This window comes from Pseudorca crassidens, chromosome 21 (genome assembly GCF_039906515.1).
Source record: "Pseudorca crassidens isolate mPseCra1 chromosome 21, mPseCra1.hap1, whole genome shotgun sequence".
Lineage (NCBI taxonomy): Eukaryota > Metazoa > Chordata > Mammalia > Artiodactyla > Delphinidae > Pseudorca > Pseudorca crassidens.
The window spans coordinates 6,063,240-6,207,418 of record NC_090316.1 but is presented as its reverse complement, the minus strand read 5'-3'; the positions used below and the strand labels follow the sequence as shown (position 1 = coordinate 6,207,418).

Sequence of the window (144,179 nt, the reverse complement as noted above, 5' to 3'; positions counted from 1 at the left end):
CTAAAATATCTCTTAACTCCACCTGCACTTCTGCCTTATCTTTGGATGACTACTCAATGTCACATTGGGTCTTCCTGTCTCTCATTTCTTCACTCTCCATTCTACTCACTGTACTGCAACCATTTTTTTTTAACTGTTAGTCTGACCATTTTTCTTCCCCATCACCTACAGGATAAAGTTCAGACTTCTGCAGACCCTTCAGAGCTTGATTCAAGCATAAGGTCCTCCAGGAAGCTGTCTCTGGCTTCCTTGGGTAAAGAATGGGCCACTTCCTCCTTTGCCTCTGCTGTATTTTGTATAAAGTCCATATCACATTTCATGGGCTTTATTTATTTACCTTATTCCCCTAGACTGGAATCTCCTTGAGGGCAGAGCCTGTGTCTCTCCTGCATCTCCACTACTAGTGCCCCGCACAGCACTGGGTGCACATGATGAGTTTGACCAGTGTTTCATTCATTCATTCATTCATTCATTACTACCCTCCTATCAACTCCATCTAGGACTATTACCTCCTTGCCCCTCAACATGTTCTCATCCCCACTACTGAACCTTTTCTTCTCTTCTTCCCCTTGCCCGAATTGTTCTCTATTCTCTTTTCATTCCTCTTTTTATCTCTGTAGCATTTTCTGTAACTTATCATTGTGATACATCAAATCCTTGAGAGAATGATCCTGTCATTTGGTGTTGTTCCTGCTGACCCTTGCTCACAGTGGCTTGTTTCCTTGTGCAGTTTGTAATTTGGGGTTATGAGCTTGTGTTTGGTAAGGTGTCCTAGGGCACTACGAATCAAGAACCACTTACAAGTTACTTTTGTAGCTTGAAGTTTCCTGTACAATGCATGTAGTATAAAGTTAAACCCCAATCCCACGTGAGAGTACGCCTACCTATAGTAACCAGTTCACAGGGCAGATACTTTTCTTTTTCCATCCAGAGCCCAACCTGATAAGACAAGTTTCCTTATCTGTTTTTCTTTGCCCAGGGCCACATTTCTCCCGCACCACATTCTCCCTGGGGATCTTGTTTCCTGTGTATGAGGGTTGTCTCCATTCTATGTTCTTACCTCATATGGGCCCAAGATCAGAAGAGCCACAAAAGGCATTCTACTCTAAGACTCCAGGTCAGAAACTGGCGAAGTGTGGCCCAAGGCTCAGCTCCAGTTACTGTAAGTCAAATCCTCCTACACCTGCTCCTTATGTATTATCTCTGGCTTCATTCATGCCACAAAGGCAGAGTTGAGTTGTTGCGACAGAGAACCATATGGGCTCATAAAGCCAAAAATACTATCTGGCCCTTTACAGAAGATGTTTGCTAATCCCTGCTCTAAACAACGCGGAGTACCAAAAGCAGCGGCAACTCTCACCTTTTTGCCAACTCAGTGATGCATTTCAAAGGAATTTTGTATCCAGCAAGTTTCGCTGTATTGTATGGGGAGATTTTCTAAGACATCTAGTCTACTGCATTGCCAGAAGGTGAAATTAGCCTCTTCTTTCTTTTTTAGCCTCTCAAAAGTCTAAAAAGATCCAAAACAGAACTTCTCTCCTTCCCCAGTGATTTCAGCTCGGGTTATCGTTCTCTACGCTTCTAACACCCTTGCCCTCTATAACCTATGGTTCAGCAGCTCATTGTAGGGGTGTGTGTGTGTGTGTGTGTGTGTGTGTGTGTGTGTGTGTGTGTGTTTGATTGCTTTCCAGTTGCACTGAGCAGGTAATTTTTCTCCTTTGTGAGGTTGTCAGCATCTTGAGAACAATGTTTATCATTTAGATCAAGACATAGTATTGTGGGTTTAGAGAATTGGAACAATCCTCAGGTGCTACAGAACTCTAAATCTGGTGGGTTAGAACAGAACCCTTGGCAGTGGAGGATGTAGCAGAAGGCAGTAGTGAGTGATCTGGGTTTAGACGGAACTGGGCTCAGATTTGAGCTCTGTCACTAGCTGCACGATCTCAGCAGCTCCTTAATCTTTCTAAGTTCAGGTTGTTTCATCCATGAAATGGAGAGTGATGTACCTTCCGTGGACAAGTGGGAGACTTAGAATGGATGCACAGTGTCTGGTACAAATAGGTGACCAATAGGCTATTATCATGCTGTTATGGGAACAACTTGTTTATTAATGCTCTTGACACTACACTTGAAGATGGCTTTGACTATTCTAATACTCAGTGCATCCCAGCTGGAATCTGATCTGCATTTATATCCAAATTTGTAAAACTTAAACAAGGAGCATAGGAAACATAGAGAGTGAGGAGTTGGGAAGGATGCATTCCTAGACCTTACAAAAATCAGATTCCCAACGTTTCAGGTCTGACCATAGAAATGCTGCAGGGCTGGACTATGAATGGGCCAAATGATTTAACCCGTCTAATCAATAAAGAGTGCTTCTGAGGGCTTCCCTGGTGGCGCAGCGGTTAAGAGTCCGCCTGCCAATGCAGGGGACACGGGTTCGTGCCCCAGTCCGGGAAGATCCCACATGCCGCGGAGCGGCTGGGCCCGTGAGCCATGGCCGCTGAGCCTGCGCGCCCGGAGCCTGTGCTCCGCAACGGGAGAGGCCACAACAGTGAGAGGCCCGTGTACCGCAAAAAAAAAAAAAAAAGAGTGCTTCTGAGTTATCACTGTAACAGCTGTCGAAAAGTGTTGGTTGACGGTCACTGCCGTAGGTAACTCATCTTGGTTTCGCATTTGGCGTTGGCCGCCTTAAGCTCTGTTGGTGTCTTGTCCCATCATCCCAGCAGCCCTGAGCTCTGCCAGCTAGCCCTGCTCTTTAGAGAAGAACACATTTGTTTGTCTCTTCTTTCCTTTCTCTTAGGATTTGTAACAGAGGAATAGGACCCAAGGCGGGAAGTTAAGAGGAAGATGGGGTGGCCTGAGGTTGTACCCCCTACCTCCAGGGTGACTTATACCTATGCCTTCGGCACTGGTTCGGGGCCTTGCCTGGGGGCTCTGGGGAAGGGTTTGGACTGGGGATGGCAGGGGAAGGAGGCACAGATTTACTTATGGTCCCAGCCACAGAAGAGGCACAGGGAGTTTGCTGGGGAGAAAGCTGGTTCTCTCAGGCACAGGGCCTTGATCTCTTAGCACTGAGCACACTTACTGCACCTTGACCGCTCCAAGGCCTTGCCTGCGGCTGGCGCAGCCCCCAGATCACCACGCTGCTCCTGTCCTCCTGGGACGTCTGAACTCACCTGTTTCATTCAGTTTTCTCTTCCAGGCAGTAAAAGGGGTTCCCACCCCATCCTCACTCTGCCCAAACTCATCCTGCCCATGTCTCTCTCCACAGTTCCCATCATCTTCCTGGTCCATCACTTCCGAATTACTCAATTATGTTTTTTTTAAATCTACTTGTTTGTGTTTCTTGCAGTGTCAAACACAGGTGTTCTGTGTTTCTTGACTATTTCAACCACGGTTTGTTAAGGTGTTTTGCACCTGACAAGGGAAGTTAAGCAATCGTGAATGTGATTTGTGCAGTATTCTTTTTAAGGAATGTAATTGTATACTTTTTTCAAGTAAATAAAGTAGCTAAATTAGGTCAGTACTATGGTTTACTAAGTCATCTAGAATGATCTATAACAAGCAATAAATTGACGAAAAAATTTCAATTCCAATTTCCCCAGTATACAAAAAGCATTGCAAAATAGATCAAACCACAGCAGAAAAATGGCAAAGAATATGAACAGACAGCTCACAGGAAAGGAAATAAAAAATGGATTTTAAATATAGGAAAGTGCACTCGACCTCATTCATAATCAGAGAAAAGCAACTTCAAACTATATCATCTTACAGATTTTTGCCTTTCAGACAGGAACAGATAAAGGATTTGATAACATACCTTGCTAGCAACTTTGTGAGCAAAAGTGTGGGGAAATAGTCCAGCTCATGAGCTGATGGAAGGAGTATAACATGTGATTTTGCAGTATTCATAGAAATGACAACCGTTCACAGCTTTGACCTAGGAACGCCACTTGCAAGAAATTATTAAACACATGTATTCTCACATATATGTGAAATAACATATACACAAGATTATTCATTGTAGCGCTATTTATAATAGCAATGATTTGGGAATAAAACCTAAATATTCATCAACAGAGAACAATGCTTAAGTAAATTATGGTATATCCATAAAATGGAATACTATGCAGCTGTCAAAATGGAGGGAGGAGGGGTAGTTCTTAGGGCAACTCTTTATATTGTTAACAATACACTGTTAAGTGGAAAAAGCAAAGTGCAGGACAATTTGTAACTTACATGGTTGTCATCTGTAGCAAAAAAGGCAGGGAGAGGAGAATACATACAGATACTTTTATACGCATAGAGTATCGCTAAGGATACACAAGAAATTTAACATGGCTCGCCTCTGGAGAATAAAACTGGATGTCTGGGAAAGAGAGATGAGGTGCAGACTTTTCACTGTGTGCTGTTTTGTACCATTTGAATTTTGACCATCAGAATAAATAAAACATTTTAATCAAGTGCCTCAGTTGTTGGTGACGAGTGATGCTTCTGTTGTGCACCCTGAGCATCACCAAATCCCTTTTGGAAGTAAGATGGCTGCCACACATTGGCCGGCTCCAGCTACCAACGTACCCTTGTCATTTCTGGGTGCACTGGAGGGCTGCTTCTCAGGTGCCCTCAAACCATCTGCATCTGTGCCACCTCTGCCTCATCCTTCTCTCCCACTTATCCTCCCACCTGCCCATGCTACCCCCAGGAAGGCCTCCTGGAGTGGCCTCACCTCACTTCTGCCATTGTCTCTGCCAGGGCAACTCCAGATGACTCCAAAATTTTCCATTCCCTGGAAGCCTGGTTCCTGACAAAGCAGGTGAAGGACCAGCAACCCTGCTCAGGGCTATGTTTTGTCTCCTTGACCCTGAAGCAGCTCTGCCTGGACACAGAGTCTCATGTCTCTTGAACATTTCTATCGGCATCTAGTACCAACCTCCAGTCCCCTGTCTGTAAAGATCAAACTGACTCCACAGGGCTGATGGGAGACAGATTCCCTAAAACCCATCAACCCTTCAGTTTTGGGAGGGAGGGGCAGATGGTGGAGGGGCATGCTTCCTCCCCCATAAATCCCTTTCTCTTCCCTCAGAAGCAAAACAAATATGGGTGGTGGTGGGTAGAGGGAAACAGATGTTATCAACAGCACCTGCAGTCAAGAAACAATTTTTGGTAACCACTACACTTATAAAAATACAATTTTGGACAATTCCTTTCTGGCAAGGATGGGCGCATTAAGTTCTTCCTTGGTGTTTTCCACCACACTGATTTTGACGCTGATTAGCCCAAATCCATGACAGCTACCGTCCTGCAATTACCTTCAGCCCAGCCTGGTTGCAGTCTGCCCTCTGAGCTGTATCAGCCCTCCTAAAACACCTGAGTCAGACCACGTCGGCAGGATTGAGTGTCTGAGGCCATCAAACTTTTCAAAGAACCCTGGAGAGTTACAGCCCACGTAAAGGAGACTGGCTGCATTGATCAGGCTGGAAAATGGACAACACACTCGACGAGGAGCTATGCGCATGCTCTGTGGGAGTTGCTGGGCTAAGTGACGTGTAGGAGAGAGGGATCTGGTCCTCAAGGAGCTGCAGGCCAGGAGAGAATAGAAAACTTTCACACCAAGTGGCAGCCACGCAGGGCCCAACATGGCACATGACATAAAATTTGTGCAGACGACATTCAGTGCAAGTTCACAGGAGGGAGCTGTTTCATCCAGCTGGAGGGAGCAATAAGATCCGAGTAGCGGCGTGACGGAAAGGTAGAATTGGACACACGGAGAAGAAAGAGGAGAGTCTAGCCACATGAAAAGATGCTCAGCATCGCTAATCATTAGAGAAATGCAAATCAAAACTACAATGAGGGGCTTCCCTGGGTGCGCAGTGGTTGAGAGTCCGCCTGACGATGCAGGGGACACGGGTTCGTGCCCTGGTCCAGGAGGGTCCCACATGCCGCGGAGCGGCTGGGCCCGTGAGCCATGGCCGCTGAGCCTGCGCGTCCGGAGCCTGTGCTCCACAACGGGAGAGGCCACAACAGTGAGAGGCCCGCGTACCGCAAAAACAAAACAAAACAAAACAAAAAAAACTACAATGAGTTACCGCCTCACACTGGTCGGAATGGCTGTCATCAAAAAGTCTACAAATAATATGGGGAGGGGGAAGGGTGAGCTGTGATAGGGCAAGAGAGAGGCATGGACATATATACACCAACAAACGTAAGGTAGATAGCTAGTGGGAAGCAGCCGCATGGCACAGGGATACCGGCTCGGTGCTTTGTGACCGCCTGGAGGGGTGGAATAGGGAGGGTGGGAGGGAGGGAGACGCAAGAGGGAAGAGATATTGGAACATATGTATATGTATAACTGATTCACTTTGTTATAAAGCAGAAACTAACACACCATTGTAAAGCAATTATACCCCAATAAAGATGTTAAAAAAAAAAAAAGTCTACAAATAACAAATGCTGGAGAGGGTGGAAGGTGTGGAGAATGTTGTAGGTGGAAGTGTAGGTGGAAGGTAGGAGAATTCCCACCTACACTGTTGGTGGGAATGTAAATTGATGCAACCACTATGGAGAACCGTATGGAGAGTCCTTAAAATACTAAAAATAGAGCTACCATATGATCCAGCAATCCCACTCCTGGGCGTATATCTGGAAAAGACAAGAACTCTATTTCAAAAAGATACATGCACCCCAATGTTCATAGCAGCACTATTCACAATAGCTAAGACATGGAAGCAACCTAAATGTCCATCGACAGATAGATAGATAGATAGATATAATGGAATACTACTCAGCCATAAAAAAGAATGAAATAATGCCATCTGCAGCAACATGGATCGACCTAGAGATTATCATACTAAGTGAAGTAAGTCAGGCGAAGACAAATATTATATGATATCACTTGTATGTGGAATCTAAAAGATAATACAAATGAATCTATTTGCAAGACAGAAACAGACTCACAGACATAGAAAACAAACTTATGATTACCAAAGGGGAAGGGGAGGGAGGGGTAAACCAGGAGCATGGGATGAACAGATACACACTACTATATATAAAATAGATAAGTAACAAGGATTTACTGTAAAGCACAGGAGATTATATTGAGTATCTGGTAATAACCTATGATGGAACATTATCTGAAAAAATATATACGTATAACTGAATCACTGTGCTGTATGCCTGAAACTAACACAGTATTGTAAACCAACTATACTTCAATAAAAAAATCACTTTTCTTTAAAAAAAAGAGAAGAGCCTGAGCAAAGGGGACCATCTGGAGGATCTGGACAGGACCCTGAGCCCGGGAAGGTTTGGTGGGAGTGAGCCTGGGGTAATAATCATGACACCCACCGTTTTAATGGAGCTCTTTCCTGCAAATTGTCATGTGATGTCACAGTGACCTCCCCTGATTTAGACACTTTCATATAAAGCAACGAGGGCTCAAAGAGAGCGTGAAGTAAGTCACCCAAGATTACTCAGTGGCAGAAGTTGGTCTTAAGTTGGGAAACTACATAGTACTTTGCATAAGAAGGCACTAAAAATGCCATAAATATGTGTTGGTTGGCCCCCAGTTGCTTGAGGCTAATTTTAAAAGTTCTTTTCCATAGTTTTAACATTCCCCTTGAGTAAATAATTTTCCAATATTAATTTGCATTATGAGTCATTTCTTGAGGTTAAATTTCTTCAGGTAATTGCCAGGTTAAACTTCAGGCTTGACCCTCTTAGAATTATCCAAATTACTGGGGGGTGAACTACTGTCATTCTTTTAAGTCAGGCGGCCTAGGCCAGTCATTCCAGCCTCATCATTTTCACAGGCGTTCGTTCACTGCTTTTGTGAAGCCCTCAGACGAGTTAGAGTAATTAACAGGGAGACCCTTTATCTTTTTCTCCTTTTTTGGTTTTTGTTTTTGCTGTTTTGTTTTGCTTTTAATGAGGATTAAAAGAAGGAAAGTGGTTCCGATACATCTTTAGGACAGAAGTGAATGGATTTCGTTATTATGTCTCTCCTGAAATTTCTCCCCGGGCTGATATAACTGAACTGGGTCGGTTGCAAATAGTCACTTCCTATGAGATGCCTGTTGCTGGGTAGCGATTTGCTTTTATTGTTCTTATGTCCTGATTTCTGTTCTCCTATTGGTGAGTGGATTTTCCGTTCTATTTGTTTTTTGTTTTTCTTGTCCTCGCTTTATTTGGGGCCAGGGAGTGTTGCTGGGTAAATACTCTGCAGAGAAAGAGTTCAGCTCTGCAGGGAGAAGCCCTGCCTCACAGTGGCACTGTCCTTGCCCCCGTCGTGGGTGTTCTGACGGCGTTTGCTAAATGAGAGAAGTCATCCTCACCCATGTGAACCTAGAACTTTCCAGAACTCCAGGGCTTCCTCACTTGTTACCTAGATAGAGGCACCCAGGGGCAGGGATGCTGACCAGTTCATGCCCATCCCCATCACAGGACCTGGATGAAAAATATGCAGTCTGTTTTTGTTATTCAAGGTAGTTACGTCCTATAGTGTCTGCACACGCCGCCTTAGTGAACACTGAACCGTGGCTCCGAGGTGCCTGCGAGCCTCTGGTCACAACGTGTTCGTCAGCCGATTATTACTAACCTCATTTTAGGTCCGTTGCAGTTTAAAGACGGCTTTTAAAATATTTACTGTTGATTCATTAACGTAACTCACAGCCAACAGCACCGTAACTCGCACCTGAAGGAAGCGTATCTAACCCGCATCCTTTCCGAGAGGCGGTCACAGCCTTCCTGTGCTTGGGGACACTGGACAGCTCTTAGCCCTATTCTTGGGGGCTAATCGAAACAGTGAAATCACCAAAAAAAGCACAAAAATGCAAAAAGAAGTGGCACTAAATAGATCACGAAAAGGACATCTATTTACAGGAGGAAACAAGAGGGCAGAGGGTTGCCTTTTTTGACCTCAGCTGGGAACGGGCGAGGAGACCCCAACAGTTCATTGGCAGGTCCACGTATGACCACAAAAGCACCATGAGCACTGGTGTGGGGTGATGAATACATTTTAGCGAGTGGGTGAATTCACAAACACAGAATTTGCAAAGAATGAGCGTCGACAGAATATTAAAAGTGTGTGTGCGTGTGTTCATGGAAGGAACGAAGGGTGCTGTCTGAGGCTGGGCAGTGTCAGGCTTGTGCCCAGCCAGATCAAGGCCACTGCTGTGTATCTGGCGCCTTCCTATGAATTACAGGCGCCCACGGCAGCCTCAGACCCACAGCTCACAACTGAGAAGCAGGCAGAGCAGGGGAGGAGAGGAGCCCCTTCCCTCAGGGCGTGAAACCTCGCACAGCATCGCCCAAGCTCTGCTGAGGGAACACCGACAGGATGCCAGGCCCTTCCCACCATCCTGATGCAGGCCAGATGCGGTGGTGTAGATGGGCCAACTCTGTCTAGAAGCAGAAATGGATCCTTTAAACGCGCCCTGTCATGGAGCCTCCGAGGGGACCTTATATGTCAGCATTTCCCTCCTCTGACCCATGTTTTGCTCCAGGCCTGAATTTCTTTAAAAGCCCTATATTTTTTTCCCAAGGGCTGCTGTAACAAATGACCACAAACTGGGGGGATTCCAACAGAAATTTGTCCTCTCACAGTTCTGGAAGCCAGAAGTCTGAAATCGGGGGTCAACGGGGCCATGCCCCCCTCTGCAAGCTCCGGGGAAGAATCCTTCCTTATCTCTCCCAGTTTCCGGTGGCTCCCGGTCCCCCTTGACGGTCCCTGGCTCGTCACCGCCAAGGTGGCGCGTAGTTTCGATCTCTGCCTCCGTCTTCATGAACTTCTTCCCTGTGTATGTCTCTCTTGGTCTGAGGACACTGGGCATTGGATTCAGGGCCCACTCTCATCTAGTGGGACCTCATCTTAACTAACTGTACCTGCAAAAACTCTATATCCAAATAAAGTCGCATTCTGAGCTTGCAGATGGACCTGAACTGGGGGAAACTATATTCAATCCACTACCACCCTACAAATGACATCTGGGGTGGGGGGGCATCCTGATCACAGGGACCTTGACAGTTGTCTGATCTCCTTCTCCCAGAGCCCTAGATTATTCTCAGGGTCTCCACTGTCACACCCCACCAGCTTTAGGGGCTTTTTGTCCCTGTGTCCTCTTCAGGCCTGAAGGGGTTGGAACTGATGGTAGCACAAGAAAAGAAAGAGAAGGAAAAACAAACAGCTGCCATCGGAAAAACACTAAAAACGTTTCGCCTTTTGAAAGTTTATGCAAATAAGTACACAACCTCCGCTCAGCAACAGCTTAAAGTTTGTTGCAACCCGAGGGCAAATTCCAGAGCTTTAGAACCACAACCAGAATAAAACGGGAGGCTACACATCAATGACCCCTTTGGCCACAACGTTTCCCACGGACTCAGGAAAACGGCACCTCAAAGCACACCTTCGTCACACGCGCTCTGACACATTCCGTAGGAGACCCCACCCTTCTGTCTGCGCCAAGCTTCGGACTCTTGACCATGACCCTGAAATAAGTCCCGTCAGTTCAGGTGCATCTCTGCCTACAGTCTATCCACCAATACCTAAGCCTAAGTCCTTCTGACGACAACAGAATAATCTTTTGAGAATGATTCTATCCACTGCCCCGTAGAGTCAGTACCAAATACAGTCGACTCCACAGCTCTGTGGACTGCTCAGCACCGTTCCTCTCTCCCCCCATCTGTCCAGGTGTCCCAGGTGGACTTCACTCCACCCTTGCCTCCAGGTGGACAGGTAAACTGAGCCTGCCCATTTAGAGCACCGAATTCTTCTGGCCGCAGCAATTGGATGAAAGCTAGGGGCCGATGAAGAGCAGGGAGACGGTCTGGGACTTTGGGGAGAAGTTGGGTGTGTGCAGCCGCCGGCAGCCACAGTGCCACCAGGGAATTACTTGGCAACGAAGCCAAGCTGAAGAGCAGCAGAGCTGAGAGAAGGGTCTAGACTGAGACTTGTCAGTGGCATCGTTTGGGCCCTGCCTTGAGCCGCAGATGGAACTGGGGCAGCATCTACTGGACTCTGAGTTACATGAAGCGGTGAACTCCCTTATCTGCTCATTTGAGTTGGGTTTTGTGTCACTTGCAGTATCTCAACTGACATGACCACAGAGGGCTGTTTATCCGGGGGGTTCTGACCCCAGACTCCATCTCCTCTTCCCCAGGACAGAGGAGATGCTTCTGAGCCAGTGAGGCCGAGGACCCTGTGATCACCCCGTCGGGTCCTTCCTCTGGGTCTCCCATTGCCCTCATCCCACTCTGTCTGATCTTCTGGGGTTGTTGATTCTTGATCGTCATTCAGTCTTTGCATATATATCGGGTTCTCTAGATGCACCTCCTCCTGCAACCCAGATGGACAGAGAAAATATAATATTTCTGGTTTGCCAATAGCAAATCTGATCTTTTCCCTCTGGAGTCTCTACCCACTGGTTAACAAGAAACTATCGACCAAATCCAGTTTAAATGTACTCTAATCCAATCACGCAGATTTTTAAAATAAATTTATTTATTTATTTTTGCCTTCATTGGGTCTTTGTTTCTGCGTGCGGGCTTTCTCTACTTGCCAAGAGTGGGGGCTACTCTTTGTTGCGGTGCGCGGGCTTCTCACTGAGATAGATTCCCTTGTTGCCGAGCACGGGCTCTAGGTGCGCAGGCTCAGTAGTTGTGGCACGTGGACTCAGTGGTTGTAGCACACAGGCTTAGCTGCTTGGCGGCATGTGGGATCTTCCTAGACCATGGCTCGAACCTGTGTCCCTGCACTGGCAGGCAGATTCTCAACCACAGCGCCACCAGGGAAGTCCTGCAAACAGATTATTTTCAAAAGAAATACACAGACTTGTTTGGATAAAAATTCTCAGTTACTAAGACAGAACTTCCCTCTTCCTGCTTCTCTGCATAAGAGGGTGTCTGGGTGCATGAGAGGAAGGGGCTAGCTCATCCTTGTGTCCGCAAATACCTTAGCCTTACGTTTGGCATCCTCAACCTCCTCCAGGCTCTGGACGCCGTCCCCGTCCACCCAGGAGGAGTCTGCAGTGTAGATCTTGCCCTGGCTGCTCCTGCGTACTTTGCTCAGAATCAAGTGTCTACCCCAGGCTGCCTTGGCCTCACCTCGGCTGCCACTAGGGACAGACGTTGAGTCTCTGCCAGCCCACCATCTAGTTCAGCACCCTGCAAGTCCGGCACCAGCCCCTACAGTGGACCACCTCCACCTGCCATGGTGGATGCCATGACGGGCGCCCTGGCTGCCAGTGCAGTGTCCACATCCCAGGGTGACCAAACAGGAGGCAAGTCTGCAGGGTCTCCCGAGGCTACCCTGTGCCACGGGTGACCTTAACGTGACTGGGTACCAGGCTGATGGGTGGCGATTCTGCTTTCAACGTGGCCCTCCCGCCTGACAGCCCCGCCCTCACCAGCCCAGGCCTGGGTCAGCAGACGTGAGCCCAGCTGTGCCTGGTCTTCACTCCTTTTCTTCTCCTGCCCACATTCTCCAGGCAGAACACACACTCTGCCTGTACTTCAGAAAATACTCTGAGTTGTGTTTTCTCCCCCTGTCTCCAGCTAAGCCTGGCTATCCTCTTGGCGGTGAGGAAACCTCTGGCCCAAGTCGTCTGGGCTCTGCTGCTGAAACGTCAGAGGGGGCGGTAAAGAGATGTGGACAATTGTTTTTCAAGACGACAGTCTGACACACACAGCTCTGTTACTGTGGAAGGATCAGATTCACAGTGTCAACGGCTGAATATTAAGTGGTTCTTCCTCTTCACATTTCTTAAATAACTTTTCTCATTTCCTCTGTGGTCTCCAACCCCCAAACAGAAGAATGCTTACAGCCGGCCTGTCCAAAAGAACTTTCGCAAGGATGGAAATGGTCTCCATCTGTGCCTTTCAGTCCAGTAGCCACTGGCCAGATGTGACTATGGGGCCCTTGCGGTGTGGCTGGTGGGCCTGAGGATCTGACTTGGTAAGTTATTTCATTTCAATTAATTTAAAAAGCCACACCTGGCCTGTCACTACGAGATCAGACAGCACAGAACTAGAGTAAAGGTCTCATCCTTAGCAAGGCAAGGAAGAAAGGTACAATAATCACTATAAAATCTGATATCTCCCAGGCCAGTTGAAAAAGGTTGTGTCATTCTGCAATCTTCATTCCAGTGCAAGTGCTCTGTGTGGTTAATTACTTCACACCCAATACTTTCCATCGTCACCCGCAGACACAGCAGCCGGTGTCTGGTTTTGTAGCATTCCACCCCAAACAAATTTCCAAGAGCTGCAGGCCGTTTCCAAGAAACAAGTCCTTAACCTAGAACCCTGACGTTCTCATCCAGACATCATCCTCATTTTTTTGTTTGTGTGTTTTGTTTTTCCTTTTTGAGCGTTTTTTTCCCATAGCATCACGTTGGCAAATATCTCAGGAACCTTTAGGAGGAAGGTCAGTGAACAGCAGGAAACAGCTCCTGAAAGCCTGATCTCCTGGGGCTTCAGGAGGTCACAGGAGAAGGGCAACCTCCCGGTTTAGTATATTTTCTCTGGGAAATGTCTGTCATCCTGGTCTCTTTCATCCTGCAACCCTGCAGGCACCCGCTGGACCAGGAACCTCCCGCAAAGGTGTTGGCGGGGAGGAGCCATCCCCTGAAGACCCCCGCCTTCCAAGACACACCTCCCTGCCCTCTGAGTGCCCCTAAGACCTGGGGACCTGGAAGGATGGGACGCCCGGCCCCTTTCCCATCCTACTGAGGCTGCTTCCTGAGTGGAAAGCAAGGCCAGGCAGCTCAGGGCCTGCCCATTGCCGCACCCCTCAGGAGGATGGCTCAGCCTAGGATGCCCTCCCTCAGGTTGAGGTGCTCTGGGAAGAGGCTCAGAGTTCCGGGAGCCTCCCAGGTGCCCTCTGTGTGGGCTCCCCTGACACACACGTCCCTCAGGGCCGCTTCTGTGAAGCCACATGGAGAGAGGGGTGCAGCTTCCTACAGCCACACTGCCCCAGGCCCTTCTTTTTCCTTTTTTATTTTTTTTATTGAGGTATAGTTGATTGACAATATTATATAAGTCTCAGGTGAACAACATAGTGGTTCAATATTTTTATAGATGATACTCCTTTTAAATTTATTACAAATGAACTTATTTACAACACAGAAACAGACTCACAGACTTAGAGAACGAACTTAAGGCTACCGGGGGCAACGGTGGTGGGGGAGGGATAGGCAGTTTGGGACTGACATGTACACACTGCTGTATTTAAAATGGATAACCAACAAGGACCTACCGTACAGCACAGGGAACTCTGCTCATTGTTATGTGACAACTTAAATGGGAAAAGAATTTGAAAAAGAATAGATACATGTGTATGTATAACTGAATCACTTTGCTGTACACCTGAAACTAACACAACATTGTAAGTCAACTAGACTCTGATATAAAATAAAAAGTTAAAAACTAAAGTTATTACAAAGTAATGGTTATATTCCCTGGGCTGTACAATATACCCTCGTAGCTTATTTCTTTTGTACACAGTAGCTTGCACCTCTCTTGCCAAGGCTGGTGACAGGAGGCCTGCCGAGAGTGGGAAGCATGAGGCTTGGAGGCCAGAAGGCCCGCAGCCACTGTGCCTTCGCTGGGTGACCCCAGGCAGGCCAGGCCAGCCTGCTCCTCTGTCACCTCCCTGCCCCTCACTCCCGTGCAGGGAAAGTAGAGATGCTGACCTCAAAGCCCCTTTCACCCATCCCTTCCCTGAGCGCCTGCTGTGTGCCAGGCACTCTGCCAGGAGCTGGGGAGATGCTCAGGGGCCAACCCGCAGGTTGCTGCTCACAGAGAGCTTACTGTCTAGCTTGCAAAGGCAAGAGCCCACTCAGCTGTGCTGGACACACACAGGCGCGCACACACCACACACACACACACACCACACACACAACACACACATACCACACACAACAAACCACACTCAAAAACACACACACCACACACACACCACACACACAACACAACACACACACAACACACACACACACGACACACACACACGACACACACACACGACACACACACACACCACACACACACACCACACACAACACACACCAAACCACACACAACACACACAACACACACACACGACACACACACACGACACAACACACACACAACACACACACACGACACACACACACGACACACCACACACACACACCACACACACAACACACACAACACACACAACACACACATACACACACACCGCACACTGCACACACACACATACACACCACACACACCACACACCACACACACACATCACACACATACCACACACACACACAGACCACACACACACACCACAAACACACATCACACACCACACACACACACCACAAACACACATCACACACCACACATACACGACCCCCACACACACCACACACACCACACACACACACACACCACACACACGACATACTCACCACACACAGAGACACACGACACACACACACCACACACACACACCACACACACACCACACACACACCACAGACACACCACAGACACACACACCGCACACTGCACACTGCACACACACACATACACACCACACACACCACACACACACCACACACACACACACCACACACACATCACACACATACCACACACACACACCACACACACAGAGACCACACACACACATCATACACACCACACACACACACACCACAAACACATATCACACACCACAGACACACGACCCACATACACACACCACACACACACCACACACACACATACCACACACACCACAAACACACACGACACACACACACACCACACACACCACAAACACACACCACACACACACACCCCACACACACCACAGACACACACCACAGACACACACACACACTCACACACCACACAGTAGGCCTCCATGGTTCTCTTCCTAAAAGCCATTTGAGGATCAGTTAGGACTTGGGTTTGCTCTCCTGACGCAGCGTCCAGAAGCTCAGGAGCCGGCTGCCCACCCTGCCGTGGGCCGTGGCTGCGGGGGCCTTTCCCTCTCCAGGGGGAGGGCCCCTGCGCTCGGAGCTCTGGGCTCACCCAGATGCGCATGGCTCCAGCACCTGAACTGGGGCAGAGGCTTCACGGGCGTCCACTGAATTCAGTTCCGACGCTGGCGTGAGTGGGCAGCGCCCACCATTCCCGGGCGCACTGGCCCAGCTTCCAGCAGCAGCAGCCACTCATTTACTAAGAGCCACAGAGGCTGCCAGCGAACCTGCGCTGCCCCTGGACCGGGCGTGCAGGGACCCGCCCTGCAACCTTAGGCAGCTCTCGCCTACTCTCCCTGCTCCTTCCCTGTCACCAGCCAGCCTTCCTCCAAAGAACTGAAAAGCAGAGATTTCCCCCTGAAGCCACCCTACAAAAGCCCCTCACCTCCACCCAAGCAGCACCACCATCCTCATGGTCCCTCAGAAAGCGTTCACGGCACCATGGTGCCAAGGCTGGCCGGACTTCAGAATTACCCGCAGAGCCGGGACCCACCGGGGGACAGTCTGATTTAGTGGGTCAGGGCTGGAGCCAGGCATCTGTCTCGGCATTTCTGTTTTCAACTTCACCCTCCATCAGAATCAGCTGCGTGTTCACGTCGATGCATATTAGTGTACAGGGGAGGATGGTGGATTTAACACACACATTTGCCAGGGCCTAAAAGGTGGAATGAATCCCCACCTCTTTCCAGCATGATGAGATACAAGCATCCAGAAAATGGAAGGTAGTTTGGTGGGCTGGAAGGCAGGAGATCAGGTTCCAAAGTCCAGCTCTTCATCCACTAGCTCCGTGACCTTGAATGTACCGCCCCACCTCCTGAGCCTCGGTTTCCTTGGTTCAGGTCCGGGGGGTATACACATGACTTGATACAATGACTCAGGTCTCTCAAACAGAAGAGGAAGGGTTGCTAAGTTGCCCCCACTCTCTTGGTGGTTTAAGATCTTGGATCTTGGTTTAAGGTCACCAAGGGAGAACTTCAAATAGCATTTTCCAAGGAACAGAAAAGATTAGAAGCCTCCTAACCCAAAGAGACAAGAAAAGTCTCTTCTAGAACCTTCCACAACCCGAGTCTTGAGTCACTCTCAGCCCGACAGACAGTGTTATTGGGCTCTGACATCCTGGATCGCCCTTTTTAAAATTTGAAATGGGACTTCATCTTGGCTCCACCAGTGTCCCTGTTGCATGCCAAAGTCACAAGAAACCACGGGGTTAGGGCTGCTGGCCCATCTTCCCCAGTGCTGTGAGCACCAAATCCTCATTGGTTTTATTTTTTTATTGACTTACAATGTTGTGTTAGTTTCAGGTGTACAGCACAGCGATTCAGTTTATATATATATATATACATATATACATACATATATATGTGTGTGTGTGTGTGTGTGTGTGTGTGTATGTATGTAGCTATATATTCTTTTTCAGATTCTTTTCCCTTATAGGTGATTGCAAAATATTGAGTATAGTTCCCTGTGCTATTCAGTAGGTCCTTGCTGTTTATCTATTTTATATATTGTAGTGTGTTAATTCCCAACTCCTAATTTACCCCTCAACCCCCCTTTCCCCTTTGGTAACCAGAAGTTTGTTCTCTATGTCTGTGAGTCTATTTCTGTTTTGTAAACAAGTTCATTTGCATTACTTTGCAGATTCCACATATAAGCGATAGCATATGATATTTGTCTTTGTCTGGCTTACTTCACTTAGTAGGATCATCTCTAGGTCCATCCATGTGCTGCAAATGGCATGATTTCATTCCTTTTTTATGGCTGAGTTATATTCTCACTGGCTTTAGAAGGAAGCTCACAAGTCAGAACTGAGAACTGCTGGGATGGAGACATCTTTTCTGTTCTCAGTTTGCAGGGCCTGGGTCCACCAGATGCCAGTCACCGTCCGAGGTCTGCGGGGGCTGATAAGGAGATGAGTGATGGTTTTCTGGGGAAGTTACAGGTCAGTGGGGTTTTCCAGGCCTGGGAAGTCCTCCCTGTCAATCCACGGCTCAACCTCAGAGCTGTAATTGGGAGCAGACGGCTTTGCACACCGACAGGCTGAATGAAGCAGGACGTGCCCGTGGCTCTTGTCCATCATCAGTTTGCTCTCAGACTGGGAATAGGAGCTTGACGGGGAGGCTGCAAGCAGAAAGAAGCCAAAGGGTGAGTTAATTCCCAGAGGAGCCTCAGCCCAGCCAAGAGGGGATGCAAGCTCCCCAAAGGAGAGAGGATGGCTCTTAGAAGCACAGCTGACTGGGATGGAGACCCTACTGCTAAAACCAGCTGAGGTCTCTGGGGCTGAAGTAGCCTTGCTGCCTGCAGGCCCCTCGTACAGCAGGCCCCTCATCTCACACCCGCGTCTTCTTGAACATGGTCCAAGTGGCAACGTGTGGATGCACCTGCAGGGACGGCCATGTGGCAGCAGTCCCTGATGAGCTGCGCTCCTTTCCTGGCCTCACTGAATTCTTCCTGCCTGAGTTCCCCACCCCCATAGGGGTCAGGAAAGGCCTCTGCAGAGCACGGGAGATGTCTGGGTCCCCCCACCATTTGGAAGCAGCCAGCCATGGACGAAGAGGGGCAGCGGGAGGGGATGTGGCCTCTGTGGCCCGCTGTGTGTTGCTCATTGGTAGAGACGTGGCCATGCCTCCAGGAAAGACAGCGACTTGCTGTCCCTGTGGATGGCTCTACCCTGGCCCGGAGGGAAAGGAGCCTGGCTTGGGGAAGGGCAGAGTTGGGGGCCTAAGCTGAACATTACTAAGTCTTCCCACTAGGGTCTCCCCAGCTGTCCCCAAGCTGAGACAGGCTTGCGTGGAAAAGATCGGGAGGGAGGGCACTCTACAGGGCTTGTCCCACGCAGAAGCCTCCCGTGGCTTCCCGACAGCATAGATTCCAAACTGCACGCCCAGACTGAAGCTGCTTAAATGTGGTCCCACTTGACCATCCCAACGCGTCTGCCCGCACTTGACACGGATGTGATCTTGGCTTCCTCACCCCTGCTCATCCCTCAGTCCAAGCCGATGCTCACATGCGCCCCTCCCTCTGGCTCCCCCCGATCGCTCCACATGTGAACTCTGCTCCCCTGGACCCCACACCCGTCCATACTACCCCATTCTCTAAGCCATGTATGAAGACCCAACTCTTTCAAGAAGTGTTCCCCAATCATCCCTGCTGACACTGACCTCCCTGAAACACTCATTCTTGCTGTGTGGTTTCCTTATGGGAAGAACTTCAAGTCCTGACGTAGCCTGTGCTTAGTAGTTTTATAACTCCCACTAGACCGTCAGCTCTGAAGGGGAGTAAACCTTTGAATTTTTTGAAACATCATTCATGTGAATGAAGGGACTCCAGACTCAAGTGCAAGGATCCTAGGCCACTGCCCACCTCTGAGCACCTTTCCAACCTGTAATTGCTGCACTGAGGTGGGATTTGGATGGGGCTGGTGTGATAAGGAGGGTCCTACTCAAAACCTCTCGCTCTGGCCTTGCACACATCACCTTCAGTCTGGCCCCAGTTCCTTGACACAGAACTGCCCCGCTTGCTTCCGGGTCGACAGCTAAGCACAACTCTAGAGAGTGCCATTCACTTAGACTATGGTGTGACTTAGCCCCCTAGATTTGCTCAGTGCGGAACCTGCACAACCACACATGGCAATAGTATCCAACTTCCTGTGGTCGTGTGGCCAGAAGCCCATGTTTTTAGAGCTATCCATCTATGGCCACTAGGAAGAAAAAGGACACCAGAGATGAGCTGAGCATGGAGTTTGGCTGAATCAGCCTGTGGCCTGATAAAGAGCCAGCTTCTCTCTTCCACACTCTGTAGCTTATGTGCCAGGAATCACGCTGAACCACCACCTGGCATCTGGTCACGCCCCTCCTCTCTCCTCACAATGGAGAAACTCTGGGCCAGGCTTGGGGCCAAACCAAGGGCCTGGGGGCCATCTAGGTGCTGCCTGGGATTCTGACAATTGACACAATCTAGTTGAAATTTTGCCCCTCGATCTTAAAAAGCCCTGAATTCCAAATGAATTCCCAGCATCCCTGTTCCTCTTCATTTTTCTCTGCCCCAGAGAGCATCCTGACCTCCTGGGCTGTCCACGCACTTGTGGGGACCGAGGCTTTAGTCATGCCATTAAGACTTTCCAGACGGTGCGTAAGCGGAGCAGCTCTGCAGCAGGCAGGAAATTATCAGTAGAAGTGGAAGTGACAGCGTGTTTTGCAAACATTAAACCAAGGAAGCTTAAAAGGGCTTTGAGCATCGTTAAATAAACATTTAGGATGACTGAGAGGGCAGAATATAAAATGGAAGGGAAAGTATAAACACTTTCTGTGGGTGGGGAGACCTCGCTCTTCCACTGTCTCCTGAGCATGGGTCTGCAAGGATGCTAGGAGGGACCTGAATGAAGCTACCGAATACTTAAGATAAAATTACCCTTTGGAGGCGAAGCATGAATCAGCAGACATTCTGAGCAAAGGAACGTGGTCTCTCTGTTTGTCTCAACAGTCAGATTTGTGCCCTGAGATGCTGGGCAGGTCCCCAAGTCTAGATGGTCCTGGGAGCTCAGCTGACTCAGGACCTCACCCTCCAAGACACCCCAACTGGTAAAGCAATGGGAAGTCCAGTGTAGGGACTGAACAGTCCCCCGCTGAGTGCCAAATACATTAGTTAAGCTTTGAAACCACACCCATGGCATAGATGTTCTTACCAGCAGGCGAAACTGAGGCGGAGAGAGTAAGGTTGCACAGTGAGTGGCAGAGCCAGAGCTGGGACTCCAATCCGTGTGCCCCCGGGGCCCATCCTTCCAGCTCCACTCCCGCATTGCCAGGAAGTATCACAAGGGGCTCCCACCAGGCTCCTCTCGGGGGGACCGCGAGGGAAAACGAAGACTGGGAGAGAAAGGGGGCCAAGCCCAAAGTGACAGGAGCAAGTGACAAGGCGGCACCGATGGCAGAGATCACGGACCTCGAAGCTTCAGGAAGCAGCATCTGCTGCACCCGTCCTTGCTTTTCTGGGGGGTCTCAGTGCCTACTTTGCAGAAGATTCATTTCTCACATGGCCCCAGTCAATCCAGGCAAAGGGCAGCACGAGCAAGCTTGAGTCAGAGGAAGGCCAGCCAGCCTCCCAGCTGCCGGGTTGAGTCCTGGCAATGTCACCATCAGCAGAGTTGGAAAGCCTGTCCTCATCTTCTGCCACAGGGGCTCAAGTCTGCTAAATAATCTCAGGGCTTTACGTGCTCCTGATGTCCTGCAGGCACAGAAGACACAGGCGCAGGATTAGCGAGTGTGTCTGCTTAGGACTCTCCCACACAGACACACACACACACACTACCCTCTCCCCTGACAACCAGGATGGCTGAACACCAGAGGCTGTCGCAGGCCCACCACCTCCCCACAAGAAGCCCACCTCCCCACCAGGGGCCTTTGGCTGCACTGTCTTGCTTTAGTAACTGGAGGATATAAGAACTTAACCAAACAAAACAAAGCAAGTCAATAAACAATAATTCAATAAGTGCAAGAGAAACAACCACGGAGCCAGATGCATCCAGCAGCGTCTCCCCAGAGCCTCAGTGAAGGCCGTGCCTTGCCCGTGTCTACAGACGCTGTCTGCATCCCCAGCTGCTTCTCTGCTTCCTTCCCCAGAGCTGCCCGAGGCTCCCACAATGCAGCAGGAAGGACCAGGTAGCTGCCAACACCCAGCCAGCCTCTTGCTGTCTGTCCCCCATCCCAGGTGCCTTCTGCATCCCCAGTTCTGGGTCTCCTCATGTGATTTTCCTCCCTCCTTCTTTCTGTATCTTCTCCAATCTCTGCCCGCCCGTGAGGCCCGGCTCCACCTTCCCTTCAGGAAGACTCCCTTCCTGCTGCCAGTTCCAGGGACACCCCCTCCCCTGAAGCACTCTAACCTCAAGCCTGGAGCTCGGCTGCCTTCCTTTGCGCTGAGGAAATGAATTCTGACTCCTCTCTTAGACCCTCAATCTCTGGGCTCAGAGGCCACAGCTGCTGTTTCTTTGCCACCTGGCACGTAAGGACTGCTTAGTTAGCCGGGAAAGGAACATCTATCCTCTCTGTGATAAAGTCAGTCCAGCAGCCTGGCCCTGGCTGGACGGGCCCGTCCAAGATCTAAGTGGATACACTCCAGGGACCCCAGAGCATTAATGAAAGCTCGGCGCCTCTCCAGGTCAGTCAGAGCTTCCACCCCGACCTCCGAAATCAAACCCTGACCTCATTTCTCTTGTGTTGAACTAAATCCCAGTGACACCAAGAGAGGGGCAAGAATTTTAAAATAGCCTTCTCTGTTACATGTTGAATCAGTTATGAACTTCCACAAACAAGGTTCCATCTTTTCCAAATTAGAGTTATTTTTATAGTATAGTACAAGGACTCAAAGAACCACTTGTGTGATTACAACAGCTGGCAGGGCCCGTCTGAAGCCTGAAACATGTGTGTTTGCTTACGCAGCCCGGGATTTTTAACTCTGCTTTTGTTTTAATGTAATGATACATCTTATGTGTGAGGCAGTCTCCACAGGGATGTGTTTCAAGATGCTGTAGAAGTGCCCGTGTCGGGAACTGAGTCCCAAAAGCATCCAGGAGGGAGTGGAAGGGGGAAGGCCAGCTGTGTGCAGGCAAGAGGCTGTGGGCGGAGGAAAGCCCAGGCTCTGGATCAAGACGTGGGCTTTGCTTCCAGTTCTGCCACTGAGACCTGTCTGCCCTTGGGCGAGTTACTGAGTCTCTCAGAGCCTTTATTTTTATTCCTGCGAAAAACACTCGTATTAGTTTCCTGGGCTGCCATGACACAATACCACAGACTGGGAACTTAAACACCAGACATGATTTTTCTCACAGTTCTGGAGCCTAGAAGTTCAAAATCAAGCTTTCAGAAGGGCCGTGCTCCCTCTGTAAGGTCTGGGGAAGAATCCTCTCTTCTCCCAGCAGCTTCTGGTCGCTGCCAGCATTCCTTGGCTTGTAGCTGCATCGTCCAGTCTCTGCCTTCACTGTCAGATGGCCTTTCTTCCCACGTGTGTCTCTGTATCTGAATATCTCTCTCCTTTCTCATATAAAGACTCCAGTCATTGGATGGAGGGCCCACTCCAGTCCAGTATGACCTCATCTTAATTTGATTAGATCTACAAAGACCCTGTTTTCCAAATAAGGTCCTGTTCACAGGCACCGGGGGTTAGAACTTGAATATATTTTGGGGGGACACAATTTAACCCACTTCAAGGGGATAATAATTTGTGCCTCTCTGCAATGTCTAGGGAGAGAGAGGAGGAAGTAACATCACAGAGTGAACAATAATTGGCCCATATATGCACAGTAGTTTAGAGCAGTCATAATCGTGGTGAACTTGGCCTGTGCAAGGATGGGCCAAGGAGCCCAGGAGGGTGGAGTTGGCCTCACAGCTGGAGTCTTGGGAAGTGGTGTGCACAGGACAAGTGAAGAGCCGTGGTGTGCTGCCCGGTTGTCCCCCTGGTTTAGGGCAGGCATCTGCCGGGAACTGGAATTAGTGAGAACAGGGCCTAGCTCCCAGGGAAGAGGTCGCCTGGGTGTTTGGGTCCTCTCATATTGGAGAGTCAAAGCAACAAGGTAGTCACACACACTGGCCAAGCAGAATGGAGCAAAGAAACCTCCTAAGCACAGAGGTACCCCTCATTAAGGACAGAAAGACCACCTTCTGGAAGGGACAGTGATGGGTCATGAGATGTGCCTGCTGTGGTCCCACTGAGCCCTGGACAGAAGTGGGCCTGTTGTTTGGGGGCAATCCAGAAATGAGAGGGGACTCCTCAGACACAACCATCACAGACCTGTGTCATCTCTCTCTTTGAAATGATGACCTACTGTTGGCACCGGTCAGCTTCAGGGAGCCCTGCCTCACTCTGTCTACTGCTCTGTGTTTCTCGTGTAAATCCTACCTACTATTCAAGGGCCTGATTCATCATTCAGCTTCCCTAGAAACCTTTCCCACACACCCTAACCTCCTTCCTCGCTTTACATTTTAATCACACCATTCACTCCTATAGAACCTCTTACTATTGCTCTGTAGGTTAATTTCTTCCCCAAATGGACCATGAGTTCCTTGAGAACAAAGATCCTGCCTTATTCTCAGTACTCCCATGAGCTCATGTGTGGTACCCGGGATATAATACGTACTCAATAAATACTTGCTTATTCATTTCTTATATTTCACCCATCCTCCATTCCAGAATTTTATAGGTTTCAACAGAAGATGAAAACTATTTCCAGGGGAAAAGATGTGGCTGAAGACTTATATCTTAACCCTTACTATTTTTCAGAAGTTGATTCTGCAGCAGGTTCCAATAAGTAAGTATCATATTATTCCATGACTCGGTTGGAAGCCTCCTACCAGATTGGGGTAAAGTCCTTCATCACCCTCAACCACAAATATTTTTGGCCACTTACTATGTGCTACACACTAAATTAGCATAGGCAATGTCAAGAGGAAGAGACCCCTGCCTTTAGGAAACCAGAGTACGTACTGGATTTGTTATAAAAAGCATTGTCCAACTGAAGATATCCTGCTGACCTAGTGGGCAGGGATTGACCATGGAAAAGAGCCGAGTCCATCTGCTGCAAAATGAATTAACCAGGGAAAAAAGTTTTCTAAATTCAAAAGAGGACACGAATGAATTGTGTCAATACTACCCTCCTCCTCCAAGATCTGGAGTTGGGAGGCCAATTTTAGATTTGTGCTTGATTGGGACATTGATTTAGTTGTTGGCATGTTAGCAATGCAAAGGAATGGACTTGAGAGAGGTCACGGCAGAAGAGGAAGAAATCCAAAAGCCTTGGTCACTTCCCCTCTCCTCTTCCCACATGCCCGCTGTGCAAGGAGAACGTGAGCATTTCCAGTACCAAAAACGACTCTTGCATGGAGGGGAGCCACGATGTTCCTTGAGGAGGATTGATTATAACGAGATCAAGAACGCAGTATTCCTCTGGGTCATCTGATTGAATATGAACATAGTTTTGTTGTACAGAGTCCAAAAGGACCTATGAATGTTACCATCTCCTGAATTAATGTCACCATTGGATGTAAGTCTATTTTTTTAAGGTCTCCAACAAATATTTGCATATCATTATAACTGCATAGGCCCATTCACCAGGCAAAACTTATTATTAGAATAATCATATCCAGGCATTATGACAAGTGTCAAGAATAGAAGAGTAGCTCACAACTGGAGAAGTGGGTATCAGAAACCCACACAGCCCTCTACACCCCAAACATGCCTCTGAAACTATGATAGCCCCTCACTGCTGTATGTAGTTTCAAACAGCTGCTCAGGAGACCCAACCACTGGTTGAGGGCCTCCTGGATGTGTGTCGAAGCAGGATTGGTTTCCCAGCAGCTGCAGTGATAAGTAATGAACACGACTGTTCCTGTTTTTGCAAATTCCCATCCACGTTGCCCAGGAGATCATTCATAACAGCATAACGGCTCTTAGCCCTGAACAAGAAGATTCACTGAAGGTAAAAATGATCCTGATGCCCTGACTCAGGACTCTCAGGCCACCTTGTCTCTTTTGGAGATGACTTAGACGAGTTGAACATCTCTTGGCTTAGTTTCTATGAGAACCGAAGGAGAAAATAAGTGTGTGTGAAAGCACTTTGCAAAGTTGAGATAAATATCATGGACTTTTGGTTGGGCGTCCAGAATCTGAGACAAAGTTTGACAAGGACCTTGGCTGGGGGGAGACATAAAGCAGGGAGACAGGCACGTGACTACTCTCAACCCTGAACCCCAAGCTCCCACTCACGCCGGGTTTAACTGCTTGATGCCGAGACATCAGCATCTACACAGGTCAAAGTAACATGTTTTCTTTCTCAGAGACACGGATGGAAATGTCCTTGTCTCTCAAGGTGTCAGCGTTTAAAAGAACAGTGGAGCCTTGGGAAGAGTACTTTCGCAAGCTTTGGGACTGTATGGATTTTTGTGGTGTCAGCTTTGGGAAACCAGAAGTAAAGCAGAAGCCAGATTCCTCTGACAGTCAGAAGGTCAGGGCAGCATGCCATGTGCTGCCTGCGTCTGTTCGTGCACACCGTCACTGCCTGCGGCCTACCCCATTGCCATGGGGGAGCAGCCAAGCCCAGGCCGACTCCAGATGCTGCCAGATCCCCTCTTGAGCACCTTCAGTTCATGGCCCAGGTGGGTTTTAGCACCGTGACATAGGACGTTGGTTGCTCCTGCAGAATACCCATCACCCAAGTTCCAGGTGCGGATGGTGAGAGACCAATGTGGGCTCTAGTTCATCCTCAGGGATTCTACGTCATCTGTATAGGTTCTTGCTCGTCCTTGCTTCTTCCGCTTCATGAGCATCTTTACAGACTGGCCGCCCAGCTGGTCATGACCCAGCACCAGTTTCAAAAGCCAGAACCTCTCATAGAACACCCACAATGGCCTAAGGCTAATTCTCACAATAAACCCCTATTGTGTAGAACTCCTTGTGGCTTCTCTAACTGAACCTTGTCTCATACAAAATTTGATACTGGGAGCTTGGTTCAAGACGGCGGAGTAGAAGGACGTGCTCTCACTCCGTCTTGCAAGAACACCGGAATCACAACTAACAGCTGAACAATCATTGACAGGAAGACACTGGAACTCACCAAAAAAGATACCCCACATCCAAAGACAAAGGAGAAGCAACAATGAGATGGTAGGAGGGGTGCAATCACAATAAAATCAAATCCCATAACCATTGGATGGGTGACTCACAAACTGGTGAACACTTATACCACAGAAGTCCACTCACTGGAGTGAAGGTTCTGAGCCCCACGTCAGGCTTCCCAACCTGGGGGTCTCGCAATGGGAGGAGGAATTCCTAGAGAATCAGACTTTGAAGGCCAGTGGGATTTGATTGCAGGACTTCGATAGGACTGGGGGAAACAGAGACTCCACTCTTGGAGGGCACACAAAAAGTAGTGTGTGCATCGGGACCCAGGGGAAGGAGCAGTGACCCCATAGGAGACTGAAACAGATCTACCTGCTAGTGTTGGAGGGTCTCCTGCAGAGGTGGGGGGTGGCTGTGTCTCAGTGTGAGGACAAGGACACTGGCAGCAGAAGTTCTGGGAAGTGTTCCTTGGCATGAGCCCTCCCAGAGTCTCCCATTAGCCTCATCAAAGAGCCCAGGTAGGCTCCAGTGTTGGGTTGCCTCAGGCCAAAAAACCAACAAGGAGGGAACCCAGCCCCACCCATCAGCAGTCAAGTGGATTGAAGTTTTAGTGAGCTCTGCCCACAAGAGCAACAGCCAGCTCTACCCACCACCAGTCCTTCCCATCAGGAAACTTGCATAAGCCTCTTAGATAGCCTCATCCACCAGAGGGCAGACAGCAGAAGCAAGAAGAACTACAATCCTGCAACCTGTGGAGCAAAACCCACATTCACAGAAAGATAGACAAGAAGAAAAGGCAGAGGGCTACATACCAGATGAAGGAACAAGAGAAAACCCCAGAAAAACAACTAAATGAAGTGGAGATAGGCAACCTTCCAGAAAAATAATTCAGAATAATGATAGTGAAGATGATCCAGGACCTCGGAAAAAGAATGGAGGCAAAGATTGAGAAGATTCAAGAAATGTTTAACAAACACCTAGAAGAATTAAAGAACAAACAGAGATGAACAATACAATAACTGAAATGAAAAATACACTAGAAGGAATCAATAGCAGAATAACTGAGGCAGAAGAACGAATAAGTGATCTGGAAGACAGAATGGTGGAATTCACTGCTGTGGAACAGAATAAAGAAAAAAGAATGAAAAGAAATGAAGACAGCCTAAGAGACCTCTGGAACAACATTAAACACAACAACATTCGCATTATAGGGGTCCCTGGAGGAGAAGAGAGAGAGAAAGGACCCGAGAAAATATTTGAAGAGATTATAGTCGAAAACTTCCCTAACATGGGAAAGGAAATAGCCACCCAAGTCCAGGAAGCACAGAGAGTCCCAGGCAGGATAAACCCAAGGAGAAACATGCCGAGACACATAGTAATCAAATTGGCAAAAATTAAAGACAAAGAAAAATTATTGAAAGGGAAAAATGACAAATAACATACAAGGGAACTCCCATAAGGTTAACAGCTGATTTCTCAGCAGGAACTCTACAAGCCAGAAGGGAGTGGCATGATATACTTAAAGTAATGAAAGGGAAGCACCTACAACCAAGATTACTCTATCTGGCAAGGATCTCATTCAGATTCCATGGAGAAATCAAAAACTTTACAGACAAGCAAAAGCCAAGAGAATTCAGCACCACCAAACCAGCTCAACAACAAATGCTAAAGGAACTTCTCTAAGTGGGAAACACAAGAAAAGAAAAGGATCTACATAAACAAACCCATAACAATTAAGAATATGGTAATAGGAACATACATATCGATAATTACCTTAAACATGAATGGATTAAATGCTCCAACCAAAAGACACAGGTTTGCTGAATGGATATAAAAACAAGACCCATATATATGCTGTCTACAAGGGACCCACTTCAGATCTAGGGACACATACAGACTGAAAGTTAGAGGATGGAAAAAGATATTCCATGCAAATGGAAATCAAAAGAAAACTGGAGTAGCAATACTCATATCAGATAAAATAGACTTTAAAATAAAGAATGTTACAAGACACAAGGAAGGACACTACATAATAATTAAGGTATCAATCCAAGAAGAAGATATAACAATTATAAATATATATGCACCCAACATAGGAGCACCTCAATACATAAGGCAACTGCTAACAGCTATAAAAGGGAAATCGACAGTAATACAATAAGAGGGAGGGACTTTAACAACTCACTTACACCAATGGACAGATCATCCAAACAGAAAATTAATAAGGAAACACAAGCTTTAAATGACACAACAGACCAGGTAGATTTAATTGATATTTATAGGACATTCCATCCAAAAAAAGCAGATTACACTTTCTTCTCAAGTGCACATGGAACTTTCTCCAAGATAGATCACATCTTGGGTCACAAATCAAACCTCAGTAAATTTAGGAAAATTGAAATCATATCAAGCATCTTTTCTGACCACAACGCTATGAGATTAGAAATCAATTACAGGGGAAAAAAAGGGAAAAACACAAACACATGGAGGCTAAATAATACATTACTAAATAACCAAGAGATCACTGAAGAAATCAAAGAGGAAATCAAAAAATACCTAGAGACAAATGACAATAAAAACATGACGATCCAAAACCTATGGGATGCAGCAAAAGCAGTTCTAAGAGGGAAGTTTATAGTTATACAAGCCTACCTCAAGAAACAAGAAAAATCTCAAATAAACAATCTAACCTTACACCTAAAGAAACTAGAGAAAGAAGAACAAACAAAACGCAAAGTTAACAGAAGGAAAGAAATCATAAAGAACAGAGCAGAAATAAATGAAATAGAAACAAAGGAAACAATAGCAAATATCAATGAAACTAAAAGCTGGTTCTTTGAGAAGATAAACAAAATTGATAGTCAGACTCATCAAGAAAAAGAGGGAGAGGACTCAAATCAATAAAATTAGAAATGAAAAAGGAGAAGTTCCAACAGACACCGCAGAAATACAAAGCATCCTAAGAGACTACTACAAGCAACTCTGCCAATAAAGTGGACAACCTGGAAGAAATAGACAAATTCTTAGAAAGGTATAACCTTCCAAGACTGAACCAGGAAGAAATAGAAAATATGAAAAGACCAATCACAAGTAATGAAATTGAAACTGTGATTAAAAATCTTCCAACAAACAAAAACCTGGGACCAGATAGCCTCACAGGTGAATTCTATCAAACATCTAGAGAAGAGCTAACACCCATACTTCTCAAACTCTTCCCAAAAATTGCAGAGGAAGGAACATTCCCAAATTCATTCTATGAGGCCACCATCACCCTGATACCAAAACCAGACAAAGATACTACAAAAAAAGAAAATTACAGACCAATACAACTGATGAACATAGATGCAAAAATCCTGAACAAAATACTAGCAAACAGAATCCAGCAACACATTAAAAGGATCACACACCATGAACAAGTGGGATTTATCCCAGGGATGCAAGGATTCTTCAATATATGCTAATCAATCAATGTGATACACCATATTAACAAAATGAAGAATGAAAACCATATGATCATCTCAATAGATGCAGAAAAAGCTTCTGACAAAATTCAACACCGATTTATGATAAAAACTCTCCAGAAAGTGGGCATAGAGGGAACCTACCTCAATATAATAAAGGCCGTATACGACAAACCCACAGCAAACATCATTCTCAATGGTGAAAAACTGAAAGCATTTCCTCTAAGATCAAAAATGAGACAAGGATGTCCACTCTCACCACTATTATTTAACATAGTTTTGGAAGTCCTAGCCACAGCAATCAGAGAAGAAAAACAAATAAAAGGAATGAATATAAATTGGAAAAGAAGAAGTGAAACTGTCACTGTTTGCAGATGACATGACATACATAGAGAATCCTAAAAATGCCACCAGAAAGCTACTACAGCTAATCAATGAATTTGGTAAAGTTGCAGAATACAAAATTAATGCACAGAGTCTCTGGCATTCCTATACACTAATGATGAAAAATCTGAAAGAGAAATTAAGGAAACACTCCCATTTACCACTGCAACAAAAAGAATAAAATACCTAGGAATAAACCTACCTAGGGAGACAAAAGACCTGTATGCAGAAAACTATAAGACACTGATGAAAGAAATCAAAGATGATCTCTCTCCAACAGATGGAGAGATATACCATGTTCTTGGATTGGAAGAATCAATATTGTGAAAATGACTCTACTACCCAAAGCAATCTACAGATTCAATGCCATCCCTATCAAATTACCAATGGCATTTTTTACAGAACTAGAACAAAAAATCTTAAAATTTGTATGGAGACACAAAAGACCCCGAATAGGCAGTCCTTGAGGGAAGAAAACGGAGCTGGAGGAATCAGACTCCCTGACTTCAGACTATACTACAAAGCCACAGTAATCAAGACAGTATGATACTGGCACAAAAACATAAATATAGATCAATGGAACAAGATAGAAAGCCCAGAGATAAACCCACACACCTATGGTCAACTAATCTATGACAAAGGAGGCAAGGATATACAATGGAGAAAAGACAGTCTCTTCAATAAGTGGTGCTGGGAAAACATGACAGCTACATGTAAAAGAATGAAATTAGAACACTCCCTAACACCATACACAAAAATAAACTCAAAATGGATTAGAGACCTAAATGTAAGACCAGACACTATAAAACTCTTAGAGGAAAACATAGGAAGAACACTCTTTGACATAAATCACAGCAAGATCTTTTTTGATCCACCTCTTAGAGTAATGGAAATAAAAACAAAAATAAACAAATGGGACCTAATGAAACTTACAAGCTTTTGTACAGCAAAGGAAACCATAAACAAGACAAAAAGACAACCCTCAGAATGGGAGAAAATATTTGCAAATGAATCAATGGACAAAGGATTAATCTCAAAAATATAAAAACAGCTCTTGCAGCTCAGTATTTAAAAAAACAAACAACCCATAGACAGTTCTCCAAAGAAGACATATAGATGGCCAAGAAGCGCATGAAAAACTGCTCAACATCACTAATTATTAGAGAAATACAAATCAAAACTACAATGAGGTATCACCTCACACCAGTTAGAATGGACATCATCTGATGCCCATTTATGTTGATAAAAACCTGGGAAACATATGTGGAATGGTTCCAAATGGTGTGGGAATAGATTGGAAGGAAAATTAAGTTGGATCAAGCCAAACTGATTGATACGGGCCACTAAGCAGAGATTTCAGATTCAGTGTGTTCGCAGTACGGGCTGAGAGTTCTCTAACACTTTTCCTGGTTGGTGGACAGAAATCTGGACCAAAAGGTGGCTCACACTACAGGTGGCTGAAATGTCAAGATTTCCAAGGCACATGGTAGGGAGATGTTACCAGCATGGTGACCGTAATGGACAGTAGAGGACTTGAGTGTCCGTAGGACTGACAGGATGGGGATCCCACTCATGTCTTGATCCATACAAGCTGAGAAGCTCTAGGTCTGAGAAGCACAGTAGAGTCATGGACACTAAATTCACTCCCTATTAAAGCCAGTTCACTGTTCCAGAGACCCTTGAAGGAAGGGGAGGCCAGGTCTTCTTGAGAAAGCACCTGCTACACAGCCCAAATTTTGCCCTGGGAATCTTCATCCTCATCCCCTCCAAAGGCACCTGCACATTTGCCAGGAAGACTGAGCTTCATGGAAGGGAAATAATCAGAATTTGGAGAGATAACTGGACTGTGATTCTGAACTCACAGTAATTCCTAGACATCCCAAACTCCACAGCAGTGGACTAGTCAGTGTAGAGGCTCATGGTGATCAGAAAATCAAAGGAATTTTGGCTCAAGCCCATCTCATGAGAGGTCCTCACACCCCAAACCCACTCTATAGCTATTTCCCCAGTCTGGGAACGTATAAGTGGAATATATACACTCAGAAACTGGCAAAATCCCATAGAGTGAGGGCTATCACGGTAGGGAAAGCTGAACGGAAGTCGCCACGATTGCCTCTATCTACTAACCAAAAGGCAATACCAATCTTTAAAGAAACAAAAGAGATTAATACCACAACCAAGCAACTGAAAGATTTAAGGGTGGTGATCCCTACTGCACTCCCTTTCAACTCACCCATTTAACCTGTACAGAAGAAAGACGGATCTTGGGAAATGACAGTGGATTATCATCATAAACTTGATTAGATGGTCACTCCAATTATAGCCACTGTTCCTGGTGTTTTTTAATTGACAGAGGAAATCAATATATCCTATAGAATCTGTATGTAGCTATTGAATTGGTAAATGCTTTTTTCTATGTACCTATATTAGTTTCTAGGGCTGCCATAATAGAGGGCCACAAACTGAGTGGCCCTTAAAACAGCCACTGAAGCCTGTAAGGCATGATCCTTCCTTGCCTCTTCCAGCTCTGGTAGGCCCAGGTGTTCTTTGACTTGTGGAGCATCACTCCAACCCCTACCTCCATCATCACCTTGTCAACTTCCCTCTGCATCTGCATCTTCACAAGGTGTTCTCCTCTGCGTGTGTGTCTGAGTCCAGGTTTCCCTCTTCTTATAAGGACAGCAGTCATGGTGGATTAGGGCCCATCCTAGTGACCACATCTCAACTTGATGATGTCTGGAAAGATTTTATTTCTACATAAAGTCACATTCACAGGGACTGGGGGTTAGGAATTCAACACATTTTTTTTGGAATACACAATTTAACCAATTATAGGCTGCCTTAAGTACTCCCACGCCCTGTGATTAAATTAATGTAATGGGATTATTATTATAAGAGAATAAATTGATGGAAAACTACAGACAGTACTCACCCCACTAGGTAGGGAGCCACGACCAGCCAAGGTGCTTGCTAAGAGCAAAAGGAATAAATATGTTCTGAGAAATATAAGAAGATATGTTTGAGCCATAGCTGCAACCATGGACACAATTGCAGAATGAGAATTGGAATAGTTATGAATCATTTTTCTTATTTTGATAAGAATATATTTGAGTATATATTAACCAATTCTTTTCTTTCTTACTCTCTTCCAATTCTCGACCATCTAAGCTGTGTTAACAATAGTTTACCTTATACCTCAGTATTTAAGTCAGAGATATTAACACATTATTGACCAGGGGATTTTTGCAGAAACGAATACCTGTGGCCATAATATGTCTCTGGTCAAAAATGTGTTAGTAAGGGAGTGTAACTCAGCCAGAAGTGGAATAAACCTCACCCACAGATGGTTAAAGGGATTTTGTTTCTTCTTTTCAGGAGAGGGTTAGAATGTTTTCAGTTGTGTAGAGGATAGTTGTATCATATTAGGTGAAAGCATGGTTTTGCTATTGTCTTTGTCAGGAAATAGTTAATAGTGATACATGCGGATAAGAAGTTTCTAAGGGTATATTGTGGTAAATTTGTTTCAAGTCAACTTAGCTAAATGAAACTTTGTTTCCCAGAAGTTCTGGGTTAGCACTGGCCACAAAACACATTTTGCGTGAGATCTGGAAGGCAGAAGTGAAGCTGGAGCCTTATTCCTTTCATGCTCGGAAAGCTGGTGCAGGGTTGCTGGCCCTGCTGCCGCAGACACACACTGTCTCTCATCTGGCTCGCCTGGGTGACGGCGCAGCAGCTGCATCTCCGGCCAGGTCTCTTCAGCTCAATTCCTGGGCCAGATGTGTTTAGCTCTGCGGCAGCTCCCGCCAGCTTCTCCTGCCCACCGACACCCATCATCAAGGTTGGAGGCTTAGAGGTGACAAGAGGTCAATGCAGATTCTAGTCCATTCTCATAACTTCCGGATCATCTGTGTCAATTTCAGTTTCTCCTTTCTTCTTCTGTATTATGTGCACCTTTTCTTCCCAACTGCCTGCCTGCTGAGTTCAGATTCCAGCACCAGGCAAAGAAGCGACAACCTCTTAACCTTTGTGAAATAAAAGCCATATTTTTATGGCAAGACAAGAGAAATTTAGACAAAAATTCTTCTCTGCCCTTTGACCTCCTCTCTCCCCCCACTGTGCATGGTATATCTGCATTAAGCATCACCAAACCTCCCCCATTGGCAGGAATACCTGCTGAACCATAAAAAGCAGCACTCCCCCTGCATCAACAAGACAACTCCATAAAAGATAACATTCCTTCTTGATCTTGTAAGGGGTCACATGACCCACCAGGATGACACTTAGATATCTGGATTATGTGAACTGTCAATAATACGTCATTTGATGTACAGCCCTCTGTCTCAAAAAACTTATATAAACTGTGTCTTGACTTCGAACGGGTGGAACCGTTCTCAGATTTCTGAGATGCTCTTCCTGGGTTACAACCCTCAAATTTGGCTCGAATAAAATTTTCCATTTCTTTCTTAGATTGATTAATTTTTTGTTGACAGCTTTTCACCAACTGCCACAGTTGTGGGAGGTCAAATCCCCACAATAAACCCCTCATTATAAATCCTGGTGGGTTCTAGGTATTTCACTGTAAGAATCTTTGCCAGAAGCAGTTTCTCAGCACAATTAATTGGCCGTAAGGCAATTTTGCCATAGAAGATAAAATAATAAAAATAAGATAAAGATGGACATTTAAAAAGGACATAGTGAATCAGGAAAAGTTAATGACAAAAACTTTTAAAGATTTTATGGTGAAAATGAAAATACAAAAAAAAATTGAATACATGTAAAATGTCTCTGTGTTCATGGCAATACTGCACAAATAACTGATTTTAACTCGTGGATTGTATCTCAGCATTTGTCTTCCAAATCTTTCCTTCATTCATAGTACTACACTTTTTTTTTTCCTTGTTAATTCCCTCCTAGTATGGCATTCCATTTTTCCTGTTGCACTAAAATATCCCTCTTTATTAAGACAGATACCAGTTTCCAAATCCTAGGCTGTATATTTGTAACTGCATTCTGTGTCTCATCGCGGAAGCTTCTACACTATTCTGTGTTCTTGGCATATTGTCACATGGCTGCTGATAGACGTTCCAAAGTTCTATGGGAAATGTGCGTTCAACTGTGTGCCTGGGAGACCCTCATCCTCTTTCTTTTCCAATGTCGTGTGCTTCAAAATAAGAAAGCAACTCTTTGTCACCTGTCAGCTGGATAAAGCCATCAGAAATGTCACTAACCGGAAGAAATGCTAACACTGCAAAGCAATTAATTTTCACGTTAAATTCAGCATCTGTTTGACAGAGCAACTTTTGTCCAATGTCAGTGATTTTGTAGAAATGTTTTCTGCCATATAAAACAAACAGCTGGGGAATTCCCTGACGGTCCAGTGGTTGGGACTCCGAGCTTCCACTGCAGGGGACATGGGTTAGATCCCTGGTCAGGGAACTAAAATCCCTCATGCTGGGTGGCAAAACAGCTCGTTATCATTGTATTCAGGTATATCGGGTTTTTTTTTGGCCGCGCCAGGTCTTAGTTGTGGCACGTGCGATTTTCACTGCGGCATGTGGGAACTTTTTTTTTTTTTACTTGCGGTATGCGGGAACTTTAGTTAGGACATGCAAACTCTTCGTTGCGGCATGTGGGATCTAGTTCCCTGACCAGGGATGAACCCAGGCCCCCTCCACTGGGACCGTGGAGTCTTAGGCCCTGGACCACGAGGGAAGTCCCGTATTCAGGTATATCTTAAGGAAAGTGATGATGACTTCCCTTCTCAAAGTCGATCAATAAGGATTCAGGATCTAATGTTGGACATAAGTTCTCTACTATGTACATATAATCGGCTGTAAGTCTTTCCAGATTTCCCCGGAAGTAAGACTAGGGATGCTGCTATTTCTCATCAATGTATGTAACTGCTAGAACGTATCTGGGCTACACTGGAATATTCCATCACCTGCCCAGTCCCTTATATTTCACCAAATCATCTAAGCCAGATTCTGTGCCAAATACCCAAATTCCATCTACATCATGTTCTCTACTACCAAATAGCAAAAAAAGTCACCATTTTCAAGAAACTTACGTTCATCCGAAATCGCATAACCATATCTTTAGGGGGGAGAGGGAGGGCCTTGATTCTTCTTCTGCCTCCAACTTCCAATACCGCTGATAATGATAAATTTGCTAAAGCTGGCAAGAGAGAACAAGCTGGTGTGTCTAAATCAGCCAATGAATCTATCATTAATGCTCTCAAAGACTCTTCTGAATTGCCGCCTCTTATAGACTTGTGGCCCCAAGGGGCAGGAGGGATGACTGTGCTCATGGAAGGATTTGCAAACTAATATGCCATCATTTTCTAGTATGGTATGCACTCCAGCTCTGCACACTCTTATTTTACACTTCCACTAAGTTTTCTTATCATCTTGTGTTTTATCAAGTCAATAAACATGGTTGTTTTCATCCACTCTTTTTTTTTTTTTTTTTTTTTGGCGGTACACGGGCCTCTCACTGTTGTGGCCTCTCCCGTTGCGGAGCACAGGCTCTGGACGCACAGGCTCAGCGGCCATGGCTCACGGGCCCAGCCGCTCCGCGGCATGTGGGATCCTCCCAGACCGGGACACAAACCCGTGTCCCCTGTATCGGCAGGCAGACTCTCAGTCACAGTGCCACCAGGGAAGCCCCATCCACTCTTTCAAGATCACCATAACTACATCACTGTAGAGATCATTACGGGGCCTGAGATGTATATAATAGAAGAAGGGAGTATTGTACCCACGGAGAAATGAAACCCAACTGTCAATCAGTTGTCTTGTCTTTTACGGCAAAATTACATTATAGCCAATTAGTTGTGCAACAAAGCTGCTTGTGGCAAAGATGTTTCTGGAGAAAATATGGACACAGTCCTAGTGGTGCTGCTTCTCTGGTTGAAGCCTGCTGACACAATGCTGTCCCAGACCTTGACCGGCCAACCTTAAAAGGCATGGAGAGGCCGTAGTCTTAACCATTGGTCTGCCAGCTGTGTCAAACCTGCCCAACATGGTGGCCACAGTGTGCTCAATGTTGAGATGGTTAGGGGGTCACACCCGTGTTCACCCCCAAGACCCAGTTGTTAATGTTTACCCCTGTGGACATCTTTTTATAAATGTGTAAGGTATCCCAAAATTGTGTTTATTAGGTACCCTCTAAGTTGTTTTCCCATGTTATGACTGAGAGGTAATAAAAGCTGCTCATCAGAGGAGTGAGCCGGCTTTGCTGTCCTGCACTGAGATCATTCCAGCCAAAGACAAAGAAACCTGACACGCTGGCCAGCTCTCCCAGGAGGGGGAGTCGTCACGTCGTCAAGTTTCCCTCGGAAAAGCCTGTGGGGAGGGAGGACATCAAGATGGGTGAGCCACAAAAAGCTTCCGTGATCCTCGTCAGTGGGATCATGACAGTCCCCAGCAGAGCCCTGGAAGCAAGGAAAGCAGAAAGAATGGGTGGAGGTTGGGGGAGGAGCAGGTGGACGCCCCCCCACGGGGAGCAGAAGCTCTCCTGCAGCATTCTGCTTGCGGCTGAACCTGGAAGGAGGCTGCCTTTCTGAAACAGCATGAAAATAGAACTGCACACAGTCAGAGAGGAAGGTGTAGAGGGCTCTCAGTCAAAGTGACAGTCGGGACGGATCCCAGGACAGGTCCATTGCTAACCCCGATTCAGCAAAGCTTGGACAATTGTACAGAAAATCCAGAGCAAAGAGTCACCCCAGGCAGAGCTCTCCAGTGGAAGTGAACAGAAAAGAGTTTATCCCATGAGTTACCTCTGAAAAATAATGACAAACAGACAATAACAATAGCAACACTTGGCGTGAGTTAGAGACCTCAGTCAAGATCTTACACTGTTCTGAGTGAAGCTTGTGACCTTGAGTAGGTGACACCTTTCCTGGCTTAGTTTGCATCTTTAAATAAAGGAAGGACCAGAGGGCCTCCTTGGCAGAGATGTTAAATATGCCAAAGATCTGCACTCGAGTCTCTGCTGGAAAAGCAGCTCTGTGGCCAGGACTACATCTCCCAGACCCCTTTGTGATTAGCTCTCGCCAATGGGATGATGAGTGGAACTAACTGGATGTCTTTCAGACTAAAATGGACAAGAAATGAACATGCCTCTTCCATACTCTCTTCTGCTATATCCTGGCAGGGTGTTGTCACCCAGGGCAGCCCTGGGAACCACGTGTACAGAGCTCCCATCAGCCCATGTTCCTGAAAGCTCGCATGGAGCAGAGCCCAGTCCCCACAAATAGGACTCTGCGTGAATGAGAAATAGATGTTTATTACGTTCAACAAGTGAGATTGTAAGATTTCTCTTTCAAAGCAACTAGAAAAACTGATAGGCCTCTAAGCTATAAGTTTATGACCAATTAATAGCTTACAAATCCTTTCATTTAAAAACATTTTGTGCTTAATTTGACCTGAAGAATGACCACCCTATGAAATAGGTCAGTTAAATCTTTCTTTCATTTAACCTCAAGAACCACCCTCTGCTAGCTTCACACTTTTCTTCTGCAGCTTCCTCGTCTCTCTCAGCGTTCGCAGAATTGAAGAGAAATGGGGCCTTGCTCTGTATGAGGCTTTGGCTTAAGGGAAGGCTGTGGCTGGTTTATTCTTCTATCCAGACCTCTGCAACCTTCTCTGTATCAGCAATAAGGCTGTTTCCCTTTCTTATCGTTCGTGTGTTCACTGGAGTAGTACTTTTAGTTTCCTTCAAGGACTCTTCCTTGGCAGTCACAACTTGGCCTACTGTTTGGTGCAAGAGGCACGCTTTCAGCCAATCTTGGTTTTCATCATGCGTTCCTCACTAACTTAAACATTTCTACTGTTTGATATGACACAAGTGATGTGCGGCTCTTCCTTTCACTTGAACACTTCGAGGCCAGTGTAGTGTTGTTAACTGGCCTAACTGCAATGCTGTTGTACCTCAGGAAATAGGGGTGCCCGAGAGATGGGGGAAGAGCTCACTGGTGGAGCAGTCAGAACACATACAACATTTATCAGTGAAGTCTGCCATCTTATATGGGCGTGGTTTGTGGCACCCCAAAGTCATTCAATAGTAACATTAAAGATCACTGGTCACAGGTCACCAAAACAAATATAATAATAATGAAAAAATTCTAAATACAGTGAGGATTACTAAAATGGGACACAGAGGCACAAAGTAAGCAAATGCTGTTGGGTAAATATGCTGGTAGACTTTCCCAAGGCAGGGTTGCCACAGAACTTTATTTTGTAAAAAAAACATAATATTTATGAAGAGCAATAAAGTGAGGTGTGTCTGCATATTGAGAAATTTAAGAGGAAAACGACTATCACCCAAGGTCTCTCTTCCTCTCCCCAAGATCACCACCGCTAACATTTTTGTGTCTTCATTTCTAGGTTTTTCTCAGTGGATATAAAAAATACAAACTATTTTAAAATAAAATCGAATCACATGGTGTAAATGTTTTATTACTCTGCTTTGTTCTCTTGACATCCTATGATAAGTATTTTATTGCCATTAAATACTCTTTCAAAATACCATATTTATTGCAGAATAATATTTTTAGACATTCAGGTTGTTTATAATTTTTAATGATTGGACATAGCACTGTGATGAAGATCCTTAGACATAAGTCTTTAATCACATTTTGATTATTTTTTTAGGAGATACTTGAAAGTGGGATCCTTCTGACAAATGACATAAATATTTTTACGAAGATTCTTACTGCTAAATTGTTTCCAGGAATGTTGCACCAATTTATAGCCCTAATAGCAAGCATGGGTTAGTGCAAAAGCATTGCAGAAACAAGTCAATATTTTTAAGTGTTTTTCATATTAATAGGAGGAAATGATATCTCATTATTTTGATTGATATTTCTTTGATTAATGGGTCTATTGACCAATTCTTAGGTTTGTTGGCCATTTGCATTTCTTCTATGAGTTGCTTGTTTATTTTCTTTGGTCATTTTCCAATTGGGGTATTAGTATCTTTTATTGACTTGATGTAATTAAGGCTGTTATTCTTTGTCAATTTTATTGCAAATATTTTTGCCCTTTTTTTCATTTCACTTTTAATTTTTATTATAGAGGGATTTTAAAAAATACAGACAGTTTTGGGTTTCTTGTTTGTCTTACGTAGTTAAATGTAACAGTTCCCTCTGTGATGGATCCAATGGCTTTATGCTTAGAAAGCTCTCCGCATCCCAAGATCAGTTCAATGTTCCCCTATTGTTTCTTTTAAATAATTAAGAAGATTTATAAAATCACAACCTAGAAGAATTGGAAAAGCTCTGTGTTCTTCATTTTATAAATGAGACAACTCAAGCTTAGGAGGCAAAGTAACTCAAAAACTGGGAGACAGCCAGTGAGTAGAAAAGCCAAGATTTTATTTCCGATTAAAGAATAATTAGCACGCAATAAAAGTTACATATCTTAAGTATTCAGTTTGATATGTTCCGACAATTGGACACACTCTTGTAACTACCCCCCAAACCAAGATACAGAATATGTCTACCACCATCAGCACCTACTATCTGACATCGTTCACTATAGATTTTTTTTTCCTTTATTTGGATTTTATAAAAATCCAAAAGTACTTTTTTGTTACTCTCTTTGTTCGCTTAGTTAGCATAAAATGTTTAAGATTCAATCATGTTATTTGGTCTACAGTAGTTCAGTCATTTTTTATTGCTGAATATACTATGAATACACTAGTAATTGATCCCATGAATATATTATGTAAATATAGTATGTTTTTTTCATTCTCTTATTTATCAACGTTCAAGTTGTTTCCAGTCTGGGGCTTTTTTGAAAGAGGCTGATGTGAATATTCTTGTAGAAGTATTTGTTTATACGTGTGATTTCATTTCACTTGGGAATGGAACTGCCGGGTCATTGAACAGATGTGTGTTTTACAGCTAGGGTTTGCAATCTGACTCTAAACACCATGTCCTAAGCCATTCAACCACACTGCCCCTCAGAGAGCCAAGCATTAGGAGATCGAGTTCAAATCCTAGCTCGGCTACATCCTTGCTGTGTAAACGCAGGCAAGTTACATCCCCTCTCAGTGCCTTGTTTCCTCAGCTGCAACAGCCCCTCAGGTTATTACGGAGATTCAATGAATTAACAGAAATAAAGCACTTCGAACAGGTCTGGCGCATGGTTAGTTTTTATTATTATTATTATAAGAGAATGTGTCTACATTTAGCCTCTCGGGTACTGGATTCAGAGAATGGTTCTCTTGAAGCCAGTGGGAAAGGCCTCCCTGTCGAAGGTGGGACCACAGCGTAAAGATGATTTAGGGAGGAAGACTGTCCCTTCCCACAAATTCAGCCGCACCTGCCACCTAAGCGCCTAGTGCTGGGATCTGGCGGCCTCGGGCATCTCTGGGGCTCTGAGGGTCTCGTTCTCTAGTTCCTACACTCGTCCTTGTCTGGTCCTACGTGCATTCGGCCTCTGTGTCTGCAGCTTCCACATCCACGGATTCAACCAACTGCCATTTTATATAAGGCCCTGAGCATCCTTGGATTTTGGTGTCCATGGGGATCCTGGAACGAGTTCCCTGCGCATACCAAGGAACAACTGTACTCTGTCCTCATGCTCAGTGCCCAGCCGCAGCCAGTCCCCGAGGACTCGCTCTGCCCTGAAATCCTCCTTCACATCTGAGCAGGGGCACACACCTGGCTCCACCTCTCCTCCCTGGGCATCAACCCTATTGCCCAAGACTCTATTCGTGCTGTGTAATTACCGATGTCCCAGCCTGAGGTCAGTATGGAGGGAGGTCTTCAGGAGGAACGCGTTAGTGGCCTGAGGTAGTGCTGTTGGCCCTGAACTAAAGAACACTTTTCCAATCCTGATTATTTCCTGATCTCTTTGGAGCATCATCAGTTATGGCCCTTTCTCCACGCCACTCTCCCACTGGCCGGTAACTCCACAAGGGCAGAATCCAGACTGTTCAGCTCAGGATGGCCTACTGAGTGCCTAGCAGAGACCCGGCACGCAGTCAGGAAGGCACCCAGCAAGCATTGCTGATGTGTAAGAGGAAAAGATATGTACAGACAAGTATTCAGTGTCTCTCCTCTCCTCTTACCTGCCGGAGAGATTTCCGCCTCCCCTCAGAGTTCTGGGCTTTTATTATCAAGATCAGAAAATAGTTGAGAAGGGAAACAGAGCCCAGGGAGTCTTCTTAGATTTCGCTGGAAAATAAATAGAAGCAAACTATTCATCGATCAACAGGAGTATTTATAAATAAATTATGACCATACATATAATAGAGTATATAGTTTAAATACACAATCTAACATGCACGAATCCATAGACTTTCTCCATGCTCTTATCAACATGGATAATCACACAAGGTTCCGTTTTTTAAATTTGGAAGGTGATATATACATACGTATATGTGATGCCATTCAAATGAAATTTGAAAAATGCAAAATTATGCTATTGCTGTTATAATAGATGGTTATGAAACAGACATAAAAATTATATATACATAATATTATGAAAATGATAAATACCAAATTCAGGATACAGGTCATGTAATTTGGGGGCAAACTATACGATAAGTGCACTTTATCTGTAGAGTATAAGTGAAAGTATTGACGGAAAGAGTTTTTCATTCCATATCCATCGAGTGACCATTAGGTGTCAGGCACTGCTGTTGGCACTTGGGAGAGATTGGGAGCCAGACAAAAGTCCCCATTGTCACAGGTATCCTTGTAGCTTTCTAGGCCTGAAGTAGAAGCACCTGTCTCAGAGTGGTCCAGCTGACAGCTAATGAGGGCCTGGAGGTGTAAGGGGAGGGAAGAGGAAGTGTTGGAGCTAGAGGCCACCCGGCTGGAGGGCAAGGCCCTGGGGTCGCGGGGGAGGTGCGGTGTCATGGAGGAAAGTGGGACTTTGCATCTGGGTGACCCGAGCGGTGGGATGTCAGGGCAAGAAAGAAAGGGTTCCTGCTCTAGGCCTCGCCCTGCAGCAGGGCTGCAAAGATTGATGATGTGTTCCCTGCCCCCAAAGAGCTCGCAAATTAGTTGTGACAACCATTCACTCAGCAGTTCGTTCAGCAAATACTTTCTGAATAAGCGTGCGGACATCTGCGCTAGAGAACTCATCCTCCCGGCAACCCAACCAGAACTTGACGTCCAGCCCCCGAAGGCAGAGACGAGAGGGCCCCCGGCTCCGGACAGCAATGAACCTGGGAGAGTTACGAGGTGCACTCTCCTCTCACCCGACTCAAGTACCTGCATGTCTCTTCCATAAACATTGTTAATTCCCCACGCCCAGGTCCCTTGCTAGCTCAGCCCCTAGGAGCAGCAGGCCACAGCCATAACTTTCCAAACTCAAAACATCCACTCAGGCAGGATAAATTTCTGGTTCTGGCAGGACCCTCTGGGAAGGGCTGTTACAAAGGCTCACCCAGGGCAGCTGGCTGCTCCAGGGGACTGAGCATCAGCCTGCAAAACTGGAGAACAGAAGGAGTCTGTAAGCAAGTTAGAGATCTGGGTTTAAGTCTCAGCTCTGCCACTAACGAGCTGGGTGACCTTGCACCACCACTTAACCTCTCTGGGCTTCAGTTTCTTCATGGGTAAAAAGACACACTTAGATCTCTTGGGGCCACTCCAGTTCTCACCACTGTACCGTTTCTTAGGGTTGTTGTAACACAGTACCACAAACTGAGAGGCTTAGAACAACAGAAATTGAATGTCTCGCAGTTCTGGAGGTTGGAAGTCCAAGATCAAGGTGTCAGCAGGGTTGGTTCCTTCTGAGGCTGTGACGGGGAAGTGTTCCAGGCCTCTCTCCTGGCTGCTGGTGGTTTGCTGGCAGTCTTTGACATTCCTTGGCTTATAGAAACCTCACCCAATCTCTACCTTCATGTTCACTTGGCCTTCTCCCTCTGTATGTGTGTGTGTGTGTGTGTGTGTGTGTGTGTCTCTTCACACAGTTATTCTTTTTAGAGGACACCAGTCATATTGGATTAGAGGCCCACCCTACACCAGTATAACCTCATTTTAACTACTTATACCAGAATGACCCCATTTCCAAATAAAGTCACATTCAGAGGTGCTAGGGAGTTAGAAGTTCAACACGAATTTTGGGAGGACATAATCCAACCCCTAATGAAAATCTTGAATCTCTAATTCCTCCTCCCATGGACCTCTGCGGGGGGGCATAACATTTATTATTATCATCCAGACAGGACATTTTGAGAATGAAAAGGGGCACCATGAATAATTATGACAGACAACAGGTGTAACTGGGAACTGACCCAGGCAAACCGGGACGTATGGTTCCCACAGGTACTGTTAGGTCCAGCAGAGGCACCTGACACAAGCCTGGGAAGCAGGGATTGGGACTCTCCTCCTGCTTCCTGCTGGTCACTCTGTGACCAGGCTGAAAATCACATCCTGTCTCAAATGAGAAATGGACAGAGTGGGAGGGAGGAGAAAGGCAGGAAACAGTGCCTGGGAAATGCCGGAGGCCGGGACATGCTGGAGCTGAGGATGTTCACACGTGGGGATGAGCTGGAGAAAAGTCATCCCAGTTTCAAGCAGGAACTCTTCACTGAGATGCAAATATGGACTCGAGCCCAGGTCAGACCTGCAGGGTATGCGTGACACCATATGAAGTATGGAAAAGTCCCCTCAATGAGTTTTTAATCTATCTTGAGTGAGATTGAGTCACATGAATAATGAACAAGGAGGTACTGGGCTGCTTGGTGCAACCAGGGTTCAGAAAGGAGACAGTCGAGTGCTCTAAAGTAATTGGGAGATTTCAAGGTGTGTAAATGTCACTTAAGGCCAAAATAAGTAGCCAGACAGCCTGAGTAAAACAGGCTTCATAAAATGAGTTGAGAAGTGTCCCCTCTTCCTCTATTTCCTAAATTTGTGTAGGATTCGTGTAATTTCTTCCTTAAATGTTTGATAGAATTCTCCAGCAAAGCCACCTGGGTCTGGAGTACTATTCTTTGTGGCATGGCTTTAAATTATGAATTCAATTTCTTTCATTGATTTGGGTCTACTCAGACTTTCCCTTCTTCCTGAGTCAGTTTTGGTTGTTGGTGATTTTTTTTTTTTTTTTTTTTGCAGTGCGTGGGCCTCTCACTGTTGTGGCCTCTCCCGTTGCGGAGCACAGGCTCCGGACGTGCAGGCTCAGCGGCCATGGCTCACGGGCCCAGCCGCTCCGCGGCATGTGGGATCTTCCCGGACCGGGGCACGAACCCGCGTCCCCCGCATCGGCAGGCAGACTCTCAACCACTGCGCCACCAGGGAAGCCCTGTTGGTGATTTTTTATTGCACTTCGCCTTTCATCTAGGGTGTCAAATTTATTGACATAAAGTTTAAAAAATAATATCCTCTTATTATTCTTATGATGCCAGTAGGACCTTTAATGATGTGTTCTCTTGCATACTAGATGTTGGTATTTTCTGTCTTCTCTCTTTTTTTTTTCTTGATCAGTCCAACTAGAGGTACATCAGTTGTATTGTTCTATGCAAGGAAACAGCTTGGAGTTTATTAATATTTCACTATCATTTTTTATTGGAGTATAATTGCTTTACAATGTTGTGTTAGTTTCTGCTGTACAACGAAGTGAATCAGCTGTATGTATACATATATCCCCTCCCTCTTGGACCTCCTTCCCAACCACCCCCCAACCCACCCATCTAGGTCACCACAGAGCACCCTGTGCTATACAACAGGTTCCCACTAGCTATTTTACACATGGTAGTGTATTTATGTCAAACCAAATTTCACTGTCTTTTATTCTTTCTTTTTCATCAGTTTCTACTCTTTCCTTTGTTATTTCCTTCCTTCTACTTATTTTGAGGATAATTTGCTACTCTTTTCCCACAGTCTCAAAATGAACACTTAGGTCCAGGATTTTAGATGTTCCCTTCCTCACATAAGCATTTAAAGCTATAACATTTCCTCCAAGTACTTCTTTAGTTACACCGCACAAATTTTGGTGTTGTTTGGTTTTATTTTCATTCTGTTCAAAATACTTTCTAGTTTTCCTTGGTACTTTTTAAAGTGCATCTCTTGTAGATAGCATATAGTTTTTAAACTCTAGAAGTTCTATTTGGTTTCTTTCTATATCTTCCATTCTCCTCATTATCTCCATATTTTCTACTAGATCTTTGAGCATATTTATCATAGCTCTTTTATTTATTTATATATTTATTATTTTTTTGTATATGTATATGTATACACAGACACACACACACATGGATAAACTCTTCCCATAAAGACTACCAACAGAGATCTGAAGTCCATTACTACTTTTTTTATTATTAATATTTTTTATTTGAATTTTATTTTATTTATTTATCTTTTATACAGCAGGTTATTATCTATTTTATACATATTAGTGTATACATGTCAATCCCAATCTCCCAGTTCATCCCACCACCACCCCACCCCCCCGCTTTCCCTTCTTGGTGTCCATACTTTTGTTCTCTACATCTGTGTCTCTATTTCTGCCCTGCAAACTGGTTCATCTGTACCATTTTTCTAGATTCCACATATATGTGTTAATATACGATATTTGTTTTTTCTTTCTGACTTATTTCACTCTGTATGACAGTCTCTAGGTCCATCCACGTCTCTACAAATGACCCAATCTCATTCCTTTTCATGGCAGAGTAATATTCCATTGTATATATGTACCACATCTTCTTTATCCATTCATCTGTCAATTGGCATTTAGGTTGCTTCCATGACCTGGCTATTGTAAATAGTACTGCAATGAACATGGGGGTGCACGTATCTTTTTGAATTACGGTTTTCTCTGGGTATATGCCCAGTAGTGGGATTGCTGGATCATATGGTAATTCTATTTTTAGTTTTTTAAGGAACCTCCATACTGTTCTCCATGGTGGCTATATCAACTTACACTCCCACCAACAGTGCAAGAGGGTTCCCTTTTCTCCACACCCTCTCCAGCATTTGTTGTTTGTAGATTTTCTGATGATGCCCATTCTAACTGGTGTGAGGTGATACCTCACTGTAGTTTTGATTTGCATTTCTCTAATAATTAGTGATGTTGAGCAGCTTTTCATGTGCTTCTTGGCCATCTGTATGTCTTCTTTGGAGAAATGTCTATTTAGGTCTTCTGCCCATTTTTTGATTGGGTTTTTGTCTTTTTAATATTGACTGCATGAGCTGTTTTTATATTTTGGACCTTAATCCTTTGTCCATTGATTCATTTGAAAATATTTTCTCCCATTCTGAGGTTTGTCTTTTCATCCTGTTTATAGTTTCCTTTGTTGTGCAAAAGCTTTTAAGTTTCATTAAGTCCCAGTTGTTTATTTTTGTTTCGATTACTCTTGGAGGTGGGTCAAAGAAGATCTTGCTGTGATTTATGTCAAAGAGTGTTCTTCCTATGTTTTCCTCTAAGAGTTTTATAGTGTCCAGTCTTACATTTATGTCTCTAATCCATTTTGAGTTTATTTTTGTGTATGGTGTTAGGGAGTGTTCTAATTTCATTCTTTTACATGTAGCTGTCAAGTTTTCCCAGCACCACTTATTAAAGAGACTGTCTCTTCTCCATTGTATATTCTTGCCTCCTTTATCAAAGATAAAGTGACCATATGTGCGTGGGTTTATCTCTGGGCATTCTATCAATAGCTCTCTTACTTAAATAAACTGTTTATTTTGGAACAATTTAAATTTACAGAAAAGTTGTAAAGATAGCACAAAATTCCTATATAACCAACTCCCAGTTTCCCCTAATAGTAACATCTTACATAACTATGGTACGTTTCTCAGAACTAAAAAATTAACACTGGTACATTTTTATGAACTAAACTCCAGACTTGACTTTACTGGATTTCACCCGTTTTTTCCACTAATACCTTTATTCCAGAATCCAATCCAGGATACCACGTTGCACATGGTCATCATGGTTCTTAGTTACCTCTGGACTCTGACTATTTCTCCATCTTTCCTCGTTTTCATGATCTTGACAGTTTTGACAAGTACTGGTCAAATATTTTCTAAAATGTTTCTCCATTAGTGTTTCTCATGTTTAGACTGGGGTTATATGGGTGTTTCGGAGGAATACCACAGAGGAGAAATGCCTTTATCATGGTATCATATCAGGAGATCAAAGATAATAAAATATCACTGGTGATATGAACCTTGGTTGCTTGACTAAAGTAAGGCTGCCATGTCTCTTGCTGTAAATGACTACCTTTCCCACTCCATGCTCTTTGGAAGTGAGTGGCTTCCAAGTCCAGCCACACTCATGGCGGTGGAGGTGGGGAAAGCTGAAGTATTGTTTTGACATTTCTTTCCATCATGTCTGTTTCTGAGTTTCCTTTGAGTAATATTTTTGTCTTAGTTATGAGTTAGATTTTCCTGCTCCTTTGCAAATCTAGTGATTGTGTGAGTTTTACGTTCTTGAATGCTAGATTTTGTTGCATTGCTTTAAAGAGTGATGGACTTTATTCTGGCAGTCAAGTAAGTTATTTCCACATCAGTTTAATCTTCTGGGCTTTTATTAAACCTCTTTTCAGGACGTCTAGAGAGTCTTTCTTCAGATTCATTAAGTCCTTCTATTAGGTATGTCCCTTCTGAGGCCTTAATCATATAGAAGAATGTCTCTCCACACTGTCTGGTGGAATTGAATTACTCCCAGTTCTGTGTGGGGTGTGGGAATATTTTGACTAACAGTTCCTCACTACTCAGTGAGGAACTACTTCGAAACTTCCATAATTCCTATCTCTTCCCTCAGTTCCCTAACTGAGGGTAGCTACATTCTAGGGTTACAACTTTCATAATACCTTAGTAGTTGGTTTTGCCTTTTCAGTTCTCCAATACAACTGGAAAATTGTATCATTAATAATTATTTATATTATACTCTCTCCATCAAAATAACGTGTTTTCTGTCTTCTGCCAATCACCTTCCTTCCATTTACTTATTTATTTATTATTTAATTAATTATTTATTTTTATTTTTGTCTGTGTAGGGTCTTCGTTGCTGCGCGCGGGTTTTCTCTAGTTGCGGTGAGTGGGGGCTACTCTTTGTTGCGGTGCGCGGGCTTCTCATTGCGGTGGCTTCTCTTGTTACGGAGCGTGGGTTCTAGGTGTGCCGACTTCAGTAGTTGTGGCACACAGGCTCAGTAGCTGTGGCTCGCGGGCTCTAGAGCACAGGCTTAGTAGTTGTGGCGCACGGGCTCAGTAGTTGTGATGCATGGGCTCAGTAGTTGTGGCTTGTGGGCTCTAGAGCACAGGCTCAGTAGTTGTGGCGCACGGGCTTAGCTGTTCCGCGGCAAGTGGGATCTTCCTGGACCAGGGCTCGAATCCGTGTCCCCTGCATTGGCAGGCGGATTCTTAACCACTGCGCCACCAGGGAAGTCCCTTCCTTCAGTTTAAAATGGTAAGAAAGAGATGGAGGGAGAGGGTTGGTGATAATGCCTTTTTTTAAAATTGAAGTATAATTGATCTCCAATGTTCTGTTAATTTCTGCTGTACAAATAATACATTTCTTGAAGAAGGTTGGTGGCTTCATAAAAGTAGATATAGATGTGATCTCTCTGTGTACCACCTCAGGCCAAGGGGCCCTGAGACTAGAGCAGAGGTCAGCAGGAGAGTTCCCAGAGGAGCATAAATAAAAGTGTCCCCTGGAGTTGGGAAGTCCTAGGGTCATGCGTCTGACTCTCAACAGTAGACCTCTAAAGGCAGCAGGTGGGTGGTTATTTGGAAAGCCAAAGTCATGAGAGGGCTGCCCTGGGAGTGGCTTCAAGGGCCAGGCTTTCCCACTGGGGCAGAACAGATGGCTGGGAGGAGCCCATCTAAAAGGCCCAGGTGACCCTGGCAGACAGCTCTGGGATTGTCAGCTGGAAGATGAGATATCGAGGTATCTCTATGGGGTGGGAGGGGGGAGGGAGGGAGACGTCAAACCTGAATAAGAACTTAAAACTTTTAGGTAGTCTGGGCTCTTTGGTCCATGAAAACGAGATTCCTCCTTAGTACCTGCAAGGACCAGAAAACTATGGAAGCTGCATGAGTTCTCGGAATCGGGATCCAACCCAGCAGGTGGGAAAAGCAGTAGCTGGAAAAGGGAGTACTGTTTCCTCATTTCAGGCCAAGTTCAGTTCATGGAATAAACCAGGTACAAATACTAAACATGTGAAAATAGTTTATAGGAAAAGAGATGGGGCTCCAAAGGTCAAAGACAAAGGCCAGCTGCTGCCGGGCCTCCCCTGAGCCCATGATGGTGGCCTTGCTGTGGCCGAACCAGGGTCCATATCTACCTTACCACCCAGAGTGCCCACTCCTGTCGTGGACACTTTAGACCCGTGTCCTGCCCCACTGTGTGGGCTTCACATGGCTATGCAGACACAGCAGGTGCCACGTGTGGTCCATCTGGAGAGAGGAAAGAGACTGGGCTTCACATGACAGACCCCAGCAAACGGTGTGAGGGAGAATGGGGTCTGTTTCAGGAAAGACCACAGCGGTAAGTGAAGGGACTGCTCCCCCAACTCTCTGTCATGAAAGACTCGTGAGGTTTTTCTTTCCAGTCTGTCCAAGAACTCTATATATTGTAAGATACAATAAAAACAAATTGTTAGGAAAAAATTGAATAAAAGCAAAGCATACAAAATCCAAGTTCAACATTCGTATCATTAGATTCGACATGCAATCATCACTCCATCAAATAGCAATTTTGTATCATTAGATTCGACATGCAATCACTCCATCAAATAGCGATTTCTGCACGCATTTCGTATTTCACGTGTATAGTGACCGCCCTCCATGGTCGTGCTCTTCAGTAGCACTAGCCGGGTCAGTTCAATGGCAGCCACTCGCTTCTCAAGCAGCTCAAGCCAGGCTGTGTCTGTCCTCCTCCCTGACGGCCTCTCCAGGCTCCTTGAAGCAACTTCTGATTAGGTCCATCTCCAGAGCATGGGTGGGTCCCGCGGCATCAGCTCCGTGCCCTGATTCTCTCTCTCAATGTTCGTGCTGTTCCCTCTGCGTGGGACACCCTCTTCTTGACTCGGCATATCCCATCGTCACTCTTCTCTGGGGCCCAATGTCAGTGCCACCTGCCCTACTTTCTCCATCCTCCTGGACAGCATTGCTCTGAGGCCTCTCTGATCTGGTGCTCCACTTTCTATGTAGCACTGTGGTCAAGTCCATGTCTTCCCTTCCCTAGGAGACCATAGGATACTTGAGGGAAGGATTCGTTTCTGCTTGATCTTGGCGGCCTTCATAAAGGCAAATAGTGAATTGCCTCCATGCCAGTGGTTACCCGAGAAAGTTGGCTTTTATCAGTGACTGGCAACAACAGAACTGTCTCGCAGAGTCTGGATGGAGCAGGCCGGGCAGAGAGAAATGGTTGTTTGTCTGTTCTTCCTAACCTCGAGGGCCAAGAATGTCCAGGCCCTGAAGGCCCCTGGCCGGGGAAATCCCAACAGCACTAAGAAAAGCAGTGGATTGCTAAGGGGACCCTTTTGAAGGGCTCTGTGCCTCTCAAAGCTCTTCAGAAAATGAGGCCACCAGCTGTCCCCTGCCTCAGTCAGGCAGGACGTTTCCTTTCATCTCACTCAGGCCTCTCCCTGCCCAGCAGGGTGTCACAGTCCAGAGCCAGTTGTCCCAAGCCGGGGAAGCAGATCTGGCAGATGGCAGACGGGTCAGCTGTGTGTGAAGGGAAGCACTTTTGTTCAGAGCCTCGCGTGCACGGCAAGCACAAGTCTTGATTACAGGGTGATGAACCATGGGAGGAATGCGCCACCTGGGCTGGAAAACCATCGTGGCTTGTTTTTTTCCCTGCATCCAAGGACAGCACGCAGGCAAAACGTGCCACATTTCATCCCTACGGGAACGGACCACGCCCCTCCTGTCCCTCAGTGAGGCTGCCGTCCCCTCAACTCTGCCGTGATGACCCTGCTGCACAGCAAGCTTGGACGCCCTCAAGTCAAAGGCAGTGTGAACTGGCTGGCTGAGAAACGTGGGGAGCAGGGCAGCCTCTGTAAAGGAGGCTGCCTGACCTGGTACCGCGGGGACAGAGTCCCCGAGTGTGCTCCAGCCTGCGGGAGAGTCCCTGCTGCATCCCGCCTCAGAACACAAGTCCCCGAGCCAAGGATTGTATCTGGCTGTGAAGGGGAGCTGAGAAAGCAAGGGGAGACAAGGGGAGAGCTCGGAAAACAGGTAGGAAGATTGAGGGTGGAGGAGGGGCCGGAGGCAGAGCTATGAGGAAAGATGATTTTTTGTGACTTTGAATATTTTTATTGAAATATATTTGACCTGTAACACTGTATAAATTTCATGCATATGACATGTTGACTTGATACATGTATATATTGTAATATGATTGCCATCATAGCAATAATTAACACCACAATCATGCCACATAATTATAGTTTCTTTTTAGTGGGTGGAACAATTTGGATCTAGTCTTTCAGAAAGTTTGATGATTATAACACGACACTTTTGTCTGTATTCACTATACTGGGCATTAGGTCTCTAGGGCTATTCACTGCTTGTTGCAACTTTGTACCCTTAAACCTCTGTGCTATCGCCCCCAACACACACAGCAGGGATGGACTGAGAGAACATTATGTTAACTAAGTGACACAGAGAAAGACAAATACTGTATAATATCACTGAAATGTGGAATCTAAAAAAGCCAAACGTGTAAAAATGGAAGGTGATTCAGACATAGAAAGCAACCTTATGGTTACCAAAGGGGAAAGGCGAGGGATAAATTAGGAGTGTGGGATAAACAGATACACACTACTATATATAAAATAGATAACCAGCAAGGACCTACTGTATAGCACAGGGAACTATATACAATATCCTGGAATAACCTACAAAGGGAAAGGATCTGAAAAAGAATATCTATACGTGTGTGTGTGTGTGTGTGTGTGTGTGTGTGTATAACTGAATCACTTTGCTGTACACCTGAAACTAACACAACATTGTAAACCAACTCTACTTCAATTTTTAAAATGGAAGATGATGAAAGAAAGAGAATGGAAAAGAAAAAAGGAAAGAATGAGCAGCAAGAAAGGAAAATAAAGAAATCTTAAAAGCCGGGGGGTGGGGAAGAGAAGGCAAATAGGGAATAACGTTTGCAGAGCCTCGTGGATTGATGGGTGCTGTTGCTTGGATACATGTTCCCTCCGAGTTGGGGCTTTTGGTCCAAACTCCGTCTTCTCACACCAGCAAGGAGCAGGGCCACACAGGTGAAGCCATGAGCTTCTCAGCAAAGCCCAAAGCAGCCCCATCCCCTTTCTCCTCCCAGTACAAGTCCTGGGGGCCCGGGGCGGGGGGCAAGTTCAGGGTGCCACTCCAGCCCAGCAGGGGCACTGGGAAATGGTGTCATTTCACACAGGACATCTGCTGAGCTGGCTGGAAAGTGTGTGCATGTGAGTGTGTGCCTGTGAGCGTGCATGCCTGTGTGGAGGGACGGTTGAGGAGCTTGCCTGCCCGGGTTGGAGAATCTCGCCCTCGGAGAATTCTGCTCACTTTTGCTTTGGGCGAAGCTGGTTTCCTCTTGTAATCCCCAGTGTGGCGAGCAGGGGAAGTGGAAGAAGCACCCCTGAGGTTTTTTCCATTACGGAGGCCACGAAATAGCACAAGGAGCTCAGAAATAAGGGTCTGCTGCACCCGTAGCTTCCAACTCACATCGTCCTGGGCTCTGGAAACCCTATTTTGTCCTGGAAATGCCCAGGAGAGATGGAACAGTATTTTTTAAAATTATTTTTAATTGTGGTAATTACACATGCCAAAATTGACCAACTTTTTTAAAACTTTATCTTTTATTGAAGTATAGTTGACTTACAATGTTGTGTTAGTTTCTGCTGTACAGCAAAGTGACTCTGTTATACATACATATATACATTCTTTTTTATATTCTTTTCCATTATGGTTTATCACAGGATACTGAATATAGTTCCCAGTGCTCTACAGTAGGACTTTGTTGTTTATCTGTTCTATATATATATAATATATATATATTATATATATATAATAGCTTGTATCTGCTAATCCCAAACTCCCAATCTTTCCCTCCCCTCCTCCCCCTTGGCAACCACCAGTCTATGCCCAAAATTTACCATCTTAACCATTTTGAAGTGTAGAGCTCAGTAGTGTTAAGTACATTCACATTGTTCCCTTTTCATCTCACAGACTTGAACTCTGTGTCCATGAAACAACTCTCTATTTTCCCCACCTCCAGCCCCTGGCAAGCACCATTCTACTTTCTGTCTCTATGAACTTGACTATTCTAGGGACCTCATCTAAGTGGCATCATACAGTACTTTTCTTTTTGTGACTGGCTTTTTTTGTTTGTTTGTTTGCGGTATGCGGGCCTCTCACTGTTGTGACCTCTCCCGTTACGGAGCACAGCCTCCGGATTCGCAGGCTCAGCGGCCATGGCTCACAGGCCCAGCCGCTCCGCGGCGTGTGGGATCTTCCCGGACCGGGGCACGAACCCGCGTCCCCTGCATCGGCAGGCGGACTCTCAACCACTGCGCCACCAGGGAAGCCCAACCTCTTGTTCTTTTGAGTACATACCCAGAAGTGAAATTGCATGGATCACATGGTAATTCTATTTTTCATTTTTTGAGGAACTGCCATATTATTTCCCACAGCAGCTGTGCTATGGTTCCCTCTCTCTAGCGGTGCACAAAGGTTCCAATTTCTCCACATCCTCGCCAATGCTTGTTATTTTCTGTGCTTTGATAGTAGCTATTCTAATGGATGTGAGGTGGTATCTTGTTGTGGTTTTGATTTGAATTTCCCTAATGATTAGTGATGTTGAGAATCTTTGCATGTGCTTATTTGTATATCTTCTTCAGAGACATGCTTATTCAAGTCCCTTGCCCATTTCTTACTCAAGTGCTTTATGTTGTTGTTGTTGAGTTGTATGTGTTCTTTATACATTCTGCGTCTTAAACCCTTATCACATGCATGATTTGCAAATTCTTCCATTGCATGGGTTGCCTTTTCACTCTTCTGATTGTGTCCTTTGATGCACAGAAGTTTTTAATTTTGATGTAATCCAATTCATCCATTTTTCTCTTTTGTTTCCTGTAAGAAGAGTATTTTAGCCAATTTCAATACCATGGCTCTTCTCAAGATGCCTTTAAGTGAGAGAACAAGATAAAACCCTGTGCTGATAACCGGTGGCCTGGATCTCAGTGGCCACAATGAGCAAGTGTGGACCAGGACAGGAGCTGACCTTCCCTTTCTGTTACTTTCCGAATCAGAGTTTGTACGAGGTTATAAGAAATCTTTTTTTTTTTTTTTCAGACCTATGCTAAACTTAGGGGTTTGGGTTTTGGCTTCTTTGTTTTGTTGTTGCTGGTGGGGTTTTGTTTCGATGCTGGGTGTTTTTTTGTCCCTGCCTTCTGGGTACACATTTTCCCGTCGTACGGCAAGGAATCTTAAAGAATTAACTTCACATACAAGATCCAAAATGAGCCACTTATTTAGGAGAAAATATCCCAGGTTTTCTGGCCAGTTCAGATCTTCATGACTTACATCCGACGGGACCACCCTAAAAATCAATAAAGGGTCCCCAGGGGAGTGAATGCGAACATTTAACTGCTCTGAAAGATAAGGAGCTGAAAGCATCTTAGAAGAAAGCGCTGAGCATTCAGTTCTTGGCTCTGTGCTTTATGAGTCCTAGCTCTGATCGGTGTCAGTTGCCGAGTCCTCTGCCAAAGAAATACTGGCGAGCCAGCTTTCCCTAATTCCCTCGGTACGCCAGCAGCTGAAGGTCACCTTCTGTGAGGCCAGACCAACCTTTAATGCATTCCAGTCTACTGGCATGAGCTCACCACCTTCCTCTCATAATGGAAAAAGCAAAGCTCGTTTAATTGAAGACACTTTCAACCCAATGGTGCCACAGGAGGTGAGGAAGGGCTCCAGGGCAGGGACAGCAAAGCTACTGTCACACTGCCCACCCTCTTCACCCTTCCACTCACTTTCCTCCCTCCTGGGAGGCCTCACACATGCCCCCATCTGCAGATTCAGAAGTCCCGTTGTTTCCACCCATCCCTCTTGTTTCTTAACCATAAAAACAAGTTACGCATGTGGACAAGTTACCTGAGTACAGGCCATGTGCAAGGCAGTGGAGGGGGGTGATCCAAAACTAGTATCACACAGGTATAATGCGGGTATAACTTATTACCATGTGTAACGCATGGTATAATGTATATTACATTAGTATTAGACCTCATGTGCTACAAACAGGTTGAAGGGATTAAAAGACATCCCAGGAACAAGAGAGACCCATATGAGAGAGAATTGTCACCGCACCACCTAACGTTCCATTATATATCAGGCGTGGTGGGTGCTCAAAGAAGAGGGGCCTGTGAGGAGGGGACCCCCCCCCCCCCGCGGTCTGGTAGTAGAGCCACGTTACACACACAGACACCAACACCAAGGCAAGCACACACGTCCCAACATCAGCTCCTGCACGCTCTGACACTCACACACACACACACACGCCTTCCATACACATCCACACCCTGCAAAGAGATGTGTTCTCCGCACACCAGTTCACGGGTAATTGTTTTTTGTTGTTGTTGTTGTTGTGTTTTTCTGCGGTACGCAGGCCTCTCACTGTTGTGGCCTCTCCTGTTGCGGAGCACAGGCTCCGGACGCGCAGGCTCAGCGACCATGGCTCACGGGCCCATTCGCTCCGGGGCATGTGGGATCCTCCTGGACTGGGGCACGAACCCATGTCCCCTGCATCGGCAGGTGGACTCTCAACCACTGTGTTGAGAGTAATAGTTTTTAAGTTCCTCTGCTGAAAGAAATGAGAAATGGACAAAAGCACATAGCTTTCTAAAGAAGTTTGGGCGGCCCAAGAAGGCACTCCCAGCTGAATTCTTTTTACTGAACCATAGTTAATTTACAATGCTGTGTTAGTTTCTGCTGTGCAACAGGGTGATTTGGATATATATATATATATATATATATATATATGCACACACATATACATATATATTCTTCTTCATATTCTTTTCCATTATGGTTTACTACAGGATATTGAATACAGTGGGACTTTTGTTGTTTATCTCTTTTATGTATAGTAGCTTGTATCTGCTAATCCCATACTCCTAATTTATCCCTCCCCCACCCCCTTTCCCCTTTGGTAACCATAAGTTTGTTTTCTGTGTCTGTGAGTCTGCTTCTATTTCGTAAATAGGTTCATTTGTATCATATTTTAGATTCCACAAATAAGTGATAGCATTCACATTTGCCTTGGTCTGTCTGACTTAGTATGCTAATCTCTAAGTCCGTCTGTTGCTGCCAATGGCATTATTTCATGCTTTTTTATGGCTGAGTAATATCCATATACATATATCTACCACATCTTCTTTATCCATTCATCTGTCAATGGACATTTAAGCTGCTTCCAGGTCTTGGCTATCGTAAATAGTGCCTCTATGAACATTGGGGTGCATGTATCTTTCTGAATTAGAGTTTTCTCCAGATATATGCCCAGGAGTGGAATTGCTGGATCATATGGTAACTCTATTTTTAGTTTTTTAAGGAACCTCTATACGGTTTTCCATAGTGGCTGCACCAATTTACATCCCCACCAACAGTGTAGGAGGGTTCCCTTTTCTTCACAACCTCTCCATTGGCTAAATGTATAATGTCATCCTCCTTTTGCCCCATTCCAAACAGGCTTTGTAAGTAATCCATAAGAAAATGCACCCTAAATTCCTGGAAGGGTTGGGCTTTTCGAAGGAGTAAATTAGTGTCCATGGGAGGTGGTCGCTGGAATTTCAGGTGAAGAAGAGAAAAGTGCGAAACGTTCATCCCGGAATTTCGAACGCTCTTGCGGTTAAGTGTTTATCCCATGAACAGACGCTGGCCTCTCTTTTCATGGACTCTGGCTCGTTTCCAGCACAGGTCAAGTTCAAATGCTTTATGCTGCCTAGACAGTTACTGGGCCATGAGCAAGTCCAGGTGGTTCTGATCAGGTCTAGAGACGCCTGGCTTTTCCACTAGAGAATCGGGGGCTTCCAAAGGTCGGCATTCCTGCCCCTCGGTCAAGTTTCATGCCTAATGGAACGTCGCTTCCCAGTTCAAAGTGAAGATCCTTGATTCCTTTTTCCCACCTACCCTCCTCACAAAAAGTCATAAGGAAAAAAAATGGTTGGCTTGGAATAGAGGCCCTGAGGTTTGTTTGGATATCACCCACCCTTTGTAAATCAACATTTTAATGAGTTAAGCACACAGTGAGAAACACAGGGGTCACATTCCTCCGAAATACTTGGTCGGGGTGCATTTAGCCTAATCCCAAATCAGGTGGCAGGCCAGGCCCTTGTCACATCTCCCTTGTCCCCAGGTTTGGCTCAGCACCCAGGACCCCAGATGGTCAGGACAAAGCAGGGGCTCACAGCCTTGAATTCCTGTGCTGGTGGGTGACAGCTGCCTGACGGCCTGCCTGGGGAGGGCTGGGGGACACCGGCTTCATGATGGATACCAACAATTCCCACCGCTCCCGCCCGTGATGGCCTCCCCGAGGGGCAGGCAGGTAGAATAGGAGGCAAGTGATAATGAGAACAGTGAAAGGGTCTGACATGGAAATTTCAGTAGGAAACAAGCAATTACATGAGAACAAACATTCCCAGCGCCACTCACAATCATCCCAACACATAACAGTGATTATAAAAACGATAGCAACAAATTGAGACCCGGAGCTGTTTGCACTTTGAGAAAACGGTCCTTCTGGGGCGGAGCTGTCTGTCCTCAGGCACGTGTGTGACTGTGTGTGTGGTGGGGGGCTTCTGAAACACATGAATTTCATTTGACTTGATTTAAAACTGGATCTCTTTCCCCTGCAGTTGAAACCACTTCTCCTGAACAAACACATTTCCATCCACCAGGAGAGGAGGAAACAGTGAGTCAGAAAAGAGGGGAGGATTTTTCTGGACCTGCTGTAGGTTCAGTGGAGTCCTGATTGGAAGCGTTCAGACCCGAGAAGAATGGTCCCCAGTGCAGAGCTCAGGCTTGGAGGTCGGATCACAGCGAGGAGGGTCTAGGACGCAAATATTTTGCTAGGAGCCTCACTGACCACGAGCTGTCCTTTTTTTCATCAAGAGTCACAGCACAGTCGAGCTAGTTCTTAGGGTTTTAAAGGTGAGTTCTTTTCCTTCCAACTCACTAAACGGAAATAAAAGTAAGTCTCTGGGTCCGGCTGTCCATCTCAACTGTCCCTACATCGTGGGAAGCCTTCATCACCCCTCTCCAGCCCCCACCTCGTAAACAGCCTGAAGAGAGGAGACGTCCAAAAGTAAGGAGTCAGCTCTGAAGAATTAGGAGAGGGCTCGGAGAGTTTAGCTGTGACAGTGGCTGGCAAGTCAGAGGCAGAGCTAGAGAGGCTTCCTGCTGCCATTAATTGCCGTTTGCAGACTGGGGTGCAATTTTCCTCTAGCCGGCTCCACGCTGCGTCTTCCCACGCCTCTTCCTTCTCTGCAGGGGCCTTGAGGCCTGGCCCAGGTCAGGGCCTGATTTGCATGCCGGAGGGGAGCTACTGTTGCTAGAAGTCACTGAGTAACCTGCGGGATGGGCAGCCAGACTTGGATTTCCCGTGCTCTCAGCTGCCGGCCTCTGGAGGGAGTGCTGACCCCCCAGGAATCCAGTCAGTTCTGTGGAACCCACCCTGGCTGTCTCTGGGTCACACTGTGAAACACACACTTGGGTTTTGGCATGCGATGCCTTTATTCCTTCAGCTGATGGGCTAAATCTTCTAGGCAAGAGGCAAAATTACCCAGATCTGGTCATTACAAAGTCTCCAGAGGACTCAACAGCAAAACTGGAAACCGAGGCCCTTAAAGCCCCTCCCACCCCCAATCCATTCCCAGGTACAAACAGTGACGGTGATGCTGGTGTGAATTATTAAAAAGCACAACATAGGTGGGATCATGTACAAAACACTGCAGCAGCATCTCCTCTTTTCTTTCTAATTCTCTCTCTCTCTCTTTTTTTTTTTTTTTTGAAAGGAAATCAAATGTGCACTTCTGGGGTTTGATGGCTTTATTTATCTCTAAGTCCTGACATCCAAGGAATCTCAGAGCAGCCCTAGCCCAGGATCCCACCTGGCTAGCTGATGGACAGGCTTCTGCGGTGTGCTCAGTTTCAGGGCCCAGGACTCAGGAAATCCAGGGAAGAGAGAAGGTAAAACCATTGCTTGCATCTCGTGGATGCCTACAGCAGAGCTTAGCTGAAATGCCGAGGACAGGACCGTGAGAATTCCGAATCCTTCGCGCCCGCCCTATCCACCAACTCTGGTGCTCAGGTGACGGGAAGGTCATCCTAATTAAAGCCACGTGGTGGGGTTTCAGCTGTGGAAAAATTGCTGGATCCTTTCTCCTACCTCCCATCTCCTCTGTCTCTCCTTAAACATACACATGCAACCTTCCCTCCCTTTATTTAAGCAAACAACTCTCTCCGTGATTAAGTACAGCCCCCGCTTATCTAAATAGTCCACAGATCTATAAAGACACAGGCACTCTCGGGTGCTATTCGGAGCTTGTTCTGGCTCCCGTCTTCTCCAAACCTACAAAGAGCAGCCTTCCTCGGCCTTTGCTGACAGAAATTCCTCACGCCTGTTCCCCGGGTAAAGCAGCCTTGCTCGGCAGGCTGTCCTCAATTCATCAAAGAGGTGGGATTTCCCCTCCAAATACTTCATTCCCCCCGCCACCCCTCTTTTCGTGGCCTCTCCCATAACCTGCGCTTGAAGCTGCCCAGATGTGAACATCGGAACATGAAAAGCCCCCGTTCTGTTGTCAGATTCTGATTCTGTTTGGCGGTGGAGGGGAACACCATCGAGAGGTGAACTCCAAGGCCCCCCCAGTGGGCGGGGCTGGGGGGAGGGATGGCGGGGAGGTCCAAAGGCAGACCTGGACAGGACAGGTCTGGATGGCTAATAGTTTGCTGAGGAAGGAAAAAAAAAGGGAAAGGAGTCTGGGGAAGAATCAACCCTGGAGAGCTAGGACAAAGAACCCTAACGAGTGGATGGAGAGGATGGGCCCCCAGCTTTGGGTTTCGAACTGCGACTCTCCCACAGTTTGATTTTCTTTCCACCCCAAAGCATGGTTCATATTTTGAGTTCCGAGGAGAGGGGCGCTGCGTGGGGACCCAGAGGTGACATTAGTAGTGCAGGGAGCCAGGACACTGCTGAGCGGGCAGCCCTTCTTCTATGGGCCGCTTAGAGCCTCCGAGGACCGACAGCGCCAGCTCCGCCCCTCACCCGGGAGCCAATCAGAAATGCAGAATTCCAACCCACCCTCAGCTCTATCCAATCAGAACCTGCATTTTAACTCGGTCTCCAGGTGACTTATATGCATCTTAGAGGTTGAGAAGTACTCCTTGGAGAGCAGGATGTACCTGGCAGTAAAGAGTTAGGTTCATCCTCTCCCTCGTGTATCTAACTTACCTCTGTTAATCAATACCTAGTTAAGAATAACTCACAGAACTTCAGAAAGGGCTGCAGCAATATGAAGTGTGTGAGTAGGGAAAAGAGATACCAGAATAATCGTCTGCCTCTCATTCCCAAGCCACCACGTATGTCCTACTAGAATGTCATGCAAAGTAGACCCAGAGGACTGCTGGCATCTGGAAAACCTAGAGCACTCCCTCAAAGTTGAGATTCTAGGGCCCCATGGCAAACCTCCCGAATCTAAATCTCTGGGAGTGGAAGACAGAAACTGCACGTTAGCAAGCTCCCCTCGGGGACACATGCTACAATTTAAGAATGAGCCTCCCTATTTCCTTTAAGTACTGTTGGATCGTTGGTACGGATTTCTCTTCCTCCAGAGAGAAAGTGAATTGCTAGCACTTCTGGATCCGCGGTTGCCTTGGAAATAAGACCCACCTAACTTGGATAACACTGTGACCCTGATCTCTTTCTGCCCCTGAGTTGGAGTTTCTGCACCTGTACAGTTCCTTCAAGAGGTGTGAGCGCTATGGAGCCTGAGGGTAAGGCTGCCGTTCGCAGCCCTGCCAACCCTCTCTTAGTCACGAGGCTCTGGCAGTCCTGACACTTGGAACAACCCAAACTCCAGGGCGACGCCAGCTGCTGAAGCCAGGATGCCTTTGAACACACTTCATCATCTTTTTGGTGATTTGATTTTTTTTTTTTGATAATTCTATTTTAACTTTTTAATTTTAATTTTTTAATGAAGTATAGTTGATTTACAATGTTGTGCCAGTCTCTGCGATACAGCAAAATGACTCAGTTATACTGATTTGATTTTTCAAAATGCAAAAGGGCAGTGAGAACATATGGGTCGTGGTGGTAGGGTTCAGTGGGGTGACAATGATATCCACGCCCAGCCTAAAAGAGATTTTCCTTCTTATTAACCACAGAGGAATAAAAAGGAAATGCCAGTATTTTCCTTGGCTGGGCTGGCATTCCAGGTACAGGTCCACTAGTATGGGAAAATCTTTTGATACCAGAGCACGACTTAGTGGAATTTTTACAAGTCCTCATACCACGCCTTAAAAATGATGTCTCTGTGCTTAGGTGTGGTCTGGGGTCACTTGGAGTATTTGCTCACTTCTGGGTGAGACTGCCAGTTGTCTGAGGTTTGGAAGTGCCTTGTTAGTCAGGGAAAGACATGAACTGAAGTTGTCAGTGTCATCGCTCACAGAATTAAAAATCACAGCGAGGAATTCCTTAGGCAAGAAGCCTATAGCAGCCTATAGCCTCCTATCAGAGAGCTTGGGCTCGCCAAGTGACACAGTCTGGGTCCAGAGGGAGGCTCAGCTGTAATTCAGACCTTGATCCCATAGGACTGGGACTTGGGAGCCGTGGGTTCTGGTTCCAGCAACGCCAGTGACCTGGGAGCCCCACCCTCCTTGGGAAACCCTAGCCATCTCACATCTGGCTTCCCATCTGTAAATTAAAGGGGCAGACATGGTCTCCTCTACGGCTCATGTGGGTCTCAGACTCCAGGTCCCAAAGAGTTTTCAGATTTTAGTTGGAATTTTAACATAGAATTGGCTGGAGGGGAAAGATCATCTGAAACCAAAAACATGGAAAAGAAACGCAGGCAGTTTGAAAAATACATTCTTGGAGAGCAAGTATTTAACTTTCTCTCTGATCTGAAACACACAGCCGGGGGAAACTTCTGGAAATGATTCATGGGAGCAGGTGGTGTATGTGGGATGGGGTGAGGGTGTCTGCAGGGCACCCCAGGTACTCCTCTGGCCCACCATGCCCCGTTACCATTTGAAAGCTGTTAAACTGGGACCCGAAAAAAATCAAGAGAGGGGTATGTGTGCAGTGGAGGAGGGCGAATGGTGCATCACTGGCGGGAAGAAGTCACCATGCACATTACCGTTGATTAATTGAGTGATTTTAGTTGAGTGAATATTGATACATGGCAGGAAGGCATGAAAATAAAATGAACACATACGGGAATTACTATTAACATAAGTGATAACATCAAAACATCTGGTAAAATGCAGTTAAAAAAACAACACACAAATGAAATGGAATGTAAAACATTTTCACAGTATTCAAAGCTTTTGTAAGAGATTTAGACTCTATAAGAGGAGTGCTACGTGGAGGAACTAGAGGAAACAGGAATCTCGTCTGTGTCCTGTGCATCTGCTGGTGAAAGGTCAGGAGGGCCAGCCCATTATGCCATGACAGTCTCTCCTAAAACAGAACGCCTGAGCCCAACACATCCACGGGTTACAGCAAAGCCATTAGTTACTTGGAGTCTGATGAGAAAGACAGACTCTAGGTTTGGGCAATGGGGTTTCTGTAATTTACAGACCCAGGTGCCTTAGGGAGCCCTCAGTGCTAATTCACCGACACCCAAAGCCAAGTGTGACACAGGATGCTCTAAAAATAAAGTGTTCTTGGAATTCTCACCTCACTTTCTATCTTCTAAGATAAGTACTAATATTCTTCAAAGATTTAGCTGAGTTCTGCCCATGACCTCACTGGATTCCACCCAGAATGATGATTTTAAACCTTCACGAATACAACCTTTGCACTAGCAATAATGACCAAATCACACACAGACCTCTTTTGGAAACCAATGAGGAAGCCAATGAGTCTGCACATCGTTTTTGTTACATCCTTTGTTGAGAAAAACAAAGGTTTGTGATCAAAGGCGGCTTTGGGCCCAGAGCCTCCCTTTGCCCTGCAATGGTTGATGTGTGATAGTCAAGGCTGTCCCAAGTCCACGGTGAAACTCAGTCCCGGGACTCTGTGGCTGGACTCTACAATTGCAATTCACATTTCCAACTTATTTTGAACTCTCTTACTGCTTCCTACCCGAGAATTCCCATTTAGAGAGTCCACCTGTTCATGTATAACCTTCCTGGGGTAACTGCTATGGCCCACACAAAGCCTTTCCCAAGGCCCTCGCCCTGGACAGAGGCCTTGTTGCCTGACCCACTCTGTCCAAACAAGCAGATGCAAACGAGCACAGAACTCTTGAGTTAATCAGTCAAGACCATAGGATCATGAAATTGCTCTGAATTTCAGTTGACAACAGGAAAGCAGAATATCTCTAATTAACTAATATATATACACATTTTTAAAAAATCATCCAAAATTACAGGCGAATCACTTAAGATCCCCAACACTTTATGATTAAAGGTCAGAGAGAACCAAAAAAAAAACGTATTAAATGATGGGTCACTAATTGTCAGGGGTTCATTAGATCAGGATAACCCTCAAGAACGTACTGAAGTCGGCAGGCTGGCTTTCAGACTGGAGTTTTGGGAAGCTAACAGAATCTTCCACTGTTTCTGTGTCAGGCAGAGGCCATGCGGGTGACGCCTTCCAGCCCCACTGAAGCATTGGATTGGGTATAAACATTTGCCCAGAGGGACAATCGTTAAATCCTCGAGGTGTTACAGAGAATTAAGAATCAGGCTTGAGGGAGAAATTAATTTGGGAGGAATTACTTCCTATACATTGAACAACAGAAGTCAAGTTGCTTCCGTGAATGGGTTTATGTACATCACTCATTAAACACAATGGCTTTGAGAATTATCTTAGGGCCCTTGGGGGAAAACCGTAGCTGCTTTGCCTTTTAAACTCCCTCCTTGGACTGGGACCCTTGTAGCTTAGCTTTCCCTCTGCAGAAATGAAAAAAGCAAAGCCAAACAAACATTTTTTTTTAGTGCAGAGGACAGGCAGGCAGGCTATTCTGAATTTCTCGGCTCTCTAGGCAATCAAGTTCAAAGGAATCCATTTCTTCACAGGAAAGACAGGAATGGGATGTACTGTGAGTTTTGATTAGCGTTGTGTTCGGGCCAGGGCAAGCCAGAACCCCTCAGGAAGGAGGACCCACAGCTACACTACCAGGAGAATCCACCTCCCACTGGAAATGCTCAGAGAGACAGCCACTCAGCTAGAAAGTTGACTCGGAGGCACCAAGAGAACCCAGTCTTACCACACCTTTCAAATGCTCAGTGGAGATTTTTTTTTAAAACCTTGAAAAGTAAGTGGGTCTGTTGGTCGCTTTAAAACAATGTGAAATGAACAAACAAGGGAATTAGAATACTAAGCTCTTTGCCCAATGACAATTCACCCTAGACTAGCAACTTGCTCGACTGTTCTCAATTTTTTCTGTTTTTCTCCTTTAACTCTGTTTTTTGAAAACCACCGTTGCCTTCTCAGTCTACGAATCATCACCTCTGCCACACCAAGGCGGGCCCCTGCCGCCCTTCACGTGTCAGGAGGTGAGATCAAACCCGAGGCTGACGGTAACCACCTCCAGGGCATCTGAGACTGGCTGGTTCATATCAGAGATGACACATGGCCACACGGCCAAGCAATGCAGGCCCCTCCCTTTGTTCTTACTATTTCTCCTGTGCACTGTCACTCTCTGAGTGTGGTGTGTGTCTGTTTCTGTCCACGACGGACAGAAAGAGAAACTCCTCTGGAACTGAAAGCCGTGCATCTTACCAAGAGTTAGAATTTTCTAGTTCCAAAGGCGTAGATTAGCGGATAGATCCATAAGCAATCTGTAACGACACAAAGAGAGTGGCAGAACCTAACGTTTGCTGCCGCCTCTCCCTTGCTGCCCACCCCCTTTCTTTACCGGCAGCGTTTTCTTTTGTAGTGACTGTGTCTCTGATTGAGATGATGCTGCACCTCCCTTCCCCTGGGGACGTGCTGCTCCACACTGTAGGTCTTCAGACGCTTCCTGATCTAAATGGGTTTCCTCATCTGGGCATGCGGCTTTAAATATCGGCTATACTGGGGTCTGGAGCATGGGGACGGAGGGAGGGGTGGGAAATGCTGCAAGGGCAAAGTAGCTGGATTACGATGCCCTCCACCTCGAAGGATCGGGGGTGTGAACTGCCGAGGGTCCAGGGGTGTCCTCTCCCCCCTAACCCACCCCGCGAGAATCACTTAAAGACCGACTGGAAAGTGGGACATTCGTGATTCTTCATCTTCTTCATGAAGTTTTTGAATTCTTTGTTTTTCTTGTCCCACTTATGGATGGCCGTCAGCAGGTACTGGCTCTTGACCTTGCGGCCCATGATGAGGAAGTGGTGGCTGAGGTTGTCCAGCTGGTGACAGGGGCAGTCAGCCCCATTCTTCAGGTATAGGACCAGCTTCTTCAACTCCTTCTTCTTGATGGGCCCCAGCTTCAGGGGCTTCTTCTTCTTGGGAACAATCTTCTTGTCGCCGTTTTCCTTTTTCACTTCTTTGATTTTCATCCTCAGGGCTAGAGAGGGGGAGGACAGAGAGGGGAAGAGGAGAGAAGGGAGAGAGAGAGTTTTAGAACACGGCTTTTCATCAGAAACCACAACCCACCCGCGGGCAGAAGAGCAGGAGACATAAAAGGCAAAGATCACCTAAAAGAGGGAGGCCCTATCTGTTTATTCTATAGATAAGGACCAAGGTCTCAGCTCACCTTCGCGTACCAACCCTGCCCCCTGGTTTTGCAGTATCTGATGGTATCTCACTGGTTGTCACAGGATGCCGTGAGAGTCTCAGATAAAAGTTCAAAACCAAATCATGTGTCTCTTGTTTACAACTCCAGGACTCAGACTATCATACGATGCTTTAAGAGAAGAAGGGGATCATCTAATCCAATCAAGTCCACATAATCCAATGCTACCAACATCAGCACTCAAAGAAAAAACTTACCCTGTTTTGTTCGTTTGTTTGTTTTAAGGAGAAAGTTATTGGTTTACGTTTTTTTTTAAATATCCAAAGGACCTAAAATTCTTTGTCAGTTGGGTTCTGGAAAGAAGACAGACAGAACCTGTGTGTGTGCAGTCAGCAAGGGAAAGCTGACTGCACCAAACGTCAGCGTCCAACTTTGTCATCAGAGAAACCAGGGTTCCAACCACTGGGCCTCCAGGGCGTTAAGACAGCAGGTACCATTGACGTGCTGTCCACCACTCATCAACCACTAGATGGCGCCACTAATGGGCTAGCCTACCCACCGTGTAGACCCACAGGACCAAACCCGACTTTGACCTCTCGACCCATTCGAGCAAGTCCTGGTGAGGGCCTGATGGATAAATCCAGGTGGTGATTCCTTAAATCTCACATGGTACCTGGGCTTCTTCCATTCTCAGCACGGCTCCCCGAAGAGAGGGAAAGCCAGCCCTCTGCCAGCTCTGCCTTCTGGCCTCTTTGTCTCTACAGAGCCTGAGTCAACAGTGTTTCAGGGTTAGTGTGTGGACCACACACTCTAGTGCTGGCTTCATGGGGTTAATTGGTGAGGACAAATTAGCGTGGAGGCGTTCTAGTCATCGGAAATGCACCAGAAACACAAACACAGCGTCTTTATAACAGTCAACTCCCCTGGAAGCCTCGCCAGCCCTGGAGAGTTCCAAAGGAGTTGGAAATCATTTCTAGATTCTGGTCACCAGATGATGTGTCCATCCCTTGAATTCTTGTGAATTCCAAATCACCAAGCCCTCTCTTTTGAATAACTCAAAGCTTCCACCCACATTCCATGAGGAAAGACTTGAATCGAGCTACAGAACAGTAGCTAATGACTAGGAAAGCATCTGGATGCCCTCAAGAGCGCTGAGTATTTTCCATGCACTTCCTCAGTGAAACCTGATACCTCCACGAGGAAGGTGCAATTATTTCCCCCATTGAACAGATGAGAAAACTGAGGCGTAATGGTTACCTTTACTTGCCCAGAGTCACTGACCCTAAACTAAACCCACGGACTGAGTGTGCACTTATAATCACCGTGCTGTCCAGGCCGAGTTGCAAAATTCTTTATAATGAAGCTGACATTTCAAGTGCTGATTAAATGGACCAAGACAATACGGGAAAAGGGCTCGGGCTCTCTTCCCAGGTTTACCCACATTTCAAAATGACTTTACTTACGAAATGGTAAGAGTTCCTCCTGGTTGAAAGGGAACACCGCCAAGAGCGAAGGCTTTATTATTTATTCTTTAGCTGATTAGAAAGCACACTCTTGGCCACCCCAAGAATTGGGAGAAATCCTAGGAACAAAGCTTCAGTGGATGTGTCAAAATCAGGAAATCAAATGCACTCCCATCCCTTCTGTTTACAGAAGGAGTCCCAGCTCTGCAGCCACCGAGCCCCGGGTAACAGATACCCCAGGCCCGCAGCCCCCAAGGGTGGCGGAGGTTTGGGGGACTGGCCCAAGCAGCAGGTGGTTAGCCCTGACCTCGCAGGCTGGCCCAGCCCCCCTGCCCACGGGAGTGCACTGAGCACAGTTTCCCAGTGAGCTCCTCTCTTTACTGCCCCCCGCCCCACGGAACCAGCCACCACCCAGCACCTCTGATCTTGCTCGATTCCTGCACCCACTCCCACCCTGAGGGCAGAGGCAGGGGGACCAGCAGGTGGGAAAGCCGCAACTAGGAACCAGCAGAGACCACCCCTCTGGGACCTCCGCCCAGACCTGCCCAAGCAGCCCTCCCTCTCCCACCCCAGCTCAGCTCCCCTTGTCGGCTTACCATCCTTGTACCCGGTGGGCCACCTGAGAAAAGACTTCACCTGGGCCAGTCTATAGTTCGCTCATCTAGAAATGTGTCCAGGGGGTTGAGCCAGAGGAGACTCCCTGCCCAGGCCTGGGCAGATCAGGGCTCCATCTCTGCCCGCCCTCCGCACTGCGAGAACCGACTGACCCAAGGAAGGCGGCCAGGGACTGCAGGAAGGCGAGGCGGTGAAGACACCCTCCGAGAAGTGCCCCGACGTGTCACGTGACCCAAGGTCTAAAGCTGGGATCAATTACATCACTGGCAGGGACGAATGCTTTTCCAGTGACAACTGGGCAGCCTCTTTTCTGCAGAGAAGTGAGCCATCATGTTTTTTGGAGAACCCACTGCGTGCCAAGCACAGGACAGGTGCTCTCTGTGCGGCTCTCCTGACTTAATGCACAGCAACTGCTGTTATTACTGACGACGATCAAGGAGAAGGACTCAGGCTAAGGAACAACGCGAGGCCACACTTTGTGAAAAGAGACTCAGGACTATAGAACCCACCCCTGACCCCAAAGACCACGCTGGTTCCTACTATACCATGACGGGGTTTCAGATGCTATTGCTTCAGTGGAAACTATTTCCCTCTTTTGATTGTGTTGCTTTTAATCACAACTCAAATCAAAAATTAATGTTCCTTTGCCATGACCATGTCAAGGAATTTAGTTTACATAGGTGGGAGCATGGCGGGGAGAGGGAAAAGCAAACGATGGAAATGTGTTCTGCATTAGACCCTTCGTTTCTTGCCATTTGGCTCCTTTCTCTTTTTGAGGTAGGGAGAGCAGGGAAGAAGGAGGCACATGTGGCCAGAAATTACTAACATCTTTCCATCTTTCAGGGCTTTATTTCAGGGATGCAGATTACCAGCAATGTTTGGATAGGCGATTAGCCATCCCAGGTCGACTTCCCCCTGCCTTGTGGGTATGTGTGCAGCCTCCCACCACATACACCCAGGGGCTGCTGGGACGGGGTGGGGGGAGACTGACCACTTCCTTTTCCCCCACCCGGCCTCCACCATGCAGACAGCCTGGACCCCAGGGATTTCGCTCGCCCAGGGACTGTGTCTGCGCTGCAACCGGTGCTGGTGCAGCAGCTGGGCTCACGACTGGGGCGCTGCTGGAGTCCCAGGTCCTGGGTTCTAACTGGGTGGCCACAGAACCTGGATCTGAGCTCCTGGAGGCTGTAAAGCGTGGAGTGCAGTCTGCCTGCCGGCCTGGACGGTCGGGCATGCAGAGGGCCCGTGCTGGGCAATCCCAGGCAGACTGCTGCGCCCACCCTGTCCCCGTCCTTCTCTGCCCCCTCCCAAGCCTGTCTCCCACAGGGTGATGACTCTACACCTGCCTCAGGCCCTTGATCTCAGCTACCCGTGACAGCCAGGCCCTGAACTTAAACAAAACAAAACAAGAAACAAAACCCTTCTCTGCGGTTTTTCTTAGCAGCAACTGAACGCCCTCCAACAGTAGGATATGACTCCTGCCTTTCACCTTGCTGGTCAGGGCCAGCGAGGATGCAGAGACCAGAAACTTTGAAAACTCAAAACTTAAGGTCACAGGGGCTGTCTGGGTCTTTCTCCGCAACCTTAAAATAAATAACCCCTTCTATTCAGGTTAGACCCTGAAAGTTTCATCCCACTTGCAGTCACCGAAACCATATTTTTTGCCCACAAATGACACCCCCTTGGTAGCCTCCCCACAAAGCCTGGCCATTTTCTGAGGCTGAAACGAGCAGAGGAAGCTTGTTACACTCATCCCAAACCCACACTCTCTTCAAAACCGTCTTTTTCTCCTGACCTGCTTATGCTAATGGGGCCGCCATCCTTCCAAATACCCAGACAGGGAGCCTGGACGAGAGGCCACTGTTGGCCAAGCGCCAGGCATCTACACGATCGACAGTGTGGAATCGCTGCAGGAGTGCAAGAAAGGGCCTGAGATGGGGAAGGTGCCGAAGAGGCTGAGTCAGTCCCCAGCTCTGTGACTCCTCTGATTACAGATAACGGTTGCAGTGAAGAATAAAGTACAGAGACGAGAAGAGAAGGAGGAACCTCCACTGGGGAGTCCCTGCAAAGTCATCAGAGGCACAGATGGAAAACTAGGTAGCTCAGCGTCTCGGAAAGCACAGCGGGAAGGCGCTTCAAGTGGAAGAAATGCTCCTTCATCCCCAACGCTGCAGGAGCTTAAGAACGAGCGTGGGACCAGCTTGCCAGCCTTGGCAGTGGGGGGGTTGCTGACGACCTGTGGGAGCCACAATCCCAGGGGGTCAGGGAGACTCCCAGAGAGCTCCAAACCAATGGGAAGTGAAAAGGTTTTCCATCCTGACAACCACCAAACGTCTGGAATGTTTGTGAAGAGTCATCGCTGGCCACTTCTAGCCAAACATAGTAGATTGAGCACACAATCATTTCCACCCCTCTAAAATTATAGTTTAAAAAAAGTTATAAACACATGCAAGAAAATGGTAAAGAAACAAGGACATCACATTTAGTAAAATAGGAAGCAAATGGATGGTGGGTCCTGGCTTGATGAGAAGAGAAAAGCTGAAACCCAGCTGCTAACAGAGGGAGCTGACAGTAAGAAAGCAGCAGGTCCACACGGCAGGACCCAGACGTGCTCGTGAACTGGGGCCATTGGGCGCTTCTGCACTCGACGACAGAGACTGTATTAAATATAGGAACTGAGGAGTCTGCATCAGGGCACCCAGATCCACCAGCCTGGCCATAAGTCCAGATGACTGTCCCTCACCAACTCCAGAGGCAGCCAAGACGTTTATTCCGTACAGAAGGTCTGAACCCAGACAGACTGGGCTTGCGGACACCAGCCTCACAGGAGGACGGAGTAGGGGGGAGCTGCCCCGACACCAAAGGGTTAAATGGAAGTCTGCACAGTGAAGAGCGAGACCCTCAGGTCTTAGAACACTACAGCAATACCCCCAGTCAGAGGATTGTAGGGTTTCTATCTAAAGAAACTAGTAGCCCCAAAGAGAAGACCTACAGCTCCCCCTAACAAAATTCCAAAATGAGGCCCAACAAATCACAGGCCATGCACACACGCAAAGAGCTCCAATTTAGTGCTTTACTCTTGAGCTCCAGCGGCCAGTCAAGGTCAGCAGGCTTTTAAAGGAAAGACTCTACATGTGAACAAGAGACCAAAACGCACGGAACACACAGAAAAAAAGAAATCAGAGATAACAGAAACAAGCTATGGCACAGAAGAAAACTGTTTACAAAGATAATGGAAGATACTGTGTTCATGAAACCAGCACAGAATGCTGTTAAAAGGAATGTTCAGAGAACCAAGAGTATTTGAAGTCTTAAAAGGTAAGAGCAGAAATAAAGAATGCAACACACGTGCTTTAAGATAAGCTTGGAACAAAACAACAAAGAGGTGGAAACAGGAGAGAGAAAGATAAAAGAGAGAACCCAACCAGGAGGTTCAACATCTGAATAAGAGAAAACCAAGAAGACAAATGAGAGAAAATACCAAAGAAATAATGCAAGAAAAATTTTCCAGAAATGAAGAATGCAAGTTCTCAGATTACACAGTGCCCGGGTCAATGAATCAGCATTTAGAAACACCAGAGGTAAAAAGAACTTACAAAATCCTCCAGAGACAAAGCGAGGCTACATCTGCTGCAGAGGACCAGGCATCAGAATGGTCCTGGATTGGTCAAGAGCAACACTAGAAGCCAAAACAATTTCCAAATTCAATACTGAGCCAGTCAATGTGGGACAGGAGAATAAAGACAACTTCAGGCATTTAATGGTTAAAAAAAAAATCTTCCATGTATCTGTTCTTAGGAAGCTGCCCCCAAAATGCAGCACAAGACCCAGGATCAGGAAACTAAAGCTCTCACATAAGATAAAAGCAATGGAAGTCTTAGAATGGTTCCTCCAAACAACTGTGTGGCCGGCGCAAAGCTCAATCAGTCCAGACTGAAACAGGAGGACAGAGGGATAGATGTACATCTGCAGGAAGGTCTGGGGCGGAATTCGAAACACAAACACGAGGAGCCAGGAAAATAAAACGAGGCAACTACTATCTCAAGGGAAAACAAAATGGTGTATAATAAAGGAAATACAAATGCAGTACACTACACGGCTCAGCTGCAGATAATATTGACATAATTACAAAAATTAAACGCTGAATGTCAATTTAAGCGGAAGTGTGATATAACTATATTGAAAAGAATGGGGAGAAGAGGGAATAGGGTATAAGACAGATGTCTTTATCGTCAATCATAGAAAAGCAATAAATAGTGTCTAAAAATTAAAATGAAGAATTTAACTAAAAATTAAAACTGTGTAAAAATTAAAATTAAGAAACAAAAGTGAGACAGATCTTTGTCTTCAATAATAGAAAATCAATAAGCAATGTCTGAAAATCAAAATTAAAATTAAGTATGGTATTTATTTACTCGATTTTGCTATCTATCATAAGAAATAGCTAAAATAGCTGAAAATTATTACCTCTGGGTTGTGGAAATTAGTGGTTGGAAGGCATGGGGCAGAGGCCTGCAGTTTTTTGTTAAAAGCCTTTTAATACTATTTGACGTTTTAAATTGCATTTATTCTGAAGCAAAAAACTTAGATTTTAAAAAAGCTTGCTGTCTAGTAAAGAACTGAAATGTATATAAAATGTCAGTGAATCACAAAATGGGAGCTCTTAACAGAAACACAAAGATTACATTTCCTGCCCTTCACTCCCCGTCCAGCAGGAGCAGCTTGGCGTTAGGGCTTCTCAGGAAGGGTTTTGTTTAAGAATTCTGCCTTTTCCACTGTTTATTTGGGAGCACGGGGTAGCCTATAGAGCTTGTCAAGCCGATCATTTTTCAGATAAAAAACCAATTAGGTTAGAATTCGGATTATTTACTTTGAATGCAAAGGGACGTCAAACCTGGTTCAGCTGAATAGGCTGCCCGAGGCTGGAGGTGCCCACAGCTCCCTGCCTCTCAGCCCAGCCACAGTTCCTCCAAGAAAGGAGCAGGAAAGCATGGGGTCCCTGCAGATTCTGGGGACAAGTGACCAGCAGTCAGATATACTATCTCCAATAGGTGCTAATAAAAAATCATCCTAGGGGCTTCCCTGGTGGCGCAGTGGTTGGGAGTCCGCCTGCCGATGCCAGGGACGCGGGTTCGTGCCCCGGTCCGGGAGGATCCCACATGCCGCGGAGCGGCTGGGCCCGTGAGCCATGGCCGCTGAGCCTGCGCGTCCGGAGCCTGTGCTCCGCAACGGGAGAGGCCACAGCAGTGAGAGGCCCGCGTACCGCAAAAGAAAAAAAAAAAAAAAATCATCCTGGGGCAGGTAACCCACCACACAGCCTGACTCCTGACTTGCTTGCTTTCCTAAATTACTTTCTCTGACAGACAGGGCTGAAGTTCCCAAACACATGATCTGTGCAGCAGATGGACAAACTCTTTACTGAGTGGCCTGTTCCCAGACCCCAGGACCAGGAAGAGCCCACAGGTGGGCGCCTGGAGCATCAGCCCTGGGGGTTCAGCTTACACCCCTCCTCCCACCCTGCCTCCTGGTGAAAGAGCCTGTTCAGATAGCAAGACCTCACTAAGCAGTCAGACAGAGAGGACCTGCTTTTCTACGTCCCAGCCCCGTTTTCACAAATCTCTTGGGTGGGCGACGCTGAGGCAGAAAGCGCCATCCCCAAAGCCAACTGTGCAAATGAGATTTGGTAACAGCGCTGGGTAAGGGCGGGGCTGGGAGAAACTGCCGCCGCTTCCAACACTCAGCAGAGGGTCTGGGCACGGCACAGGCTGGCTTGCAGGCACTGGGATCCAAATGAGTCCTGCTGACAAAGGCCCTGCAAAGGCAGCTCAACAGACCTCCGTTCCCAGCAGGGGCCAGTGTTTGCATCATTAATTCCTTTAGCAAAGAAAGGGGCTCGCGCTTGGTACAACTCAGACTCTCTCCCCGACCACAAACCACGTGCTGCATACTTACAGGCATCTACTGGCTACAGGACAGACGCTACAGAGAGAGAAGGGAAAACAAAGAAAAATCAAAACAAAACAAACAAACAAAAAGATTGAAAGCAGCTTTTCTTTTTTCCTCATTTACAAGAAAACAGCAGATGTAAAAAAATGCTCCTGAGTGACTTATTTGAGACAAATTATTTAACTGAAATTGTCCTGTTTTCTGGATCCCAGACATCTTGGGGAGGTGGGGGGATGGTCAGGCGGGAGGGTGGAATTTGCAGCTCTGTGCCCTCCCAACCCACTTACAAGTACTCACGCACGCAGCACGGCAGCGGCGGTGTCAGCCATCGGAATCCCGCTGCCTAAGCGCTTGATTTCGTGGCTTGTGTTAAATCCCCACTGATCGAAGCTAATGGTGCAAAATGGAAACCCCACTTCGAGAGCAAAGGGCTGCCTGGCGTGGGTTTATTAGGGACGACGTGTGCACCGCGGCCCAGGCAGCAGGGGCTTGGGCCCCTCTCCTCCCAGTAAGGACCGCATCCCTCCCCCATGCCTCCCCAAGCAGTCGGCAGAGGAGAATAGGAGACTTGCTTAAATAAAGTCACTCAAAAGGATTAATGGAACCTTGGCTCCAAGTCCGGGCCAACCGGCCAAGGCAAACAGTCCTCCTGCCGGAGGGCTCACTAGTTTTCCATTCCACCCCGCAGTGTTCACGCCACACGGCACGTTGGAGTGCGCAATGGTCTCTTGGAAAGAAGACGATGGGGAGTGGGTTTCAGAACCAAGAATCGGAAAAGCCATGAGCTAGCCCTGGCTCTGAGAGATGCTCCGGAGAGGGGTCCTCAGGATCTCCTGGAGGACTTGTTAAAATGCAGATTGGGGGGCTTCCCTGGTGGCACAGTGGTTGGGAGTCCGCCTGCCGATGCAGGGGACACGGGTTCGTGCCCCGGTCCTGGAGGATCCCACATGACGCAGAGCGGCTTGGCCCGTGAGCCATGGCCGCTGAGCCTGTGCGTCCGGAGCCTGTGCTCCACAACGGGAGAGGCCACAACAGTGAGAGGCCCGCGTACCGCAAAAAAAAAAAAAAATGCAGATTGCCAGCCTGCCCCCAGAGTTTCTGCTTCAGCAGTAATGGGATGGGGCCTGAGAATGTGCATTTCTAACACGTTCCCAAGTGACTCTAATGCTGCTGGTCTGGGGACCACACTTGAGAACCACTGGTCCAAAGGGTTTGAGGGTGGGCTTTTTGGTCTGTCACCTTGGTTATTCACAGTGACGCATTCTGAGGACGCTTTCTTGGATGGTGTTTAAACTTACTGGAAGCCCAGGGCAGCCCTCCAAACTCATTAAAACTCAGGCTGAAGTCAGCACGGGCAGGTCCAAGACCCAGCTGACCTTGGGCAAGCTGTTCTAGTGCCATTTTCAGAATCGCTGAGGTCTCTGGGGCCCCTACCCCGCAGAGGTGGAATCTTGCAAAATCAGGAAAACCAAGGCTTTGTTAGCGAGAAGCAGCATCTTTCAGAGTAAAGGACTCTAAGTCCAGAATCAGCCAACTCCAGCTCCTGGTTGGGATTCCATCACTAACTTTTGTACAAATCATTTTACTTCTCTGGGTCTTCATGTAGCCATTTGGACCAGTGAATCTCAATTTCCATTCCAGCACGGGCAATCTGTCTAAGTCTTCATACTTCCTTTCTCTGTCTTGAAACTCAGTATAGATTATCCAAGGGAAAGTAGCCTCTATCTCAGATGGTACCGGGTGCCCTCGCCGGCTCACGGCGCCCGGGGACCCTGCTGACAGTGGTCACAGCCCAAGCCCACAGAGAACACAATGGCACAAGAGCCTGGCCCTGACTGTGGAGTTGTCTAAACTCAAAGACAGCTCCCAGAAATCATCTCCCAGCACGGTGGCAGGCAGGTCTTCACACTATCCCATCTGACGGATGGGAGAAGAGGCCTGGCAGTGCCCTGACCCCTCGGCTGGGAGATCCCCGAAGCAGCTATGAGTCAGGCCTCTGAGAAGCGGCGGCAGGCACACCTCAGATCTCCTCCCTTCACTGTTCTCATAGTTGATCCCTCTGAGCAGAGGGTGTGCTCCAGACAAAATTTATGCTTTTCCTACCCATCCTTCCGGCCAAACTACAGATCATCTTCTCCCTGAAGGTGATCTTCTCCAGCCCTGACCTTCCAGGTCCCACCCCGCCATCTGCATATGGACTCAGCACAGGTGGTAATTACCCGTGAGTGTGCTTTCTCAGCACCCTCCCACCGTGAGCCTGCAGGCCTGGCCCACCTACCCACCCCTGTCCCTGGACTAGTGGGTGTCCCACACATCCCTGAGCTCAGCTAACATGGATACACAAGCGAACGAAGAGATGTAAACAGCACAGTCTGCCCTGAAGTTCACAGCCTCACTGGTGAGACGGGCATCATTCGCTCAAACCTCTGCTTCAGCAGCAACAACGATGGCCAACGGCTACTTGGCAGATCAGGCCCTGGTGTAGGTGCCTTTACATGTTAACTCACCGAATTCTCTAGCAACCAACCCTGATAACTGGCTTGCTGATCGGGAGGCTAAGGCAGGATGGCTCAAGAGACTGGCCGAGGTTCCACGGATCTCGAGGGGACACTGTGCCAGGAGGAGTGGAGGTGAGGCCACCACCATCTACCGCCTGAAGCACGGACAGTGCTCAGCTAAGGTCCAGGGGACCCAGGCCTCGTGTGAGGCCTGGGCCGGTGGCCGCTGCAGGCTGGGTCTCACTAATTCTTCCCTAACACACAGAGAATGTTCTCCGACAAACTGACCCCAATCACTGTCCCTAACAGAGGTATGCCTGTGAAACCCTTGCATGGTACCTATAATTAAGAGAACATTTCAGAAACTAACACAACATTGTAAATCAACTTTACTTCAATTAAAAAAAAAAAAAAGAGGACACTGATACGTTGAAACAGTAAGTAAAAAAAAAATCTCTGCCTTTGAAAGGCCTAGGGTGAGGAAAACTGCAGAGCAATTTTAGGGGTGTAAAAGTCTACCACGTAAATTTATTTGGGAAGCAATCTCTATGCAAAATTGTGCACATCAAAGACGCAGAGGAGAGAAATACTCCAAAACATCGGCAGTCGCTGCCTCTGGGCTCTGAGAACGGCTGATGTCTAAGTTCTTTATTGTGTTTCCCTTTATTTTCCAGGTTTTATAATTTTTATAGTAAGAAAAAAAAGTATCCCAAAGAGAAGTAAGTCTTGTTGTACTCTGGGTAAATAAGAAGTTTACAGCTTACAGTTCATGACTCTTCCAGCAGGTGTTCAGCGGGTCTTCACAGAAAGCCCACGACACCAAATTAAACATCGATTAACCCTGTGTGCATTCGACCAGATTTCCCAAACAAACAAAAAATCAAATTCCTTGCTACCCCCTGAAGCTTCCTGGGGCAGCCAGCAGGGAAAAGCCCTGGTCACGGGCAGGGAAGCGAAAGGAATACAACTGAGCCTGCAAACCAGGACACTTCGGAGACAGAAAGAGGGCCATTCGTTTTTATGCTGGGCCCACAGGAGTAAACGGGGACCTTCCTGAGGGCCATTCGTTTTTATGCTGGGACCACAGGAATAAACGGGGACCTTCCTGAGCAAACAGGGTATGTAGCCACCCTAACGAGCAGGTGGCCCGTGTGTAACGGGGAGGTGCATGCTTCACAGGTGTGGCTGGCATGGAGGTGGTGACGAGTGGCCTGGCGGAGGAGAGGGCAACGGAGGCCCTTCTTCTCCCTCTCCTGGCTGCCAAAGCTACCAGGCAGGTGCAGAGGTCAGAGGGTCCGCACCCTGTCTGACCGCGGGGCTGCCCACACTTCCACGGCCCTGGCTGGGGAAGCAGAGTCCAGTGGATACAGAACCATCAGGCTGGAAGGAGCCTTTGCCACAGCCCTACGTCCTACGTCCTGTTCCCTCAGTGCAGTGAGGACAGCGAGGCCCGGTAGTGCCAGCGCCGCCGGGAATAATAAGCAGAACAGGAGACCCGTGTCCTAGGGCCTCCTCCGCCGACGCGGCCTGGGGGCAGGCAGCGTCCTCACTCAGGAGTCACTGTCCCCCTTTCCCTCCCAAGGACGTTCGAGGTATAAAAGGATTCGGAAAGGGAAGTACCTCTCTGCTTCGTCACAGATGTCTCTCAAGTACCAAGTTCAAAAGAAGGCAAAAAGCAGCCTATGTCCAAAATCGTTCATTCTAACCATCACAGGATGCACAGGCAGAAACAGAGGCTGGTCCTAGACCTGAGCCCACCCCTCGCCCGCCATGAAGCTTATTCCTGCCCATCCGAGATCCTGACCACGTAGCTACCCAGCTGACTGCACTTGAATGTTTCTGTTTCTTTTTTTCAGTCTTTCTAGGCTTTGTATAAAGAGCAGGGAGGGCAGAAGGCCCAGGCACCCTAGCAGCCTGCCTGACCCCGGCCTGGGAGGCGCCGAGCGTCAGCCTGAGCCCAGCCCGCCGTGCACACCTTCCCCGTCCATCAGGTGGGGCAGCACCCGGCTTCATCCCAAAGCCCCAGGGAGGGGCAAGAGCACACACGTACTCCTGCCACCCGCCCGGCACTGCCCCACCAGAGACAGACGTGTGTCCCCTTGGATTACAACGTAATGCAATCAGGATGGAGAGGAATGCTGGTCTCCCAAAGGTGAAGTCTGTCGTGGCCTCAGGTAGGTCTGGATGAAGCCAAAAATCTGAAAAGTTAATGGCAGTCGGCACCCGGTCCTAGCTCTGAGCTGGCCTCCTCTCGAAAAGGGAACCCTCCTACACGGTTGGTGGGGATGTAAATTGGTGCAGCTGCTACGGAGGATGGAGGTTTCTCAAAAAACGAAAAATAGAACTAACGTAGGACCCAGCCATCCTACTCCTGAACATATATCCACAAAAACAAAAACACTATGTGTGTTGAAAAGATACATACACCCCAATGTTCATAGCAGCATTATTTACAATAGCCAAGACGTGGAAGCAACCTAAATCACCCAGATGAATGGATAAAGGAGATGTGGTGTACACACACACACACACACACACACACACACAATGGAATACTACAGACACAATGGAATACTACTCAGCCATGAAAAAGAATGAAAATTTGCCATTTGCAGCATGGATGGACTTGGAGGGCATTATGCTAAGTGAAATTAGTCAGAGAAAGACAAATACTGTACGATATCACTTAAAATCTAAAAAATACAACTAACTACTGAATATAACAAAAAAGAAGCAGACTCACAGATATAGGAACAAACTCGTGGTTACCAATGGGGAGGGCATGATGGGGGATGGGGAAGGGGGTGGTACAAACTGTTGGGGGGAAGATAGGCTCAAGGATGTCTTATACAACACAGGGAATGTAGCTAATATTTTGTAAATGGAAAGGAACCTTTCAAAACTGTATAAAACAACAGATACAATACATTGAAAGCTGGCCTCCTCTCTACTGTCCAGGCTCCTTGCTCCCGCCGAGCTCAGCAAGCAGGCGCGCAACGTGGCCCGTGGTGTCGGCCCCGAGCTGGGGGTCCCGAGTCCTGCTTCCAGATCCTGACTTCACTGGGTCTCCTTTCTTTCTCTCCACCCACCTGGAGCCCCACACACAGGTAAGGGGGCAGATCTGGGTGCCCCCCTTGGGGCTCTTTTCTGCTTCTTCAGGAAAACTACTTATTAAAAAGAGATGGAAACAAAAATCAATACATCAACAAACAAACTTCCCCATGGCTGCGGAAGCCGCTGCGCCCCGGGGCCGAGTTGGCCCAGAGGAGACCCCTGGGGAAGCTGGTGGATGGGCAAGGACTCGGATGACAGGGACAGAGCTTCTTGGGCAGCAGGTGTCTCACCACATCCTGGGGTGGCGCGCCAACTGCCAAGGCACGCCTACCACTCAGGCGGCCAGTGCTTCCGACGTGTTTACCAAGCTCCTGGCTCCGGAACCGACAGATTTTGGTTAATGGGCCCCAGGACGCCCCGTGTGCGGTGCATCCCTTCCTGCTGAAGACAGTCAGGACCCCGGGGTTCCGGGCGATGGCTCTGGCTCAGTCTGCTCCCCAGCATCCGGCTCCCTGGCCAGGCGTGCCCTTCACTGGCAGAGGTCAAGAGGGCTGACTCTCTGAGCCCACACACTCGCTTGCCCCCAGTTGTCCCCCCAGAGCTGGGACGAAGCAGGAGGAGTCGGGAAGCTGGGCGGGTCCCCCCGGATCTGCCCAAGAACGGAGGTCACCGCCCTGCTCACGCGCCAGGCATCGGGGACTGATGTCACCGCCACTGACCAGGGATGGTGGAAGACGAATGTCACCCGGCCTACCATCAGAGCTCCGGCACCAGCACAGACACTTCAGGACCCAGAATGCTCGAGCTCGCGGCCACCACCCAGCCATTGCAGATAAGCTGGTACTACGTAGGAGGCACCTTGTCACCTGTCAGCACCCGTTTTGATCTTTGGTGGACAGACGTATAGACACCGTACACCCAACAGCTACAGTGCCAATTTGTCGTAAATTGAGGGTTTGCAGTGAAACCATCCTTAACACGGCCTGCATGCGTGACTAATTACTACTGGTAGCCTGAGGGGCTGACACACCCTCTGTATGAAGAATTTCATTTGCTGGCCGGTGAGGAAAGATGCGGTTTCAAGACCCAGGCCCCCGGGCAACGCTGCTGGCCGTTCTCTGGCGTTCTGAGTTCCGATCTCCCCCAGTCGCGATTTCTCCAAAGTTCCTCCCTCCTGTGAATGCAGATTTTGTGCCTCACGTTCTCCTGCCTCACGTTCAACAAATAAATGGTTTTTAAAGGGTCCTTATTTTCTAAAGCGCTTCAGATGAGCTGCTGGGGCAAACCCATCCAGCTGGAGGGTTTCGGGTGGAGCTGCTGGAGACCCTCGGGGCACTGCAGGCCAGGGGCACAGAGCGGGGCTCCACGATCGCTCCCGCCACCCTTTAGAACCTGTTCCAAAGGTGCCTTGGGAGCCGACCTTGCCCCACATCTGCAGCTGACTTTCCCCGGCTTGGCTGACGGGAGACATCCTCTCACCTCTGATGCTCTAGACGCTGCACCTTGAGGTTCTTGCTTTTCGGCGGTTCTATTCCCACGCTCACCTATACTGTTAGGAATCAGCCTTGTAACACCGCTGCCCCCGGCAGCTGAACAACAGAGCCAGGCTGTATTCGGAGCTGCTCCCTGCTTCCCAGGGGCCACCAGGAGCCAGGCCCTGCTGTGTGTGACACGGCACTCAGCGGGCCACCATCTCACATCTAGAATTTTCTCTGCCAGGCCAGGTGCTCCAGACCAACAAGGCTTTTTATCCCTTACAAATGCCTTCCACGATTCGCGCATTGGTACTCACCGCGTGAAGCCGGCTTTCTTTGTCTGCGACTCCATCACGCCTTTGACGACCACCGCCCTCTGCTGCCACCTCCCAAGTCCACCTTAGGGACCCCGGTACTGACCGCAAGTGTCAGGCATCATCCTTAAGGGCCTTACAGAGACCTGGTAAAGTCGGTACAACTATCATTCACCTTGTAAGACAAGAGGATTTAGGCTACAGTTTTCCAAAAGACAACAGCTAGTGAGTAACGGAGAGTTCAGTAGCGTGCCCCCAAATTCACATGCACCTGGACCCCCAGAATATGACCTTACTTGGAAATGCAGTCTTTTCAGACGCAATTAGTTAGGATGAGGCCACACTGGATTTGGTGGATCCCAAACCCAACGACTGGTATCCTTACAAGAAGAGTAGAAAGGACACAGACACCAGAGAAGAGCCACGTGGAGACAGAGCGGAGACTGGAGCCATGAGTCAAGGGATGCCGGGATTGCCGGCGGCCAACAGAAGCCAGGAGAGGGCCCTGGAGCAGAGTCTCCCCAGAGTGTCCCCTGGAGAGCACCCCGCCTTTGGTGAGCAGGTGGACCCCAGCAAGTGCAGGCTGGCAGGGCCACCCGCTGTGGGCGGCAATGTCATCGTCCATACCCACAGGGGACAGGCCAGGGGACACTGGGTAAAGGCCCCGATGTCCGTCCAGGAAGAAAGTACACAGCGAGTGTCTCATCGGATAATCACAGCCCCTCTTCCTTGAGGTCAGACAGCCTTCCACACGCCCAGGAACCTCTTAAAAGAGTAAGGGTCAGTCATGCACCACGAGTAAGAAGTGGCCAGGCCAACCCAGGTCCAGACCCCCCTCCTCCAGCATAGAGGCCCCCATGGACCAGTTTCTATGATGAAGCTCAGGGTGAGATTTCCTTTGAAGAAAGGTTCTGCTTCGTGGTGTGTGTGTTTAAAGAACACCACGTTAGGACACAGCACATGCTGACAGCGACGTGGGATTTAAGAGGCCATCCAGCCAAAGCCTTCTTCCAGAGATCAGTGAACGGGGCTGAGAGGAAACAAGGACCCGGCTCATCAAGAGCTGGAACCAGGACCCCCGCTGCCCCCCGCCTCGATCCCCAAGCACTGTCCTTCAACACACACTCTGTCTCAGAAAGAGGACCCCCAGCCCCTCGGGCTCCCACCGCATGTAATCACACAGTCCCCTTCCCTCCTCTCCGAATGCGAACAACCCTCCCCCTGCTCCAAGGCCAGAACAAGATGCCCCAAACCGGAAAACCAAGCTGCAGCCGGGCTGAGGACAACCCCGGCTCGCTCTCACATCTGCCACTTCCTCCAAGAAACGTGGCTGCAGTGGAGGAGGAAAGCCGGGGCCAGAGGTCCCTCTGCAAGTCCCCTCACCACTTCAAGGAGAACCTGGCCCCTCACTCTGACCCAGGACCACCCATCAGGCAGAACAGCAGGCTGCGGCCCAGCACGCCATCCCCTCCGGTCCTGGAAACTCTTACTGAGCCATCCTGGGGCCTGTCCTCGTGAGTCCCAGACCTGCCTTCCTCTGGGGGCCTTTGGGGGTGAGTCAGCAGCTTGGACGGCAGGCTGCACTCCCATGCGTACCCTCATTAGAGAGCCGCCCGGGAAATGGGCTCTCAGGCCTCACACCCCCGTGACAGCCAGACCCGGGGGAATGCCAGGGACCCTCCAGGCCACTGCACAAGGAGCTGCGTGTCGGTTTCCTGAGCCAGAGCTTTTTGGGGTGTGGGCCCGCCTGGAATTTCCACGCTGAGGGCTCCCAGGGAGGAACAGGAAGCTTCTCAGCTCTGGCTGGGGTTCCTCATTCTAAGGCCCCGGGGCCAGGCAGGAGCACAGAGAGTTCTCAGCTGGTCCAGACCGGATTCCACCCCCCAACCCGCTCGGGAAGGGGGGACCAAGATGAGGGTGGTGAGCAGAAGAAAAGGAAAGCACCGGTGCTCTGCGGGGCCTGAGTAATTCGAACAAGGAAACCTGCCAGAAGACACATTAGGTCTGTAAGGAAAGAAGGCTGCAGGCGAAGAGCTGTCAGTCACGAGCAAACCCACACCAGCCACGGAGCCCCGTCCTTCCAGAGAAGCCGGTCCCGGGCTCCGCTGCCCCCAGCGCCTCGCACACACACCCTCACACACACAGTTACACAACTGGGAAAGCCAAGTCCCCAGGAAAGCTGATACCCGGAGCGGGGGGTGGACCAGATGTCCCGCCTGCACGAAGGAAAGGGCAGGAGGGAGGCCCGCCCGGGCCTGCACTTCATTCCAGTCTGTCAGCCTCCTCCCTGGCAACCAGAGGACCGGTCCCCCGGGAGTCAGGGGCTCCAAGCCGTCTGGTCTTCGCCACAAAGACACGCAACTCGGACCAGCTTCGAGGTTCTACTGTGCACACCGGAGCCGGCCTTTCCCTCCTGAAGGGTCTACGCGTGAGGGCGGGGACTCGAGGCTGGCATCCCAGGTTGCTGGGTGACTTGACCAGGCCGCAGGCTGTCCCTCCACCTTCCTCTGGAAAATCAGGCGAGGTCCTCCCGAGAAGGAAGGTTCGCCCTCCGACACAGCCACCTTCCTGGGGAAGCCACCAGCAGGAGTGCCGCCAGCAGGTGCCCTGAGGACCACGGACTCTGTGGGGCTGGAAGGACCGGAGAAGTCATCCTCCTGCTTCCTGCCAGATGCAGCCCTCTCGGGTCCGCAGGCAAGAGGCCATCCCGTCTGTGAACGGCTCCCTGGGGAGGGGGGACCCCACCACCTTGTCGGTCAAGGTTTTGTTTCCTCAGCAAGCCGGGTTCTACCTGAGCTACACAGCACACGACTTCCCTTGGCTGGACAAGCCAGTCCCAGTTCTCTCAGCCACTGTCCTCCTGGCACTTGTGGTCCTGAGAGGCAAACACAGCCTTGTCGTTTGAAGGAGGAAGTGGGAAGGGAATCACCAGGCCCCAGAGAAAGCGGGAAACACCCAACTTTGACCCTGTAGCACCTAGGTGTGATGCTCACAACCTACCTGCTGACACTTCAAGCTGCTGCCCACACGAAGTATCCAGCATTGGCTACCACGGGCCAAAGGGATGTTGGGTGCTCATTCCACACGCCGGCATCAGTGCAGAGGGTGTCAGTAAAAGCCCCAGGTCACTTGCCACTGAGGGACAGAGGCTCCCAGAGGTGCCCTGTCTGCACCCGGCTTGCCATGGCCACTGGCCCCTCTCGGGGACACGACTGACGCAAAGTCTCCGTCCCAGATGTTCTGAGTATCCTCTCCACCTGATGCTTTGAACTTTAGTCTTCAGGTAAGATTTGCTCCCCTTGTGACCCCAGAGATGTCTGGGGGGTGAAGTCTGTGTGTATTTTAATAACCTCTAAAATTACTGTGAAGCCCCCTGAGAAAAGCATCACCATTAAGTATCCTGCTTCAGGTCTGGTCTATCTGTAAAACGCACTCATTTTACTTCCTCTTTTTTAAGGAAAAGCCAAGTGTGTGTCTTAGGTTAGAAATGCTTTAGGGAAGAGCGGCCATGCGGGGTTGCCCAGCAGAGCTGTAAGATGGCACGTGGGACCGCGGCCAAGGTCACGGGCTTGGGGTGGATTTGCAGTGTGTCCTTTGCAGGACACATCGGTACAATCTCATGGGGTCTATCCACCAGTTCTGAGAAGTATACACGATTATCGCGATTTGGCAGGTGAGAAAACTGAGGCCCAGAGAACTGGAGCTGGCCAGAGTCTCGTGGCTGACAAATCATGGGGCTGGAATAGAAAATCGGTTCTGAGGTTTGTAAAGTCCTCCTTGGAAATCACCCGCACCGTGCCTGCAAATTGGTCTCCCATCAGGCTGTCTTCCCCGCACAGGTGGAGAGGGTCCCCACTGTCCCTGGGTTTCTGAGGAAGCATGGGGGGACACGTCCAGGAGAGGGGCTGAGGTCGGGGTGCCCAGCAGCCAGCCAGGCCCCGTCAGGGGATGCGGACCTGCCGTGGACCAGTGCCGCTCCCAGGCTGCGGGTCCCACAGCTGCACCGCAACCCAGCTCCTCCGCGACGGCCTCCCACTCACTGCTCAGCTCTTCCACACGCGCCTGAGATGGAGACCCAGGTCCCCAGCAAGCAGGGAGGTGCCAGCAGAGATATTTATCAAGAAACCAAGTCACAGAGTTTTGCGGAGCAAAACCATAAGATTTCAGAGCTGCAAGGAGCCTTAGAGGTCACCCAGGGTGACCCCTTCAACTTGCTTAAGGAAACAGGCTCAGAGACGTCACCGACTGGCCGAGTGGCAGCGCTGGGTCACATCGCAGGACTCCAGGATTGGGGCGATTGTCTGTCACATCCCACTATCTCCTCGCACAGAAGTTTTTAAGTTTGTTTTATTGTTGCGTTTTGTGTACAGGTGGGTAAACTGAGTCATGGAGCAGTGAAGCGGCTTGCCCAAGCTGACACAGTAGGTGGTGGGACCAGGCCTTGAACTCAGGCCTGTATGACACCTCAGGCCGTGCCTGTTTCTCCGGATGGATTTTTCATATCCCAGGGATTACACCATGCCCTTCCCAACAACCCCTGCGAACCGCTGGGATCTGCCGAGGAGGTGGCTCTCGCCCAGAGAAGCAGCGGTTCTAAGTGGACTTGCTGCAAACACTGAAACCTAACAGAATCAGCCCGGTTGGCATCTGGAGGAATAAACAAAACACGGGGACTGGAGGAGGGCTCGCCGACCCGCAGAGATGGCCCTGGGCACGCCTGCCACCCAGAAATCCCTGCCAGGCTCCAGAGCCCTCCCGAGTCTGGGGAATCGGTGGCGGGTTCTGGAAGGCGTCTCTCTGGAGCGACGGGGAAAGGAGGAGGCCCCTGACCTCGGCCGTGGAAACTCAGCCCCCGGAGGGGTGACTGGAACCCACGCTCACCAGGCAGACACGCTGTGCACAGATCAGCGCGCTCAGACCTACCCACACGCTCAGACGCGCGCACACACACAAACCACACTCGCACCCCAGCCGAGGCCTCCCCCGCCCCCGCCCCCGTGTGGCCACAGCCCCTCTTGCCTCCCCCTCCAGGAGGCCCCAGACCCCCGGGGTGACTCGGCCCCACCATCACAGGCCTGGCTCCACGGGCGCCAAGCGTGCCGCCCACCCGCCCACTAACGACGTCTGGAGAGCAAGTGTGCAGTTTACATCGGCTCGGCTCCTAACGACCGCCGCTCTCGGGAATGACCGGCTCGGCGGTGACCCGCGTGTGGGCTGATGACACTCTCGGGCTCCTGCCCCGCGCACCCCAACGGAGGTCTCCCGGGGCCCTGACCGCAGCAGACGGCCTGCCCAGCTGCCCGAGCCGCGTGCCAACCTCATCAGAACGGCCGACAGCGGCGCCTTCCAGTGGGTGGCCCGGCACCGGCCGGCGCTGCCCTGAGCCCACAGGCCCTCTTGTCCCAAACCTCTCACCCCTGACACCTGAGGCTCTGCACATCATTGCTTTGGATGAATGAGCACCTCCTCCTTCAGTTTTCCTCCTCCCCCTCTTCCTCCCCCTTCCCTCTCCCCTCCCCCTCCCCAGCCCCTCCTCCCTCTCCTCTCCCTCCTCCCCCTCCTCCCCCTCTTCCTCCCATCTCCCTCCTCCCCTCCCCCTCCCCAGTCCCTCCTCTCCCTCCTCCTCCTCCTCCCCTTCTACTCCCCTCCTCTCCCTCCTTCCCCTCTCCTCCTCCTCCCCCCTCCCCTCCTCCTCTTCCCCCTCCCCCTCCCCCAGCCCCTCCTCCCTCCTCCTCTCCCTCCTCTTCCCCCTCCCTCTCCTCCTCCCCCTCCCCAGCCCCTCCTCCCCTCCTCCTCCTCCTAACCCTCCCCTAGCCCCTCCCTCTCCTCCTCCTCCCCTTCTCCCCTCCTCTCCCTCCTCTCCCTCCTCCCCCTCTTCCTCCCCCTCCCCTCCCCTCATCCTCACCCTACCCCAGTCCCTCCTCCCCTTCCTCTTCTCCCCTCCTCCCTTCCTCCTCTCCCTCCTCCCCCTCCCCCCTCCTCTCTCTGCTCTCCACCCAAGCCCTTCACTTTAAAATAGGCTCCTGGCCCCTCATTGCCAACAAGACAAATGTTCCTTTCTTCAGCATGGCATTCAAGGCCCTGAGCTGACTTTTGACTACGCTGTCAATCTCATTTCTAGATACCCGCCCCCATACGCCTTATAAGCCGTCCACAAAGAGAATCACCACTCCCCCATATACAGAGGACGTCATGCCTATGTGTCCTGGTCTCTGAGGGGTCTACCACTTAGAATATTCTTCCTATGTCCATCTTTTTGGTGAGAAACTCCAACCAATCCTTCAGTGGACAGCACAAGGCGCCTCCTCTCTGGAGCTGTCCCGACCCCTCCCCAGGAAGACCTGCTCCCTCTCCTGTGCTCCCATGGCCCCAGTGCTTACCTGTTACAGGGATTTCAGCATTGACGACGTGATCTTATACTTGCCTGTTTTCTCCCCTCTGTCTCCTCCAGACCGTAAGCCTTCTGAAGGTAGAAAGCACACGCCGGTCTTCCGGCACGACCGCCGTCGTGCGCACTCACTGCTCCTGAGTCTGCACGCGATACAGCCTTCAATTCCGCCGGCATTTATGACATCTCTAACGCAAATGCGGGACTGGGTCAACCACTCACTTCCCTCTCAAGGGCAGGGAACACCATATGGACTGGCACAGAACTGGCGGGTGCCAGGTCCCGAGAGGCAGAACAGAAGCCCCATGGGGAAGCCCCCAGATGAAGCTTTGGCCTCAAGCTGGCTCCAGGAAGAGGGAGGGTGAGGGGCCCTGGTCTTCCTATGAGGTCACCTAGAGAACCCCGCCCCCCGAACACACCACACCCCCCTCCACCTCCACCGCGTCTGGATGGAGGTCTGATAACGTGGGCCACTCGCCCCCTCAAGGCAGCTCAGTGCAGGCCTTCTCACTGAGAATGCAGTTGGAAAGGCTGCACACAAAACGATGGACGGAACTGCCCCCACTACAAAGCTCCCCTGATGTGCACAGGTAAAAGCTATCTTCTGCCTGAGGTCTGACCTTCCTCGCCAAGGGCAGAGCACCTGCAGAGAGGAGACAGCCGCTCTCTTTGGCTTTGACTGTGCGGACCCCCCTCCTCCCAGGCTCTGGGAAGAAACAGTACAAACACTCCTGTCTCTGGATGTCTGTCGATCCCAAAGTCAGCATACGTAGCTTAAAGTATAAGCAGGGCCGTGTCCTCAGCAGAAGCCCAACAATCGTCTGTAGGATCAAATCTGTGCAAGACTGCCCACCTTCTGCGATCGTTAGACTTTTCAAAAGAAAACACATGCACACGTCATATGCCTGTTTTTAAACGAATGCATGCCAAGAGTAAAGGAGCTGTCACCCTAGAGGCTGGGTGCTAGCTGGCACCTGGCACGCTGTGGGCATCTGAGCCTCCGCATCTCAGAACAAAGGCCAGGCCATGACTCTCTAGTCAGCCCCCTCCCTTTCGTGGAAGCCGTTGTAGTTGACATGAAGTTAGAGGCTGTCTTCGTAGGCTCACTCGCCCAGGGCAGACTGCCACACTCCCCCTGCAGCCATGCCCCGCTGGCAGGATCCCTGACTCGGACCCACAGACATGCTGGTTGGGTCACCCCTGGAACACACCTGCTCACTCCGGCTGTTGCTCCCTCTGGGGCCCCAGCATCCTACCAGCGGGGAACCTGGAATCAGAAAGACCACCTCCTTCCTCACACCTCAACTCAGCCCTTGAGTCCCTGGGTTTCGGCCGAAGCGAGTCCTAACAGGACGCTGAGTCAGCTGCCTGAACCAACAGATGACCTCTACCTGTGCGGATTTACCTGAATCGGGTTTTGTCAACTTAAGAAGTATTATTTGATACCATATGATCTCGCTTATATGTGGAATCTAAAATATGACACAAATGAACGTATCCATGAAACAGAAACAGACTCACAGACACAGAGAACAGACTCGCGGTTGCCAAGGGGGAGGGGGTGAGGGAGGGATGGAGTGGGAGTTTGGGATTAGCAGATGCAAACTATTATATAGAGAATGGATGGGCAACAAGGTCCTACTGTAGAGCACAGCGAACTGTATTCAATATCCTGTGATAAGCCATAATGGAAAGGAATATGAAAAAGAACGTATATATATGTACAACTGAGTCCCTTTGCTGTCCAGCAGAAATTAACACAACATTGTAAATCAACTATACTTCAATAAAATAAATTTAAAAAAATTTTTTTTAAAGTACTATTTGTTTTGAGTCTTAACTCCTTTCCCAGCCCTCACCTCCTGACACCAGGATGCCTTCCCTGAATTTCTCCATTAACCTTCATCTACTCTAGGGAGCCGCCCTGGATGTATCCAACCCCCGCGGGAGACCCTGCCCTCCTACAGGCCTGAGAGCTGGAACCCAGCACTAAAGCAAGAGAAGAGGGACTGACAAGCCTGGCTCCGGCCTGCCTCATCCTCCAGGCCCTCAGATCTGTTCAGGACTTGATGCGGAGCTGAGGCCACAGGAAGGAGCACAGGCCGTCCCTGCCACAGACACAGACCTGGGTCCAAGAGGCCCCAGTGGAGCCCGAAGGGTTTCACGTGCTTATTCCAGGCCCCGATTCTAGCTCTGCGGCCATAGCCACGGCGGTGGGGACTTCCTTCAGCCCTAAAGCCGCCTCCAGAAGCCAGCTGGATTTGCAGTGAGAGACACACCAGTGTGAACTCATTTTCAAAGGGCTCACAAAGAGCAGAGAGCACGTCTGAGGAACTCCCAGAGGAAACGTCCCAGGGAAAATGCTGACGGAAGAAAATCCCTCTTGGTTCTCCTGCCTGAATGAGACAGAGCGTCGTTTAGGGAAGCTGGTTCCTAATTTTCCCTCTGCCAAAGTCCTATTTCGGCATCTCTTTGCAACTCACAGACATCCTTTCAGAATCTGTTGTAAAGGATTTCCCTCAATTCCTGCCCTGAAGAAATACTCCTTTATTCCCCTAAATACCCGCAGGCCAGCAAGCACCCAGTACCTGCACATAAATCCCTGAGGAGCTGTCCGGACGCCGGGCCTTACACAGCCACGGCTCCTCCAGCCGTGAAAGACCAGCACCGTTTCCTCTCCATCCTCAAACGTGAGCCCTGACCCCGACCCCCAAAGCCCTCGCAGGTGACATCATCTCTTCTAGGGTCCTTGCTTCCCCTCCCTGACCCACCGAGGAAATCAGGATGAGCAGGACCCAGGATGGTGCCTAAATAAGAGGTGGTACCCACAAACCCCTTCAAACGCAGCCTTCCATGAGGACCCCAAGACCAGGGTGACCCAGAAACTCCAGACTCCAGGGCTGTCTGGGAACAAGCAGTATATAACCCAGCAGCCCCTCCCTGAAAAGCCACTCTAGATAGCCGCTGTACTGTCTCCCTCAGAAAGACCTAGAAGGCTCCGTTTCCTCTCATTCCATCATCACCATTCATCCGTTCATTCCCTCCCTCCCTCAGACAGGTCCTGGGCACACGTGCCTGTGCCGCCCTCACAGGGCTGGATCTTCCCCCTTTATTCCTAAATGGAGCTCTCACAACCCCCAACGAGCAGAGCCAGAGACCCTGGGAAAGCATCTCAGCCCTCTGCCCCCATCCTTCAAACTCAGCAGAATCTTCAAGGTGATTTCACCCCCGACCACCATGCCCCGGCCCCAGCTCCCAAATCATTCAACACGCCCCAGCCTCCTGCCAATTTGGTTCAACAAATGTCTATTTGCAAAGAAAACTAAGGTGGCCACTTTTGGACGGGCTGTCGGTGTGATGCAGAGGGAAGCCAGACTGAGGCTTGCCCCCTCTGAACCAGGAAGTTCCCTGTGCCACACTCAGTGGCACTCGAGCCCAGGGAGGCCCACGCAGCAGGGGCAGTCCTTGGGCCTGGCAGCCCACCGGCCCGGCTGCAGGGCCAGGTCCTCCGGGGCACGGCGGGAGTGACAGTGCTGGTGACAGGCCGGGCCTCTGACACAGCAGATCTGTAGCTCAAATATTTATTGTATGCGTCTGGCTTTCACACAGAATTTGCAATCTGCCAGTTCCCAGTGTTTACCTTGGTAGAAATTCACGGGAAATCTTCGTCTGAACAGGCCCAGAGTTTATTTTACTGGCAGATAAACAACTTTCTTTGATAAATCATCCATGTGACAGTGTTCCTGAAAGACTAAACAAAGATTTCAAGTGCAATCTATAGGGCTTTGAGAAGCCTTCCAAAGCTAATGCACGTTTAATTGGCTGCTCCACGCAGGCTGGGGCAGGGCGAGGGCCTGACATCTCTTTGGCCATTTGCTCTCCTTTGAAAAATAAATACAGATTGGAGCTGCTGGCTCATTTCTGAAAAACTGGAAGAAACCTGCCAATACTTAAATGCTCACTTGCTTCTGAATATGGCCTATTTCTTTGGCTCACGGGAGTGCATATCACAGATATCACAGCTGCTGGAAAAAACGTGAAAACTGCCCCAGAGACAGTGCTTGGGAGGAGGGGACAACACGGACGCCTCTAAGGTCTCTCTTAGACCCGATAAATTATGAGCAGAAAAACTCATATCAGGAATAAGATTCTAAAAATCACTCAAAAACAAAAGAACAAAGTTCAGTGGGCGTGTCCTAGAATCAGCAAATACTCAATCCAAGCGCTACGTATTCTGCGGTCATCACTGTCCGATGACTTCCAGTTTTTACAGTGACTTTAGGGTGTCATTTCACTAAAGCCCGGACTGTCTAACTTCTGGTATTTATAGGGTTGCTTTTGGTTTGGTTTTGGTTTGGTTTTGGTTTTGTGAACTTCAGCACCTTGAAGCCGCATCAGCCTTTTAAAGTTTTCCCCAGTGGGGTTTGTAAAAGATTTCTCCAGTTTAATCCTCTACTAACCAGAAATTCATCAGGACATTCCATTCCATTTCCTAACATTTTGTGCCAAGCAAGCTGGTTTTATTAGTGCTTGCATCCTCCTACCGAGGCCAATTTCCATCCTGAAACAATTCTTTCCAATAAGAAGAGATAATAATGGTTATGGCTGGAGCAGGCGCCATGTTCCAGGAACTGAACATGCTTGACTGACCCAATTCTCCTCCCAACACAGTCACACAGGAATCACCATCCACAGGTGACAGAGACAGGCTCAGAGAGGTTAAGAGACTTTCTCGTGGCCGCTCAGCTTATAAGGGTGGGATTTCATCCAAGTCTGTCTGGCCTGAAGCCTATGTTCTTTCTATGCAACAGCACCGCCTGCCCCTCCACAAAGAAACCAACGATCGCCGGGCTCTTTCCCTGTGTCAGGCACAGGCATCAGTCCATTTATACCCGGCAAACTCTGAGAGCATCCAGTGCCCCTTCCCAGAGAGCCTCGTCTCCCATTCCTGGCAGGATGGGAACGTGATGGGCATGAGGGGACATGAAGGAAGAAGGGTGTGGAATCCAGACTGGCTACCCAGCTAAGAGCTGCTGGGAACAAAACCGGTAAGGGATGCCAGGCAGAGAGTGGCCTTGGGCAATCTGATGACTAACTCCTTTATCTGAGTCTTATTTTCCTCCATCGGTAAGCTGAGCGCCCTGCACTGGCTGATCTTTGAGGTCCCATCCAGCTCAGCAGATCTTCAGAATGACAAAGGGGTACGGAGGAGCAAAGCAGCACCCAGAGAAATGCGCGAGCAGCCCCCCTTGTTTCAGCTCATCTCTACGCCCCTCCTTCTCCACCCACCCCCAGAAAGGCTCCAGGGAACAGAGGTGAACTTGAGGGTAAACCCTTCCCTTGGCTTCCCTTCTCCATGACCGTTTATATACACATCAAATGATAAGGAGGACATGATGCTAAGTGAAATAAGCCAGACACAAAAGGACAAACAGTGCAGGCTTCCACTTACACGCGGTACCTGGAATAGTCAAAGTCAGAGACAGAGAGTACAGTGGCGGTTCCTGGGAATTGGGGGGAAGGAGGAGGGCAGTTAGCGTTTGGGTGCAGGGTTTCAGTTTGGGATGAAGAAAAATCGCCAAAGATGGATGGTGCCGATGGCGGCACAACAGTGTGAATGCACTTAATGCCACTGAGCTATACACCTAAAAAGGATTGAAAGGGTACATCTGGGCTTCCCTGGTGGCGCAGTGGTTGAGAGTCCGCCTGCCGATGCAGGGGACACAGGTTCGTGCCCCGGTCAGGGAGGATTTCACATGCCGCGGAGCGGCTGGGCCCGTGAGCCATGGCCGCTGAGCCTGTGCGTCCGGAGCCTGTGCTCCGCAACGGGAGAGGCCACAGCAGTGAGAGGCCCGCGCACCGCAAAAAAAAAAAAAAAAAAAAAAAAGGGTGCATCTTATGTCATGTATATTTCATCACAATAAGTTTTTTTTTAAAAAGGAGGGGAAGGCAGTGAGGCGGGGCCACTCAACAGGAGAATCACGGAATGGCAGGTTGGAGGGCGCGTCAAAGGGCACCCAAACCCAGCGGTCTGGCAACTGACCGTCCCAAGGAATAACCTCTTCGGAGCTGGACTCATCGACAAAGAGGGAGCAGTCACATGCCCCCCCCACCCCGCCACGTGTCTTGGGTCAAAGAAAGCAACGATTCCAGCAGGATGTGAGACAGGGAAGGGCTGGAAACAGGATTCGGCTCGGGAGAGGTGTCAACTGAGAGCCTTGGAGCTGCGCATCCTGCTCCTCTAGAGAAGGGAGGGCTCGTCTGCTGGGAACGGAGGGCTGGGCCACCCGTCCTTGCCAAGACCCCCAGGATGAACAGGTAGTGAGTCCAGCGGGTGTGTGGGGCCCAGGGCTGGGTTCCTTACACCAGCTCATCTGCTCCTCACTAAAACCGATGCTGGGTATTAGTGTCACCTCGCAGGGAAACCGAGGCCTGGAGAGGTTCTGAGATTTCCCAGTGTTGCCCGGCGTACGTACAGGGGCAGAGGGAGAGATGAACTCAGCTCCAGGGGAGCCGCCTCCACCCGTGGATCCTGGGTTTCTGGGTCCTTTCGCAGGGCCAAATATGCTAAAGCAAAGTGCTCCTACTGACATTTGCCTTATCTAAGAATCGTCCTGCCGGGCACAGCCACGAGAGAGTTACATGCACAGAGTGCTCGCCAGAGGGGAACCTGGCTCCTTTCCCAGCGTTTCCTCGCGGAGCCTCAACATGGCTTCAGAGCGCGGAGTGGTCCCCACGGGATCTCGGCCCGAACTGCCCGGGGCTCGATTCCCCCAGCCAGGCCCCCAGCTCTCCACTGGGAGGCCGTGGAATTGCCACCATGACCCTCCCAGCCCATGGGAGGGCTTCGAAGGCCCTCAAGGGTTCAGCAGTGGTCTCTGCACGGAACAAGCCCCCCCCCCCCATCACGGGCAAAGGATTTAGGATGGGCCACAGGCCACGAGCTGGGAGTGGCATTTCCAGGGCACCTAAAGCTCTGACCCCGTGTTTCCCTGAATGGGAAATGCCATACAGCTCCTTCCAACTATTTCCAGATCTGTGGATGGGCTGTGTATTTTAGAGACCTTCACTGACAATAAAAACCAGTTGTTTTCAGCCTACCAACTCCACCCCAGGGTTACAGTTCCTTCCTCTGTCTATTTAATTTTACTTTGACTGAACTAGATTTCTAGATATTAGGGCTTTTTTTTTTTTTTTTTAACATATACACTCAGTCACCCAAAACAGGGATGCAGTTTCCCTCGAATTTAATAAACAAGTTACACATACTCGTTTGGAAAGACGTTTTCTCCTTTTACAAAAACGGAAAGCCATAAACAACAAAGTCCTACTGTACAGCACAGAGAGCTATATTTAATATCCTATAATAAACCATAACGGAAAAGAATATTAAAAGATGTATATATATAACGGGATCATTTTGCTGTACAGCCAAAATTAACACAACATTGTAAATCAACTATACTTCATTAAAAAAAAAAAGAAAGAAAACTGGAAAACAAAATAAAACCAATGCTCTGTTACTTTTTGCCTACAAGGTGCGTCTACTGCCAGAGTAATATCGTCTATTCACCGGTTTTCCATAAGTACTAGTGGAATGGGATAATAGTGAAAAAGGAGGATATACAATGGTTAGGTCAAAAACAGGCAACCCATACAATAAGTTAAAAAGTAAGTCTAAATTATCCCAATTGCTAGTCATCTGGGAACATTTTAATATTACATAATTTTTACATTGTTTTTCTCACTTAAATACAACCTAATCTTGTGATATAAATGTACTTGTTCCCATTTAACAACTGTGAACATTAAGGAAAGGCATTTCCATGCACACTGTAGAAAATCTAGGATTTGTACTCAGATGCGTACTATTATAATATTTTCGGATTTAAAAATTCCTATATTATTCATCTTTGTGAATTTTAAGATGATGCAACATAAAACCAGGTTGTAGTTACTTTAACAGAAAATAAACTGGAAATTAAACCACTCAAAAAAAAAAAAAAAAAGGCGAATTTCCATCTCCCTACCTTGCCCACACACTATCATTCACACGCATGTCCAACGAACTTTTATTTTATGCCTACCGCGGATAAGACACCATACCAAGGACGATTTAACTACACACAGGCCTTGTTTTGTTCATTCTAAGACACAGATTCTCTTCACATTTTAATGTGAAGTATGTTTTCTCTGTGGGCGGGGCATCTCCCGTGATGGATGGTGTATCCCGCGATCAATGGGTGTCTTACCGTTAGGTAAAATATGGTATCAGAGACAGATTCTGCTCTCAAGCAGCTTACAGATGTTGCAATTACCGTGCTGGCAGCTACTGTCTCCTCCTCTGTGGGAGGAAACCCAAGGTTTAGTTTGGAAAGGCTGAGCCTCCTTTATGCAAGAAATCAAACAATGCACCTCCAAACAGCAGCCCAGCCAAAACACCTTGAAAGCAGAGTGAGCCAGAGTGAGAACAAATTAGTGAAGGTCCAGAAACCGCCGAGAATGCTTCTTCTGGGAAATACTCCCAAACACTAATGGTGAGAGCCAATTTTTTTCTCTTTCCTCTTTGACTCAGTTTAGTGTTGCAGTGTACAGTTTTACTCTTTATGAGGAAACATATAAACGGGGAAAAAAATACTTCCAGAAGGCAAGGAAAATTCCTAGGGGCCAAGAAATCCTTTTCCACAACCAGAAAATACTGGGCTAAAGAAGTGGCCACTTGAACTCAAAAAAAAAAGGAGAACCTGAACTCTCAAAAAAAAAAAAAAAAGAGGAGAAGCCAGTACAAGAGGAAGCTCTGAACTGTCTTAGCAGAAGTATATTATCCCACACATTTCTACCAGGAAAGCTCAAGGGTGTTTACAGATCCAGAAGCTAGAGAGTGGCCAGAGGCAGGATCCTAACCGCACAGCCATTATAAATCAGATCCCCCATCCCTGGGATAAGCTGAGCTGAAGGAAAGACAGTTATGGGTGCTGAGTTGTTAACAGCAGGATTATTAGTGTGGCAGCTTGCAAATAATATATTGACCCGTCGAAGGGAGAACAGCAGCACCCTGCTGTCATGGAGCAGGAAAAGCAGCGAGAAAACAAGCAGCAGGGCCGGTGTTCTCATTGAAGCCCAGCAGGCAGCCTGGCCGCCATGTTGAATCCACAGACTTTGCACCGTCTAACTTCTGGCCGTCACACATCTGGTGCTTGATCCAGGCTGATCCAGCTGCATTCCTGAGCATCAGCCCACAGGTGTTTCTACTGAGGCTTTTCCCTGCTGGGGGCAGAATATGTGCTCTGAACTGAGGAGGTACAGTGCAGGGGTGGAGAGAACCAAGCAGACCTGCCAGAGAGTTAAAAATGCACCACCCGGCGCAGTGGTTAAGAACCCGCCTGCCAATGCAGGGGACACGGGGTCGAGCCCTGGTCCGGAAAGATCCCACATGTTGCGGAGCAACTAAGCCCGTGCGCCACAACTGCTGAGCCCTCGTGCCACAACTACTGAAGCCCACGCGCCTAGAGCCCGTGCTCTGCAACAAGAGAGGCCACCGCAATGAGAAGCCCGCGCACCGCATAGAAGAGTAGCCCCCGCTCACTGCAACTAGGAGAAAGCCCACGCGCAGCAACGAAGACCCAACACGGCCAAAAATAAATAAATAATTTTTTAAAAAATTGTGCCGCCCGGGGAGCCGGTGATAGACCGTGCAGGCCCAGCTCTACGGGGGCGGCAGGGGTCTGAGGACGCACTGGCAGGAGAGGGCGAGGGCGTGCTGACCCAGAAGGAAAGCACCCCTTGTTCCTGGAGTTCCCAGGGAGACTTCCAACAACCTGATGTCTTCCCACAGGGGATGTCAGGGCCGCTTAAAGCAAAGTTTGATCCCTGGAGTAGGGAGTAAAGCATTCTTTTTCTTCTCTGTTGTGTGTCAGCTTGCCCTGCTGCATTTCTTTGTCTCTTAACTGAATCCCATCAGCGTGGCTGACTACCTCCCTTACTTGAAATGAGCTGAGCTAGGAAACAAGTTTCTCAACAAGGCTGCATTCTCCAGGGTGCCGAGAAGGGCAGAGCTGAGCTCAGCCCCCGCAGAGAGAGAGAGAGAGAGGAAAAAAAAATCCTATTTACTGCCTTATGAGACCATGACACACAGAAAACCCATAAAAGTCTCTCCTGCATTCAGATAAAGAAGCCTGGCGTCCAGGACACCCAAGCAAGGAGGAGATAAATGCCTCCAGGAGGGAGCCCAGCGGCTGTTCATCTTCTCCTAAGGGGGGAAGGCAGCATGACAGCGAGTAAAAGAACTCCAGTGGGGCAAGTCAGACGCCTTATTTGTGAAATAAGTGGACTTGATAGGATGACCTGGAGGATCCAGGAGAATTCAAAAGTTCTAGGAACTCAAGAAGGAGATAATCTCCCGGTGAAAGGAACACAGTCCCAAACAGCCAATCAGATTGCCCAGGCCCTGACTGGTTATTAAAATAAGATACACCCCTGGCGCCTGCACGCAGGGAGCCACTGCCGCGGGGAGAGCATGTCCCTCCCCAGTAGGCTTACCGCAGCCCCCTCCACACCTTTCCCCTTCACCCAAAGGTCAACCTTCACACTCAAATTCTTTCCCAAGGTTTGCTTCTTCAGCCTATGTCTAGCGAACGGCTCTAGTTTAACGAGTTGCCACTAAAGCCCCCAACAAAAGCAGATTGGTGGGTTACTGAGAATCTGAACGAGAAGGTGCAGATTCTCTTCTCACGGCTGCCGAACATCCTTCGCCTGGAGTCTCCACGGCGCCCCCTTCAGGCGGTGAGTTCTATGACACCACGATTCTCTAGGAAATCACCGATTCGTGTTTGGTCCAGGTGAAGAAATTTCTTTAATGAAATTTTCGTCTATTCTAGGTCCGTATTTGAGGACACGGTATCTAGCACAGAGCTCTGCACTCAAGAAATGTTGAGTGACCGACTGGACGCGTGGCTCAGTCAATGACTGGACACACTGAATCTGAGTCGCGTCCTCCGCACACGCAGTCCCGGGAGAAGTCATCCCGGGAGAAGTCATCTGAACGTAGAACATCAGCTAATATATTACCTTTCAGAGTGGGCTCTAATACGATTGCCTGGAGTTGCTGAAACGTCAGGGAGTCGACTTCTAAAAGTGAGTGTGGTGATTTACACTATCGGAAGAGGGTCAGTGACATCTAAAGGTGGCCCCTGAGTATTATCCACACTGCCTCCGGCCCCCCGCAAGGAAGGATGCTTCGGGATAACAGCCACATCCGAGCAGATTCTTCCTGCCACCCCCCCACCCCCCCACCCCCCAATCACGCAGCAAAAGGCTTCTCATCAGGACTTCTGAGAGATTTTATTTCTGGCCTTTTTCTCGATGCCCAAATGCCTCTTTGGGAAGGAATCTCGCGCCGTTTGCGGAAGGAAAGCTTGTGACTCGGACAGGCTGGGGCCGCGCAGACTCTGCCGCAGAGACCTGCCAGCCTCGCCGGGCGTTGGGCTCCCCTTGATGGAGCAAGGGTGTGAGCGTCAACAAGCAAGTGTCACCGCCGTCAGACGGAAGGGTCATCAGAGTTTGGGAACATTGCTGCAGGTCCCTCTACAATTTATCTGAGTTCATTTAAAATGGCAACCAGAACAAAGGATGTGACTCAAACACAAGCAGTGGAATGCTTGGGAGACGAAATCGTCCCAGCGGTCATTCACCAAGAACCAAGAAGGCAGGGAGAGATACTTAATGCAGAAATAAGGCACTAAAAAACGTGTGCATTCTCAAGAAGCTCTCCGTGGCAAAGGGTCAGAATTCGCCACTTCCCGCCTTCAGTCACAATGACAAATACCTGAGACTACACCTGTCACATGTACCATTTCCTTCAGCTTACAAGTGCGCACATACACGTGTGCAGCTCTCCAACACGGCACTTTGCCAGCACGAGGCCCTTTCACGTACTTTATTATGCTTGGTTAGTGAAAACCCGGAGTAGGTAGCCCTGGATGGACGTAAACACTCACGTTACCTACCATCATGCTTTCCCTGGGAGGAATTCTGTAAGAAATCCAGCCTCGGGGACACAATGGCCAGAATCGTGAGAACCTGTCCTTGGCAAAGCAGGCCTGGCGGCAGGCACTTCTCAGCATCCATATACAATAGAGGCTGGAGGGAGTCGGCCCTTCAAAAGGATGCAGTTCACGTCTACTTTTCCGGAGGACAGCCGCCCACGGTGTGTGAAGCTCGGTCTTCTGCGGGGCAGACTACCGGGGACCGTCCGAGAGGCTCCCTGAGATCAGCCCCCGGGGCCACATCCAGCCCTTCTCCTAGGGCTGCAAGTGCTCATCCAGAATTGCCTTTTAGCCCGGAGTGATTTGCGAAGAAGGGAAGGAAAACCCCTCACTGTGGGATTGTCAGTTTCCTGGCCTGGAAGGACCTGAGAGCCGCCGCACCCACTACCCGCCCGCCCCGGCAATGCCCTAAGCACATGGAGACTCCCCTCCCAGATCCTGGGCAGAGTGGTGCTGACACCTAGGGGTGGATGGAAGAAGAGCTGTGCCGAGAGGCCAGCCCAAGCCGCCTGCTTTCCCCCAGCTCCTCTACAGCTCTCCCCAAGCCTGCCTCCCTCCACTCCTCGAGAAGGTCCCCCCAAACCCGCCGAGTGATCCCACACACAGAAGAACAGAAGCCAAGTTTGACTTTCATAAAAACCGGCCGGTTCCCCATCCTATCTGGCCTTCCATCTGCCTGAGAACAGCAGCCGTCCGGGGAGGATGGAGGGAGAGAATACACATCTCCAAAAAGATGCTCCCACAGGCTCTGCACCACGGATGCAGAATGGGAGCAGCCAGGGATGCCCAACCTCCCGGAGGCGGCCAGGGGCGCTTTCTTACCAAACTCGCTGGCACAGAGATGCTCGATTATGGCTTCAGATTTCAGCTCGTTGTCACAGGGAGGACACACCGTCGTGCCTAGGAAGGGCAAGGGGAGAACAGGAGCTGAGTGACTGCGGTGGAACGCGGGGAGAACCTGCCCCTGGGGCCCGGATCAGCCCAGGGACCAGGCTGGAAGGAGTTAAAGGTCTTCTGGAATTCCTGATAGGGCAACTTGAGAAAAGACGAGTCCTGGAGACCAAAACAGACGCATAGTTTCTTGAAAATCTGGGGACTAGAGCTGTTGAATATGGTACAACTATGAAAACCAACATGATGTGGGGCTGGATGGGGTGGGTCCTGAGTCGTGGCTTGATGGATGTGGTGGGTCCCTAGGAGAAGCTGACTTGTAACCAAACACTTCTACCCCAGTTGTTTGCCCCCGGTTCTTTCTCCCCTCTCCTTGAAATACCCCCCTCTGATTCCTGCCCACTTCCTGTTCCCAAACTCCCCAAAAGACGGCCGATCCGTCCGACCAGCTCTCCAGGAGCCAAGAAAGAAAATCAGCCCGACTCACAAACTCCAACCACAGGCCCTGAACACCCCTCCCCAGAAGGGCTATTGCAGCAAGCTCCTGCCAGGGGCGGGAAGCAGGAGAAGCTGGTGGGGGCTGGGAACGGCACCAGCCCTGCTGCCCAAGGGAAGGACTTGGCGAGACATGGGAGAGACCCTCTGGAGGCGTTTTCACACTGTGAAGGGCTTTGAAGAGGAGGTGTGTGTGCTGCAGGGATGGGGGCCACAGGGGGCAGCTGAGGCCCTGGGGGAGGGGGAGGCCTCGGAGGCCAGGGCCAGCAGGTCCTCCCAGCCAAATGCTGCTGATGCTGGAGAGACCCCTGGGAGGTAAGGGGGCTCCGTGGAACGGCAGGGAGAGAGCGGCCCAGTGGGATCGCCAGAAGGGAAGGCGGCTTGGCACCACCGCCGCCATCCCACCGTCACCTCCATCATCTATCAGACAACTTGGAGTTTTATCCATGATGCGGGAAAGCACGAGCACATTCTAAGGGTCCTCCACCTCGGCAGCACTGGTGGAGGCCATGCCCGGCCACGCTGGGGGGGGAGCAGTCACCCCCAGGGAGGACGGGGCGCTCCGACTCAGGCTCTTCATCCTCTTCCAACCCCTCCGTCTTCGTGGCTCCTCTGGCGGCATCTCCTTCACCTTCGAGCACTTCTATGGCTCAGAGAAACAGGCAGAGCCTCCCACGGTGGATGAGAAGGGAGCTGTACAGCCCTCCGGGGCCAGTGCCGCCCCCAGGACGCAGCTGGTCCCCAGCTCTGGGGAGGTGATGCGCGACCCCCCTGCCCCACTTCCAAGCAGGGTCGCTGCGAGGCGCAGCAGAGGCCGTACACCTTAGTCTTTACTGACAGATCCCTGTCCCACCTTTACTTTGTGCCCAGGGCCGCCCTCCATCCAGAGTCCTGCAGCAAGAACCACAGTCACGCCCCGAGCAGGAGACCATGGGGCTATATTTTGGCCCGGATGCTGAAAATGTGCTTTTCAGCCAGAACTTAAGATCGGATTCCAGAGGTTGTGTTTCTGACAAAAGGGAAAAACTCACCCAGAATTTTGCATCATGGTTCTTGCTTCCACGGGGAGAAAAACGGAAAGGAAATCCCGCAATGTGGGAAGGACCGTGGTATCTACTTCGGGAGTGTGGACTGTGCTTTGGGGCTTTCCTTGTTTGGGTTATTTTTTTTCAGTGGAAGTTATCACGTTGCAAAGTTCTATGAATGTGACCTTGACCAAACAACCTGCAGGGCAGGACTATCTGAATACAAACACCGGATTCCCCTGGTTCGCTCACATCACCTTGTCTAGACGCTCTGAGTTCCCCGACCCGACTGGCGCCCCGGGCTCAGCTACGTTTGGCCCTCAGCGTCTCCCAGCCGGGCAGGAGCTGGCTGCAGTGAGTTCTGCGCCTTCGCACGGCTTGCCCCCACCCACAGCCGACTGGGGAGCAGCTCTAGACTGTGTAGGGCGCTGTTAATCTGCGGCCTCTCCGGATCGTGCTGGGGGGCCCTGCGAGCGGCCCGAGCAGCGGAAATCCACCCAGTCATCCATCGAGCGGCAGAACTAAATGGCTGTTTTAAGGTGTATTTAAAATAATGTTTAAAGCAAAAGAACCAAAACCCAAAAGGTTTTGTGTTTCATCAGTAGTTAAGGGAGAGGACAGGAAAGTCCAACACTGGAATCAAGAATAAGTGGATTTTTAAAAATCAATGCACACGGCACACACCCCCACACAGCACACACACACATACACACAGAGAACACAGCACACACAGACACGCACACACAGCACACACACACACACACACACACACACACACACACACACACACACACACACACACACACACCCCTCCCACCTCCAGGCTCAGTTGACAGTCAGTGGCCTCTCGGCCCCAGAAGACTGACTCCTATAGGGGGTCCCTCCCACTGAGGTCCCGCAGTCCTGGGCAGGAGTGGAGCCTCCCCCAGAGCCTGTCACCAAAGACTCGGTGGGGACAACCGGGTCCCAAGTCCCACACGGGACTGGTCCCTTCATAACTGTTCTCTGTGTGCAGCTGGTCTCAGGAGGGTGACGACCTGAGCACTCCTGGGATGGAGGGAGGAGAGGAGATGGTGCAAAGGGCAGACTTCAGGAGCAGCCCAGTGGGACACAGCCAAGGAGTCAAAGCCTCCAAGAAGAGGGCACGGGTTTGGTCTCCCTACTGCCACCCTGCCACCCCTGCCTTTGGGGCATCGAGGTGGAGGATGCTCGTCCCTTCACAAGTAGGCAGCCCAGCCAGCACCCCTACCTTCCCGTCAGAAGGGCTTCCCCCTCAGAAGTGTTCTGTCGCTGATTGTACCAGAAAGGGGCACTTGGGGGGTGGACTCAGCCCCAGCAGAGCTGGCCGCGGCCTCCGGGGGCAGGGCTGGGCTAGTCTGCCCGCCGGCAGTGCCGACGGGGAGAAGGAAAATCCCGTGGGTTCCACGCGGACAGAACACAAAGCGCTTTGTCCGCTCCAGGTAACGGCTCGGCTCCCGTTCTCAAAGGGCTGCGCCTCCCCGAAGGTGAACTCTGTGCAGACCTCCAGGAAAGGGGAGCAGCGGGACCCAGACCTTGCCCCCGCAGGCGGGCCGCTGCCCTGCCCACCCGCCAGACCTGCCACCCCACACCCGCCCCTCTGGACCACCTCCTCCTTCCCTGGAATAAGCCAAGGCATTCAAAGTTCCGGGTGCCCTTTCCCGGGACTACCCCGCCCTCACTCTGGGGAGTACGCCCCTCGGGGGACCTTTGTGCTTTGGCATCCCTTGGAGATGAACTGAGTCAGCCATGAGCAGGTTCCCCCCACCCTAAACCCGTTCCTCAAAAGCCCCTGGGATGCGGACCGCTCTGCTCGGCGCCCTGGGTATGGACCTCTACCTCTTTGAGCCTCAACTCCGCTTCCGAAGAATTTGGGGTTGAATTCACTCCTCTAAAAGTCAGGCCACAGTGCTGGGTTGTTTTCGTTGGCTTGTTTGTTCTGTGGGGTTTTGTTTTGGTTTATTTGCTTGTTAACTTGTTTCGTTCTGTTTTGTTGCCTCCCCAGGATGGTTTTTCCTCCCCCCACCCCCACCAAGAACTGCCCTTTAAGTGGAAGGGGTTTCAGAGAAGTACCTCCGGCTCATCCCTGGGGCTGTTAGGAAAGCCTCCAATCTGCGGAGCCTCGCTCCCCAAGGGGAGCTGAGCCATGAGCTAATGACAATTTTATCTTTCTAATTACCTGAGGATTTGTGTAAATGAGAGAAGCAGGGGGTATGCAAGAATGAGGGAGAAGAGCCTTTCCATCCCGCCCCCGCCCAAACCTTCCCGAAGCTGTTAACTGAAAGGGGTAGAGAAACAGAAAGCCTCGCAACTTCTGAACTTTTTTTCTCGGCCAGTTCTGAACCAGTCCTGGAGCTACTTGGCTGAATGACTAGCTAAGGAAAGCGTTAAAAAAAAAAAATCCTCCTGAAACCTAAGCAAATAAACAAAGCTGCACCTTAGCATTTGCTCGGCCTTTCTGAGCTTCCCAGATTTGGGGTTTAGGCTTTTTTTTTTTCCCCCCCGGCGCATCCCGTCTGGGGGGTTCAAAACTCCGATAGGCACTCGGTTCCCTCGCAAGGGACAGAAGCGCTCTTCTGGGAGCCAGAGCTAAGGCTTTGTTTCACCGTTGACTGGATCCCAGGACAGCGGCTCCAGGACCCGGACCGGGTGCGCGCGGGGCTCGCCCCGCCAGGCACCACCTCGGACGGGCCGGTAGCTCCCAAGGCGGTCGGGCACGGCCGAGAGCACGTCCCCAGTCCCGGGGCGCAGCGCGGACAGCCCCGGGAACCCCCCGCCTCACCTTGGGGCTTGGAGGCCTCGGTGGCGTTGGGCGGGGTCATGGCGATGCAGACGTCGCCCTCGGGGAACTTGTCGCACTTGAGCATCTCGGGCCAGTAGAAGCCGAAGAACTGCATGACGGGCTCGCACGAGTCTCGCACGGCCTCGCAGAGCCAGCGGCACGGGTAGATGGGCCGGTCCAGGCAGACGGGCGCGAAGAGCGAACAGAGGAAGACCTGGGTGCCGATGTGGCAGTTCTTGTTGAGCAGGGGCACCCAGCTGCTGGCCTGCTGCTTCACCTCGGCCATGGTCTCGTGCTCCAGCAGGTTGGGCAGCACCATCCTCTTGTAGCCCACGGTGTGGCACAGCCGCAGGTCCACCGGGATGTCCACGCACTGCGGCGGCTTGGTGTAGAAACGCCCGCTCTGGTACGCGCCGACGTCCGACTGGAAGCTCACGTAGTCGTACTCGCTGGCCGAGCCCGCGGCCAGCAGCCCGGCGGCCAGCGCCAGCAGCGCGCCCGCCGCGGCCCAGCGCCCGCCGCCCATGCTCGGCGTCCCGGCCCCTGCGACGCGGGGCGTCCTCGGCCGCCTCCCCGCGCGCGTCCCGCCGCGAACTTCCAGGAGCCCCCGGCACAAAAGGCGCCGTCCGCACCCGCGCCAGGCGCTGGCGGGGCGACCCTGGGGAGCTCGCGCGGCGAGGCGAGCGCGCGGCCCGAGTGCGGCCCGGCTCCCGAGGCGGCGGGACCCGAGTGTCCGGCGCTCCCGCGGCCGAGCTCTCCGAGCCGCGCCGGCCAATCAGCGCCGGCCGCCGCGAGCGCTCCGGGCCCGCCCGTCAGTCACCCGCGTGGCCGGCCAATCGGCTCGCGGGCGGGAGGGGTCGGCTCCCTAGAACTCAGCGCGGGTCAACACCCCTTAAAAAACAAAACCAAAAAATAAAGGAAGGAAGAAGGGGGGGAAACGAGAAAAAGAAGAAAAAAAAAAAGGAAGAGAGACTGGGGACGAAGAGAAGCGTGCGGTGGGTAAAGACGATGTTTAATGCTGCTGTTAACTTGAGTCAGATGGCAGGAAAGTAAGGAACCTTAACAGTACTTGCAAGTCCATGAGATAATCAAGACTTTTTTTTTTTTTTCAAACAGTTTTCCCTAACTTTATGCAGCAGTCCACCTCCTCGGTGTTGTTCTCTGTGTCTGCAGACGAAGATGGGCTGTTTCCGACAGACCGGGGCTCAGGAAGGCTGTGGCAAAGGAGGTCTGCTTTTCAATCCCCAGCCCGTGGGGCTCCGCTCCCGCAAGGGCCAGGCGAAGGTGTCGTCGGGCTGTTTGCTGGCTTAAAAAGGCAGCGCCTTTCCAGGTGGGATAACCGGATGACGGCCCTCCGACAACCCGGAGGCAGTGAGGCAGGAAAGGGTGCTAACAAAGGTGTTAACTCTGCGAGAACAGTTTAAAAAAAGAAAAAGAAGAAGAAAAAAAAAGAGCCCTACTCAAGGCCCAGCCCAAGAGCACGTCTGTGTGTTCACGCATATGCACATTGACATGTTTGTGGTCTAGAAAGCCAAAACATTAAAAACACATGTGCACTTATCAGCGTGGCTTGTGTAAATATCAAGTCCATCACTCAGGCACACATGCTACATTCAGAGCTGGCCCAGGAACTTCAAGTCAAAAACCAGGGGTTCCGTTAAAGCAGGAGGCAAGAGGGAAGTCTTAGCAGAAACAGCCCATCCTTCCCATCCAGCCCCCCGGGAAATGAAGTCCCTCTGCCACTGCCACCTCAGAGTTCCTGGGGATTCTTTGTATGTTTCAAACGGGACCCTGAGGGGGAGGCTCAAGCTTCAGGGACCTGAAGTGTGACCACGACTGACCCCAGGGGCAGAAGACAGCAACAGCAGTTCCTGAGGTTAACTGGGTCTCCACACTGCTTGTGTCCTGAAATGTGGGGTGGAGGGCGGCCAAGAACGCTGCAGACCACATCTGAGCAGTGTGGCACCTCCCCAGGTGGCAAATGGCCACAGAGCTCCGGGCTCAAGGCAGACACCGGAGGAGGCGCTGCCTTGCTGGGCCAGCTTGTTTGTAAAGCTCTGGGGAAGCTTGCTTTAGATTCTGCAGACCAAATTTCTTGATGGACACATTCCAAGTCAAACGACTAGAGTTTCTGAAGAAGCGAGGCTATTTTCTTAAAGCCCTGGTGCCCCTAACGAGATGGTGATTCCCCTGTGCACACAGGAAGCAACTGCCAATGGTCACCTTCCCTGTCATTTCTAAGCCAATGAAAGGTGCATTAACATGAGAGGGGCAGCGTGGAGGCAAAGAGATGGCGGGAGAGCAAGACTTTGGGTGGCGAAGGGTTAATCCCTAAACAATTGGTAATGCTCAGCCCCAGAAGCTGGGGAAGACATTCTTCACAGACACAGAATAGACCTCAGGAAACCAGGCAACTGTGACTCGATTCAAGGGGCAGTTAGAGAAAAATGCAGTTTGGTAGGGGTCCTTTTCTCTCCTCCAGGCAGGCCCTCAGTCCCAAGACAAATGTGTCTGTTTACGTACTCATTGCAAAGAGTTGTGTTAGCAGATAACATCCTGTCACCTCTGGATCCAGGCTTTGCCCAGCTCTCACTCATGTTTGCACTGTTTCCCCAAATGGTGGGAGGACTTGGGTCTGCCCACCATGAAAATTCTGGAAACTAGTCCAAGTGACTACACCTCCACCAGTCCTGGGGCCGGGTGGGGGTGGGGGGGTCTCGAGTCTGGAGTAAATCTCACAAATCCGTTCATGGGAGGGCCTAGCCTAGGTCTTGCTGTTTCTCATTGATCACCCACAAATGGCCTTAGCGAGAGGCCTCTTGGGGCAAGCCAGGGACATGACTGTTCTGAGAAATACAGGGAGTGTGGATGTAAGACCCCAGAATCCTAAACTCAGTACATTTCTGGCTCCTCTCAAGGCCCAGCTGGAAAGGAAAGGCTCAAGTCTGTCCCACTGACAGACTTTAACTCACACCTAGGATTTTGGAGAATGACTGCCCACCACCAATCAGTGCCCATGGAGTTTGGAACTGCACTGAGCGTGACTGCCCAGGTAATCTTTTAAAATGTTTTTAAAGAAAATGTCTTGATTTTCTTGAAATTGAGGAGGAAGCTAGCACTAATTTTTATAAGGTCATCTCATATATAACAAGAGATGTAATGATTTCTAAATCCAGATATTCAGAGGGTAAGTGGAAAATTGAATAAATGATTAGCTCTGAGCAGACAACTCTGGTGAAAATTTACTGAAACAGTACAAATATTATAAATTCTAAAATAATATGTGGAACAGCTATCAGTTAATAAATTTTAAATTAAATCAAATAATATAATTGAGCAAGTTTGTTAATCTAATAAATTTTAAACACTTTAGCTATTGTTTTTGTTTGTGTTCTTTTTTCCGGTACGTGGGCCTCTCACTGCTGTGGCCCCTCCCGTTGCGGAGCACAGGCTCCGGACGCGCAGGCTCAGCGGCCATGGCTCACAGGCCCAGCCGCTCCGCGGCATGTGGGATCTTCCCGAACCGGGGCACGAACCCGCGTCCCCTGCGTCGGCAGGCGGACTCTCAACCACTGCGCCACGAGGGAAGCCCTAGCCATTGTTTTTGATACCTGAATATTTACCCTAAGTTGACCTACTGCTTTTTAAGAATAAACACAATCTCTTCTTTCTCCTCCTCCCCCCTCCCCCTCCCCCAGAACAGCGCCAGGCAGAGCAGCCTGAACACTTCATATTTTAGAGGTGCATATGCAGCTGTTGGGTTTGTGTGGTGCTTTGTCATATTGTCAAAACTTTGCACTTCAAAGCCCAGTCTCCCTTGCCCTAATGGCAAGAATGTGTGTGTGTGGAGGAGAAAGTTCTAGAACAAAGGTTCTTTAAACATGTTATTGACATGACAGAGCTCTCAGAAACCAGGGGTCTCCAGTATGGGAGTTGTGAGCCAGGCACATCTTTCCTTCTTGAATGAACAGGGGCAAAATACACCTTTAAACTTGTGGTTTTCGTTTCAAACAAGTGCAAGTGGGACTTCCCTGGTGGCACAGTGGTTAAGAATCCGCCTGCCAATGCAGGGGACACGGGTTCGAGCCCTGGTCCAGGAGGATCCCACATGCCGCAGAGCAACTAGGCCCATGCGCCACAGCTACTGAGCCCGCGTGCCCAGAGTCCGTGCTCCGCAACAAGAGAAGCCACCGCAATGAGAAGCCTGCGCACCACAACAAAGAGTAGCTCCCGCTCGCCGCAACTAGAGAAAGCCCGCGCGCAGCAGCGAAGAGCCAATGCAGACAAAAATAAATAAATAAACTTATTAAAAAAAAAAAAAAAAAAAACGTGGAAGCGTGTTCCCTGTTGCTTCATAGCCCCAGCTTAAGGAGGCATTCTTCAGTCTCCCGGGTCGCCGAAAGCTGAACGTCAGGCTATGCAGGGTCACTGCAGGGCCTCCCCGGCGCCTACACACAGAGCTCCATCCTGCCCTCTTCCGAAAAAACAAGGGTTGCGGTGTGGACCTTTCCGGCCGGTTTCTCCCATTCTGTTTCACTGTCATATCATCAGTGATTTTGATGACACTCTCCAGAGGTACACTCAGCGTCCTCTCCATCATCCTGGAGCGAGTGTGCAGGGCGGAGGGTCTCCTGCCTGTGGCTGGGTGGTGATGGGTCTGCGTTCAGACCCAGGATGTATGGAGTATGGCCCCAGTTCTGCTCCTTACAGGCTGGATGACTCACACTTGACTCTCTGCGCTGAGTTCTCATCTGTAAATCAGGGCTATTCATGCCTGCCCTGCTACCTCAGGAAATAAAATATGTGGATTCTCAACATCCAGTGTCAGGGAGGCACACAGTCTTAACTGTGTTCTACAGTCTGCAACGTTTAAAATGGCATTCCATACGAGACACCACAAAGCACAGAAATGTTCTCACTTGGATGAGCTGCTTTTCTGCTCCGCCTCTGTGGGGGTGCAAATGCCCGGAGGTTCCCAATCCCCTCTGACTCAAGAATTGGCCTGACCTAGGGACTTCCCTGGTGGTGCAGTGGTTGGGAGTCCGCCTGCCGATGCAGGGGTCACGGGTTCATGCCCTGGTCCAGGAAGATCCCACATGCCGCGGAGCAGCTGGGCCTGTGAGCCATGGCCACTGAGCCTGCGCGTCTGGAGCCTGTGCTCCGCAACAGGAGAAGCCACAACAGTGAGAGGCCCGCGTACCGAAAAAAAAAAAAAAAAAAAAAAGAATTGGCCTGACCTGCTGTCTGGGATTGGGAATGTCTGGGAAGAATCATAAATATTTGGAGTTAAAGGCATAGTCCAGCTCCACCTCCTCCCAGGCAAACACCCCTCTGCATCTTTCTTTTTATTCATTTTTTACTGTGCTAAGAACACTTAACATAAGAGCTACCCTCCAAATGCATTCTTAAGTGTCCAATACAGTATTGGTGAACCTCTGCACCATTTTTTTAAAAATAAATTTATTTATGTATTTATCTGTGGCTGTGCTTGGTCTTCGCTGCTGCACGCGGGCTTCCTCTAGTTGCGGCAAGCAGGGGCTACTCCTCGTTGCGGTGCGCGGGCTTCTCGTTGCAGTGGCTTCTCTTGTTGCAGACCACGGGCTCTAGGCGCACGGGCTTCAGTAGCTGTGGCTCGCAGGCTCTAGAGCGCAGGCTCAGTAGTTGTGGCTCACAGGCTCAGTATTTGTGGTGCACGGGTTTAGTTGCTCCGCCGCATGTGGGATCTTCCCGGACCAGGGCTTGAACCCATGTCCCCTGCATTGGCAGGTGGATTCTTAACCATTGCACCACCAGGGAAGTCCCCAAACCTCTGCACCACTCTTGATGGGGGCTGGCTGAGCACCAAGCCACCACCACTGGACCCTTTCACTTCTTGGGGACACAGCCACCAGGTTCAGGCAACTTCATGAGAATGTTCTTCCTTTCCTGAAGGGAAATTCTGCTCCCTGTAATTTCTCCTCCCTAGGCCACCCAAGCATTAGTGCCCACCCTAATCTACCTCAAGGCCACGGACACACAGCCCCTGCCTGCCCCACTGCTCAGGTAGACCCACCTCTCTCTCCCCAGAAGAGGCATTGTCAAACTGGGCTTGGCAATTTGTATTCAATTTTGAATATACTACCTTATTTATAGATATATACATTGTAGAATTTATGTACCGCCTTCCAGAAAAGAAGGAACGAAAACACACATTTTTAACATAACTTTTTAAAATCTCTAATGGGCTGGTTTTCTGATTAAAACCCTCACAGACTTTTTGATTGTCCACAGGAAAAAGCCCAGACTCCAGAAGAATATCAAGATCTTGCCCTCCAATGTCCCTTCAGTCCCTCCCTCTTACACATGTTGTTTTGTCAGTAACACCCTCCTTCACCTTCGTACAAACTCCAGCTCATAAACTTCCCGGGTTTAGCAATGAAACTATAGGATGCCCCCGTAAAACTTGAATTTCAAATGAACAAGAAAAAAAAGATTTTTAGTATAAGTATATCCCAAATATTGCATGGAATATACTTATACTATACATTATTTCTTGTATATCTGAAATTTAAATTGAAATCGGCATCCTGTATTTTATGTGGCAAACCCACCTGTTCATCTTTCTAGGATTGCTTCTCCCCAGCAGGTTTGTCTGACTCCCTCTCGGCCCATCACCTCCCTCCTTCACCCCAATCGGATTAACCTCTCTCTCCTCCTGTTGACCTTTTATAACTACTTGCTTTGGGGTGTCTTTTACACAACTGGGAGCTCTTGGAGGATCTTATTTTGTCTCCTTTATCCTTGCATCCCCAGCATCTAGCATGGTGCCAGGCATACAGTAAGTGCTCAATAAGGCTCTGCACTCCCCAATAAATGCATAAATATGTAGTAGAGAGAGGCAGATGTGTGAAAGACCCAGGCTAAGAGAGGTATGCCCTTGAGCGTCGATTTTACGCTGTGTTTCCTGAGAACCAAGGCAGTAAGTAAGAATGAATAACTCACATGGTTTTCTCCTTCTGCAGAGGAACTGATCCTCAGCGCCTTATACAAAGACTGTAAACAGAGTGTGGGACTGTTGTAAGATGTATTATCATCTTACAGCTTGGGAGGTCAGAAGCCTCTCTGGGCTACAATCAAGGTGGTAGCAGGACTGCGTCCCTCCTGGAGGCTCTGGGATTCTCCGCCGTTTCCAGCTTCTGGACGCTGCCCACATACCTTGGCTCCAGGTCGCCTCCTCCATCCTCAGAGCCAGCAATGGCGGGTTGAGCCTTTCTCCTGCATCCTTTTGATCCTCATATCCGGCCTTGGGGACAGACACGTATCCAACTCACCTCTCCCCAGGGCCTGCACCAAGTAGGCTGCTCAGTTGCAGATGGGCATGGAAGGTGGGCAAGTTGGTGAATGTACTGGCCGATTTCCGGAGGAGAAGAGAACTTCCTGCAAATCCTGCGTGGGCACTGACCCTAACACAACCCTGTTAAAAACAGGGTCTGGGGGCTTCCCTGGTGGCGCAGTGGTTGGGAGTCCGCCTGCTGATACAGGGGACACGGGTTCGTGTCCCAGTCCGGGAAGATCCCACATGCCGCGGAGCAGCTGGGCCCGTGAGCCATGGCCGCTGAGCCTGCGCGTCCGGAGCCTGTGCTCCGCAACGGGAGAGGCCACAATAGTGAGAGGCCCGCGTACCGCAAAAAAAAAAAAAAAAAAAAACAAAAAAAAAACAGGGTCTGGTACCCAGAAGGCCGGGGTTCCTGAGAGCCTCTGACAGCACCTGGGAGTGGAGAAGGGGCAAAGAGAAGCTGGAGGGGGCTCCGCAGGGTGCGACCTAATGCCAGGTCCTGGCTCAGAGCCCCGGGCTTTGCTTGGACATCACAGAGCAGGGAAAATGGTTCTTTAGGAAAGCCCCCCTCCGGTGATCCAGGCAGTGAAAGTGAAGTGACACAGGCTTCGGAGGCCCGTAAATCGCTGGGATTGCTTCCGAGGATGGGGTGGGGAAGGCCAACGGGGACACATTCCCCAAGGAGCCGCGAGCCGCCTTTCTCATGGGTTTGGTATAAACGAGGTGCGGGGAGAGGATGAGTGAGCACCCGTCAGGTGTGGTGACCACACATGCGCTTTGAAGGCGCTCATCCCCTGATCTCCATCCACGGCTGGGGGGTCTCCTCTCCTAGTCTCCCTCCGCCTGAATAACGCACCGCGTCCTAGAGGCCCTGCTCCCCTGAGCTCAGGCACACTGCCCCCCGGTCCCTAGCCCCTAGCCCCAGTAGTGAGCTGCCATTCTTCAGTCTTTCCCAGTTTGCAGTCTACCCACATTATCGCCTCTGGACCTCACAAGAAGCCCCTGAGCTGGCACAGCAGCTCGTTATTCCCATTTTTCAGAAGAAGACCCGGAGCGTCAGAGCGGTGGGACCGCCACCAGCAGTGCAGTTTTGAAAGAGGGAGCGATGGAGAGATAGGTCTGAAGCGTGGGCAGGTATATGAGGGGTCTTCCTGTGAGTCCTGGAACCAGGGAAGAGCGGGATGGAGTAGCGGGTGCCTGCAGGGGTCAGAAGTGGGGGCTTTGGAACTGCTGCTAGGAAGGGTGACCCGGTCTGTCCTGGGTTGCCAAGGAGACTACAGAGCTCTGTGCAGGCAGCATGTGGATGCCCAGAAGAAATGCTCTAGGGGAGAAAAGACTGGGAGCCATGCAAAGAAGGGGGGCTCACTACACCTGGGAGAGAGAGAGAGAGAAAGAGGGCTGTGTGAGAGCTGGTCCAGGATGTGAGGCAGGAGTTCTGTGTACGGTCCTCTTCAGGGTCTGAACACCTTGAGAGTTACGTGGTCTTTCCAGGGGGGATATTAAAAAATTTAAAACCCATTATGGCACAACTGATCAGATTGTATGCCAGACAGAAACCACCTGTGCAGCCCTACAGGCGTGCCAGCTTCATCCCAGCACTGGGACGGTTCCCATAGAGGCGTGAGAAGATGCACCATTCCCAGAATGCATCAGGCCAGCTGTCTTCCCAATCCGTACCCAAGACTCAGCTCCCCATCTTCTCTTGGCTGGCCACTCCCCAGGGTCCCCCTGCTAGAAGTGGCCAGGGCAGTCCTCTGCCCCTGTGCACCATGGCTACCCAAGCAGCCCTCCTCAAATACTATTTGCTTGTTTACATGTCTGGAGCTCCTCCAGAAGCTTCTTGAGGACAGAAGCTATATCCTTTTGGTCCTTGTATCTTCCGTACTCAGCCCACTGCCTGCCATGTTGTAGACACGGGATCCCTGAATGAGATGGGTCCTAGGACCCAGCTCTGAGCAGTAAGACGTAAGTGCAGGTTGGTAACTGGGGCACCCTGGAAAGCATTTTAAAACAGACAGCCTTAGGAAATTCCCCGGTGGTCCAGTGGTTAGGACTCCATGCTTCCACTGCAGGGGGCCCGGGTTTGATCCCTGGTTGGGGAACTAAGATCCCACAAGCTGGGCAGTGGGGGGAAAAAAAATCCAGATAACTTTAGAAGGCATGCACCTTGACCCTCCCTCCACTCTTCTGCCTGCCTGGAATTCAGATGTGATACCAAGAAGTACAGCAGCCATCTTGCAACCATGAGACCACAAGCATGAGGATAAAGGCCCACACACTAGAGTGGAGGGACAGAAAGATGGAAAGAACCTGGATCATAAGCAATGACCTGAGTGGCTTACCCTGGAATTCCTGTTGGGCGGGACCTATAATCTCTCTGCCTCACTTGTTGAAATCCAAAATCATTTGGGTTTTCTCATTCATACAGGTAGAAACAAACCTAAGTGATACAGGTCTCTCATTTAGAGGCTCTCACAGCAGACAGGAAGCTCAAAGGCTGAACATTCCAATTTTTACTGTCTCCTGGGACATTACTATTCACAGTGTAGTCCCCAGACCAGCAGCATCAGTAGCTTCTGGGATCTTGTGAGAAATGCAGAATCTCAGGCCCCACCCCGGACGTATTCAATCAGAATGTGCATCTTAACAAGGTTCCAACATGCATATTATGCATATTTAAGACTGAGAAGTACCATCCTAAGAAACTCCTCCAAGGCTAGGAAGTTGCTTTGTCTTCCTCCTGTTTCAATTCCGATGGCTGCAAAAACAACCTATTTCTAGGTGTCAGTGGATTTGTCACACATGGGCACCCACATTGCTCTGCATTCGCGATATAGCAATCAACTGGAAGGGGCTTACGGATCCCCACTTTTCAGAAGAGGAGAGTAAGTCACAGAGAGGCTCCTCAGCCACCCCAAGGAGAGAGCATTCAGACAATCCTTCAACAATGAAATCGAGCTCACGGGCCGAAAGGGCGGACAGGCAACTCTCTTTCTTAAAGGAAGCAGCGCTGCAGGGGTGCTACAAAGCAAAGGGCAGGAAGCACAGAAGCGCTGCCCCTTGGCACCTCTGAGGCTGACTGCAGCAGCCAGGGGCAGACAGACCCCGCTTTCTTCCCCACATGCTGCAATATAAGCAGCTGCGCATCTGGAGGCTTCTGTAATCTTCCAGCAGCTCCAAGCTGTATCATATTTAATATCTGTCGCTAGACAAGCATGGCCTTTTATGGGTCCTTCTAACACTTATAGTGTTGCAAGAAAGCCATAATCCCCAACCCCCCAGGAAAGCATAATTTGTCCATCAAACCCCTTCGTTCTTGATTTTTAACTGTAGTCTATTAACCAAACTGCTTAAAACACAGTGTAAGCCCCATCAGTAACAACTTCCCCAGTATAGCCTCTCAGCCTTGGAGTGCTTTCCAAGTTCTGCATGAACTCCTTGGGTGTGAAAAGTTTTCCAGCCACGTTGGTCCATAAATATATAAGCGACCACTTCCTGAATTGCCACATAATCCTTACCACTATCACTTATGTTTTCCTTTATTGCCATCATCATTGGCGCCTTGACAGGAGAATAAAATACTCTTTCTGGAGGATGAAGTGCTCTGCATCCTGCATAATTTTAACTCACCCACAGTCCCAGATTGGGGGTTTTATTTCCATCTCCACTGCAAGGAAATTGCCTCTTCATAATCAGTGGGGATTCCAGATTGGGGGTTAATTCCATCCTCTCTTTTCTCCTGACATAAGCTTTGCCTGAGCCGGGTCCTGTGGGGAAGAGAGGTCTTCTAAGAGGTATCCCCAGATCCCTAAAACCATAGAGATGGGAAAGAAAGACACACATCAGAGACGGCTGAGGGGGCCAGTGTATGCAGAGCAAAGTTGGGGGGAGTGGTGGTGGGAAGAGCGTGGGTGACGGGTTGTCACACTCTGTCAGGACAACATGCTTTACCCTGGAGCTGCATCTGCCCACCTATTGTCCAGCAACTCAGGGAAACCAAGGGACATGCTAGGAACTCGGCCCCAGATCAAGCCCCCCAGAACCCCGCCTCACCCCCACTGTGGTTTGCAGCACACAGAGACCCCATCTTCCTCAGGTCCATCGTTCTGTCAAGCTGGGAGACAAGTCTCTCTCTCTCTCTCTCCCCACGCCATCATTTTGTCCACCCCCGACTATCCTAAACAAGGAGGCTCTCAGCCTCGTGATACCGCCCCCAAAGGTTGAATGGTTGCTGTCACGAGAATAAGTACACTTGTAAAAGATTAAAGGGGGTGGCAGGGAGGAAGAACCAGGTGGTGCTGAAGTCCAGAGGAATCACACTTCCAAACCTCTGTCTTGTTAGGAAAGACCTAAACCAGCGGACCACACCCTGCCTTGCCTCCTTCCTCCCCTGGCTGAGGTCCTTTCTAGCCCTCCAAAGTGAGGGGAAGCCTGGGATGGAGGCCCAGCTTTGCAAAAACACAGGGAACCAGAGGTAGTCTCCCCAGGCTCACACAGACCCCTTCTCTGTGCTTAAAAGGGCATATATGATAAATGTGTCAGCCCAGGCTCTCCGTCTCCAAGCGCTTCCCTCCTTATCTTTCACACATCATATTTCTCTTGCTTCGGGCATAACTGACCTTGGAACCAGAGATCTGTAGGCAGCTCAAAACAAATCCGGTGACCCCTCTTGTCCTCGGAGGTGGAATGTTCTTGATGGGAAATGGATTGCAGAGGAGAAGGGGCTGCTTGATTGGTGACTGTGCCCTGCAGAGCAGGGGTGAGGGAGACAGGGCTGGACCACCAGGGCGATGTGCCTGGCTCCGTGGAAGCTCCCCACCTTTCCACTCCCATCCCTGGCTCGCTTCCTGGGCTCCTGGCTGCTCTCAAGACCCTTTCTTTCCACCCGAGGGGTTCCAGATGGGGTGCCTCCCACCCCCGATTTTCCCTGGGAGGTGAGGCACCCATGGCCCCAAAGGCTGCCTGAGCAGCTCCAGCTCTGGGGGAGGGGCGTCTGTGGAATGCAGCCCTCTCCCCACGCTCAGAGGCCAGCCCAAGGGGCACAATAGAATACATTAGTCCCACAGCCCTTTCAGCTCTGCCTCTTTAAGAACAATGGCGGCCACTGAGCTGATTTTTGCCAAATGACTGGCTTTAGTCCATTCGGAGCAGAATGGAGGCCGCCAGACAAAGTCCATATTCAGGGCTTCAGAAGGGGTTGGCTAATGGGCACCAGCCCAGGCTACTTCCTGGGACCCACTCTCAAAGCATCCCAGTGGCCAAGAAAGAGCCCAGCAGCTGACACCAGCCAGCCAAGCCCATCCCCATCCTGGTCAGAGCCACGCCGCTCCTGAGACAGGTGACCACGCTGCCACCCTGAACACAGGCAAGGCAGATTCTCTGTTTAATTTGAGAGTCCTGGTACCAGTGGTTAACTCCAGAACAATCTTAAGTATTGCGAGTTTTATTTAGGGAAAACCAGCTTGGCTTCTGGAAGGGAATGGGGCCGTAATAACATCAACTCTGTGATGTTAGGAGTCTAGTTTTCCAGCCTGACCAAGCAGAGGGACTTACCTCTCGGTCTCTCTGAGCCTCGGGGCCTTAATTTGTGAGACAGTTGGGCGATTTAGGCTCTAGACCCCTTCAAACCTTGAAATTTTATGTAGAAAGAAAACTCTGACCATGCCTCCTTTACTTTACATCTCATACTGCGTTAGGAGCTCTGAAAACACCAGAAAACCCAGAAGCCCAGGGCAAATATTAGTGATGATTATAACCAGCAAAGATCAGTGTGCAAAAGATCGGTGTGAAAAGATGAATGTGAAAACAGCAAAGGCACCACCAGAGATACAGCTGTTTTGAGGTGACTTTGTTTTTTTTTGTCTTTTGTAATTTTTTGGCCGCGCTGCGCGGCATGCGGCATCTTAGTACCCTGACCAGGGATCGAACCCGTGCCCCTTGCATTGGAAGTTTGGAGTCTTAGCCAGTGGACCCCCAGGGAAGTCCCCACTGATGTGATTTCTTTTTTTATTCCTATAACAACTGTGTCCAAATGGGAAGATGAGAGAGCCACCTGGTCGGCAGTGCGGACTGGGTGCTACCGTGTCGCCCTCACCAGCCCTGCCTTCTCCCAGCTCCTTCTCTTCTCTGCCGTGGACGTGCTCTGATCCCCCCCGGGAAAGATGCACGACTCGGCCATAAGCTTTGAGCACTTCCCTTGGCATTTTTCTTCTTCGCTACTGCATTTATCAATATGGAAGATACAAGAATTTTGCCTAGATTTTTTGGTGCGACTGAGAAAGTCATTTCAAGCACCCAAAGCTTAGGTATTGAAAATGGGACATCTCGGGAGGGAATATGTCCTGCCAGTTCAGCCCAGACATCAGCTGCTCTGGGGGGTCTTCTCTATTTAAATTGCATCCAGCCTCTCCACAGCGACCACCCCCTTTTCCTGCTTCAACTTCCTACCCACTTTTTATGCTCTTCTAACACCCACATATTTTTCTCATTGATTTTATTGTCTGTCTCCCTCTATACCATCACCAACGCTTCCCAAGGGCAGAGATTCGTATCAGTTTTGTTCACAACTGCATCTCACAGAACAGTGCCTTGGTCCCTAGAAAGCACTCAAGAAGGAGACACTTGCTGAATGAACAAATGAACTAATGATGAATGAATGAATGAGTGAATGAGGAGAATATAGGATACAAACCTATCTATAGTATGATTCAAATTTTGCCGAGGGCTTCCCTGGTGGCGCAATGGTTGAGAGTCCGCCTGCCGATGCAGGGGACACGGGTTCGTGCCCCGGTCTGGAAAGATCCCACATGCTGTGGAGCGGCTGGGCCCGTGAGCCCTGGCTGCTGAGCCTGCGCGTCCGGAGCCTGTGCTCCACAACGGGAGAGGCCACAACAGTGAGAGGTCCGTGTATCGCAAGAAAACCAAACCAAAACAAAACAAAAAAAACAAATTTTGCCGAAAGACTGGAAAGAAGAGAAAGAAGTGAGTGATACAAAGTACTGTACATAAAATAGATAAGCAACAAATTTACTGTGGAGCACAGAGAATTATACCCAGTATCTTGTAATAACCTATAATGGAATATAATCTGAAGAAAAAACGAATCACTTTGCTGTACACCTGAAACTAACACAATATTGTCAATCAACTATACTTCAATTTAAAAAAAGAAAGGAGGGAGAGAAGGAAAGAAGGAAAAAAGACGGCTAAAAAACTGAAAATAACTACACTGAAATGCTCATTGTCTCTGGTTGTTGGAATCAAAAGTGATTTAGGGCTTCCCTGGTGGCGCAGTGGTTGGGAGTCCGCCTGTCGATGCAGGGGACACGGGTTCGTGCCCTGGTCCGAGAAGATCCCACATGCTGTGGAGCGGCTGGGCCCGTGAGCCATGGCTGCTGGGCCTGCGCGTCTGGAGCCTGTGCTCCGCAACGGGAGAGGCCACAACAGTGAGAGGCCCACATACCGCAAAAAAAAAAAAAAAAAAAAGGGATTTACCCTATCTTCTTTTGGCTTTTCGTCATTTTCTAAAATGTCTACAATGATCATATATCACTTTGGGGGAACAAAAAGTGAAAGTATAGATATTAACTTTAAAGTAAAAAGGATAGGCAAAGAGAGCAGCATAACTATTTTTCTCAGCAAAAGGAACAACGTGAGTCTCTAATATTAGTCCCAATGACATAGGTTTTTAAAAATCCTGCTTCATTTGAAATGTCAGGTAATTATTGCAAAAGATTTCGTGTGGGACGGGATGAGTGATGGCTCACATGGGGGATAATTGCCCCCATTGTCCAGTTCACGATGCATATAGAGTCATAGTCATATCTGCATCTTCCAGACCACACAGAAGTGAAGGCTGGTGTGAGAACTCTGGGGCCAGTGATCAATCAACAGGTATTTAATGAGCTCCTACTACGTGCAAGGTTCTTGCTGTGCATCCTTGCTCACTCCTGTGCACGTGCCCTCCTCACTGCCCCCCAAGACCTCTCGCCACCCCTGTCTGCTTTGTGTGGACTGCCTGCCCTCCCGGGGCATCCCAGGCCCAGTCTGGATATCTTTCCGTTGCGTTCTGCATCCCCTAAGGAAGAGACTCTGAGCTTCGTCCACCTGCTCTAACTCTGGGCAGCAGCAGAGGAGGGTTTGAAGCAGGCTCGGGGGTCATGCAATGGTCCCTGGGGGATGCGGGGCCTCTGAGCTCCCTCCCAGCAAACTCGCCTCGGTCCCCTCCACCCTCCCGGCCACTGCCAGGCATGGCACAAGCTGTGCCCAAGGTAACCCACCCATGGGAAGGGGCCAAGAGGGGAGCCTTGGGAGGTCATATGCCTGTCATATCATGAGAGCATTTGACAGCTGCCCTTTCCAGGCTGCAGGAATTCATCCTGTAATAGCTTGCCACGCAAAACACACCTTTCCTTTCCCATTTGGACTGGACTGTGTCCCGGGAGGGGAGGGCTGGTGAGAACTCTGCCCTGCACACACGGGGGACCTGCGTTTCCTGCGGAGTCCTGGGGGTGTTTGTTCTGAGGAAATGCTGCACCCGTGGGGTGTCACCCAGCAAGAGAGGGGAGGCGGAGAGCCGGGGGTTCGGACATCAGGGAGCGTGTCTGGGCATGTGGCGGGATCCTGCGAGGCTGGAGGGATTTCCTGCCAAGCTAATGAGGGTGCTGGCAGCGCACAGCCATCACTGCAGGAATCCTGGCTCTAATTGGGATCTAGCCTTGGCTCCTGTGGAGGACAGCCGCGTGTGAGGGCTGGGGCCCGTTCTCCCCAGGAACGTCCTGCCCTGCCTGTAGGGCCCCTGCAGGGCACAGCCCCGGGACACTCTGCAGCCTGTCACCAGACCCCCCAACTGCCCCTCTTCCCTCCCCTTCCCCCCACATTGAAATGCTTTCCATATCCCACCCAGGACACCTTGACCTAAGTAGACGTGGCTAGAGAGACCAGCTTCTCTGCAGCCCCACCTGAGTGCTTTGGGCTCCTGGCCAGCCTCTGCGCCGCCCACTTGTCCGGGTTCTGACGCCCATGTGTGCTGCCTTCCTTCTTCCTTCCTACAGTCTCCTGCAGATGGAGAATTTCCACCAGAAGGAGAAGAGCGCGGCCGGTGCTCAAGATGGACCTCGCAGCCTGGGGGACCTGCTGTAGAGGGGGAGGGAACCCCAGGGCTGGCGGGGCCTCCAGACTCCAGGGAACATTCTCCAGAAGGAAGGACGATTCCCCACCTTTCAGGGCATGACCAACCCTCGATCAGCCTCTTGTCTTGATGAAGTTATTATAGTTCTGGCCTTTTGGTCGTTCATTCTGCTACTCCGTGCTGGGTGGGGAGCGATCAGCGCGAACACGAGGCAGATCCACTCTCAAGGTAGCCCAGCCTCCTGGAGACCTCATTTGCCTGTCCGCCAGCTGAGATGAGATTCAGATTCTGACTCGGTGAAGATCTACTCAATGCCTTCTTTGTGTCAGAACTTTGACAATCATTTGTACACAGATGAGCGCAGTAGAACCTCAGCAAGTCTGGGAGGTAAGTTAGTTCTGACGAAACTGAGGGTGAGACATTAAGAAATTTGCCCAAAGTCACTCAGCTGACGAGTAGAAGGACCCAGGTGCGGGGCTCAGAAAATCTTTGACACGGCACAGTGGCCAGGGGCGTAGGGGTAGGAGGAAGGGGGCTACTAACTGAAAAGATTAACGCATCAAAACGAGCCCCGCGTTAGGTGACAGGTCCTGTGCCACTGGTCCGCACTGGGCCACGTGCACCCAGGGATCGAAGGCCCTCGCTAGGCTGGGTGCCGCTCCACGCCCACTTGCCAGAGAGGCTGCCTCATCCCGCCCCAGCAGAGGACCCCTGGCACTTTCCCGACAGCTGTTGCTGCAGCGCAGGGGCCTCCTTCCACGAGGGGCGCGGAGGTGCACGTTCCGATCGGCGTTCCAATCTGGCCTCCTTGTTCCCTTCTGTCTGTGTCTCTGTCCTCCTTTTGAAAAAGAAAGCAAGGTCTCTATTGTATCTCATTGTGTACTGACGGCCCAAACGCTGTTTTTTTCCGCCCTGTCTCATTAAGATGGACGGGGCTGCTGCCTTATTAATAATTGGGAAGGTTGCCTTTTGTTTCCCTTTCCTCTCCTCACTAACGAAGCCTGCTCCAGTGGCTCCATAAAGAGCCTTGCAGCCCCGGGCGCACCTGTGCGCTGCGTGCACGGCACCGGCTGCCAAGGCACGTCTGCTGGCCAAGCCTGAGAGCCGCAAACGTACCCACCACACCCAGGGCTCTGGGATCACAGGAAGAAGGGTTGCCGCCGTCCAGCCCCAGGGAGGCTGCCGGACCTGCCCGGGGTCACCCACAGCGTGGAGGTGAGAACCCCAAGCCCAGTCCTGGATCTGCACCGCTCCAGCCTCTGCTCCGCTCGCTCTGCTGCCCTGAGCATCTCTAATCCTTTAGCAAACCGGCATTGTTCTAGGCACCGGGACCACTGTAGTGAACAACGCCTCAAGTTGCCTCCTTGCCTGGCTTTCCCGTAGCGAGACAAGAAAAGAAAAACACACGAGGAAGCAAGATGTTAAGAAACTGGGAAGTGCTGTGGGGAAAAAGTCACACAGGGTGACTAGCTCTGAAGGGCTGAGATCAGGCCGCTCTGAAGAAGTGACATTTCCCTGGAGAGCTGAATGCAGTTAGGATGGTTGCAAGCCCCCGGCAAGAGGGCAGAGCCCTCAGGACCGGGACTGTCACGTGCGAAGCAGTGAGGGCCCCGGAGGCATTCCGTTGTATGGGGCTGATATGTAGCTGGACTTGGCTGGAGACTTCAGGAAAGAGACGGAACCTACCTTGGGTTACATCGGGGCTAGGCTAAGCGGGAGAGGAGGTGGCTGGACAGTCTGGGAGAGGGAAGCCTGGAGCTGGGGCAAAGCTGGGGGTGGGGAGAGGGCCACCAGCCATGAGTCAGGAGGATGCGGGCACAGGGTCCTAAGTTTCTGTAACCAATGGGTCTGGGTGCTTGACCCCCTCCCCCTCCCCTCACTCGCAATCCTGCCTCTCTCGTTCCAAATGGATGGGACCCGATCCCCCAGGCTGTGGCTGCGGAGCCCAGGTGAATAGCGAGGAACAGGGGAGATAGGAACATCCAGGTGGAGGAGAACTCCACTGGAGAAAGGTGAGGCCTCACCAGCTGGCCAGTCTGTACAAGCCGTTGGCCGTATGAATTACGTTCCGGGCACAAGTTCAGACGTCACCAGGCCTGCCCTTTCTGCCCCTTCTGCTGAGAACATAGGTGTCTGTCCTCGGAAAACACTGCAAAATTCCTCCAAGGGCACAGAGTCCCCTCCGTGAATACCCTACCCACCCACCCCCCCCAAAAAAAGCAGGAAGGAGAAAAGGGAGAGGTGATATTTGCTTCTTGTAATGCTACTCGATTTTCTTCAAGCCCCTCTGACTTCTTTTATGTCCTGGGCTCAATAACGAGAGCATATTCACCCAGCCAAAGACAAGGATCTCTCTGCTTTCAGTGACGTCCCAGTTTGAGGGATTCTGGCCCCCAAGTCCCCGCTCCCACCCCCGCCATGTCAGGAAGATTAACGCCCTTTCTCCAACCTGTGAATGGGAGGCTGGGCTGTCACTGACCTCCAAGAAAAGGGGGCCCCCGCACGTTTGCATGGGACTGAGGGAGCTTGGTTGAGTGCACACACATACACACACATGCACCATCCTGGGATCCACCAGGGGAGGCTTTTATTCTCCACGCCGTTTTCGGCTGCATCAAAATTTATCATGGACTCCAAGTGGAGGAATTAGGTTGATTCTCTAGTACATCTGGGGGCCGGCGGGTCCCATGGGGAGGGGACCCGGGCTCGGTCTGCCTGAGTTAACCCCACAGATTTGGTGAGCCTCCACCGTTGCTTCTTTTGGTCCTGCTCCCAGAATTTACTGATGAGAAGAAAGGAGCAAATCCCAAGAGCCCTGACCAAGTGCCACCCGCCCTGGGCCCACCCTCAGGGTCTGCCCTGATTCCTACCTGCTCTGTTCTCCCGCCCCAGGGTCTGACTGGCTTCTCTCCTTCTGACCTCGCTCCTGGGGTCAGGTTTTAGAATGGTCTTCACACCTCATAGCCCTGCAGTTGTAACACAGATGCTGGAGTCTGGCTAAGTCTGCCCCCCGCGGCTCACCACCTCCTGCCCATCCCCCAGATCTCCTTCATTTGATTTGTAACACTACGTATATACATTTCTGAGCATGTTTCCTCAGCCTAAAATAGTGAGGATCCTAGTAGCTATCTCATCAGGGTGTATGAATGCATTTAAAGGAGGTGATGCCTTGAGAAACGTAACGAGAACATTAGTGATGCTTCTTCTTTGCCGGATTCCAGGACCCTCTGAGCAGCTACAGCAAGAGACTGAGGTGTGTTCGTCTTTGTTCCCCAGCCCCAGCTCTCCAGCTTAGACCTTTGCACACTCGACAAGCTCATTAAATGTTTCTTAAAAATACTCCAGACCCATCCAGTCCTGGGTGCTGATCCCTCAGAAGCCGGCAGCACACAGATTTGCTGACCTAAGGAATTCATTCACCCTGAAGGTCAGGGACCCAACAGATCTCCATGTTTTCCCCTTCCCAGGTAGGCATGTACGTGCCAGGGACCTTGTCGTCCTTAAACCAAAAGAAGGCCTAATGGCTCCCACTTATGGCATTGGCGGGGCAGGGATAATTATTGTGGACAAAATACCTTTTAACACTCTTTAAAGTATTGTGAGAAGTAAGCTCACTGCTCATTTAAAAGGGCAACGATGACTGGTGGTTGCCAAGGGGGAGGGGGTGGGGGAGGGAGGGAGTGGGAGGCTGGGATTAGCAGATGAAAACTATTTTATAGAGGATGGATAAACAACAAGGTCCTACTGTACAGCACAGAGAACTACATGCAATATCCTTTGATAAACCATAAAGGAAAAGAATACGAAAACAAATGTTTATGTGTATAACTGAATCCCTTTGCTGTATAGTAGAAATTAACACAACACTGTAGATCAACTGTACTTCAATAAAATACATTTTTTTTTAAAAGGACTGTCATGGGACTTCCCTGGTGGTCCAGTGGTTAAGACTCCCCGCTCCCAATGCAGGTCCGATCCCAATCCCAGGTTCGATCCCTGGTCAGGGAACTGGATCCCACACGCGGCAATGAAGACCACGTGCCGCAATTAAGACCTGGCGCTGGCCAAAAAAGTTTACAAAAAGGAGTCACGACTGAGACACTTACAGCCACCGGGCGATGCTTCTCTTTGTCACTGACAAAGTTTAATTGCGGCAGACTCCGCCTCTCTTTGACAAGTTCTTCTGGTCAATGCTTTTCTTCCATAAAGGCGACCCATCACTTAGTCATCCGGCCGTGCCTCACGGGACTTTCACGATGGATCCTCACACGAATGGGAGTGGCCAGGAGTGCTGGAACAGGAGGGAAGTGGCTGGGCCCTCCAGGTCAGGGAGTGACAGTGGGTGTGGACTCACCCACTGGGCGCTGTCCCTGGCGGCTGTGTGTCGGCACCGCTCAGGACAGGCACCGCCAGCCAGAAGCCTTGCGTGGATCCTGACTACCTCGTGCAACAAAGCCTAAAGCCAGGGCCCTCTGCAACCTGGCTCAAATGTATCCCGCCATCTTCACCTCCACGCACCCTTACTCCACAGCCAAACCGAACGGGTCGCCTTTCCCTAAACAACCACAGCCTTCCCACCTGCCAACCTTGACCTTTGCTGTTTCTGTTCCCTGAGAGGCTAATCCTATCCCCTCCATCATTTAAAACCCCCTCACCTCCCCCTCCAGGTTCACCCCCCTTCCTGACCACATCAGCAAGACCTCTTCCCTGAATGCTCGTGGCAGTTTTTGCTCTGCTCTACGGCCCTGCTCTTTTTCTACTTTGCTTTATGTGTGTCTCTGTCTCATCCGTCTTCCTAGATTGGAGGTTCTTAAAGGGCAGGGACTTCATCTTGTATATTTCCCACCACATCTCCTGTACAGTGTCATACTTGGATAGGCGGATGGATGGATGGATGGATGGGAAAAGGGAAGGGGGGAAAGGAGGGAGGAATGAAGGAAGACACGGGAAGGAACAATAAACAAAGGGCCCTTTGCCCTGGGGACCACCAGCGTCCTAGGTAGTAATGAGAGAGGCCTGGCCCACTGAAGATGCTAGACGTGCAGGCGCTCCTTTCAATGGCTCCCTCCTTCCCCTCCCCGCTGCCTGGTGCCCCCTTCAGCAGCATACATCACACAGGCTTGGGCTCAGTGAGGAGAAAATTTGCAAAGGCAGAGCAGGGGGGGCCTTGCCCCATGGAATCCTCTTCTTCAAGGGCCACTGCATCCACAGGAAATCAATGAGATACAGGCCCGCCTGCTGGGCCCCTTTATCCCATGGCCCTGACACCCCGGAAGCTAGTGTGACCACACACAGCAGAAGACACACAGTCACCTCAACCGGGGAGCCACCAGTGGTCACTGGCAGTGACAGATTCTCCCTGCTGCACAGACACACTAAAGCTGATACTGAGTGACAGGGACAAAAGCCACCTTCCACAAGATGCTTCGGTTAACCAGAGCTCCATCGGTCACAGTTCTCATCTCATGGAGGTTTCTGTTTATTTGTTTCATTTCTTAGATCCCAGTACCCTTTCTGGAGGAAAAAGAGAAGCAATCCAAGAAAACAAACTGACAGTAGAATTGTGGTCAAGCATAGTTCTTGGAAAAAAAAAGCGGGGTGATGTTTTAGCATCCAGAGTTTCAGAGGCAATTTCAGCAAAGGCGGAGGAAGTGACTCTGCCCTGAATCAGCAAACACAGCAGTTCTCCTTCCCCGGCTGCCCCAAGGCCTCGCTGGAAGCTGGAGGCTGCCTGCACCTGTCGACTGGCCGATTCACAGAGCCGCACGCCAAGGATCCAGGTGACCCCATGGTACACAGCTCACTTTCCCCACCCTGGTAACTGAAGGATCCGAGGACCGTGCTGTGACTAAAGCCACCAGAGCCACTGCATGGCCTCACTGCCCAGGAGGAGCTCTGGTGTCCCGCAGACGCTCGTCCCAGTCTCTCTCCCATCAGCCGCGCTCCGTGTGACCTCGGCAGGTAGAAACCGCTCTGCCTCGGGCTCCTCGTGATAATAACATGCGCTCGTCAGGTGGGGAGATAATGTGTATCATGGGGTCTAACCCTCTAACACTAAAGGAGCTAAAGGAAAGTTGAGTTTCCTTTCCTGCTTCCTGCCTCCCAAAACTCTCACACCCCAGGCCCCTGGCCATCCCTCCTAGAGGGTCCTGTCTGCACCCCACCAGGCCTCCCAAGGTGAGATGCTTGGACCCATCAGACCCTGAGACCCCCCCGGGACACTGCCCCCTGGATCTGAAGAGTCTGGGGCAGGCACCTGTCCTGGTGAGCCATGCCCCACACCTGGGGAAGGACAGAGCTCAGAGAGAAGACAAAACAGTCAGCCGGTGAAGTCCTCCCCCAAGCCTCCTGGAACCGTCCTTCTGCCCTGGCACAGTGCCAGCTCCATCACATGCCGAGATACTCACTTAATCCCTATGACGTAAGGACTGATACTGTCCCTTACAGATAAGGAAACTGGGGCCCAGAAGAGTAACTTTCTCAAAGTCACACATCTCATAAGCGGTGGAACCAGCCTTTGAGCCCACGGGGTCTGGCTCCAGAGCCAGGCCTGCAGCCCCTGCACCTGGGGGCGCTCTACATCCTCAAGGCTTCGGGCAGGAGAAACTCCCCATCCCAGCACTGCCTTGGGGGAGTCCCGTCGTGGGTAAACGTTTTTCATATATTCTTCCCAGTTCTCACAGCAAGCTTGCACGGTAGCTATAATTTTCCCATTTTTCCAGATGAGAAATACTGAGGTCCAGAGGCGGGAAGTGAAACTGTTAAGTCACAGAGCTCATAAGAGGCCGAATCAGAGTCATCTGATTCCAAAGCCTGTGACTCTTCCAACGCCCCAGATGAGAGGTCGGCTTCAGACACACAGAGGGAGCCTGAACATCCACCCTCAGGATGGTGTAAGAGGTAATGAGACCCCATCTCTTCAAGCTCCCCCAGGACCCCCAGGTACAAACCAAACTCCAGCCCACGTCTTGCTGCTCCATGACCCTCTCCAAGAGCCCAGCCAAGTGTCTGCCATAATGAGTGTGTTATCTGGGACAGGAACATACACACTAACGGACAGATTAGTGGGGCCGCCTTTATCTGGGCTTAACTGTCTGCTGGTAGAGACCAGAGCCCAAAAGGATTATGACAGAGGAGGGGACACTGATTTGGGGCAGAGGGGGTGTTGGATGTTTAAGGGGCTGTCAGGGTGACTGGGGGGAGGGAAGCCTGAGCTTGGAGGTGGGAAAGCCAGAGAAAGGGCGCCCAGTGCAAGTGGGCTGGACAGAGGTCAGACGCATGCAAACCTAGCCCTGCAGCGTTGCAAGCGCCATCGCTTCTGCTAGCAGAGCTGCTGATGCCCTGATTCCCACTGCTATTGCTGCTGTTACTACTGTAACCAGCAGCGGCATCACTTACTCATGTATCGGCATCATTTATTCATCCTCTTGACATTCTCTGCATCCTGCACACAGTGTGGATCCCTCCCCACTCCTAGAAGTCTCTCCACAAATGCAGGGACCACTGAGCCACAGAGCACCCCCAAAGCAGGCTCCAGCCCGACACTCTGGAAACATCCCCTCTTATAACAAAGCACAGACTCCTCAGCTGGGTCTTCGTGTTCCGGAACCTGAGACCCTGCCCTCACCCAGCGAAGACTCCTGAGTGGGCAAACAGAGATGCTGTCCCTTGGGGACCTGCAGCAGGACAGCCGCCTCTGGCCCTCGAAGGATCCTGCTGGGTTGGGGGTGATGGCGTGCCCTGAGCTGGCAGGATGGAGTCCAGTCTACAAAGTTCCTTGGCTGAAGGAACAGCTGTCCCGTGCTCCCTGGGGGTGCCCTGGAGGGCGCTCCCACAAATATTCACTACTGCCTCTGGTGCACCCACTCCCATCAGAGCTGGGAGTATGGTGATGACTGCTCTCACTTTGTGTCTTGGGATGGGAAGCCAATATTTATTGTTGATTTCAGGCCCAGAGGTTGTAAGAGAGCCAGTGGCTTTCCAGAAAGTCTGAACAAGATAAAAGGAGACCAACAGCTGGAGAATGATTTGGGGGCTGAAAGTATGGCGCATCCTGGTGCAAGAGGGAATTTTTGTTTGGAAAGATATTAGATGCCTCTCAAGGCTAATGAGGAGGTAACTGTTGTATCAGTTACCTATTGCCAGAAGACAAACAGTCCCGAAACGTAATGGGGTGACTCCCACATCTGGCTGAGGGCAGGCTATTGGCCGGGATGACGGAGGCCACTGGGCCACGTGTCTCTCATCATCAGAAGCTTCTTCACACGGCGGCAGCCACAGAGTTCCACAAACCAGAAGAGAAGACCAGTCCCACTGCACAAGAGCTTCTCAGCCTCCGCTGGTTTCCAAGTATCCAGAGCCACTCAAGTGACAAAGCCCAGGAGGGAAGTCAGCGTGCATGCAGGAGGGTGTGACTCCAAGGAGGGGGCGGACTGCGGCCATCCTGTGACCTACCTCTAGGAGACCTGAGCTGCCAGGCTGTCTTTTACAATACCCACTCTTACAGGAACGTCAGGTGACTTAGGACAGATGGCCAATTAACATCTTAATGGTGTAAGTGAATAAACACACAAAGAAAGAAAGAACGAGTGAATAAGGAGGGAGCAGGGAGTGAATGTAGGTCTAGCACTCCAAGTGCCTAAAGAAAACTGAGATCCTCAGGCCCCGGGGAAGATTCTGGAAATTCGAGAAGAAGCCTAAGAAAGACACACAGCTCTTGAAGGTACAAAATCATGAGAGAAAATGATGTTGGGGAGAGAAAGCTTATGGGTGCAGTGAGAGGAAACTGAACTAAGAATCAAAAACCCTATAACTCCTCAAACTTTATTCCTTCTCCAATCATGATGGAATTAATGAATTTCCTTATTTTTTTTATCTCAACTAATGTTTATTGAGCTTCTACTCTATGCCGGGCAGTGGGCCCTAAGCTCATGGTGTTGCCAGCTGGAAGTCATCCTCATAAGGGGTTCCTGCACCTTCTTAGCAGCACACTATCCCACTCTACCTCTGAAGCCAGCATCACACCTGCCCTGGAGGGGAGAGGCCGCTCAAGCTACCCCACCAGGCTCCCTCCCTATCCCTGGAGGGCTTCTCAGGCTGGCAGCTGCTGTGACACTAGGTCCAGACCTGGTTTTCCGGGTGGACCGGTTGGAGGCCCCTGGCCGATATGAGCTCGAAGCCCCCTTTAGCTCTGACGCTTTAGGATAAGAACGGGAACCATGCCAAGCCCCTGAGTGAGGCATCCGTCACAACCAGTCATGCTGTGCCGTGAAGAAAGCATGTGTCCTCTGGGAGTCACCAGGAAGGCCACCAAGGAACACAGAAAAGCAGGCAGGCTCTTCAGAGCATCTCCGAGCGCAGCTCCTTGGCAAGGCAAACCTGCCCTCCCCAATCTAGGCAGCCACCATCCTGTCACGTGGCCCCCGCCTCCCCAGCACCCAGTCGCCTCATTCAGAGCTCCGTATTCCCAGGACGAACAGTGGAGGCACAGTGTCCGGTTGAGCCCGTTGGTCCTGGGCACAGAATAAAAACAGAGGCAAAACACTAGGCAGGAGGTCTTGACCGCTGCTTCCTGCCAACCTGGTGTAGACCTCACCACCTCCCCAGATGTCCAGGCAGCTCTCTCTGCCCTCTGACCTCATCAGGGTGGGGACAGGCACTCTCTCGACTCCCCCTTTCCCCACGCAAACTTCCTGGGCATCCACTCATCAGAGCTCATTATTTCTCCCTGTCGGCCATGCATCCCTCCTTTCCTTACCCCTCGACAATGTGTGTCATCCCCCTCCCTTATCTCACCTCTCCCCACAGGCTCCCTTCACCTGCAAACACCCCACACCTTCCCCGGTCCCCAGCTGTTGGCAGCAGAAGATGCAGTCGATTGTCCTTTGTGATCCTCTCTGTTGGGAGCCAAGAAGTTTTCGCCATTAGAAGATGGCCGACACCCTGCTTCTCTTCCTGATTTATGAGATAGAAGTTCGCGCCTAAAATGAAAGCCCGCGCACGCAGCACCAATGATGATTAGCCAAGTACTTCCCTCATTCTGAATCCCGCCCCCCTTTCTCTGCAGTGTATAAATACAGCTACCGCAGCAATAAAAGTTTGAGGCTTGATCAGGATTCTGTCTTGCCTCCATTCTTTCGCGTCTCCTGCCCTTCCCCCTTTTTTCAACCCCCACAGGTTCCTCCTCAGACTCACAAGGATTTGTCCTGCTGGTCGGGACTCCCGGGGACGCCCGGGGCCGTACACAATTGGCGCCCAACGTGGGGCCTGAGGAACGGATCCTGACGGAGGTAGCACGCTTACGAACGCCTGGCCAGGCACCCACTGAGCCGCCGCGAGACTTACTCGAAAGTGCAGCTTGATTAGGTCCCCGGAGGACTGGCCGCCCTTCGGCAGTCGTGACCTGAGGATAAGGTAAGCGGAGCTATAAATATGGGACAGGAATTGAGTTCCCATGAACTCTTTCTTCAGGGGATCGAGGATTCCCTCAAGATGCGGAAGATTAAGGCTAGAAAAAAAGATTTGCGTGAATTTTTTATGTTCTTGTCTGATGTTTGCCCATGGTTCCCACAGGAAGGGACAATAGATAAAAAATGCTGGAATCGTGTAGGAAATTGTTTAAATGATTATTATCAAACCTTTGGGCCTTCTAAAGTGCCTGTGACTGCATTTTCGTATTGGAATTTAATTAGGGAGATTCTCATGGGTCATTTTTTTGACCCCGATGTCCAAAAGGTTGTAGAGACCGGGGAAACAATTCTTAAAGCAGCCTCTCGTCTCCATTCAGCTTGTCCATCCGTTACCATTGATATGGGTTCAAATGAAGAGTTCCCAAAAATTCCAGAAACCGGTCATCATTATCCCACAGATGATAAAGTTATCCCAAAGATTTATCCTTCCCTTACTGCTATTAAGGGTGATCCCAATGATGACCAGCTTTCCCCCCAAGATCAGGAAACTCTCGATGAGCAGGCTGCTCGTTATCATCGCAATGATGATTCCTGGGGATTCCCCCTTTTGAAGCCTCCACCATCTTATAATACTCCTCATCAGATGCCTGCCTTTAGCGCCCCTGCTCCCATTGCCCCCCTGATTGATCCCCTTCGACAGGCTAAGATGGCCTTAACCCAGGAAATTTCCTCTTTGAGAGATGTTTTACAACAAAAACGGGAACGCTTGGATCTCCTAAAGGAGCTTAAGGCCCTTGAGGTGGAGCTTACTTCTTTTAATGTCTCGAACGGTCCCAATAAACCCCCGCTTCGACAAAAACCAGGATCCATTAAGTTAGCCTTCCCTGTTACTCGCAGTCAAAATTTACCCACTCAAGGTGAAATTCAAGCTGAAGATAGTGAGGAAGGGGAAGAGGAAGAGGGAGAAGAATCTCCTGAACCTGATGAGGGACCAGATATTCATAATTCTTCTGGGGGCGGCCCTTTTGAACATAAATATCACCGCCTCAATTTAAAACATATAAAAGATTTAAAATCTGCTGTCAATAATTATGGGCCCACAGCCCCTTATACATTGGCAATCTTGGAGGGATTAAGCGATCGCTGGCTGACCCCAAATGATTGGCTTACCCTGGCTCGGGCCACCCTTTCTGGGGGAGATTTTGTTTTATGGCGCACTGAATTTGCAGAAAATTGTAGAGAAACTGCCCAAAGAAATGCTGAAAACAGAACTTCCCGATCATGGACCCGAGATAAATTACTTGGCCGTCCCCCCTATGAATCCAATGAGTCTCAGGCTGCTTTTCCCCCTGGTTTGTTGGCTCAAATACAAAATGCTGGCCTTAAGGCCTGGCGCCGTCTTCCGCCTAAGGGTTCGCCCACAACTTCCTTGGCAAAAATTCGCCAGGGACCAGAAGAGCCTTATTGTGAGTTTATTAGCCGCCTCACGGACGCCGCCGAGCGTGTAGTGGGTGATAGTGAAACTGATAATGCCTTTGTTAAACATTTAGCTTATGAAAATGCCAATCCGGCCTGCCAAGCTGCCCTTCGGGCTCATCGTGGTGGTAGCCTGGCTGATTACATTAAGTTGTGCTCCGGAATTGGTCCCTCCCATTCTGTTGGTCTTGCGATTGGAGCTGCTCTAAAAGATTTTATTAAAGATACATCCGTCCTAGATAAACAACAAAAAACTTGCTATAATTGCAAACAACCTGGACATTTTGCCCGGGATTGTTCATTACATAGACAAGGACAGTCATTAAAGGCTAACCCACAACAACCCCGATATCAATCCCGGGCTCCTCCCACCACCGTTTGCCCTCGTTGTAAAAGAGGCAAATATTGGTCTTCAGAATGTTTTTCAAAAACGGATATAAATGGCCAATTTCTCCCCAAAAAACAGGGAAACTTTTCACGGGGCCAGCCCCTGGCCCCTTCCTTGGAACCAAACCAAGGGGCAATTCGGTTTGTTCCTCAAAAATCTGGACAAGTTCCCTGCACCCGGATGTTGGCTCCCTCTGTCGAGCCACACCCGGAAGCGCAGGATTGGACCTCTGTGCCTCCACCGACTCAATATTAGTCCCAGAACAAGGAGTACAACCAATTCCCACAGAAGTTTATGGCCCCCTGCCCCCAAATACTTTTGGTTTAATTTTAGGAAGAGGTAGTTCCGCTTTGGCTGGCCTCCAAATTATACCTGGTGTTATTGATAATGATTATTCAGGTCAAATTACCCTTTTGGCATCTGCTTTACAAGGCCCTATATCAATCCCTAAAGGTCAAAGGATAGCACAGTTAGTATTGTTGCCCCTAAATTCTTTAAATAAGAGCCATACTAATTGTCCTAGAGCAGATGCTGCTTTTGGCTCCTCAGATGTTTATTGGGTCCAACAAATTACTCCTGAAAGGCCACTCCTAACCCTGTGGTTAGATGGAAAGAAATTTGAGGGTTTAGTCGATACAGGAGCCGATGCAACAGTTATTTCGGAAAAATATTGGCCCTCCTCTTGGCCTTGTACAGTGTCTATAACTCATTTACAAGGCATAGGACATTCTACCAATCCTAAACGGAGCTCTAAAGTTCTTATATGGATAGATACTGAAGGTAATACTGGACAGGTACAACCTTATATTTTGCCACATATCCCGTTGAATCTTTGGGGACGTGACATCCTGTCACAATTAAAGTTAATCATGGCCAGCCCCAATGAGGTGGTGACCCAACAAATGCTAAACCAAGGGTTTCTACCAGGCTTAGGCTTAGGAAAAAATAATCAGGGTATTACACGACCTATTTCCCTGGCATCTAACATAAATCGCCAGGGCCTAGGCAGTTCGCCTTTATCTTAGCGGCCATTGACCTTCCTGTGCCCCATGCGGACAAAATACGATGGAAAACTAATGATCCCGTTTGGGTGGACCAATGGCCTCTAACAGAAGAAAAACTTACAGCTGCCACAAAGTTAGTGCAGGAACAATTGGCCGCTGGACATTTAGAAGCCACTACTTCGCCATGGAATACCCCTATATTTGTGATAAAAAAGAGATCTGGCTCATGGCGACTTCTCCAAGATCTTAGGGAAATTAATAAAACAATGTTTACTATGGGAGCTTTACAGCCTGGCTTGCCTTCTCCTATTGCCATTCCAGCTGGCTATTTTAAAATCATTATTGATCTTAAAGATTGCTTTTTTACTATCCCTCTCCATCCTCAGGATAGAGAGCGTTTTGCATTTAGTCTCCCAGTAACTAATTTTAAAGGCCCAATGCCACGTTTTCAATGGAAGGTCCTCCCGCAGGGTATGGCCAATAGCCCCACCTTATGTCAAAAATTTGTTGCACAAGCTGTAGACCCTCTTAGGGCTCGTTGGCCTGGTATCTATATCATTCATTATATGGATGATATTCTTTTGGCTGGAAAATCAACTGATGAACTCCTTAAGTGTTATCAAGATTTAAAAGATAATCTTGCTTCCTCTGGCCTTCAAATTGCTTCAAATAAGGTACAATTAAAAGATCCATACTATTATCTTGGTTTCGAATTAAACAAAAAAAATAATTACCACTCAAAAGATACACATACAAGTATCACATTTGCAAACCCTCAATGATTTTCAAAAATTTTTGGGAGATATTAATTGGCTACGACCGTATCTTAAACTTACTACGGGAGAGTTAAAACCCTTATTCGAGATTTTACAAGGGCCATCAGATCCCTTGTCACCCCGTAGGCTGACTAAGGAGGCTAAAAATTCTCTTCAATTAGTAGAAAAGGCCATTAGATGTCAACAGATTACCTTTTTAGATTATGGTCGTCCCTTTAGTTTGATTATTTGTGCCACTGCACATACACCCACTGGAGTCCTATGGCAAGATCATCCCCTCTTGTGGATACATTTGTCCGTATCTCCTAATAAAGTGCTTAAGACCTACCCTTCCTTAGTAGCACAGGTTCTTACTTTGGGCAGAGAAAAAAGCCGTCAATTTTTTGGCAGAGATCCTGATCATTTGATTCTCCCCTATACCAAAGAAGAGCTTAGTTGGTTATTACAAACTGATGATAAATGGCTTGTTTCCTTATCCTCCTTTCAGGGTAATATTGATAATCATTATCCACCTGATAAGCTCCTTCAGTTTGCTAGAAAACATCTGTTTATATTTCCCAAAATCACTTCTGCTGTTCCTCTGGGAGATGCTGCCCTAGTATTCACTGATGGATCATCATCCGGTGTTGCTGTATTTGTTATAAATAATCAGCCCTATAGGGTACAGTCCCCCTTTTTATCAGCACAACTTGTTGAGCTTTTTGCCATTCTTCAGGTTTTTGAGATGTTACAGAATATCCCCTTTAATTTATATACGGACAGCTCATATATAGCTTTGTCCGTCCCCCTTTTAGAAACTGTTCCATATATTAAACCCTCTTCCAATGCTGTTCCCCTTTTTCAACAACTTCAAAGTCTTATACTTCGAAGACAAGCGCCTTTTTTTATTGATCATCTTAGGGCTCATACAGATCTTCCTGGACCCCTCTCTCAGGGCAATGATTTAGCTGATAAAAATGCCCGCCTGATGTGCACCGTAACCTCTGATTCTGTTTCTCAAGCTACTCAATTTCATCAGCTACATCATGTTAATGCACATACTCTTTGCTTAATGTTTAAGCTTACTCGAGAACAATCAAGACAAATTGTAAAAAATTGTCCAGGGTGCGTTACATTTTTACCTCTTCCACATCTTGGGGTAAACCCAAGAGGTCTATTACCTAATGAAATCTGGCAGATGGATGTTACCCATCTTGCTGAATTTGGAAAATTAAAATTTATTCATGTGTCCATTGATACCTTTAGCGGCTTTATATATGCCTCCCTTCAGGGAGGAGAAGCCACAAAAAACATTATTTCACATGTGCTCCAATGTTTTACAGTTTTAGGCAAGCCTCAAATAATTAAAACAGATAATGGGCCTGGGTATACCTCCCAGGCTTTCCAAGATTTTTGCACCCGGCTTCAAATAAAACATCTTACGGGAATTCCATATAACCCCCAGGGTCAAGGCATAGTAGAAAGAGCCCATCAAACCCTTAAAAATACCATTTCCAAGCTTAAAAATAATGATTTAACTGCTACAAAAAATTCCCCAAAAAATATTCTTAGTCATGCCCTGTTTGTAATTAATTTTTTACAATTAGATAATAATGGTAGATCTGCCGCCGATCGCCTTTGGCATCAAGAAACTAAAAATCAATATGCACAAGTTATGTGGAAAGACCCTTTGACCTTTAAATGGCATGGACCCGATCCACTCCTCATCTGGGGGAGGGGATCCGCATGTGTATATAATACCAAAGAAGGTGGAGCACGCTGGTTGCCTGAGCGCCTTATTAAACCTATAAGTTCTATAAAGTAATAAATTTTATCCAGGGCCCTTTTCCCTGAAATTGTATTTCTTTTTTTTTTTCAGAAAAAGATGGAGACCCTCCTAATATTGAAAGAGCGGCAGAGACGACATGAGTTATCCGTTGTGACCCTGATCCTGTCATCTTTGCTGGTTGTTGGACAGGCTGAAAGCACTCCCCACTTGCCTCAAAATTTAACCTGATACATTACCATCGCCTCGCCATTACAGAAGCAGAACCAAAGGATGATTCTGGCTGCCCCTCCACTGGAGTGGCATGAAACAGAGACATGCCTACCCCCCTCTTTGATGGAGGGTATGGGTACCGAGTTGAGTGTGGCAGCAAAGCATGCACAAGGGAAAACGTGTATATATGTATATACAAGGTAATCTCTGTTATTCCCTGTGAGTATACCTGAATTATTATAGAGGTTGGTATCTAAACATTGTTTTTGGCTTTTAGTAGCTAAGATTATCTTTGGCTCTGCCTCTCCTCCCTAAAAGATACCAAGAGCCGATGAGTGTGGACACACATACCTTGTCCACGGGAGGATTCAGGTCACTACTCCCTCACTCGGTTAATGCCCACCTCCTTAAAAGAAATAAAAAGGGAGGAAATGTTGGGAGCCAAGAAGTTTTCGCCATTAGAAGATGGCCGACACCCTGCTTCTCTTCCTGATTTATGAGATAGAAGTTCGCGCCTAAAATGAAAGCCCGCGCACGCAGCACCAATGATGATTAGCCAAGTACTTCCCTCATTCTGAATCCCGCCCCCCTTTCTCTGCAGTGTATAAATACAGCTACCGCAGCAATAAAAGTTTGAGGCTTGATCAGGATTCTGTCTTGCCTCCATTCTTTCGCGTCTCCTGCCCTTCCTCCTTTTTTCAACCCCCACAGGTTCCTCCTCAGACTCACAAGGATTTGTCCTGCTGGTCGGGACTCCCGGGGACGCCCGGGGCCGTACACACCTCTCCCCCCAGCAGGCATCACTTCCTATCTTCCCTGCTCTGCCTCAATTCCCTGCAGGCAGGCTCAGACCGTGAGGTTTAATAGCATCACACACTCAAGATAGGAAATGATCTTTTTTTATTCTTTCTTTTTATTTTTTTTTTTGTGGTACGCGGGCCTCTCACTGTTGTGGCCTCTCCCGTTGTGGAGCACAGGCTCCAGACACGCAGGCTCAGCGGCCATGGCTCACGGGCCCAGCCGCTCCGCGGCATGTGGGATCTTCCCGGACAGGGGCACGAACCCGTGTCCCCTGCATCGGCAGGTGGACTCTCAACCACTGCACCACCAGGGAAGCCCGACCCAGGAAATGATCTTAACATTATTGCTTGAGGATCCCTGCCCCTTCCTTCCCGCCGCCCCCCGCCCCACCCTCATGATTAGTTGCCAACTTCTGTCTGTCACCCCCTATAATGGCTGTGGAGCATCCCTTTCTCTTCATTCCTACAACAGCATCTTCCTTAGATCTTATAGGGACCATTGTCAGTCTTCCAGCCCTGGTTTGCCACCTCCCTTCCTACCATCACCCCCCTATTTAAATTCACAGCCTATTTGGGCCAAGCCTTGTATACGCCTATATTTGATCTTCCCACGCTTCCTTCATCCTGGAAGGCTTCACCCCTGCCCTGCCAAATCCTACTGAGCCTTCAAGAAGCTCAGTGGGGCTTCCTCTAAAAATCCTCTCATCTCCTCCCCTGCCCCCTCTTACCACCGCCTGCCCCCCCACCCCCATGAGCAGGAAGTCATCCTCTGAATTCCTACTGCCCTGTCTCTGTTCCTGTACTAACATGCTTATCACTTTCTACATTGTGTCCTAGGTGTTTGCATGTTTCTCTGTCTTCCTGAAGACAAAGATTCCTTGAAAGATGTAACTAAGTCCTTTTTATCTTTATATCCCCCAAAGAACTAGGACGCTGTCTTTGGATAGATTTGTTGAATGAATGAAGCCTCCAGCTTTCGCGGAGGGCAGTTACAGAGCATCTAGCTCTTGGGGAAGGGACTTTGGGATCTTGCCCAGAAACAATTTAGTGATTGTAAAAGTTATCACTTGAATTATTTGCCAGAGCTATGTCTCTTGACAGCCATCTGCAGCCACCTCTGTGTTGAAGCAATGAAATTAAAATCTGCCGTACTGAACCACATTCCTTGAGCACCCCTCCTTTTACACCCCCATGTATGGAAGACAGAAAGCTGCAGCTTCTCGGTACTTTCCTTCTCAGATCTGTGAACGGTCACCCCACAACCCAGGCCATCCCACCCTCACCCCAGCTCAGCCACTGAGCTCATGTCTTCTGGCCTAATTCATTTTCTAGACGGACAGAGCAAATACCTAGCAAATATTATTTATGACTTTGTGATAAATAAGCCTTTTACAGAAGTTATTCAAGGAGTTCTGGGGAATTTCAAGGATAACTTTCAGCAAGTTTTAAAGGTCAGGTCAGCCTGGAATACTGAGTCCATAGTATTTGCCGCTCATTCATCTGTTTTGAATTACTGGTCTCACCCAGCTTCAGTCGGCTCTCAGTGGATGGGCTGTGCTTTAGCTCTCTGGCTGTATTTTATTTCGATAGTGGGAAAAGGGTTTTCATAATTATTATTTGCGCTAGACTGACAGTGGAGAGAGAAAAAAAGGGATCATAATGAAATTCAAGCTCTAGCAAATGTGCTAGAAAAGACGAGTTCTACCTGACCAGGCATAATGTCCATGTACACCCACACGGCCATGCACACGGAGCAGTGGTACCCCCTCTGTGCAGAGGTGAGAAGGCACTGGGCTAAACCTGGCGGCACAGAGGTGGGGTCATAAGGGCAGGGCTTTCCCAGAGGGCCAGGAAGCAACGGGCTAGCCTGGGACCTTCTCTAATGTATGAATGTCTGATCCTCTGCAGATGTTGCAAACAGAACTTCTTGGGAGCAGAGACTGTGTCTCAATTCCGAATCCATGGAATGTACTGCTCTGCCAGCAGGTAGTAGGCACTCAATAAATATTTATTGGATTGGGTTGGATCAGACTGGATTGGATTGGAATGAGTTGGATCGGGTTGGGTTGGGTTGGGTTGGGTTGGGTTGAGTTGAAGTGAATGGAATCAAATCGAATTGAGCTCCCATTTCTCCTCCACGCTGACTGTAATTTCTTTCCACAAAGACTTTTATTTTTTTTAATTTTCTTTTTTTGTTGTTGTTGGCTTTTTTTTTTTTCTGGTTAGTTTGTTTAGCTTCGTTGTTTGGATTTGATTTCGATTTACCCAGAGAATGAATCTGCCTGAGGCAGAAGTTTAACTTAGAATGTAAAGGTCCTTACAGGTAGATCTAGACATTTCTCCCTAGATAATCTGGCAAAATTCATTTTCCATTCCTGACACCTAAGAGTATCAGCCTATTTTTCTAGAAATGGTGTGGAATAAAGAAATAAGGAATGTTGTCTCACATTACACCCTTTTAAAATAGTAACATTTTATCACCTTGTTATAGTTTTGAAGACAGCTTTTCCTCTAGTCTGCTCTACTAATGTGAAACTCTTTATTTGGCATATTCCAAACGGGTGCACGTAGGTTCTTTAAAAAAGTACTTGGTGAAGTGAACTGACTGCGGAAAGCCTGATTTGTTCCCCTCTTTGGCTGTTTGTTTTACCTCCAGAAGGCAGAAAAATGTCTCCCCCTGTGAGAAATCAATCAAGGGCTCCCTTTGTCTCTAGACTGAGACACTTTCTGCTGGATTCCCTTCTTATAAACATCTGTCCCTCTCACTTTACATGGTAAACATGGCCTGAAGAAACGCTACCTTGGTTAGTTTTTTAAATCAAATTGTATTTAAATGCACTAGTGGACATTTAAAGGACTACTGCCTGCAATATGAATAACTCTCTAATGTACATCCTATCAAACCCGAATTTTTCATATTGGATTTTCTCAAGGAATATCCATCTCTTCTTTGTTCTTCTTTCAGAGAAGACAATTAGCAGTGAGTGGGTTGTCTGCAGTCTCCTTGCAGGGCTAAGGCCCCAGGAGGGCGTGCCTGTTTGCCAGAGTTGCATGTGGTCCACATGGGAGCCTAACTCCAAAAGGGAGGTTTAGAAAGAGAAAGGGCTGAGATCATCAGTCCCCAGAGAGGTCTTTAAATAATGAAGGAGGGTCTATGCCAGAGGGTGCAATGGGATGGTGCAGCAGGGAAAAGAAAACAGCAAATAAGTCCACTGGGTGAGAGAGATAGAAACCCCATGACAAGGACCTTTGATGTCACTGGCTTGTGATTTCTCCTGCATCCAGCTCTGTGTTGGGCCAAAGGGACCAAGCTGACAGAGTCTCTAGCCTGTTTTCCTGGTGACCTTGGATTTCTGCAAACGTCTCCAGCTTCTGGATGCGAACCCTCACTCACAACCCACGTTCATGAAAGCATCCTCAGTCTCTACTTACCCCACACTGAGAGCCCCATATATTATACTCCCTTCCCTTCAAGGTAATTGAATCCCTCTTGTCACACAACTGCACAGGTAGTGCAGGGCAGGGAGGAGAGGCTTCCTACCATGATGAATCCTTCAGATCAATTTCATAAGGAAAAGCATCCTTTCAGTAAGAAGGAGAGGAAAACATGAAGACTTTGCTAGTACTTCAAAGCATCTGGGGCCAGCTGCATGTCCTACATCAGTTGCTGGGCAAAATCCTTTGGACCATAGAATTTCTATGTCTCCTTCTCCTAGGTCTTTGCTTTATCTACTGTTTGTAGATGGTGTTCTACTTCTTCTGGAGCAATCCCCCTCTCTCTAGCCCCTTCCCCAAGGCAACGATTTAGGGACGGAAGCCTCATTGTTTGTTCTGTCCACCTTGCTGATTAACAAACACCTCCAAAACATAGTGGTTTGAAACAGCAATCGATTATTGTCTCTCATGTGTCTGTTGATGGGTCAGCGGGGCAGTTCTCATTTAAGATTTCTCATGGAGTTGTATTTGGTAGGGGCCAGGGCTGGAGTCATCTAAAGGCTTGAGTAGACTGGACATCCAGTGGAGTTGTTTCAGTCTGTTACTGAACTCAGGTCCGGCTGCTCCCTGATTGAAAGCAATACTCAAGAGGCAAGTGTTGGTAGAAAGGAACCTGGGGAGAAGGCAGACTCATGTCCAAAGGCCAAATCCCCACCTGCCAATCAGGGGGCAAGAACTTTGAAAGGGGAGTTTCAGGGGTGGCTGGAGGGGTTACCTGCAGAACGGCACAGTCAGCTCTGACAATCATCTTGAAATTGGTCATGCAGTGGTCTGATCAGTGTCATCTTGATTGTTTTAAGTACAGTTAGTCTTCAGTTCCAGGGTTGGTTTTTTCCCATTCCTTTGAGGCCAGTTCTCAGAACTATGGCAACTTGCATCATGGCGACAGCCTGGTCATCACATACTCAACTTCTTCCACCTGCTGGGGGTTTCAGTATCTACAAAACAACTCAAAGGACATGGCTCAGAATATTATGTATAGCCCTCGAGGAGGAATTAAATAGAGGCCCTTGACTTTGTTTAACGACTCAATTATTATTACTTCGTCCTATATGAATGCTTTCCTTTGCTTCTACATTTTCTCACTTCTCTGATTAAAT

The 144,179-nt window shown here is 49.1% G+C and overlaps 1 protein-coding gene and 1 long non-coding RNA gene across 2 annotated transcripts; one reads left to right on the top strand and one right to left on the bottom strand.

Moving 5' to 3' along the window:
* Nucleotides 1–52,142: 52,142 nt before the first annotated feature.
* LOC137216222 (uncharacterized) lies at nt 52,143–62,627 on the top strand. The gene is made up of 2 exons (XR_010939637.1): nt 52,143–52,601; nt 59,270–62,627. It is a non-coding gene; the product is annotated as an uncharacterized lncRNA (long non-coding RNA).
* A 1,144-nt stretch (nt 62,628–63,771) lies between these two features.
* SFRP1 (secreted frizzled related protein 1) lies at nt 63,772–107,023 on the bottom strand. The gene is made up of 3 exons (XM_067722143.1): nt 106,309–107,023; nt 101,920–101,997; nt 63,772–67,132 (listed from the first exon to the last, which is right to left on the bottom strand). The coding sequence occupies exons 1-3, from the start codon at nt 106,832–106,834 to the stop codon at nt 66,810–66,812; spliced, it is 927 nt and encodes a 308-aa protein (XP_067578244.1). The 5' UTR covers nt 106,835–107,023; the 3' UTR covers nt 63,772–66,809.
* Between the last annotated feature and the right edge of the window lie 37,156 nt (nt 107,024–144,179).

Excerpts from the sequence above, each read along its gene's own strand:
- SFRP1 (XM_067722143.1), bottom strand. The coding sequence starts at position 106,834 with ATGGGCGGCGGGCGCTGGGCCGCGGCGGGCGCGCTGCTGGCGCTGGCC. Across the intron at positions 101,998-106,308 it reads CGAGGCCTCCAAGCCCCAAG|GCACGACGGTGTGTCCTCCC; the intron begins GTGAGGCGGGGG and ends TGCCCTTCCTAG. Across the intron at positions 67,133-101,919 it reads TCTCTGTGCCAGCGAGTTTG|CCCTGAGGATGAAAATCAAA; the intron begins GTAAGAAAGCGC and ends CCCCCTCTCTAG.